This window comes from Thunnus maccoyii, chromosome 4, assembly GCF_910596095.1.
Source record: "Thunnus maccoyii chromosome 4, fThuMac1.1, whole genome shotgun sequence".
Taxonomy (NCBI): Eukaryota; Metazoa; Chordata; class Actinopteri; order Scombriformes; family Scombridae; genus Thunnus; species Thunnus maccoyii.
In genome coordinates, this window is record NC_056536.1 from 29,240,637 (window position 1) to 29,384,815 (window position 144,179).

A 144,179-nucleotide genomic window follows, 5' to 3' on the forward strand; every position below is an offset into this window, starting at 1 on the left:
AAATATGTATTTTAAGGTTAAAATAAAGGTTAAAAACATCACCATCATTATAATAATTATTATGTTCCTCTTCCATCAACTGCAACATCATTACAATTCCTCACAAACACCTTATTCTCTATGTTCATTGTACCTGTTGGAGGAAAGTAACTAAGTACACTGGCTTAAGTTCTGTACTTAAAGACAAATTTGAAGTATTTGTATTTTACTTGAACATTTTAACTGTGTTACTTTATACTTCTACTGTACTTCTTTACAGATGGAAATTACTACTGTACTACATTTATTTAACAGCAACAGTTACTATATTGTACTTCAGAGATTAATATTTTACATACAAAACATGTGATCATCTTATAAATTAAATTCCCCAACAGTTTATAAAGTAAGCAACGACAACATTAAAATTCTGCATCAACAACAATAATATATACAATATTATAAGCTATAAAATGAATCATTTAGTGCTTCTATTTGTGATACTTTGAGTACATTGTGATAATATTTATGTAATTTTCCTTTAAAAAAAAGATTTCAAATGCAGGACTTTTACTTGTAACGGAGTATTTTTACAGTATTTTCAGTTCTTTTACTTACTTACTAAAGGATTTAAATACTTCTTTCTCTACATTATCAACCGCATTTCATGACAAGAACACACTCAACACCTGTTTTTTATATTAATATATGTTTTATTCTTCTCCATTTTTATTATCATTATGTTTTATTTTCATATTTGCAAATCTTACAGGTCCTTTGTGCATGGACCTATCATCACGGCACACACATTGGCACAACAAGATTGGTCAGAAATAGATAAATTCTAATCACACTTTAATAGCACACATTTTCATGACTTTTGCAAGGACTCGGGAAAGACATACTATAACAATAACAAATTTGATCTTTTTTTTTTTTCCCTCTATTGAAATCAGAATTTATAGTATGATGTGCCAAAATAAAACATAATAGTAACATGGACATTCTCAATTCTCAAATAAACAAAGCATAAATAAGAAGGAAATAAAAACATGAGATATAACCATAAGATGTACAGCAGTTGAATAGAGCTCTGATGAATGTGATGAGTTTTGCCATAAAGGTGCCTTTAAAGCACAACACTTCCCCTAACATGAAATAAAATAATCTCTGTCTTTAAATAAGAAACTGCTGACAATATAAAAATACATGGCATTGTACTGTAGTTCATTAAATAAACCAACAATTCATATATAAAATATTATATTGACGTGTATAAAAATATGCCTTACAACTTTTTGAAAAGGGTAACAGCCGTAAGCTTTTTGTCTGCCACTTCAGAACACACAGTCGACCACAAAATTCGAACATATGTACAAACAATCAACTAATAAGCAGTCAAAACGCCATTTTGACAAATAAAATGAACAGAAGCATCCAGGATCATTTTTCGTATGACTATTTTTTCTGACTTGACATATATATAAGATACTGTAAGATTCAAGCAGTACTTGATGGAAATACAGACTCAAAAATAAATTAATAGAAAAAGAAATATTTCTGTCAATTAGGTATATTGATATCAGTGTATCTTTGGAGAGAGGGAGAGAGGACGGTGAGGGAGACACGTTTTTCAAACATTTGTGTCACATCACCTGCGTAACAGTATTTCAGCCCACTGAGATCAGAACAAACACAGGCAGTGTCAGCTATCCTAAAGTAAAAAGGAAAACAGAAATCTACCAGAAAGCCAGGACAAGAGCCAGGGAATATAGAGATCATTCAGAGTAATACCGCTTGGATCACTGAGGCAGTTCACGGAGCATTAATGTGAGCATGCAGCATGTCACCAGACGACGCAGAGGACGTTGCTGCAACTGTTGAACATTCAGGCAGATGTTATTGTTGTCGCTGCTGGACTGTGAGTGTGTGTGTCTTGCTTCTAGAGAGGACATTAACTGGTGTGTATTTTCCATAGGAAGTGGTTTATCCCTGCTACCTCCTGTCCAGGCAGTGTCTAGCACATGCTAAAGCCACCCCCTCTCCCTGTGCTCCTGCTCCTCCTCCACCGCCTCCTCCTTCTCCTCTTCCTCCAGGCTCAGAGCAATAGGACAGACTCATCTCTCACTCCCCATCGCACGGTAAAGTGCCATCTTCGCTGGCATGTGAGGGCACGGGCGTGCCGAGCTCATCCACGCACCAGCAATGGCCACGCTGCATGCCCTTGGAGGAGCGGCACTGTGTGTAGAGATTAAAAGACAAGAGAGAGAGAGAGAGGGAGATTTTGAAAGGGAGAGAGGGCGGAGATTGAGTGGGAGAGTGGGGGAAAGGTGGTGAGAGAGGAAGAGAGAGAGAAAATGATATGTCATCATAGCGCAGTACTGATTCTCTGAGCCCACAGCTGAGAGGCTCAGAGAGAAAAGTGTCAGTTATTCTCAGCCCCCTATGGTCACACAGACAAATCTCCGGATGCACCGATAGAAAGCTGCAGTAGAGTACAGCTCTCACAATCTCAGGTACACATACAGTGAGACATTTTCACATCACATAACATCTTAAAGCAAACAAAGTTACAGTTTTATGTGTTTTATGACGATTCAGGTAATACTCTACCTGCTTTTTCCTGTAGAACCCACGAGTGTCACAGTTGGGTATATAGATGTCACGGTCAGACTGGAAGATCGTCAGCTCGAGACCTCTCAGGACACTATTGAGCAGTTTGCGGCAGGGTGCCTGAAAACAGCAACGCAGAGTGTGACTTCAAACATCACCAGAGGCAAAGCCAAGAGAACCTGTCTTCATCTGAGGAGAGAGTGGCTGCTATCTCCCCTCAGGTGATTATGTTGGCAAGAAAGTCTCTTTGATCACAACACATGTCGATGGAAATCACACAGGATTAGCTACAGTGATGCAGCATTACAGCCAGAAGCAGGGAATATGTATATTTATATATATCAGATGTCACATATTGTATAACATTATATAACCATATTGTTACACAATTGCTTTTGCTTTTCAGGTCACTGAATGGTTTGAAGTGACTGTGCGTTTTTTTTTTTTTTGTGTCACTTTGTGAAATTAAACTATGTGATCTTGATCAATGATGTGACTATTGTGATCACACACACACATATTTGTTCAAATGCTGCGGATCAACCGGCTCGCAAAGTGAAAAATCTGTGGCGGCAGCGGCCGACTTGAAACTTTCCTGATTCTCATCATGGTCAATTAGTTCTGCCGCATAGCAGCACACACATCATGCACCATAATGCATGGCTTCAGAGCCGTGTGTGTACATGCCACTGCAACACCCAAAACAGCAGAGGATGGTAATAACCCTCTATAATGCAATGCAGCTCGATATACAACCCTCTCCATCACATATGACGTGTATTAATGCAATCTTATTACATAAAAGGCTTTAAACATCTCAGAATTTCATGTCATTTAGGTGAGGATTTGTTCTCTTCTCTCATTAAAGACTGTAAAATAAGAACATGAACTTACTTTTTCAATGTCACCACTGTGTGAGGGATGGGGACCTGAGAGGAAATGACACACCGGCATGAGATTGTGATATTAAAGCAATGTGGCCATTAACATCGAACCACATCCAATGTCAAATTGTACAATATACACTCCATATACCGCATAATATTAAGACTTTGGTATATATATATGTATATATTTGCATCTTTCTGCATAAAACATTACAAAACAGTCTCCCAGACTGAGATCTATCTGAGGGTGGTCATTCAATGAGAGACCTAATTTCCATCAGTATATTTCCTTTTCAGATTGGTAATCGCAGTATCTCAGTTTGAACAGTAGATGGAGATCACTGCAATAAAAAGCAGCTCGATCAGGATGTAGGTGACACTGTGACAGTTTCACATTCATTCTAAATTCTCTACAGAAAGGCTGACTTGTAGGACAGATCATTGTCATGCACTCTGTCATTGAAATGGACGAATATTTAACACTGTACAAATCATATGGAAGCAGGTATATGCATCTTTACTTCTAGACTGTCGCAACACCCCCAAGACTAAATAAAAAGCTCACTGAATGCATTTCATAAATAACCCCTGTGCTTTTGGTGATTCGCCATCATTTCTGATTAACAAATTACAGTCCTTTACAACAGGACTGTAATGACAAATGACATTTTTATCACAGTGACTCCAGAGGCACTGCAGAGCAGTACTGAATGCTAGAGGTTTGCAAATTCATCTGTGGTGCACAAAATGCATCCAGGCTTAAATGTCACACACTAATTGGCCTTTCCTTTTTGTTGGTGAGTGACACAGCATCACATGCAATTCACAGCAATACAGGAGGCACACTGTATGCACAATTATCTTTGGTGGCTGTCACAATATCTTCAATATACCACTGTACATGTCAAGCCTACCTGCAGTGTCCATGCATGTGTCTGTGTGCATTTGTAGGTGCATGCATGTACGTGTGCATATGTGATTTCATGCACGTGTGTGTGTGTGTATACAGTATCTTACCTGTGGGGTGGGGCCTCTCAGTGGGACTAGTCCTGCTGTGCTTGGCGCAAATGCCCCTTCCCTGCAACAGAGCCTGGAGGGGGCTGTGCTCCCTTGGTGGGGGAACACAGCGGAGCCCCTTGGCACAGCTCAGGGTGTACACACCACAGGGCTCTCCCTGGGCCAACACTGACGTGCTGCCGGCAACATTATGGTCCCTGGGGGGCCGACCTGCCCCCAGTGGATCCCTGCAGGAGGGACAGACCTTGAAGGTGCCCAAGCGGTTTGCCCCGGTCCATGATCCGCAGTGAGCAATCAGCAACAAAACAACGGTTGTTAAGTTAGAAAGGATAGGCATTTTCTGTCCAGGTCTCAGGTTCTCCACACTGTCACTCTCTGTCAGTTAAATGTGGCTGATGCTATTTCTGGATGTATATTTCTCTCTCACTCTCCCTCCCTTTCTCTCCCCTTTCCTCAGTCTTCTTCCCGTTTCTATACAGTAGCTTTCCTTGGTGCTTTGCCGGTTGAGTCCCCTGCAGTGCCAGAGGAGACAAATGGAGATCGAGAGAGACACAGCAAAGCACCAGCTTTTAAAGATCTGAAAGGCGGTGATAGAGAGTGAGTGAGTGAGAGAGAGACAGGAAGAGAGAGAGAGAGCACAGTTATGACACCTTCAGGGGCTGGGACTCAGAGAGAGGGAGAGAGAGAGAGGGAGAGAGAGAGAGAGAGGGAGAGAGAGAGAGAGAGAGAGAGAGAGAGAGAGAGAGAGGGAGGTGGCAGGGAGGGAGAGAGCAAGTGGGGGGTGGATTATGTTCCTTTCAGAAATTATCAAAATCTCCCCACCCTTTCCTGTTATATACTAACACATACATCTAGTCCTTCATCTTACACTTATCTTATACATTACACATGCATACACAGTAGTAGTCAGCTATTTGCACTTTCTTTCCAATGTCAGAGACCTTTTCGGGGATAATATTTGCCATGGTAACAAATACAAACGTATATATATGTGTCTCCATCAGCGTCGCCACTGCAATGCCATTCGCTACAACAAATGCACAGCTGTGTGATTCCTCCTGCTCGAATCCTGTACGAGGTTATGACCGAGAATATTTCCTGTACAAACATGTAATCCTCAAGCTGAATTCCACAGCTGAGATACTCTGTCTTTTTGTCAAATTACAGACATCAGTCATAAAATTAAGTTAGTGACCTCCTGAAGGCACTGTAGTAATGTTTGTATATTACAAAACAGATGTGTAACATACTGAAGATGACTTTATGTGCCACGCACCCGACTCAATCTGTGCCTCACTTTAATCAAATCAGTGTCGAGTGCCAATCCGGTCTTTAATAAACCAGTGAACTTCTAGATTACATTTGAGATATTAACTGACTTCATGCATCGTGTCACATGTTGAAGTGTGAGGGCAGAGGAGGTTATTGCTCGCCAGTTGTTTGAATTGGAAGAGTAATCATCTGGATAATTAGGAGGAGGACTCGCTTTTGCAGGAATGCACATCGACCAGCCCGAGCCAAACTGCTAATAATGCAATCCATCGCTCCACTCAGCCAGTTAGGATTTTCTACACGAGTGCAATCTTCAAAAGATCACTACTGAGCACTTCACGTTTTTCTACTCGACGCACAACGCTAGCTTCTGACATAATTAAACTGTCATGCCTGTGTTACTTTTGTGATAAATACAAGTTGTTGGTGTATAGAGATGATGTTGTTCAATTAAAATGTACAAGGCATCATTCTTTTACTCTTCAAGACAGATGCAGAAGGTAACTTTGCAGCTACTCTGGTACCTGTTTTAGTGATTTAGTGAAAAGAAATTAGCGATTACTTGAATAATTTATAAGAGTGTTTTATATTAAAAACCACAGTAAAATTTGCAGTAACAGCAAATCTATTTAAGGGAAAATATTTTAGTTAATGTTCTATTTTTTTGCCGCTGATTAACAACATGCAGAGAATAAATATTAACGTCAGACTGTAAATACTGTATGTGTAAACAGAGAAAGTGAAAGCAAAGTAAATAGTCTGCACATGAAGATCATCAGTAGGTAGAGTGTTGAGGAATTCCTGTCTTATCTAGAGTCCCATTGTATCCTGTGTTATCTGACATTGCCTTGCTGCCATGGGTGCTCTGTAAACAGATGCAACATGAACATGACACACACAGAGCATAAACAGAATGAGGATATTGAATTAAAGGGCAGGTTCACAATTTTTTTTTTGAAGTCTGTCTTAAAACAACAGTGAGGAGCCCAAATGAACACTGAAGTAGGTTTTTCTTGCTGTAATCATTCCTTCTGTTCATACTGACTATTAGAAGATCCTTTTATAATACACTTTCAATGTAAGTGATGGGGGACAAAAGCTTCCTTCTGTGCAAAAATGTATTTAAAAGTTTATCTGAAGCTAATATGAAGCTTCTTCCGTCCAAATGAGTCAAATCAGGTAGATATCTTTCAACGTTACAGTCTTTTTAGTGCCAAAGTCTCTCTTTTTGTTACTATACTTCCACCACAGCTCAACACTGTCTGAGGAAACACAAAGAGGGAATTTGATGCTAAAAAGACTGTAAATGTGGCAGATATCCACTTGATGTGACTAACTCAGACTGCTGAAGCCTCATATAAGCTTCAAATAAACTTTTAAATGCATTTTTGCACAGAAAATGACTGTGTGGACACACTGTGGATTTTGGCCTCCATCACTTATATTGAAAGCACATTTGAAGGGAATCTTTTAATAGCCAGTATGAACAGGAGGAATGATTACAGCGAGGAAAACCTCTTTCAGAGTTCGTTTGGGCACCTGATTTGTTTTAAGACAGACTTTAAAAAAAAGTGTGAACCTATCCTTTAACACTGCTGCCTTGGCATTACTCCACCTTTAGAGTAAGTTTGTGTCCAGGACATGGCCTTGAGACATTTATAAACATGTGCACAATGTACTGTGTGTGTCCCGCAGTAGTAGTACAGACATGACAGGGCACACAGACATACCCACTGGCTTGTACTTGCTGGAATTCAGGGCTACATGAGGCCAAAATCTGCCTTGCCATCAGCAGCCTGTTGTTCTGATGAATCTTGGCAAGGAGAGCAGAAATCACCTGCCGTCTCGTGTTCCCATCAGCTTGCAAGCTACAGCACTAGTCTGTTCCACATATCAGGAGAATGTTCCAACACACACGCCAGACCAATGAGGGCTCTCTTTTCCACATTCCCCTGGATTATTCGTCTTTTTCCTCATCCAGCCACACACATTTCTTCCTCTGTTTCTTCCTCCTCTCTGCCTCCCCGGCTCAGGTCTATCCCAGCTGGCTCAGAGAGTCACTTCTTCTTTCAACATAGCAACCAGAGTCCACACAGTGCTGGAATGGTATCCTCTGACCCTCTTGTTAGGCTGACCACCTGCCTACTTTGGTGCACATTTTTAAGCAGCTTTAAGACTTGGTGTTATTTCAGTTTAGGATCATTAAACACACTGTACAATTTTGAAATACTTGTACTTTACTTGTCCATTTTTTGCTACTTTATACTTCCACTCCTCTTCATTTCAGAGGGAAATATTGTACTTTCTACTCCACTACGTTTATTTGACAGCTTTAGTCACTTATCAGATGAAGATTTGACACAATGGATAATATAACAAGCTTTTAAAATACACTTTTGACATCTTACAAAAAGCAGTGTGTAGTCGGGGTCACATTTCACATGTCTATGAGTTGTTAACAGCTCCACCAAATAGTGACTTTTCCCTCTAAACTTCTCACATGGTTTCATTTCAATAAATGTTCAAATGATCCAATATTTCACCGCAAATCAAAGTTTAGAGAAAAAGTCCAAAAACTGGAAACAGATTTGTGTATCAGAACTTTGTTTTTTCTTCTTTTCTCTCCCATTAATCATCTCATGACCCCTCAGATTTATCTGCTGACCCTTTAGAGGGGATCGACCCCTAGGTTGGGATCCACTGGACTAAACTAGCTAACTGTATATAAAGTAGTTGAAACTAGCTCCACCTCCAGCAGCTACAACAGTAACATGCTGCTCTAACACTGATGCTTCAGTATTAATAATCTAATGATGTCATATATAATAATATATCAGTCAGAGGGACCAAACCACTACTTTTATTTAAAGGTGCAGTGTGCAGAATTTAGTGGCATCCAGCAGAACGGACTTGACAGAAATGGAATATGATATTCATAATTTTTGTTTTAATTAGTGTATAATCACCTGCAAATAACAATTGTTGTGTTTTCGTTACCTTAAAATGAGCTATTTACATCTACATAGGGAGTGGGTCCTCTTCCACGGAGCCTGCCATGTTGCACCACCATGTTTCTATGGTAGCCCAGAATGGACAAACCAAACACTGGCTCTAGAGAGGGCCTTTAATGTTTTTTGCAAGTTTTGTGGCAACCGCAGGTTCTCCTACATGCTAATAAGGGGAGGGGGAGGGTATTCAATTGGTTGCAATCTGTAATATCACCACTAGATGCCACTAAATCCTACACACTGGTCCATATATAAATATAAATATAAATATAAATATAAATACATACACACACACACACACACACACACACACACACACACACACACACACACACACACACACACACACACACACATATACATGAAAGTGGAATCAGACTGTTGGACCTTGTTGTATATATATATATATATATATATATACATATATATATATAACATAATCTGATGATGTATAACTATCTGATATATAAAATATCAGGTCAGATGGACAATACCAGTACGTTAATACTTTAATACTTTAACTGTATTTTGCTGCTGATACTTACATACTTTTACTTCAGTAGGATTTTTCATGCAGGACTTTTACTTGTAATGGAGTATTTTTATATTGCTGTATTGGTACTTTTATTGAAGTAAAGGATCTGAATGCTTCTTTCACCACTGTTCTACTGTGATACTCACCGGACACAGGAAACAAGCTGGTTTCCTTTAAATGGGTTTCCTTTAGGATGATTGATCATTAAGAGACGCAGCTGATATTCTCATCACACACACACACACACACACACACACACACACACACACACACACACACAAACACACAAACACACATATTTTGTCCTTGGTCACTTTTGGGGACATTGCATAGACCTACATTCATTTCCTGAAGACTTGCCTTAACCATAACCACTACTTGCCTAACCCTAACCTTAACCACTGACCCAAAAATCAGCATTTTCCAATTGGGGACACAGCTTTTGTTCCCAATTGGACAAGCTGTCCCCAATTAACTGGTCTTTAGTCTGAAATTTGTCCCCAAAAGTAGCCTATGACAGACCCACACACACAGACACACGCACACACACACTTTGCACAGCTATCCATGTTAGGGCATTGCATTGGCTTACATTCACTGTGGACAGCCCAACCCAAACCCTAACCCCTAAACCTTAACACCTCACCTCCAACCTTGACCAGGATCACAGAAATGAGGTTTTGCCTCATTAGGACCGGGCTTTGGTCCCCATGAAAACTACTGGTCCCGACAAGGTCGGTGTTTACACCGGAAAAGGTCCCACTGAGGTAACAAACACGCACGCATACGCGCAAGCGCACACACACACACACACACACACACACACACACACACACACACACACACACACACACACACACACACACACACACACACAAAAACAGAGAATCCAAGAGGCATGATTGGCTGAATGCTTGTCACCATTTCTCAAAACTCGACGCGATTGGCTGGTGCAGTAACGTGGGTGTGATGTCACTGGGGAGCGCCGAACTCTAGTTTCCAAAGTTTTTATGTGGAGCTATGGAGAGCTGATGGACAAAAGCGAGTGTCTGTGTAATTAGCCGCGTAGATAACAGGTAAGAGATTGGCTAATCGATAACAATACCTGTAAGAAACCAGTTTCCTGCTCTCTAATCGCAGGAACAGTCGTAATGCATCCTCTTGATCAACGCCTTAACCGCAGCTTCAACAAACTAGCTGTTAGCCGCTTATGATGCTAACGTCCATCTCCGCGTCTCCACCAACTGACGAATGGACAACTAAGACTTAATAACGGCATTTAATTGAGAATAGGTGGTACATTATGATAAACTACAGTTGCAGCAGTTAACTGTCTGAACTTTAATGCTAGATTTAACTTGTCAAATTAGCTTTGCCGTTAGCAAGGTGGCTAGCAAGCAAAGCTGGATAGCGTTAACTGTAAACATCGGCACGCCCACTTCCCCCAGTCGTTACGGCAGTTTGACAGCTTATGTTTTAACGTCAATAAGTGAATGTTTTATTCCCTGAAGCCATCGGAAACAAAATATCTGAATGAGGTTTCAAAAATTTTACGTGTTTGTCCACCCAATCAAGACATCACTCAACGTCAAAGTACTGTCAATCAAATCAGTGCAAAGAATGATTATTGATACCTGCAGCGTCATGTGTGTGTGTTCTTCAGGGGTGGAAGTAACTAAGTACATTTATTCAGATACTGTACTTCAATACAATTTTGAGGTACTTGTACTATAGCTGAGTATGTCCATTTCATGCTACTTTATACTTCCACTCCACTACATTTATTTAAAAGCTTTAGTTACTTTTCAGATGAAGATTTGGCACAATGGATAATATAATAAGCTTACAACACATTGTTAAAGATGAAACCAGTGGTTTCCAACCTTTTTGGCTTTTGACGTCTTACAAAAAGCAGTGTGTAGTCGGGGTCACATTTCACATGTCTATGAGTTGTTAACAGCTCCACCAAATAGTGATTTTTCCCTCTAAACTTCTCACATGGTTTCGTTTCAATAAATGTTCAAATGATCCAATATTTCACCACAAATCAAAGATTAGAGAAAAAGTCCAAAAACTGAAAACAGATGTTTGTATCAGAACTTCATCTTTCCTCTCCCATTAATCATCTCACGACCCCTCAGATTTATCTGGTGACCTTTTGGAGGGGCCTGACCCCTAGGTTGGGAACCACTGGACTAAACTAGCTAACTGTATATAAAGTAGTTGAAACTAGCTCCACTTCCAGCAGCTACAACAGTAACATGCTGCTCTAACACTGATGATTCAGTATTAATAATCTAATGATGTCATATGTAATTATATATTAGTCAGAGGAACCAAACCACTACTTTTACTGTAATACTTTAACTACATCAAGCTCATAATACTTATGTACTTTTACTTAAGTAGGATATTTCATGCAGGACTTTTACTTGTAATGAGTTTTTTTACATTGTTGTTTTGGTACTTTTACTTAAGTAAAGAATCTGAATACGTCTTCCACCGCTGGTGTTCTTGGGTTGGCCACCTGTGTCTTCTTACAAAGATAATGTTTCATTGTCACACGTCGCTGCAAGGGGATACAGCAAAGAACAATGTCAACTTTTAATTACATTACATGTTGACTATCAAACCATGTATGGATGAAAAATGAATGGTGAACCTGTAAGGAGAGCTAAAAATATGACAAATATGATATTATACTGTACTTATTTCAGGTTGTGTGACATTAATACAGTATAATAAAACACAAGGAATTTGTATCAGTATTTAGCTTCAATTATATATTGATATTGGCTGTGCTGTGTGTTCATTCTATATCTACTTATCGTACTAAATCATTAGTTGTAGTCCTAAACATATTAGTGATTTACATTGCTAAAGACTTATTTGGTAAATTCAGTAAACAAATATAATCATCTTAGAAGTTCCAGTAGATTCATTTTTCTGGGTGCACAGAGACATTGATAGCATCGACCTGTATTTGTTTTAGTTACTCTGTGGTGTCTTATGAAATGACTTTCAATGTTTGTTTTGTTACTGCAGTATTCAAACACTGAATTCAACAGCTTATAAATGACATAAATGCCTCTTATTGAATTCTTCCCTGCCCTAGTAATCTAAAATATGCTGACACATCTAACAATACAGTCCTTAAGGCTCGGTTTTATGGCACTGGGGCATGTTTCCTGAAAGCAATTAGCGTGCACTGCTTCCATGTATGTTGCGAATGGTGCCAGCGTCTTGTTTCATAAATGATTGTCATTTGAGTCATACGGTCCTCTCACATGCTCATGCATTAGTCACAAGTATGGTGTTCCCTTGGATATGGTAAATGCTTCAAAATTAACGCTCATGTTGCAAGTCACAGCTTGCATGTTGCGAATTTGGTGAAACAAGCCCCTGGTATGATGGAGCCAGCACCTCCAAACCTTCAAACCATGAAGAGACATAGAGATTTAACTACAACAGCAGTGCCCAGGATAAACAGTGAATTTAATTGCTGAGAAAAAAACAAAGAAGTCAAGAATGTCTTAATCAGTATCAATCTAAAAACAATAGAATTATAATGCTTGCAAGTGTTGTTATTGTGAACCTGCCTCAGTTCTCTTGTTATGGCCACATCTTAAGCAGAAAATGTATGAGAGGTTTCACTTATCAGAAACTTTCAAGCTACTATTGTATAAAATAATGAGGAGCACATGTGTGAGAGGAGCTGGGTAGTTGGTACATAGTATTGGTTAGGGCTGTCAGGATTTTGATTCTAAATTGAAAATCTATTGAAATGAGTGTTTGATTTCGACCTTTGAAGGGTCGGCAATTCTCCCAGTTTTTTTTTCTCTCCACCCACACCTACTTTCATGTGTCGGAACAAAAAAAACCCAACAAAAGCCTTTCAGAAACGACACAGCGTAGATTACCAGTAGCCTGCAGCTGATTACTTTTCAAGACACCATGGACATTACCTTAATCGGAGATGGTGGAAAAGCAACAGAACAGAAAATCCTCCTGCTTCCCTGAAGTCACCAGTGTGGCAACATTTTGTCTTCCTTGTGAGTTGTATAAACAACAGAAAATCCTCCTGCCTCTGCCGAGACATTGATAGCATCGACCTGTATTTATTTTAGTTTTCTGTGGTGTCGTATGAAATGACTTTCAATGTTTCTTTTGTTACTGCAGTATTCAAACACTGAATTCAACAGCTTACAAATGACATAAATGCCTCTTATTGAACTCTTCCCTGCCCTAGTAATCTAAAATATGCTGACACATCTAACAATACAGTCCTTAAGGCTTGGTTTTATGGCACTGGGGCATGTTTCCTGAAAGCAATTAGCGTGCACTGCTTCCATGTATGTTGCAAATGGTGCCAGCGTCTTGTTTCATAAATGATTGTCATTTGAGTCATACGGTCCTCTCACATGCTCATGCATTAGTCACAAGTATGGTGTTCCCTTGGATGTGGTAAATGCTTCAAAATTAACGCTCATGTTGCAAGTCACAGCTTGCATGTTGCGAATTTGGTGAAACAAGCCCCTGGTATGATGGAGCCAGCACCTCCAAACCTTCAAACCATGAAGAGACATAGAGATTTAACTACAACAGCAGTGCCCAGGATAAACAGTGAATTTAATTGCTGAGAAAAAAACAAAGAAGTCAAGAATGTCTTAATCAGTATCAATCTAAAAACAATAGAATTATAATGCTTGCAAGTGTTGTTATTGTGAACCTGCCTCAGTTCTCTTGTTATGGCCACATCTTAAGCAGAAAATGTATGAGAGGTTTCACTTATCAGAAACTTTCAAGCTACTATTGTATAAAATAATGAGGAGCACATGTGTGAGAGGAGCTGGGTAGTTGGTACATAGTATTGGTTAGGGCTGTCAGGATTTTGATTCTAAATTGAAAATCTATTGAAATGAGTGTTTGATTTCGACCTTTGAAATCAAAAGTAGGATCGGCAATTCTTCAACTTTGTTTTTCTCTCCACCCACACCTACTTTCATGTGTCGGAACAAAAAAAACCCAACAAAAGCCTTTCAGAGACGACACAGCGTAGCTTACCGGCAGCCTGCAGCTGATTACTTTTCAAGACAACATGGACATTACCTCAATCGGACATGGTGGAAAAGCAACAGAACAGAAAATCTTCCTGCCTCCGCCGAGACATTGATAGCATCGACCTGTATTTGTTTTAGTGACTCTGTGGTGTCGTATGAAATGACTTTCAATGTTTCTTTTGTTACTGCAGTATTCAAACACTGAATTCAACAGCTTACAAATGACAGCGTAGCTTACCGGCAGCCTGCAGCTGCATTACTTTTCAAGACACCATGGACATTACTGGAGTTGGAGATGGTGGAAAAGCAACAGAACAGAAAATCGTCCTGCTTCCCTGAAGTCACCGGTGTGGCAACATTTTGTCTTCCTCGTGAGTTTTGTAAACAACAGAAAAACTACAGTTTTAGGCTATGCTACACACTTCGGTAAAGTTGGAGATATATTGAAAGATTCGAACTTCTCAGATCAGTAACTCATAAGCGAAACGCTGTTACAACACAAACAACGTCTCTTTCCTATCGTAGTGAGGTAGACAACGAGCTACAACCTAATTTTTCACCGTCCTCCGAGCTGGACTAATAACACTGCTGGTCTCTATGTACAGCCGGCTGTGGGACGAGTGTGCAAGGACCGTTTACAAAGTGCAACACCTAAACTTGGTTTCCTCACCAAAAAGCCACCAGGATTAATCCTGTGAGGAAACTCAAGCTGTTGTTGTAAAGTACCCTTCTGCCATCTAGTGGCTCCTCTTTTTGTTTTTGTGTTTAACAGTTTTCCTATTGACTGGTGAAATAAGTTATTGTTACAATTTAAATAAATTATTTAAATTTGACCATATCTCTCTGAGGTTCAGGCAAAAAGTTGAAAGGACATAAAAGCAATGGACATAACCTGCCTACTACTAACTACTAACTTAATGGTTTCTTCATTCAGATGGATGACATCAACGTACTACACCACAGATGCCTCCTGAATTTGAGGCGTCGAATCCAAGACATTAGGGATGGACGCCCGGCGCAGGAACGATACATGAGGTTGCTGAAGGACGGAGACACGCTCAGGTCAGCCTGATTTAAACTCACCTTGGTGGGGATTGAGCTGAAGTGATTATGTGGCTTTGTGGGAATCAGAGTTGATCTCAAAAGATGCTTCCGTTGATATTGTGTTGGTTTCTCTGCCTACACGTTGGTGTGTAGCTGTAATTAGGGATGCACGATATTGGTGACGATACTGACTTGATGGGTTTGGGTATTGGCCATGATGTGATTGATCCACATTAAGTACAGTGTCTTCAACTATTTTATTATATAAGTCTGTGTTTCAGGTAATCATTCAGTCATGGCAGGTCGTCCACTTGGTTTTTAGCGCCACAGCAATCCCTGGCCTCATATTAACGTTCATAAAAATGATCCCAACGAGTTCCAGGCAGAGAAGTGTACAGAATTGAGATTTGAGGAAAAAGAGAGCACTGGTATTGGTAGATATCCCAAGTTTAGGTATCTGAAGCAGTGCTTGGAAAGATATTCACTGATAATGACTGGTAAACCCTTAAAAACACTATATTTCCCCCTTAAAATCTATGCTAGCCATACTGGAAGTTTACAGTAGATCCTTTGCAATTAGTTTAGTGTAAATAAAATCTTGTGTTTGACTATGAACCTCAGAGGCATATACTTACCATGAATTTCTGTTATATAGTGACTACGTTAAGTAACAAAAGCAATGGATTCTTTATTCTAGCGATTTGATTTGGCTACTTAATACTGTGCAAAACATGTAACGCACAACAATACTGATCCAATGGTTCAGAAGCTCCAGTCGACCTTTTTCACAGACCTCGTCATAGTAGGACAAGCACAGGTGAATAATGTTAAAGCTGGTGTGCAGGACTTTTGTGTCCCCCTTCTGGCAGTGACAGTAATTACAAAAACACAGTCAACATGTACTTACGTCATAGGCTCCGCCATAGCGTACTCCGTCGCTACTGTTGTGGCTGTAAAGCGGTGTTTTGAGCGTCACACAATCCCCACAAAATGACTTGTTTCACTATTAGAATTTGATCCTTTCAGTCCGATAACATTTGGAAAGTCTAGAAGAGCCACACGATTAAATTATTTTAGCATGTGCTCGCTCTGCCTGTAGAGCAGAGCGGGAATGTCACACCAGACACCAGATTTTAAAAACTCCATATAACTGTGAAATAGAGATATTTACCTGGCGGTGATAGGCTTAATTTAGCATTGTGAGAACTTTTTTGGCAAGGGTTTGAAAGTAACAGACATTACTCAAGTGTCCCAGTAAGTCATGACAGCATGACACTGGACCAACAAGCATAATACCAGAACCCTGAAATCGAAGCAACTAAGTGGAATTCAGTCATCATTCCTTTTCCTGCCGTGACATGCCAAAATGTCATTGTGAAAATGTGTTTGTCCTCGTGTGTCTCCAGGTTTCCCTTCCATAACAAAACACACATGCTCATACTGTATGTTTAACAGTAACAGCCAATAATCACATGCCTGTCATTTGATATATCATCGTCTAATCACGTGGCTGAGGAGCAGTTGTAATCAGGTTTCATTGTCTGGGATGCACATTATGTCTCATTTGCATCTGCACATATTATGTTGATAGTGTTTCGACAATCTTTCGATCCAAAGATTGAAGAGGTTGTTTTGAGGTGTGTTTCTGATTGTGAGTCCTACTGTTAACCTGTAATTTATTCCCTGTAGTTACCAAGGGAACTCTGAAGAAGTGGGTTGCTATGTGGCTGGCCATCCTTTATCAAAGGGAAACTGCTACTTTGAGGTAAGGCACATTGATAGATGCCTATTGTGACATTGTTGGATTGTAACCGAGCTCTGATTGAGTTGCAAAACCCGATCGTCATCTCTGCTGTCTTTTTTTTTTGTGTGCATGATTAGTCGTCGTGATCGCTACAAGCTGCTATCTCTGTTCTCCATTCTCTGTTTACCGTAAAAGAAAAGTAGATAATCATTAGAAAATAAGTGGTCCTTTGCACAATCATTCATTTTGAAATGTTGGGTGGGTGGGTGGATGGGTGGGTGGTGGGGGGGGGGGGCGGAATTACTCACAATATGATAGGCTTACCACATACCATCGTCCCTAGTTGTGCCCAAGATTGCTTTTCCATCCAGCCAGCAATTTTATCCCCTGGAATCCTGTTGCTGACAATTTTCTCAACTTCATATTAAATTCTGAGTGCCCCCCCACAGTCCCAGTTCACCAGTGCAAAACCACTACCTCAAAAATGTCGTAGCTGCATTGGAATGAGGGATAGGGTGTGGGTTAGGTGGTATCTCTGAGCACAAAGATTAGTCTAACATAGAGTGTTTTTATGCAGACAGGCAGGCAGGCAGGCAGGCAGGCAGGCAGGCGGGCAGGCAGGCCGACTGGCAGCAGGACATTCATTTAGCAAAGCTGATGTGCCCCTATGTATCAGCCCTTTTTTTTTAGTAGTTACTCATACATACAGTACAGCAGAGTATGAGGGGGGAAAAAAGTATCTTGGTGATGTAGCACAGGAAAGTTGCAAGAGTTCAGTCATAAATTAGATGCTGCAGTTAGGGCTGCAGTTTGTTATTTATGAGCCAGCCTGTTTGTGTACGGAGCACGTCAGAGCAGGCCTCGTGACGTGTGGTCAAGTGACTGCAGGTGAGGCAGGCATACTTCCTTGTCTGGGGGGGGTTTTTTTTTTTTAGGCTTCAGGAGGAAAAATTAGGCTGTACATTATCCAGTGAACCTACGTCATTGTGCTGAGCTACGAATAGAGCCAGACAGACAGGACCACGCTGCATCAGTGTCCCATAGCTATACCAGGCTTTCCTGCAAATGATCTATTTCTTCCACTATTCTTTCCCAGATTTTTTTTTTTGTTTTTTTTTGTTTTTGAAAGGAGAAGCACCATTTTGAATATACATTTAAGCATTTCAGATCTGCTTCACTAAGATACAGGCTGACTGTGTGTGCTTTGACTTTATTTATCATGGCTCTAACGTGTCCCTGATGTGTGCCAGATGTGACATTTCCTTTAAATGTGATGTCAAACTCTCATCTGACCTCCAGATCTCTCTCTCTCTCTCTGCTCCCTAGCATGAAAATCCTCAAGATAACAACATTTATATTTAAATGAGAATCACATTTGGAGGCTGATAGATCCCTCTGACATTTAAACAAGTGGATTTTAATGTGGTCATTAACCACAGTTTAATACTACATTATTCTCCACTCTGTGACGCACATGCTGTCAGTTTCCCCAGATATCTCAAAAATTTGGGAGCTTTTATTCTGATAAAGGTCAGGCTACTGTCAAAGTATGCGTCACTGCTATCCTCGTGTTTCTCCACGCTTTGTGCTTTCACAAGGAACCCATTTCACCTTTGTCAGCGCTGCTGCACTTCCTCCAGTTTTTTTTTTTTCGTCGTCTGTCTTCAAGGCCAGCGAAACATCTGCAGCATTCCACTTGTTTTAATAGATTTATTTAAGAAATTATTATATCAACAAAACTTAACGGCTCATCAGAATCAGATTTATTGCCAAGTAAGAGAGAAAGACAGGTGGTATAAATATATAAATAAAGTATTACAATAAAGAATAAGTACAAGAAATATATTCTATGTGAAGAGAGATGTTAAGTTTAATAAAATATTGTGCAGGATATTTACTGGGAATGTGCAGATGTTCATAGTATAAATGGCGTATCTAACGTGCTAATGTAAATAATAGAAAGACTACAAATGTAACATGTGAGATGTGATGAGTGTACAGATGTGCAGTATAAGATTATAGATCTCACATTAATAGTACATGTAGTGTCTATGTGTGCGGTAGAGTTCCGTGTCAGCGGGGGTCCCGGGCCTTGTTAATGAGGCCAGCTGCAGTCAGGAAGAAACTGTTCCTGCGGTGTGAGGTTTTTTGGTCATGATAGACTGCGGCGTCTTGCCGGAGGGGAGCGCTCGGAAAAAAAAAGAAAAAGTTTATGTCCTGGGTGGGGTGGGAGGGGTCGGCCATGATCTTTCCCGCTCGCCTCTGCGTCAGTATCAGTGACTAACATTCCTACTCTTTCCTGATCTAAGTCATCTCACATGTTTTTGTAAGTTTTATTGGGACATTCACACAGACATTAATGGATTGTTAATGTGTGGAAGTGGTAGCCTGCAGAGGCCAAGAATTTAGTTTCTTTTAACAAAGCAGAGGTATAAAGTGCCAGACTGGACATCAAAGGAATCAAGCCTGGAGTTTGAGTCAGAGAAACCCGAGAAGTTTAGTTTCTCATGTGCTGATAGTTGTAATGGAGGAGCGGTGATTTGCGGTAGAGAGGTAAAGAACGGGGGAGGCAGGTAGATTTATTTTGACTCAAGACTATGATCATATGGTATGAAGCACAAACAGTGCATGCAATATTGTAATAACAAAACAATGGCGCACAGCATGGACACAGTACAACATGTTATTTAAACAAAGGAAGGTCATTATTCAAAAAGGCACCACATTTACAAATAACCTTTTGGATTATCTGATTGTATCAACAAAATTAATTTAAACAAAAGATGGGCAGCTTAAATAATACCTTGGAAAGTACCTTTCCCGACAACTGGTCATGCTTACAGTCTTACATTCAAACTAAATCAGATACTCGTCTTCTAGACATTTGTCATTAAAAGGTTGCAGATCTTCTGGTTTCTATCTAGTCCTTTATATCTTCTAGTGACCTTTTTAGATGAGTGCGAAATGACTCAGAGAAGTCATCGAGAAAAGAAGAGACCAAACACGTTCTCTTGTGTTTGTCTATTTTGTCTCCTTTCACCTCATTCTGCTCGACGGTGTGTGTCATTTCGCTCCGATTGAGTCGGCTTAGTTGGCGGGCTGGCGTGACGTCTGAGGGGGAGGCAAGGGAGGGGGGGGGGGGGGTTGGTGGTGATTGTGGAGGTTTTCCCATGTGCTGCCAGTGGCACAGCTGTGTACCCGTGCAAGGAGTCAGACTCTGGGCATTTGGGTGAGCGCCACACAGACAGACTGAGGGCTAGGAAAGGGCGAGATTTACAACAGGCTTAATTTCTTGAGTCGGGTTTTCCATTCAAGGTGTGACTCGGCGAAGGTTCTCACAGTAAAATATAAGACTCGTGTTTTGATTTTGGTTTTCTGCTATAAATCCATGCTGTTTTTAAAAAAAGTACCTCTTCATTTTGCCCACACAAGTGAGTAAAAACATATAAAAAGCCTGCTCTAAGTGTAGCAGTAGGTTAAACTAGCTGTTTCTGGTGCCACAAGTTGTAGTTACATTGTTTTTGTTTGTGTGTGTGTGTGTGTAGGTGACAATAGTGGACACAGGGGTGAGGGGGACCATTGCTGTGGGCCTGGTGCCTAAATTCTACAGGCTGGACCACCAGCCTGGCTGGCTGCCATACTCTGTAGCTTACCACGCTGACAACGGCAAGTAAGTGAAACCACAATCATCTTTGCACTACAGTACAGCATTGGTTTCTTGGATGGTTTGGGGAAAATGGATTGTGGCCTGTTGCTGCTGCATCCACACATAACTACAACAGTAATTCCCTATATCATTCTTCTTAGCTCTTACTTTTCTGAACATTTTTAAGCAGCATAAAACTCTCTGGTCACAGGAGTAGTTTTGGCGTAATGACGCTGAACCTTGCACCCCAAAACCCTTGGTTGTAGGGATCCAACTAACAGTTTTTTTACTTATCAATGAATCTGTTGATTATTTTTTGTCTGTACAAGGAGTGCAAAAACCCAAAGTGATCGTCAAATTGTTTTTTTTTTGATGATCACTTGTGTCAACAAAATCAAAGAGGGAGTATCAGTATTTCAACTGCAAATGACAGCTCGAGTCCCACAAAAGTTTGTTCAAACCAGAAGGGAATTTACAATGACATAAAACAGATAAAAGCTGCTAATCCTCATAATTGAGGTAGAACCAGTGAGTGTTTTGCATTTTTGCTTGTAAAAGGATTCAAATGATTAATTATCAAAAATGTTGTTGATAGGGGATGTACCAATCCAACTCTTATTGTGTGGATTGAGTATAGGCCAGACGTGACAGATACACATTAAATACAGCTGCTTTGCCAATGTCGTAAAGTTTTTGCTATCAGTTACAGTAATTAAGTCGGGCTGTCGACTCAGTTTATAGCGCCGCAGCAATTCCTGGCGTCGTGTTACTTAAGCTGAGGTATCAGAATCTGTATTTTAGAGAAGAAGAAGTAGAAATTGTAAGTAATTCTGAATAAAGGCATCCACATAAAGTACTGAAACTAAATTAAAATGTGTAAAAAGTGTACTGGGGGGGTTTGACGTCCTGTTTTAAAGCTAGATTTACACTCATCTAGCACTTTATTAGGAACACCGGTGCAATCTAATGCAATCCCATACAACAGCTCTGCCATAAATTCTACTTTTACGAAGCTTATACGTTTTCATACATAGTAAACGCTGGTGTACTGGAGTACGTTATATTGTAAAGTCATGTACGTTAATGAGATGGATAAAATATTAGGAAAACATTTCAGTATCATGCATTTAAGCACACCATCACCACCGCCCACTACAACCTCAATAATAAACATAAAATTGAATTATCACCTTTCTGACAATGTCAACAAAAACTGAAAATGTAGAAGCTTCGTAAAAGTAGAATTTATGGCAGAGCTGTTGTATTGGATTGCATTAGATTGCACAGGTGTTCCTAATAAAGTGCTTGGTGAGTGTATATTTGTGCGTCTCGATGTATGGTGTTCCCACCATAGATGGCTCCAGCGTAGTAAATAATTTTATATTTCGGTATCTGATTTCACCTGTTGGTAGCCCCGCCGCAACGATGTATAGACGTGTTGTACATTATAGGTCTGTATTGTGCTGTCTTTATATACTCAAAAGTAACTGTGTGTTTACATTCTTAACTGAAGTCATTTTTCTTTTTTCATTCTTTAAAAGAATTGTTTGACATCTTGGGAAATTTGCTTATTATTCCCTTCTTGCAGAGAGTTAGATGAGAAGTTCAAAACCACTCGTGTCTGTGGCGTTAGCTAGAGCCTTCAGACGGTTAGCTTAGCTTAGCATAAAGACTGGAAACAGAGGGAAATGGCTAGCTCAGCTCTGTCCAAGGTAAAAAAAAAATGCTTATCAACACCTCCAAAGCTTAGTAGGTAACATGTTCTATGTTGTTTGTTTAATCTGTAAAAAATAATAAAAATGAAATGGCAAGTTGTGGTGCCAGACAGCTTCCAGTCTTTATGCTAATTGCTCCAACTTCATGTGAGAGTAGCATTGATCCTCTACAGTACCAGTCAAAAGTTTGGACACACCTACTCATTCAAGGGTTTCTTTACTGTTTTCTATATTGTAGAACAACAATGAAGGCATCAAAACTATGAAATAACACATATGGAATTATGTAGTAAACAAAAAGAGTTAAAGCTGGAGTGTCTCCCCCTTCTGGCTGTGAGAGTAATTACAAAAACACTGTGGACATGTGCTTACGTCAGCCTACTCTGTCGCCGCTGTTGCGGTTGGTAAATTACCACGAGTGTCACACAACCCCTGTGAAATGACTCGTTTAACTATCAGAATTTGATCCATTCGGTCCGATAACATTTGGAAAGTCTAGAAGAGCCGTACGATTAAATGATTTAATCCTGATTCAAGTTAGCAGAGGGCTAACCGGAAGTAAGTCTCTGGGTGTGCGTTCAAACAGCCAGAGTGGGAATGTTCCTCCCCACATGAGATTTAAAATCTCTGCATACCTTGAAATACAGAGAGATTTATCTGGCTGTGATAGGCTTAATCAGCATTGTGTGAACTTGTTTGGCAAAGGCTTGAATATAATGGACGTTGATTTATATGTAAAAGTTTCACACTGCGGGTTTAAACAAACCATTTCATATTTTAGATTCCTGAAAGTAGCCGCTGTCTTGCTTGATGACAGCTTTGCTCACTTTTGGCGATATCTTGATCTTGGTTTGTTTACTACATAATTTTATAAGCCTTATTTTTATAGTTTTGATGTCTTCAGTATTGTTCTACAGTGTAGAAAATAGCAAAAATACAATATAAACCTTGAATGAGTAGGTACGTCCAAACTTTTGACTCGTACTGTACATGCATAGGCTTCATTAATGTGACCTCATAACCTCACACACACAAGTATAAATTCAGCTTAATCCAAGTCACTTCAGTTATAAAAAGAGTCATGATTGAATTATTATTTTTAGCAGTAACTAGATTACTTATTTTGTCTCCTTTCTTCCCAAGGTTATATAATGGTAACCCTGTGGGGCAACAATTTGGGCCAAAATGTGCTCGCGGTGACCGCATTGGCTGTGGAATACACTCAGAAAATATCGAAGCAGGTTTTACAACAGTCTTTTTCACCAAAAATGGCAAAGAGGTAGGTATTTTTAACCTTTTTATGACATTCTGTAAGGCTTTATTTCATGGACACAGAAAGGCAAATGAAACCAGCAGAACTGTCTCTGTTTCCTCATCCACTGTTTCCTTATAATCTCCTATCCAGGTAGGTTCAGTGGAGGTTCCTGTGTCTGCGGAGGGGCTGTTCCCCGCCGTAGGAATGCACTCCATGGGGGAGGAAGTGAAGGTTGACCTGCAGGCTGAGTGGTTCCTGGAAGAGGATGATAGTATGATGATGGTGGACAGCCATGAAGATGACTGGGGACGGCTTTATGACGTCAGGGTGTGCGGCACGGTAAGAAGAATGAGTCTTATCGATTGCCTCACCGTTAGAGGATGTTTGGGCGAACGTTTGGGGGAGATTTCCGTAATTCGAGGAGATCAGGTTCATCGTTCTGCGTTCAGAACAGAGATAACTCTTTTGTTTAGTCTAACACAAACATTGCAAGCATGCTGTCGTATTTCTTGGAATTTTAAGGGTTTTTTTTTTTTACTACAAGGAACTTTTAAGTGTTTATGAAACAGTCTCATGATGCCTCTATATGACCTACACAAGCAAACAACACCTCTATATAGTTATTTTAAATGCCTGCTGAAATCAGACGAAATGATTTACGGCGGGCAGACTGGAAAAACCTGTTTACATTAGATGTAGCGTTGTAGCATGAGGGATTATAAAGACGTTACCAGGATGCAGGAGGATATTCTCTTTGTTTGATCATGTTTAAAGTAAAGTCAGACTTGTTGTCGGCACCATCATCATATTACAATTATTAATCTTTTCATAGCTACAAATAGATACATCACCTTCATCGCCATGCATCCTGTAAACAGCTGTGTTTAAAAAAAAAAAAAAAAAAAAAAAAAGAAGTATTAAAAATAAGTCTTTTCTTTCACTCGCTTCCAAAAACAAATGAACACGCTAGCTAGGATCTTTACGACACAAGGCGGTGGTGCTCATGGGAAATGCGATCCTCATTTCTGGGAAAACATTACAGCTTTTGTCCACAGAGGGCGCTAAAATCAACACAAAATGAATGTTCCTTGCTTCTTTAAACGATAGTGTTGCTGTCTCCACAAAGCAGCTGCATTACTGTGCTAGTTTTTGCTAAATGTAGTTCCAAGCAGGACTTTCTGTAACAATTAATCTGTAGTTTTTTTTTTTTAATTAACCATTTACAGAATGCCTTTTAAAAACCCAAAGTGAATCGCTTATTTAATTCTGACCAGAAGCCAAACAAGCTAGAAGAGATTCTTGTGAAAATTAAACTGATCTTGCTTATTTTTTGATGCTGTACCACTTTAAGATTAATACTGTTTATAAATGTGTTTCTCGGTTAACGATTAGTCTATTAATCACTTCGGCACGATATTTGCCTTCCTTTTGTTGCGAACACAGAGACACAACGTATGTGAAAACATACGGATTACACATTACATTTTGTTTGTTTCTCTAGCATATGTCTTTTGAGAGAGCTAGATTAAAGTAGCTTTCCTGCAGCTTGTGCATAGTGGTTGCCAGTTCCCCGTGTTTGTTTTGTACTCTTATGAGATCCTTCAGCTTTATGTTCTTTAGAAAATCCCTCTTTGTTGACAACTGTACTTAATGCTATCTTAATTTCGAAGAAAGCTCTAGACACAGTCACCCGAATTAGAATGATTTTGTCTGAGTCGTTGTATGATCTTGCTGGGACTGGATTGGGGTCACATTTAGTGAGTGTTTTTGCAGATTACTTCATGACATCATCTTAGGGATTTTCCTTTTTCAGAGTTCTGCAGAAATCAGGTTCACTAACAAGATAAACAGCAGACTCGCGGCGAAGACGTTGAGTCTGTAGAGTCCGGGATTACGCAACAGTTTGGCAAATTAACCTGCAAAGTTTAGACACAAGCTGGGTAACGTACCAACTTTTTTTTTTTTTTTTTTTTTTAATTTACAGGCCTCAATGATAGGGATGGGAATTCCATCTTCAGACTTGTTCAATGAATGGCACCTCCAACAGCTTTCAGTTGCCAGATGTTGAGAATGGTTGCCACACTGTAATTGTTTTAATTGCTCTCATAATAGTGTGTTATTACCTGAATTAAACATAATAAATTAAGATGCACACATTCTAACACATTTCTCTTGTTTTTTTCATGTTTTCTGTCACTCAAACAGCTGCATTAGATAATGTATGACATCCCGCCAGTGTTAGTGATGGTGAAATCTGATGCCAAACTATAAATCAGTACCATTCCTACACCATACACATTATCAGTCCTGGATGATTTGGTGCCCTAGGCGAATTCTCAGTCGTACCCTCCCACCTGGCCTGGTTTCCTTCGTTGACATGCTTTTGGCATATCACTAATACCGCTTTCAAACCGTGGATATGACACCGGAACGACGCAGGTATGACGCGGGTATGACGCAGGTGTGACGCAGGTCTACCCGACACGTGTTCTGCTCGTTGGACCCGTTCATTAGACAGCTGTCACCCTGCTTCTCACTGTTAGCAGAGGCTGCAGTCTGCTGAGTAGTTTCATCAAATTCACTGAGAATTACTCTGAATTACATCAAATAATTACCAGATAAAAGTTTCTGTTTCAACTCTCTGTCCATCTGTGTCCATCACCCATGGATGCTCACTTTCTGTTTCCTTCTCTCTTCCTCTTCCTCACCTTTTTTAGCAAGTTAAATGTAGGGCCGTCACCTAAAAGACGCTGAGTGGATGCATCGATCGATTAAACCCCCCCAAGTTGACTCACATTTTGTCAGTTGAGTTGCTGCCTTTTTTATTTTTAGCCACATCATTACACACAGAGTAACGCAGCGTGACAGCGTGAGAGGCTGTTAACTTTTACGCGTTCTTTGTCTTTAAATGACCTAAACACATAATTGTGATGGAAACAAAGAGGGGTTGATGGAAAACGGAGGAACGGCGTGATGCAGAGCCACCGTTTCCCGCTCGGAGCTCTCAGCTCCGCTGTTAAATGCAGGGAAGTCGGCTAAACTGCTGTTTAAACAGACACATACCAGCGTCTCTACCGTCTCCTCCTCTGCCGTCCGGTGTAATCGACTCTTTGGCTGACAGCGCTGTCAGCAGCCGGGCAGGAGAGAGAGAGACGCTCGGTGCTGCGCTGGCATTTTACAACTGATCTAATACAAGGACGCGCACTGCTGATTTTCTCTGACGTTTACACATGACAAACAACATTAAAACACAAGTCTTACAGGTTAAACAGGAGACTCATCAATGTAGTGCGGGGAGGCTGCTATGCAGGTGCGCTTGATTTAACTGTAACTGTGATATAACCGGGTGGAGACATGACTAACATTTCTCATAGGAGGCTGTATTGCAGAAAGAAACAAATTAGATAAGTAATGTTTAATATGTACGCCCATAAGAATATAGAGAAATATACTGTTGATGAAAATATGTGTCATCATAATTGTTTTCAATGAGTCATTATGGTCTCATTTGCTAAATTCGGGCCCTCTAATAAGTGTGCTGGTGTTGGTTGACAGCTGTGATTGACAGCTGGCTCACCTGCTGGGACTCTGCGGCACTGAGTTGGACTTTTAGAGCTTCTGCACAAAGAATAAACCTTTTTTTTGCTCAAAACATGCAGCTCTACTGTTCTTACTCACTCATAACATGCTATCAATGTCTCTTGATTATGACACCTGTAGTAGCTGATGTATGCACCAGTAAGCTAACGTTCGCTTCAGTTAGAGAGGTAGCGGGGCGTGTTGCCAGAGCGTGAAAGGCAACACCCGGCACTCACCTACTGGTTTGCATTGGAGTTGGTGTGAAGCCAACTCCGATGCAAACCAGTGGATGACATCACATCTGGTTTCACCCATCTGGTCGGTTGTAGGGTAAAGATTTAGATCTGTTTTCTCAGACTAAACTCTGATTCAGATAGTCGATATTAGCCACTTGAATGGACTTGGCAACAAGTGTTTCATCAGGGGAACCACAATGCCGTACCCCCCCCCCCCACCACTTTTTTCTACAGTGAACTATACCACCTTTGTTCTATGTCAAGGTGTCAGCTCTACTCCCAACTTCAAAACAGCACAACCACAAAGACTACAAGGCAGGTTTCTCATCGACGGCCGTGTGTGTGTGTGTGGGTCCCGTATGTGGTTATGTGATAAACACGTCCGTCCGCAGCGATACACAAACATCTGAAATACACATACGCAGGCTATCATCATCTTCTTCTTCTTCTTCTCTGGAAGCAGACAAGAGGTGATAAAAAGCAGAAAGGGGGGTGCCTGCTGTGGGTCAGAAGGATGATTCAACCAGCAGTCTTTGCTCTCTCTTGTCTTTGCGTCTGTGTCTCTCTTCTGTTTTTCTGGACCCAGGAGTCGGCAATGGCATGAAACGTGTTGATGGAGCCAAGTGCCTGGCAGTCCACCAGGTAGTAAAAATTCAATAAGTGGAGTAACGGGACTCTAAGGAATCTTTTACTCTTTCTCATGTGGTTGGAGGTTTTCACAGCTGGGGTGCCCGGCTGCTCGGGCAGTCCAGCAGTTTTTTTTTTTTTTTTATCCTCCTTCTCCTCTTCTTCTTTTCTCTCCCTTCCTTTCCTCTCATGAGTAAGCTACCATTAGCGTTCACATCCATGATGTGGTCACCATTGTGAGGGTTTAAGCGGGTGATTATACTCAAACTGATAAGGCTGTCAGGTTTTGACTAGTACAAGGATTTAGTAAACACACTGAAGACAGGGAAGGGTGTGGGACTAGGTGGTAACAGTAGCTGTTTCCTGGAATGACGGAGAAAGTTCGGTTTGAACAAAAAAAAAAAAAACAAAATGAGAGAAAGAAAAAGGAAAGTGTTGCAGAGGAAATTAAAAGATAGGATGGGAGAGGTGAAGGGAAAGAAGAGGTTTGTTTTTGAAGGGTAGAAATCTTTAAGTAGAAGGATTAGTTTGAGGTAAGATTATGCTTTAACGGCAGAATCAGCCACAAGCTGGTCTCACTTAATCTCTGTTGGTTTTGACTTCTAATTAATTTCAATGTGGTTTTAAGCAGCACTGAAACTGTCTCAACTTTTCCAGGTGTCTACTTTAAATCTTCCTTTGAACACAGGACTCCTCTCTTCTCCTCTCATCTGTCTCTTCTCTTCTCCTCATCTTTCTCTTCCTCTCCTCTCCTCACCTCTCCTTTATCTTTGTCTCTCCTCTCTTCTCCTCTCTTCTATCTTTCTCCTCTCCTCTCCTCTCCTCTCCTCTCCTTTCCTTTATCTTTGTCTCTCCTCCTCTCGATTCCTCTCCTCTCTTCTCCTCTATCTTTCTCTTCTCTCCTCTCCTTTCCTCTCCTCTCCTCACCTCCCCTTTATCTTTTTCTCTCCTCTTCTCCTCTCCTCTCCTCAGTCTTTTTCTCCTTTACCTTTGTTGTTTCTCCTCTCTTCCCCTCTCATCTGTCTCCTCTCCTCTATCTTTCTCTCCTCTCCTCTCCACTCCTCTATCTTTTTCTCCTCTCTCCTCCTCCCCTCCTCTCCTCTCTTCTCTTCTCCACTCCTCTATCTTTCTCTCCTCTCCTCTCCACTCCTCCATCTTTCCCTCCTCTCTTCTATCTGTCTCTCCTCTCCTCTCTCCTCCTCTCCTCCTCCTCCCCCCTCTCCTCTCTTCTCATCTCCTCTATCTTTCTCTCCTCTCCTCTCTTCTCTTCTCCACTCCTCCATCTTTCCCTCCTCTCCTCTATCTTTCTCTCCTCTCCTCTCCACTCCTCTATCTTTCTCTCCTCTCCTCTCTTCTCTTCTCCACTCCTCCATCTTTCCCTCCACTCCTCCATCTTTCCCTCCTCTCCTCTATCTTTCTCTCCTCTCCTCTCCACTCCTCCATCTTTCCCTCCTCTCCTCTATCTTTCTCTCCTCTCTTCTCCACTCCTCTATCTTTCCCTCCTTTCCTGTCCTCTCCACTCCTCTATCTCTCCCTCCTTTCCTGTCCTCTCCACTCCTCTATCTCTCCCTCCTTTCCTCTTCCTCCTTCTCTCATTTGTGTGGCTACGCAACAGATATTTCCATGCTGGTGGTTTCCGATGACTTACGGATCTATCGTTGGGTTGCCACAGATGAATTACACACCTCTCTCTCTCTCTCTCTCTCTCTCCGGCTGCTCGGCGGTTGCTTTCACCCAACAGCAGCAACTCAACACCAACGTAGTTTAAAAAAAAAAATTTTTTTTTTTTACACGTCGCTATTTGATAAGTGTGGATAATCACTGCTGCTCCGGATGATGGCTGTCCTTACTGATTGTTAGGAGGTTGGGGGGGGACGACGACTGAGTGATAAATTACTTTACTGACTGGTATGCTTTTGATGAGGCGGTACTGAGAAGTGCAAAGCCGCAGAATGCAGAGCACAATGGCGACGGTAGTGACTTGTCTGCAGCTAAGTCTTTGCCTTTGTGAACTGTTTACATTACAGTCGGGGGGGATGGCCACTCCTGTTTAGATAGGTGGGTATCTGATCCTAGATTTCTGCCCACTATCATCATACCTACCTTGCCAAATATTCCTCCTCCCTGCCCCCCCCCCCTCCCACCACCTCCCGCTCTGTTCTATCTACTTGTGCGTTTTGTCTGTTTTATAACCCTCCAACTCTTTATTTCTTTCTCCCTCTCCGCTCGGTGCATCGTCATCAAAATCTGACATTTTCATAATTATCCTTGAAAGGAGCTCTGATAAAGTTACTTTAAAAAGGAAACTCCGGAGATATCTTTCAGGGCGGGTACTGTTTTTTTTAACTCCGACCTCCTGGGTTTTTTATTTTTGAACGTTCTTTATTTTGCTACGCTCCGAGGTCCCTTTCAACTTTTTAATCACTCGATCTCAAGGCCATTCGTTCAGGGTAATGAATACTCTGCCCTCGAAGTTCTGTTTGAGTGGGAAAAGTTTTAATTGAAAAGGCCGTACCCTCGTCGGCTCCGTTTTGTCTATAAATCTTCGTACCAGCGTCTTGATACGCGATGAAAGCAGGTTTTTTTATCAACCTGCTGATTATTGTCTTGATGAATCAGTTTGTCTGTCTGTAAAATGTCAGAAAATAGTGAAATAGTTTCTTAGAGCACACGGTGACATCTTCACATGTCTGATCAACAGTTAAAACCACCAGATATTCAGTTTACTGTCATGTTTGACAAAGAAAAGCTTCAAATCCTCAACTATGAGACCAGCAAATATTAACCATTTCTTCTTAAAAAACGACTGAAACGATTAGATTATCAAAATAGTTCTGTCGATCGACTAATCGTTGCATCTCTGGTAAGCAGCCACTTCATCTACAGCCAACCGTAACTTTAATTAACAATAAATTGATGGTAATTAAGAGCAGAAGGAGAAACCACTAGTTTAAACAATACGAAACATTTCTTTTCTTTATTTCATCCATCAGGTTTTTCAAAAAATTTGTATCATATTATCAGAATTGTCAAGTTTATATCTGACTGAAAAAAGATGGAGAAAGAAAACACCCGAACACTCCTGTCTCAGTCCAGTTCATCTTTTAATACATGGACATTACATTTGCACTCTTTGACATCAGAAGACTGTTTTCACATTCATCTGCTGATAGTGGGAAAGTTTCCCTGCGCTCACCTTTTTAATCTGAGTAGTAGACGGGGTGAACCTACGAGCACGACCGACAGTGACATCACCACACTATCCAGTATGAAAATGATAAGTGTGATATGGAAATTTACAGCACACATACACTTTTCAATGAAGTAGGAAACTTCTTTTAGTCCAGCAGTGAAACGTTTGAAATGATATTTGTATATTCGTAGGAGGAGTTGTTTGTCATTTTAAGCCTTTTTTTCGTGGAAAAACTTTATTAGTTATTTTAGTTGTCTTCGACATGTCCTGAGAGGACCTTCAAGGTAAACTTTGCGGTGATTCATGGATTTGATAAATTAATTAGGTACGAGACAGCGTTGCAGAGGCATGTTTTCATTTCATGGCTGTTAATCTGCTTAGAATTTATGGATGTGACTCCTGGTAATTCCCCTAATTTGACAGATCCTCCCCATGGCGAAAGGAAAGTGAAACTTGGAAACATATCATAATGGCATTAATAAACACTTATCAGTGTTTGCTGATGTGTCACACCGTCAGACGGCCTTTGTTTGAACGAGTCCAGAACGAAGGCAGAGCTCAGTGACGATGTGACAGTGCACTTTCTGTGTTTTTGTGATGGGGCGCGCAGTGCACTTGGAAATGAAGTGGGGGGGGGGGGGGATTAATGGAAGCTATTATCATTATCAACGGGTGCGTTAAGGGCTGGAATGAGTCATGACCAGTCACATCACCTCCTCTCCCTCCCTTTTTTTAAAGTAGTGCCGTGATGCACGCAGTCCAGTCCATAAGAGAAAAGAGTATTTCTTTTTAAAACAAAGGCGTCCACATATAATACTGTAGCACAGCAGGTTGTCTCTAACTTTCCCACAGTGCTTATTATTAGTGTTGCATTAGAATTAGACATGGCTGCATTTATTCAATGCTGCAAAAACTGCATAAACTGCACGTACAATATAATGAACTTGTTTACATGACTATTGTGGTTTATCGCCAAATCGACCGCCGGACTGTTTTTTGCAGTTAATATGCAGAGTGTTTGCTGTGGCTAGCTGGAAACATACGCACTGACTGACTGACTCTGTGTGTGTGTGTGTGTGTGTGTGTGACAGCTCAGCCTCTGACAAATCTCATGCACTCACCCAGAAACTTCAGTTTTTCCTTCACTTACTCTCCTTTTTTCTTTTTCCTCTCGTCCCTGTACATTTATAAAGGAGAGTTATAAGTCTGAGCATACGTGCAAATTTTTTTGCTAAAAAAAACCCACAACATTCAAAACTTTTTTCTTGGCCTCATTTTGTTCCACAGGATATATTCACCTACGCTCATGTCTTTCCATTTAATTCATGCAATCAAGCCACTTCTAAAGAATTTTTTAAAAAAATCTCCGTTCAGTGTTTTCCACCTAAATAGAGCCATCTGCAGTCGCGGTTTGACCACATCTGTCGCGGAAACATTAATAACAAATTCCGTCGTGAAACGTCGAGTCGATAAAGTCGTGACAAGAGGTCTACGAATGGAAAAATACTACACATTCATGACTTTCAGCTCTTTTCAGTGTTTTTTTTTTCATTTAAGACTCTGTCGGTATTAATGGCTTCCTATCCATCGGGTTAGCCAAAACTGTGTTTCATATCTGCTTTTACACTTACAGCAAAGCACAAAATTAGCAAAAAAAACCAATTTATTTAGTGGCTGGTAAAAAATTTGAACATTCACTAGCTGTTTGACTGGTGGACAAAAAAATTTTTGCAGCCTGATCTACAGAAATATAAACATGTTACTAAGTGGTTTCCAGCAGCTTGAAACAGTGTAAAGCAGTCTGGGTGTGGCCACAAGTACAACAGACCTCACGTGACCACACCCAACAGACTGCATCTTTCTACCAATAGAGGGCAGTGCAGCAGTGCTTTTCTTATCTATTTATTTTCTCTAATTAAAGACAGCTCTAAGTAAAAAGCTCTGATTTAAGTTGCTTTTAAATGTTGGAATGAAAATCATTTTCAGCAGCTTTTTAGATTCTAAAATCAATCCGCTAACATTGTTCATAAAGATTTGATTGATCTGTTGGCTTTAAGTTTCACACTAATAAACATAATGTTCCTTTACAAGTGATCTGACTTCTTCATCTCACATACATGGAGGGATTTTTTTTTCTTCTTCTTCACCTTTCTTTGTCATGACTGTCAGCGGAAGGTGTCTTAGGCAAACATGTTCGATAATAATCCACATGAATGAAGTTTTTTTTTTTTATGGCTTGCCACCACGCTCCTGCTCTGCTGTTTTTCTTTAGAGGAGACATTTGGCTGGCTCTCCACTGCGTACGTGCGGCTCAGTGCGAACACGAGCCTCCAATCCTCTGCCTCCTGTTGTCACAGCAGTCGCTGTGCCCACCAACTTAATCCCCTCAGCTGCGGATGAGCGGGCCGACAAGTAAGTGGACAGCACCTGAGTCTGCAGTTATCAGTTTTTCCCCCAAGAGTACCGGCGCTCCCTCACAGCCCATATCTCACGTTCACTGCCTCCCCCTCTCTCTCTCTCTCTCTCTCTCCCCACCACCACCACCACTCCCCTTCATGTGGAGATTAAAACTCTTCAAGATGTATGTATCTTACCCTCTGACACAGTTTTTTTGTGCTGCACAAAAGTTGGAGCCGTTTTTTTTTTTTTTTTAAAAACTCTGCTACACATTGCAGTATCTTCTCCGGGGTATCTCCTCTTCTGCCCCGGCTTTAAAGTTTATGTGAGCGTGAGCCACACCAGTCATTGTCAAGATTGTAATAATCATCATTGCTCCGTTCCTCGTTGTACCTTTTCCAATTGCCAGAGCCAGCTCAGTACCAACGCCCCTTCTAAGGTTGCCTGCTTCCTTCCTTCCTTCCTCTGGGAACAATAGTCGTGAATCCCAACATGACACTGCTCTTGGATGAAAGTTCACAACTTTCCCATCAAGTTTGATGTGTTTGCAACTTCCCAGCCCTAGCAGCGGCACCATTGCCGTTGCCTCCCGATCTCTGATCGAGCAGCGTGAGAAAAGAGGAAACCAGGAATAAGTAAATCCGAGGAAAGTCGACGGACCGAGCGGAGGCTGGCTCGTCGCGGCCTATTGGACCTGCTCCACACAAGATGACAAGAGTAAAAGCTCTGCTTTGTCCGCATCTGGACCCCAGTTGTTGGCTGTTGTCACCAGAAGATGACCCTACTTACCCATTATCCTTTAAAATATTTTTCTCTTCATTCTTTCCTCACTGGCTCTGTTTCACCTTTTTTTTTTTTTTGAGATTCCCTTTCCATGTTGACAGCCTCGCACTCATGTTCTGTCTAAACACTCTTTAGTCTTTGTTTTGCTCAGTTTCACAGTCTCTCTGTTCTTAAGGTTCCCTGATATTCTTATAGAGGTATTAAAACACTCTCACTTGACAGGTTTTCCTTTCCAAACCCACTGTACCATGCAGCTCATTTGTTTTTTAGCTATCCTTACATAACTGATCGTAAGCTGTGTTTCCCCGGAGGTGTTTTTTAGTGGTAGGGGGGGACGTTAAGCTTTTGCTGTAAGCTGTTATGATGTTATTATTATTATTGCATTGACAAGAGACCATAGGAATGATGTCCAGGTCACCCGTGGCCAGGTCACCCATAGAGGTTTAATATATTTATACTTTGATTGGTTCTTTAGTACGCTGCTGATTTATTTCTTTAAAAACATTTTTTAAATAGTGTGTAATACAGTGTCACGCTGACATTGTTATGTAACATCTGCTTTTATGTCTGAAGGAAATTTTTCAGCAGAATTTATTTCCAACTGTGGCTCAACTGTGGTCTTCAGTCGCCTGTCGCCTCATAGCAAGAAGGCACTGAATTTAAACCTGCTGGGGCCTTTTTTTTTGTGTGGATGTTTACATGTTCTCAACTTTTCTCTCCTTGTTTCTCTGTTTTTACAATGGATTTGAAATATCGTGTTGATAATTTTATTCACTTTCAGATTTAAGTCTGTTTTGTGGCTTGTTTCTGAAGGGCTGAATGTACTTTAAAACTGATCCCTGATTATTAAGACTAATGATAACTTTCATCATCGATTAATCAGTTAATCTATTTCTCGATTAAGAAAATATTCTTTTGGTTTATAGGATGTCAGAATATTGTGAGAAATGCCCATTATATATTACTTTATGCAAGGAGATGTCTTCAAATTTATTGTTTTGCCTGTTTGTCCAAAGCTTAAACATATTGAGTTTCAATTTATCACATAAGAAAAGCTGGACCCAATGAATGTTTTACATTTTGGCGTGAAAAATGACAATCATTTATCAAAATGGTTAGATTGACTAATGGATTAATCAATTATATATTTAAGGTCCAGCTCTGTTTATACTACATTCGGTGTCTGTGTAGTGTTCAGACCTGTACAGTCATTAAGTTTGTGCAGGGAAACCTCACGGAAATGAGAAAATGACAAAATTTACATTATGTTCTCACAGCTATGCAAACAAAAGTATAATTCTGTGCCTGGAGTCGTGCATGTTAATCATCAAACCTGAGAAAATATTACATTTATTGAACAGATTTTTCTTAAGTTGAGCTGAACTTTAAATATAAATTAAAGGATATGTTCACAATTTTTCAAGTCTCTCTTAAAACAACAGTCAGGTGCCCGTATGAACAGGTTTTCCTCGCTGTAATCATTCCTCCTGTTCATTAAAGATTCCCTTCAATGTTTCAATGGAAGTGATGGAGGCCAAAATCCACAATGTGTCCACACAGTCATTTAGTGCAAAAATGCATTTAAAAGTTGATGTGAAGCTTATATGAGGCTTCAGCAGTCTGAGTTAGTCACATTAAGTGGATATCTGCCACATTTACAGTCTTTTTAGCATCAAATTCCCTCTTTGTGTTTCCTGGGACAGTGTTTCCCTGCAGTAGAGGTATCTCTCTATATAAAGCAAGGAATCCATCTGTATGTTTGTCCTTCATATATCTCGAGAACTGTTCATCTGATCTACTTCATACCTGGCAGGTGGATTGCTGGAGAAAGGAGGAAGTGCAGTGTAGATGTGTGAAGTTGTTTTGATGGGCAGTTCTTGAGAAATATATAAAAATACCTCATAAACAACGTTGATTTACTTCTTCTTCTGCCTGTGGTGTCAACGAGCGGAAATACAGACAATGCCACTTTGCCATTGCAACCCACATTGTGGTCAGAGGTGGGATTACTTCCGTAGTGTTAATGACTTGAAAAAGTTTAAGAGACTTAAGCTCTACTATTGAACTGTGTGCTGTGAACGAAACTTGGCATGTATGTTCAAGACTTAGTGCTGGATGTCTCAGGCACGTTCACAAATGTATAAAAATACCTCATAAACAACGTTGCCTCTGCTTCTTCTTCTGCACATGGATTCAACGAGCGTAAATACGGACAGCGCCACTCTGCCATTGCAAACCACATTGTGGTGAGAGATGGGATTACATCTGCAGTGATAAGAACTACCACAGAGAACGAAATGTGCCTCATGCGTTTAGGTAGCATTGGTAAATTGCAACGTCTACTGATAGTCTGCATGAGAGGTGTTTAGGGGACGGGCACTGTTCTCTCTAGGTATTGAGTAATCAGCCTGTTCTGAACAGGCACGTTTTAAATGGGCACTGCACTAGTAGTAACAAAAAGAGGAACTAAAAAAAGACTGTAACGTTGAACTTGATTTGACTCGTTTGGACGGCTGAAACTTCATTTTCAGATAAAGCTTTCTGAGGGAAATAGGATCTTCTAATGGCCAGTATAAACAGGAGGAATGATTACAGCACAAAAAAAAACTATTTCAGTGTTCATTCGGACATCTGACTGTTGTTTTAAGATAAACTTGAAAAATTGTGAACCCACCCTTTAATCTCTTCAGTTAAGTAGTTAGTATTTCTATTTCAGCTTCACTTACCTACATTATCATTTATTTTCTGAACTTGGCGATGTTTGACAAATCCCACAACTGAGCTGTGGTTACTCTACTTGCTCTTCCTCACTGGTTGAATATGCTAGAGGGCAGATCCAGGACCTGACTACATCATAAGCTGCTGCTTTAGTGAACCTTGTGGTAAATACTCAGATATTTTGAGGAAATCTGACCTGTGCCTTCATGTTAGTAAATCAGGCTCTGTGTATTTCTTGGTGAATCCAGTTGGAAGTGGAAGCTTCTTTCAATGTGTAGTCTCTGGACAGCAGTACTGACTTGGATCCTTGAAGAATGGTCATAAATCACCTTCCTCATCCCTCTGAGCAGCGCACTAGTACGACAACTGTGAATTTATTATTCTATACCTACAGTATATACGTCTTGCCATCTTTTCATGGCGTCCTCTCTCTCTTTTTCTCTCCGCTCATATTCAGCTTGTGTTTTTCCAACATTGGCAACCTTCCTGCAAAACTGTACTTTTTTTTTTTACATCTTTGTCCAAATAAATCACTGGTGGTGGCAGTAGGTTGCTGGCACCGGGAGCCTGCAAGTTAATTTGGGCAACATCTTCCCAGCAGTGGTGATGGTGATAATGAATGGAGCGAATTAAAAGGTGATGAAAAGCTCCACATGGCCGGTGTGCGTGATGAGGTGTCAGCGAAGGGCAACAATGTGGGTCCTCGCCTCTCACAGGTTTCAAAGGAAATCTGGAAGGGACGATTGATTGATTAAACCTGCGGAGCGACCGCATACAGTCAAATGTTTTCAGGCGTTGTTTCGTGAAATAACTTGTGGCGGTTGCGTAGTATTCAAATGTTATTGCTAGTGTCATACCGCATGTGACGGCTGTGAGAACATAAAGATCTCAACATCAGCGTCTCTTGTTGTCTTGCAGAATTTTTAAAACAGTGTTGCTGCAGGTGGGAATGTTGCCGCGAGGCATACTGCATGCATCAAGGCAAATATCATCTTGTCTTCTAACAGTAAATACTTGTTCACCTAACTGCACATCACTTACTCTGTCAGTGCTATGGTAATTACAGGTTATGTTTTGATTTTTGCATTTTGTTTTGCTGCTAAGTGCTTCTTTGAACTTCCTAATCCAGTTAAATAACGTTAGTCCCTCAGCAAGCGCTTGTCAGAATCACAATCAGAAAAAAACTATTGATCCCTGCAGGGAAAATTGCTTTTGTTACAGTTGCTCAACACACAGTTAGGAAAGAGGAAGTAAGAAGGTAGGAGCTACTATAAAATGACATAGTAGTAACAATAAATACACAGCAAGTAAATGGAAAAATGTGCAAATGTGCAAAAGGTCACAGTATGGAAGCGTGCAAAGCGGATTAACAGTAATTTAACAGCACTTGTGATGTCACGCGACACATCACACGCTTAAACAAGAAAGTTGTTAAGGCTTCGTAATAAGTAATTGATTTGTTTTGGATGTGCTAATCTAAAAATCACACTAAATTGAAGATACAATAATTTACTGCCGAGTATGATGTTTGAGGTTTTAGCAGAGGACCTACCGTTATGAGTTGAGTTTGAACATGTGCGTGATTATGATGTTTTGAAATATCTCCGCTTCTAATGAATAGGCGGTTGTGATTTGTAGCGGTTTTGTTCAGGTAATTTATCACTTTAAAAAAAAAAAAAAAAAAAAAAAAAAAAAAGACAGAGCCAATGTAGCGCGTTTCATGGTAATGTAAACAAAGTCATGACACGGTTTAAGGAAGAGTAATTTTCACACCGTTCAGCACTAGTGGATGCATTCAGCACAAACATCACCTGTTAGCCCGTTTTAAAAAAAAAAAAAAAAAAAAAAAAAAAAAAAAGCAGCAATAAGACGGAGCGGCTGTAATCGGCTGTGGCGTTATGGCGTCGGGGTTTTTCAGTCCATCAGTTTGCTATGTGCACAAAAAAGAGTGACTGATGGACAAATCAGATTTGGCTACTGGAAGGCACCCAAGCCAAGTGAGAGATGAATTAGAGCAGGGAATCACAGCATCTGTTCCAAAACGACAAGGCCAGTGGATATATTTTCCATATTAAAGTGGCACATTTGGATCAGATCATTCAGATTTTTATGTTAATATATCAGTTTTTCAAGGACCACAAGTTGAACAGATAATGGAAAACAATTTAATGTAAAAAAAAAAAAAATGCACTCTTTGTCATTTCAACTCTTCTAATCAGGTCAGAGTTTGGTGGAAGTGTGAACCGCATAATACAGAGGAGGTCTCTTAATTTCACCTTTCTTTAAGTTCCCTCCATTAGGTGTGACAGGAAATTGGCAGGACCACTCTCTGGGCGTTACATCTGTTTCCCAGGCAGCGGCTCAACAAAACACATCTTGCACACCATCATCACCGTTCTTACCTACTCAGAATTATAGGAGTGAGAGAGAGAGAGAGAGAAAGAGGGATAGAGAGAGAGAGATTGTCAGCTATCTCAGTGAGGCATGCTTCGCTCAAGGCTATGTCTCTCTTTTTTTTCTTCCCTCCTGTCTCTCTCCTCCTTCCATTACTCAGCAGCAAGAAGCAAGAGAGAAAAAAAAACACCGAAACTCTTTCCTGCTCTCCCGAAGGAACAGCAGTTGTCCAGGCATGAAAGTGGAGTAGGTTAAGGAGACACAAGAGTACACATGAAAGGGCAGTCTGTAACAAAAAAAAAAAAAAAAAAAAAGGTGGAGGCTAATGCAGGAGGTGTAACTGTTATCAGTGTGAACAATTAATCAGCTAGAGTACTATAAAGGAAACTGTAAAGAAATCCGGTTTGGGTTTCAGGAATGTGAAGAGATCCTCTTTCCACTCTATAAGTGTAAAAAGTGCATCGCAGAAAGCTCTTTGCAACAGGAAACTAGCGAGAGGTCGGCCATGCGCTAACTTTCATCATCAATCAGCGTGTTGACGTGCACTTAAGGGTTACTGTGAACATTCTCCAGTAAACTGATTTCTTCTGAACTGTTATGTAAATCGGAAAACTCGCCACTGTAATCAGGATAGAGAAATCTGATTTCTTCAGATAGGGAAAACAGACGGACAGAGCGTCGGAATGGTTGGCTAGGTCACGTTAGCTTTTTGCTTGGCTAACAGACCGGCCTGCTAACCCCTCTTCTGCTTCCGTGCACACTGCTTCCTCTCGCCTCTGAGCCGTTGCAGTCTGCCAGATCAGTCCGCCGCTGCAGGGCGCCGTGTCTGCAGGAGCTGCAGTCTGCTGAACGCCACCCTAAGCTTCAGTGGAAGTGAGGTGGGCGAGTTGTTGAGAAGTTCAGAAGTTCTGTTGGGCCTTACCTTCTCGGCCTAGTCGCACTGGTCGTGTTTAGTGCACACTTACTCACGTTAAGAGACTCTTTATGCCGTAAACCAGGAGCCCGAGAAGCTGCAGCACTGCTTTGTGCCGCCATGAATATATTTGCATCTTCATAGACTGGATGAGGGAGAAGGAGTAGATGTCTAGTAGTTTTTTTGGGTGGAAAAATCATATCAGAAACACATTATTGTTCCAAGCAGAATATCTTTATACATCTTAATACATGACTGGATCTTTAAACAACCTTTCAGTTAAGTTTGCTCTGCATTCATGGATATTTTTGAAGATTAAAGCCTGTGGCATTGATGCACTGCTGCATTGATAATTTAAGTTTTCACTGTAAGAATTCCAAAAATCTCTGGTGTCGGTTGTATTTTCCTTTTAATGTGGGCACAGTTTGAACACTGCACGCGTTTACGAACAACCTGTTTTTTCGGTTTTGATCATTTGAAATGAACCAAAGTTGGCATTAAACATAATTTCGTATAATATACAGCTACACATCTATGTAAGTACTGCTCTCACCAACCATTTAATCTATCGTCAAGCTCACAGACTTAAATGAAAGTTTTCGACTGCCTCATTTTCATTTTTTTTCCAGTTTGAGGGATCGCTAGGCAACAGGCAATAACAAAAAAAGGGAAAATTGTAATAACTTAATTGAGACACTTGACTTTTTTTTTTTTTTGACATGGATGTTGAATAGCTGTTCCCACCAGGTGTGTCCTTCAAGTGGCTGGCTAGTGAAACCCAGCACACCCAGGCGGTGTTACTTACACACACACACACACACTCACACACACACATGCAAAAACACGTGCACACAAAGGCTTAATACAGAAGTAATTTCGTCCACCCCCACCTTGTCTGTCATCCTAGACTTTCAAACTGGGGGCGTATATTCGTCATTACACACACACATGCGCTCACATGGCATGGAAACAACGCTCAGCCTAAAGGCTTTGCGGTTGCCTAGCGGCCCACCTACTCACCTGTACCCACCCATCCCCACCTGTTTGGATGCTTAAGACCTAAAATAGACCTAAAAATAATCACATTATCACCGTGTACTCTACATGCAATCACTCATGCGGTTGTTCATACTTGTAGGATAGTCAGCCATGGGCGGTTCATTGAGAGTTTGAGTGGCTTTGGAAAGTGTCAGTCTATCATGATGCCCACTCACTTTACTGTAGGACACACACTTGCAAAAGCCAGTTGCGTGGTTAAGTCTTTCGCCTCTGGAACAAAATAAGACTAGGATCCTGCCCAAGCTTGATCTGCTGTCTCCATCTCAACTTTCCCACTGAAAAAAGACTCATTACTGCCAGCTCTTTAACCAGTCAAATAAAAACTGAAACAAAGAAAGTCAGGAAAATCCAGCCACGGTAGAAACAGGTTTTTACTGACAAACTCTTAAGTTAAAGGAAAGTTGATTAATAGTTACTGTTTCGTTATTAGCTGCGTGTAGAAATACATGTGATGTTACAGAATACATCAAGTAACAAATAAAAAAAAACAGGTTGTTCAGGTTAGTTGTTCAGATTTTCTCTTGCCAGGACAGTATGACACATAGTGTTAAGTAACACCACAATCATAAACTGTATGCGTGACTGAGATGAGCTGTAAATACAACAGAGTAGCTTCACCAAGTTCAACCTAACAAGCAACAAATGAAAAGGACAATCAATAATCTGAGTATCAATACACAGATCTGCTCAGCAACCCTCTTAAAATAACAAAACAAGCTCAGAGAGATGAGACAAGCTATTAAACTTCACGCTCCAACAGCTGTAACAGTAAAATATGTCTATGTAACAAATATATATCGCTGCCATTTCACAATTAATTAGTAAAAAAACAACTCACTCATTGCTGAGCTTCACAAAACTCCAACCACAGAGCTGCCGTTCCGCCTCATTTTCACCAGCTCACTTTGTTTTGTAATCAGTTCTGGTTGAAATTCAATTATCTTTTTTTTTTTTTATTATTTTGAACAAGCTCTGTGCCAGTTTTTGACGACAAAAGAAATCTGCCAAAACGTACATGTTTGCACTGATAAACACTTCACACAGAAGTCAAGAAGAAGTCGACTCCTGCCAACACTAATTAGATTAATGCCTGTCAATCATTTAAAGGAGGCGCCCAGGTCGGAGCGGTTTTCACTATTTGGATCTCTCTCTAGGAAACTTGGAAATAAAGAGGATACAGTTTAGGTGAAGAAACAACAACTGATGACATTTCTAAGAGCTGATGGCAAAACGACATAAATAATTAACTCTTATTACACTACAAATAAACTAATCTTCTGCACCTTTAAGGCTGAGGTATGCTTGGAACAAACTGACCACGTCTGATGGAGAAAAGTATTCATAGCTGTTCTAAACAGCCACCATAGAGAAGAGGGAGACATGATAATTGTGCAAATTTTTCCCACTTTCTTACCTCTACACACCTGGCCAGTCGTTGAGTGAAGTGGGACTGAATGTCGGATTACTGGATCGGTTTTCTGGGATGTTACAAACTCACTCAGATGTCAGAAATGTTAGAGATAGGAGGTTTCAGACTCTTTTTTAACCATCTTACAAGCACTTCATCTGAAGCATACTGACTCCTTCAGCGTCAACATCGTTGTATTGCGAAAGCTCGAGCAACATCTTTGATTGTGATCATCATTACTCAGCTGAATGAGCCTCGCGGTTCGGAGTTAATTAGGCAATAACTCAGTCGGTAGTGTGAGCCTGCATCTTATTATGCTCATGTTTATATCATTATAATCAATATATTGTTTATACTGTATCTCAACATATTAACCCCCCCCCCCCCCCACCCTCCCCCATATCCTTCTGTTTATCCCCTTCCCTCAGCTCTTGGAGTATGTTGGCGAAGGAAAGAGCATCATGGACGTGGGTTTGGCCCAGGCCCGCCAGCCACTCACCACCCGCTGCCACTACTATGAAGTGGAGATCGTAGATGCTGGAGAGAAGTGCTATATCGCTCTGGGCCTGGCAAGAAGGGTGAGCTCTCTAAGAAAAGAACAGCTTCACACACACACACATCTACACTCAAAGAAGGTTTTTTTTTTTTTTTGCCCTTTTTTTTCCCCTCACTGTCATATATTACTGTCCAGCTTAATGCACTCAAGGGACGTGGACTGCATGAATAAGCCTCCAAATGGCTGACTTATACTCTTCCCCCCGCTGGTCCCCGTTCAACAAGTGGTTGAGCTAACAACTATAATGACGGAAAACTTTGACAAAAACCTGGATTGGGAATTACGCAGGTCATTAGCATCTGCAAAACGTTCCTCAGATCCTGCCTTGGGAATGTTGTAATCTTGGAAGAGCAGCGGTGATAGTGTCTTTTTTTTTTTTTTTTTTTTTTAAAGGTAGGATCCTCCACATAAATCTTTATCACAGCGAATAGAGAAAAGATGATGATGAGTGACTAAGACCGGACGATTGGCATCCGCGCTAGCGTTCTGAGGTCGACCTCTGCCTACAGTGAAACGCATTAAAACGGCTAAATCTCTTCTTCGCCTGCATTTCAGTTGGCAAACAACAAAACTGTATCGCAGCCAACATCTGGTAAGGAGTAGGGAGTGAGACAGACAGCCCGGCTGACCAAATAATTATTTAATGGTTGCAAAGTTGTGTGATAAAATCAACATAAATACAGGATAATGACAGCAGCTGTGCTGTGTAATCAGCTATATCATTGACATTTAATCACAGAAAAAGTAGAGAGTTGTCTCCTTAACTTTGCTGCCACACAGTCGACTGCGACCGGACAGCTACAGACAGTCTGTTACTGTGTCGAGTGCCAGCCCATTAAACCTCATCTCCCCTTGCTCTATGTGATCACTCTATACTGTGTGTGTGTGTGTGTGTGAGTATGAAATAATTATTTAATCACGGCCCATTAACACCAACAGCAAGCCGCTGCGCTGCGGTGATAAAATTATTATTTTATAATCGCACCGTCGTCTGACAAAATCAGCATAAATCCAGGTTAATGGAGAAATTTCCACTCTTGTTTTTTTGGGCCGTATTGACATTCAAACAATCACAGAGAAAGTTAGAGGGTGAATAAAGGTCGTCTTCTTTAATTTTTTTTTTTTTTTTTTACTGCCACACAGACCTGACCTTCACTGAGAAGCTTACATCACTGTTTTGCAAAAGCTCAGTTTTCCCCTGTACACACTGGAACAACAAGCTGGAGTTTTAAGATTTACACACTCTGGAGGCTGTTTTGGAAAAGGTCCGTTTTTTTGGAGGGGGGGGGGGGGGAGAGAAAAACGCAGTTTTAGTCCCGACAGAGGGCTGAAAAAAGGAGGGAAAAAAAAAAAGATGTGTTTACAAATTGAACCGGGTTAGTGTGGATGTACTCTTTTTTTAGGAGGCTTGAACTGTGTGAAATAGAGTCTAATAGTAGTAAACATAGTGGTAGTTGTCATCAGCTTAATTTTCTTTCCCATTATCCAGCAGCTTAGCCATTCTCTTTGGATCTAATGGCCTACTTTGTGGAGATGAAACACGTCCAAGAGGAAAATACAATTAGAGAAATTTTAACACCTCTCATTTGAGCCCTCATTTCTTTTTCCAAAGAATGCACATGCGGTTCCCATTTCAGCATTAGCGCTGCAGCTCTGCAAGTGACTATTACCGTGTTGAACTGCTTTGAAGAATAAAACAGACAAACCTGTAGATGTTTGGGCGCTGACGGAGACTGATTCAGTATAAGCGTCATTGTTTAGGATCTTGATGTCAGTTACGTTAAGACTATAGGTTTAACGGTACGTTTATTCATCCCGAACCGTTCCCTCGGTTCGGTACACTTGGTTACTCAAACGGTTGCTGTCGAAATAGTTTAATAATCCACTTAACTCTGACGTGTGGAACAATCATTCTAGAGCGCGACTTCCACCTGGAACATTTTAGCATGCTCATGGATGTATGCTAGCCGGCTTAGCCAAGGCTTAGCCTGGTTACCGTGGTTACCCTGTAGCATCGCCGCTGTTAGAATGACAAACGAGAGACCTATAACACTGACTGAGTGCAACACTATGATTAAAATATGCTCTGTTATCTCCGTAGTGAAGCGATACCGTGTCTCCTCACTCCCCCTCCCCTCTCTTTTATGGTCGGCTTTTCACTTGTTTGGTTCACTTGGTTTGGTTCCTCTGACTGATATATTATCATATATGACTATAATTAGATTATTAATAGTGAAGCATCAGTGTTAGAGCAGCATGTTACTGTTGTAGTTACTGGATGTGGAGCTAGTTTGAACTACTTTATATACAATTAAACCATCAATCAACATAAAACAGCTGTCATCGGGTTGTGTACTGTTACACCCTTAATTAGGACTGTTTTTTATCCTCTCTAGTAAGCTTATAAAGTACGGGATTAAACTGGTATAAACGTCTATTTTCTTAATAAATGGACTCTTTTAGAAAACCTATTTGTATTACATGTTTACCTAATATTATTCTTCTGACTCAGACGCTATTTTGACAGTATGGATTCATGATTTGATATATTTTTTTTTCACACACTGTAAGTTTAGCCTTGAAAATGTTATGATTGTGAAATATTAGCGACTGCCAAAGCCAAGGTCCGTGGAGAGCTGCCAGCACTGTCTCTCTACCAGGGTCAAAACTCCTGCTCCTTTTAATAACAAAAATAAAAGATGAAACTTGTACAACATCTTTCAAGGTCTCAGAGGCGATTTATAAAACGGGAACAGAGAGAGAGAAGCACAGGTCAGTAGATGACAGTAAGACAAAGAGAGCTATAGATGAACACAGAGAGGAGGAGAAATACACTTGCACTAAGGCTGGGTTATGTATTGATATTATATCAATATTATGATATGACAAGTGTTGTCTTTTCCTGGTTTTAATGGCTGCATTACAGTAAAGAGACGTAATTTTCTGAACTTGCCAGACTGTTCTAGCTGTTCTATTATTTGCTTTTACCTACTTAGTCATTATATCCACATTACTGATCATAGTCATCCCTACAATATTGTTGCAATATTGATATCGAGGTATTTGATCAAAAATATTGTGATATTTATAACTTGCACAGTATATGTGTGCTCTGCTTGCAGGTTTCCATCCATGCCCTGTAATTTATTAGTAATATATTCATTATTTTAAGATCTGATCATCCTCTTTGTGGAAAAATGGCTGTTCTGCTTTTAAAAAATTCATAAATGTCTTCTACCTGACAGTGAAAGAATAAGACACAACATTAAATCAGAACAGAATAGAACAAGTTTTTGGACATATTTGTGGAAACATCGTCTAAGCTGCAACCTTCTGACAAGAGAATGTCCTAATTTAGATGCTACGAACGTTGATAAAATATGTTTGTTTCTCCCTTTTTTTTTTTTCCCCAACAAGCTCACATAGCGTAGCTTCAGCGATTTAAGACGTCTGTCCCTTTACAATAGTTGACATTTGGGAGAAGCGTCAAGCTGTTATGTACTTAATGTATTCGCTGGGAAAGTTTATGCAGTTAAGCTAGCTTGCTAATTGTAGCGCTGATTCCCACTATAGTATTATGATGGTTATTTCAACACCTGCTGAGTGTTTGGCAGTTCCCACACACTGATGTTGTGTTCGTCGCACGCTATACAAAGGATGGGGTTTACTGTAGGTAGCGTTAGCTGTCTCTCTTACATGAGTTAAGGGTTGTCGTGGCAAATGATAAGACTGAAACTCGCATTATCGTCTAGTTGTGCATGTCAGCACGCCGTATGTTATCCTGTGATTTGAATTATTTATGAGTTACTAATGTACTGAGTCGCAGAGTAACGTAAGGAGTGCTCAAATCACAGATAAGATGATTTAATTACAGTTTAAAGTCTTTAAATCATACAATACTTCAAATCTACATCGATTATATTTACTGAATTATGTTCTGTGAATATGGAGACAAAATCAGTAGAATATTCTCTGATGGAGCTATAAAAGGGTACATGTTCATACACATGCTCTCAATTAAACACACAGACGTGCTCCCATGGGTGAGGAAGACGTTGAGTGGTGATAACTCCAGTCCTATAACCTCCTCAGAGTTCCCTTCTCCTTACTTTTGCTCCACCACTTTTCTCTCTGCATCTGGGTTTCATTATAAAGACATTAAGTTTAAGTCCAGGAGAGGTGATAAAGCAGAAAATTGAAGGGCTTGGGTAATGACTGTTTACTCAACAGCAGTCGCAAGTTTGCATGCTTGTTGGTCTCATTCCCGTAGCATCCCGTGGTAAGACGACAGGCCTGAATATAAACACAAATCCGCTCATTAATGCCCCACAAACTGCTGGATTCTGCCTGTCTGTCTCTCTGTCTCTGTCTTTGTTGTGGTTGCTGACTGCATGCTCGTCTTTGTACTGTACTGTATTTTCTGCACTTTACAAATCTCTTTATCCCCCTATACCAGCTCTACGTCTCTATTCCCATCTTAACTTTAGCAGTAGCCCGCCGGTCATGTTTCATGAGAAGTGATAGTTTTTTATTTGGGTCTTTGTTTTAGCCACGTTGGTGGGATGGTGATGTTGGTCGGTCATTCCACCACTTTGGTTCAGACTGAAATATCTCAACAACTATTGGATGGATTGCCAAGAAATTTGGTACAAACATACATGGCCCCAAGATAATGAATCCTAATGACTTTGGTAATCCAATGATGTTTCCTCTAGCGCCACCAGCAGGTTGGCATTTTTGGTTTTGAGTAAAATATCTCAACAACTATTGGATGGATTGCTAAGAAATTTGGTACAAACATACATGGTCCCAAGATAATGAATCCTAAAGACTTTGGTAATCCAATGTTTCTTCTAGCGCCACCAGCAGGTTGGCATTTTTGGTTCTGAGTAAAATATCTTAACAACTATTGGATGGATTGCCAAGAAATTTGGTACAAACATACATGGTCTCCAGATCATGAATCCCAATGACTTTGGTAATCCAGTGTTTCCTTTAGCGCCACCAGCAGGCTGGTGTTTTTGGTTCTGAGTAAAATATTCCAACAACTATTGGATGGATTGCCAAGAAATTTGGTACAAACATACATGATCCCAAGATAATGAATCCTAATGACTTTGGTAATCCAATGATGTTTCCTCTAGCGCCACCAGCAGATTGGCATTGTTGGTTCTGAGTAAAATATCTTAACAACTATTGGATGGATTGCCAAGAAATCTGGTAGACAAATTCATGTCCCTCTCAGGATAAATTGTTATAAACCCTGACTTTTTTTCCTCTAGTGCAACCATGACGCCAGAATTTTAATTTGTCCAATACTAGATGGTGAACATGGTGATCATTATACCTACTAACCATCAGCTTGTCAGCATTGTGCCTAAGTACAACCTCACAGAACAGCTACTGTGGCTGTAGACTCTTAGTCTTGTTTGCATGTTGCATGACCAAAAATTGTCCCATTTCACTTCACTTTTCCTTTCCAAAAGAGTTCAAGACGTTAAAATCGAATCAACTTGTCAAAAAAAAAAAGGTGGAAGCCACTGTTGCCAGTTTCCTGTCCAACAGGGAAGTTGGAGGAATTTGTGTTATGTGATAAGTTTGTGTTGTGTGTGTGTGTGTGTGTGTGTGTGTGTGTGTGTGTGTAATCTAAGATCTGTTTTGACCCTACTACAATTCCTAGACCTGTCATGACCTCTCACTTTCTGAAGATAAGGGTCTACATGAATGTACAGCATGCATAAGCTTGGTAGCAAGGTTGTTTTTCATCCGGTACACACAGCGGTTGCTAGGGTGTGGGACAAAGAGATCTAGGCTTAGTTAGCGGTGGAAGAGTGTAGGGGGGAGATGGGGAGTGCAGGGTTTTAAGGAGGTGGGGTAGCAAGGTAGATGGGGAAGCCTGAAAGTCAGGAGGTAGAAAATTCGAGGGAAGCTATTCAGAATATGAAAAACACAGGAAAAAAAGCAGGAAAACCCTCATGTCCTGAAAAACAAACAAACCCCTAAAATCCTGCAAAAAAAAAGAGAAAGATCATAACCCTGAGAAACAGTGGGAGGATGGAAAATGTAAAGGTGGGTTAGGGAGTGGGGCGGAATATGTGTGATAGTTGTAATGGAGGGGTGAAGGAACAGATATGTGGTTCATGTCATCAGTGTGTGACTGAAACAGATGGTTTTTGCGGTTCACCCTTGACCCTGTGTCTCTGATGATTGTCTTGACTCACTCTCTGTTCTGTTCATAAACACAGTCATAAAGCCACACACAAGAAATAAAACTACTCAGGAGGCTGGAATGGCAGCGTTTCCTCTGTCCTGGTATGCCCCGGGACCGGGTCCTGGGAACAGCTCCCTTCCTCTTCCTCCCGTGATGAAGCAGTCCTACTAACCTTTTTCAATGTCGCTCCTGTGAACCTGTTTATAATAACAGGGTCAATTTAGGATCAAACAAAGGACCAGTCACTCTGCCAAGACCTATGACGTTGAAGTTACAGAACACACGGCACCACTCACATAATTTAGGAGGTGCTCCTTGGTGCAATTAAAGAGATTAATATTAAGACTGATAACACGTTAAAAAACATGTGGTTTGATGTCATTTTTGCACACGAGACAACACTAAAGTCATCACGATCCTTGTAATTTATTGGTGTGTGACTGCACTGATTGTTGAAAAAGAGATGTGCAGAAAGGGTGATGAAGATGGTAAGGCAGGTCGGTCATTCAATCACTCTGGTACAGACTAATATATCTCAACAACTATTGGATGGATTGCCATGAACTTTGGTGCAGACATTCATGTTCCCCATAGGATGTATTGTCATAACTTTGATGATCCCCTGATTTATAATCTAGTTAGTTAAAAGATATATTTGCTCAGTTCTTTGGTTTATGACCAAATACCTGCAAAACTAATGGCGTCTCCATCATCCGCAGCTATACTTACATGTTAATGCTAACATGCTAACCTAAGCTTGTGACCATGGAAAACATTACCTGCTATAGATTAGCATTTTAACAATGTCATTTTGTGCTTGTTATCATGCTAAAAATAGTCCAGTCAATATTGGATTTTTGAGGCTGTTATCAATGATATGTTGCAAATTGTTTGTTTTTTTCTTTCCACACACAAAAAATCCATTTTTGATACCTGAAACCTTAAATGGTTACCTGAAAGGTTTATACAATGAAAATTTGCAGAACCCAAATGGAAAAATTAGTTGTTTGGGACACATTTGGGTAAAAATTTGTATAAAAATTTGTATAAAATAATAGTGTAATATACTGCTAAGCTGAACACCATGTGTGCCACTTATTCATTAATCATTAATGGATTTATCCGTTTATTTCAAGAATCATTTGCATCCATAGAAAGCGATGAACGTGTCTTGACATATTGACACGGAAAAAGGTTGTTGTTCTCCTCGCTCCAGCCAGATCATCCGCTAATGTCAGGCGGTTGCCGTTATCGCGTGGGGAGCTAGAGGTTTTAGCTCGATGACACAAGGTTAAACAAACAGACCTGCATTACTTCCCTCTGCCCAACCCCTATAAGTGAGGTTGTGTGGGCACGTACAAACAGAAACTCACAACTTTCCCTCCCCTCTTAGCCTCTTACAAACTCTACCTGCAAAACACACACACACACACACATTACACACATTCATGGTAATTCATGGCTTTAGTTATATTTTTAGGCAGCTCTGTGATATGCCAGTGTGATAGCCGCAGTAGATGATGGGTATCTGCTTCCACAAGGTTCCCCTTCTTTGCCCGCACCTTTCCGCTCTTTCTCTTTCATACTTGTTTACTCTGCCACAGTGTGGAAATGCAGGCAGCTCTGATGACACCGGTGTAGCAGCTGCAGATCTGATATTGCACGCTTTTTGCTCCACCATGCTCTGGACACGACGACAGTGTTTGTTGTTCTTAGAAGCAGCTTGCATTTCGCTGATGGCTTCTGCAGGCCGGTTGGGGTAGTGACAATGTTTTGAAAATTTACAGTATATCAGAGGCAGCTGCTTAACATGGTCTTCTTGCTATAAAATGTATTCCATCATATGTTGATAGAGAAGGAGTGTAAGTGTGATTTAGTGGCGCCACCACTGATTCGAAAAACAAAAAGTCACAGCATTAACTGTTGTAATTTCCAAACCACATTAGGGTGGAATGTTTCTTCTATCAGAGGGAAAGCTGCTCCAAGTCTTTTTAAACAATATGATCTGTGCTTTAAATAATTGATGGCTAAAAACAGGTTATTACTGACTGAAAAAACATCATATTCACACCGAGAGAGCCTGAAGTTTAAAATCTTATTTTTGCACTCCTATAAAAATGTTCCGCATCTGTGTACCACAATTATTATAAACCACTTGGCAAAAAAAAAAAAAAAAAAAAAAAAAAATCATAATGATATGTTGGGTGGTGTATCACTGTTCCACTGTTTTACAAGTACACTACCTAATTTTCAGGTATCATTTATACTGTAGCAGCTTGAGTATGTCGAACTCATTTGAAGACAAAAGTGCGCTGTTTGTTACCAACTGAAGTCACTAAACCATGACTCCCTTAATTACCGTCGCTACGGCTGTTGAGATTTAATACACAATTAACAATGGTAATGGTGACAAATTAACCACCCCTAATTCTGTAATTTTTAAATAAATGGGTCATTGATTTCACACAGAGATAAGCAAAAGCGGTCTTATCATGTTTATCTAGTGACAGATTTGCAGACTGAAATTACAACCAGCGTAGCAGATTTTATCAACTGATGCTAACTAGCAAACTTAGCTCCATGAGTTGGTTGAAAATGCTCTCCTCGGCTTGAATTTAAATGAAAATCTGGTAAAAAGGGGTATTTAGTATGCACTTGATGGCTACACAGTGTACATGATATGGGTTAGGGTTAGGGATACGGATACTAAAAGACTCGATTCGGCATCACGATGTAATGATTCATGTAGAAGACATAGAAGTAAAGAAGTATTGCTCTTGTATTGCAGTGTAGAGCTCGTATTAAGTGTGATCATGAAAAATGTAAGATCAGACTTGTTGTTTCGTCCGAACATAACCTCTTTTTGGCTGCCTCGCTCACATACTTGTTCCTACAGTTTAATGTTACAAAAGAAAATGCTTCTAGGATGAGAACTAACAGATGGGTTTGGCAAACATAACGCTATCTTGGGTAACATTAACGGGGGTTGCTAAAGTGTAAAATTCCCCAAATTTTGAAAGTTAATGGTGCTATATGAAAAGTCTCTAAAAAGGGGGCTAACCAGAGTTTACAAGGAGTATGAATATACAGTTCTGTATAAACGTTTTAGGTATTTTAGACGTTTAGATCCTTATCCATTATACAGTACCATAACAGAGGCCTCTGATCGGTCCCAAATTAATTCTGCAGCATGACAACGATCCCAAAAATACAGCCAAAGTCATAAAGAACTATCTTCAGCGACAATGAGAACAAGGTGTCCTGCAACAGATGGTACGGCCCCCACAGAGCCCTGATCTCAACATCATGGAGTCAGTTGCTTCTGTCTTTTCATGTAATCCCAGACTGAGACGCCTAAATCCACAGAAGAGCTGTGGCAACTTCTCCAAGATGCTTGGAACAACCGACCTGCCAAGTACCTTTTTTTTTTTTGAAAAACTGTGTGCAGGTGTACTGAGGAAGTGGAAGAACTATTTCAGTCGCTTGGCCGACCGACCCACCGACCGACCTTGACATCCCTTGAGCCAGGCAGCTAGCACGGCTAAAAATCCAGCTATATCCAGCTGTTTATTACTGTAATTACTAAGATATTGTAAAGTTGTATCGTCAGTATAGAGAACGGAGTGCTGCCTCAGTTTTTCTCACCATCACACCATATTTATTTAATAGATAGAGCTCGCTGAGTAGATGTTTTTCAATTGGAGATGATGGACACAACAATTACCGAGAAGACGGCTATGAAAACAGGCATTTAAGACTTTGATCCATTTATCAGACACAAGTCTGCGGTTTACATTAAAGCACTATAAATCCACCCGTTATTTGTTTAGCCATTCCTAATGTTGTCTTATTTCAGAGTGTTCCTCCAAATCACTGATCAGATTAGTGACTGTGGGTCATCAATCAGGGAGCAAACGCCCAGACGTTCCTCTCCTCGCGGAGATGCAGCCCACATGCCAGTCAGCCAGAGGAATCCTCGGGCTTGTGGTTGAGACGAGGGGGAAGAGGAGCAGACTTGGCGGATCAAGGGGTTTCAGGCTTGGAGCAGTAGCTGCATTCCTCCATGTCTCTCTGTCTTCCTCTGCTGGTGTCTCACTCTGTCCGTCTCCCCTCTCTCACTCCCCACCTCCCCCCTCCGCCCCCCCATCCATCTCCATTTCCTGTTCCTCAAGCCCCAATGGGGTTGTCAGACAGGATCGTTGATGTTTCCCTGATGTCCTGGCCTCAAACGCTGCACTCTGTCTGTCTGCAGTGTCCCTATTACTCATTTCTCTTGCCCACACAGGTGCTAATAGTAATAATTTAATCAGCCTTATTTTGTTTTTTGAGTAATATAGTGCCTCTCTAGTCCCCTGCATCTGTCATCTGTGGCTTTTTCTTTCGTTCGGGATAAAAGCACATTTCCTTTTACAGTGACTCGCTAACGGCTGACCTTTCGCTGTTTTTGGACGTCATCCTGGTTAAAATGTTGTATTTCTTTCAACTTGAGACACAATGAAAGGTTTTTTTTTTTTTTTGTTGTTGTTGTTGCCTTTTTTTTTTTGCCTGTTAATACTAACGGAAATGAAACGCAGTTGGGAGAGTTTACCTGAGAGAGAGAGAGAGAGAGAGAATATGTGAACAAGAAAGCATTTAGAAGATGTAGCCTACAGAGAGATGAAAGAGGAGCACTATTTCATTGCCCTCCTCCTTCTCCTCCTCCTCCTCCTCCTTCCTCTCTTGTTCAGTAGTGTGTTTCTACAGTAATGGAGGTGCAGCCTAGAAGACGGATAAAAATCTCTGGTAATTACCTCTGAGTCATACTCTGATCTTATCCGAAAAAGTTGGCCCACTAGTTATTTCTGTTGGCATGGTGAAACCTGGAGAAAGACATACATACTATATATGCAGACAGATGGAGAGAGAGAGAGAGAGAGAGAGAGAGACAAACACATCCTCAGCACTGAGAGAGAAGTAGCAGACACTGACAGATTTCCAAAACAGAGGGGCAGACGTAAAGGAATCCACACTCATTAATATGTTAACATGGGTAAAAAGGAATACAGCAACCCGATTTTTACTAAAAACCTCAAAAGGTCTCCTGGCTTTCTACTCATTCTACTGACATTAGCTCTATATTGGAAAAAAAAAAAAAAAAAAAACGCAGCCTTTAATTCATTTGAATGGGTTCAGTCCGTTGGTGTGGTGGGGGTGTCGACGCAGAGGTCTCCGGCACAAAAAAAAAAAAAAAAAAAAAAAAAAAGTTGTCCTGACTCAACTTTTTCCACAACCCATGACATCATCCGGCAAAGCGCTTGTTTTGGCCACTTACATGCAAGCGCACATTCCTGGTAGATCACTTTGTAATGTAAACTAAGTATTCCTACTGTTTACCTCGCAACTGCCGTGATGCAAGGCGAGGCAAGGCAAGGCAAGTTTATTTAGATAGCACATCTCATCAACAAGGCAATTCAGAGCGCTTTACATAAAACATTAAAAGCATTAAGACAAAGTGCAAAAGAAACACATCATAATAGGACATTTAAATACAGTTAAACACAGTTATTAAAGAGTTCTCCTCGAGTAAAGAGAGGAGAATAGAAGATAAAAATAAGCTGAAATAGAATGAGACAGATAAAATATGAGGATAAAAGTTACAGCCCAGTGCAAGAAATGAATCAAAAGCCTCAAATTTGATTTACTAAAAGGAAGCGGCGATACAGAAAAAGTCTTCAGCTGTGATTTAAAGGAACTGAGAGTTACAGCAGACCTGCAGGTTTCTGGGAGTTTGTTCCAGATATGTGGAGCATTAAAAACCCAACGCTGCTTCTCCATGTTTAGTTTCGACTTCGGGGACAGAAAGCAGACCCCCGCTCCCAGACGGACCCGAGAGGTCTGGACGGTTCATATCGAAGCAGCAGATCAGAAATGTATTCTGGTCGTAAACCATTCACTGCTTTATAAACCAACAGTAGCATTTTGAAATCAAGACAAAAACTTTTCCAGAGTTGTAAAAACTTGTCTGTGAGTATTACAGTATAAACTACTGTGCTGCGTTTAGGTGTCCGATGAGCCTTAAAATTTATAGATGTTATTCAAACTGAGCTTCCTGGATCGCATTTCATTCTGGTCGCTACCTGAAGCTACACAACAACTGGCTCATTTCAATTTGAACGCCCGTCCAGAGGCGACTGTTTTTTTTTTTTAAATTTTATTTTATTATTTATTCAAACGACCTCTTTTTCATGGGAGACCTGGACCCGACGTCAAGTGTCAGACAGGAAAATACAACATCAGGCATATAAATTAAAACGATGCTAAAAGCAGATGAGGACGTATGAAGGCTCATAAAACAGATTAAGTTAGAAAACAGTTGTCAGTATTAAGAAAACTTAAAGCGTAAAACAGAGACAATTAGTATTTATTAGTAATCATTCATCATAGAGTTTATAATATCCTTGAATTCAGTCTGGGATACCGAGTTCTTTAATTGAACTTCCTTCTGCAAGTGAAAACATTAAAGCTTTCTCTCTCGCCTCCGTCTGTACGCCAGGGACAGATAGTAGATATGAGGGAAGTTTGTCTAGAGTGGTTTTATAATTAAAAATATACCAAGAGGGAGTACTACTCTGGAGTACTACTAAGCATTTTGTGTGTGTTGTGTTGTTGGGTTAAAGGACTAGTTTGACATTTTGGGGAAATACGCTTATTGGCTTTCTCGCTGAGAAACGGAGCCTCGCTGTATTTCAAGCTGGCACGAAAATCATTTTATAAAATGTATCCATGACTTTTCCTCTCAATAGGTGGTCCATATAAACATTCGACGCTCGTTCAGTCTGCATACAACAAAACGCTGATCTCTGCATCCTCGCTTGTTACTCCGCCGCCCGCTTCCAGAAGTTGAACTCCCTCCATCGGTCTCTGCCAGGAAAACTAAAAATCATATCGTTGCAATAAAAGATTAAAACCTCGATTTGATTTCGCTTATTCTCGATATTAGTGAAATTATGTGTAATTTTGGTTGAACGAAAGCCTGCAGGCTCTTGGCGTGTTCTTCTGTAATACAAAGATTAAACGTTTATCTCATCAATGACTTGTGAAAATGTGTATTTATGACCTGTGTGACTTTGTGTTTGTGCAGGACTACCCCAGGAACAGACACCCGGGATGGAGCCGAGGTTCAGTGGCCTACCACGCAGGTGAGGTTTTAACTTCGTTCCCTCCTTTTTTTCTCTCAGTGCTTCCCAAAAGGATATGGAGTCGCCAGCCAGGAGGGTCCGAGGTCATGGCGCCCCTGGAGAAAAATTTTGGCCGTAAAAGCCCAAATTTGGCAGGTTCAAAAGCCACTATTCCATCATATACACAACTTTTTTGCATATTTTAATAAGTTTGCTGGCTTTTCTTCTCTATTGATATCCTCCACACCTACAAGCAGTAAGCAGCTATGATTTAAGAATGAACATTGTTACACACAAAGCAGGAGAAAATGACAAAATAACCAAGAATGTAAACCATAGATAAAAATGTATAATGTGCAAAAACATATATACTACTGCAGGAAGTTCCATTACATGATATTTTATTTTTAAAACATGATTTTGAGGCATCTGACATTAGTTTGCATAATCGGTCAATGGCAAAAGAAATATAAAAGACATTTTAAACTGTAAAATTGAAATTACATTTTCCTCATATGACACACAGGCCTGTTACTTTGACAACACTGCCTGTTTCAGTGTGTTCGCTCTGCGTCTTAGCTGTAAAAAACACAATGTAAATAAAGATAATTGCAGCGCTTTCAGTGGACTTTTTAAATACTTACTGTGCAAGTCGTTGCCGACGGTGTTTTTTCCGAAGTAGCCCGTCTAATAAGGACGTCCTCTGTCTGTGCGATCGATGCAGTTCTTAATGTCTTTTGTCATCAATTATTTTTTTCTAATATTTTGTCAAACGCTGAACTCTCCGCTCTCTACTCGGCAGGACACAACCTCTCAGCTGATCACGCATACACACACACACATTTATATAGAGCATGTCAGGGCGGGACTGAAAGAGACAGATAGGAACGTTTATCTATCATCATGCTCGCATTGTTTGGAAGCGGAGGCTAGCGGTCGTAAACCTACACGCATAGCGAATCGCAACTTGTCAATCAAAAATATTTTTTACCCGAATGAAAACCGAATATGAAGAAGTAACACGGCTCGGACTTAAATGAGCCGTCGGCTGTTTGGGTCGGCATCAGTCTGCAGTATTTCTCAGGAATTCCCCCCTTTTTTCTTTTTTTTTTTGAATGAAATAAATAAATTGGAGATACTTCCTCTGAAGCATCTATCAGCTACCTTTTTAAGACACAAACATCACAGGGCGCAGCGTCTCAGCTGGATGTTAAGGTGCCTAGCACAAACAGAGATCAAGGAGGATTGCAGGAAGATAAAAGGGCAGCAGGCAGATAAAACAGATGGTGACAGCATCAGAAAGAGGAGAAGGATCATATCTCCATCTCCTGCTCTCTCTCTCTCTCTCTCTCTCTCTCTCTCTCTCTCACTCTGTGGGAGTTTCATCATCTAAATGCCTCTCAAGTGATGGACCACAAAAAACAAGACAGAAGAAACTATTTTTTTTTTCTCAAACTTATCTCTTCCTTTGCTTCCACACACACACACACACACGTTAAGTCTTGGTTATTCACGACCACAGGCCTGTGAACATTATCTGCACAGGCATCCGCACAAAAAAACCCCCACAGCTCCCATTCCAGGCCTCAGCAGCGCTGCGCTATCAGTGCTAAGAGATTAGCTATCAAACCCCTGCTCCCATGATATGAGAATAGGTAGGTGGTTGTTATTACAGCTACAGTAGGTCGCCAGCTCTTTATCTGACAATCCACTGTCACAGTCAAGATCTTGTTAGTCCTTATCTGACCAAAGCAGTTAGGAGCTAGCTGGCTTATCAGCATTATTTTTGGTCTGAAGCATCCTATTGTTAATCTTTTCTCACAGGGAATTTCAGCTGCTCTTACTGAATGATTCACACGCCATAAATGTCACATTCTGTTTATGTTTTCCCAACAGGAAACGTGTATGATTTTATTTTTAGACAAAGGTTTATATACTTTCTTCCAGTTGACCTCCAAATCAGCTATCAAAACACATTTTCTCGTTCACTCCGCACATTCCATTCATGTTTCGGGTTGATGTTTATAGTCCTAAATCCTCCGTATCCCCTTCGCAGATTCCATTTAAACTTAAGGATACATTAATAATAATAACAGTTGATGCTGCGCGTCCTGCCCCCGGGGTCTGCGGATGATACCTCATTGCTGAGTGACAGAAGAGGCCAGTCGTTCAGAAGACTCATCATGCCAGTCCCAGAGGTCTAGCGCTGTGGTCTGCCTCGGGTTTGGCTGCTGTGCGCTGGACACCACAGAAATGTGCACGCCCCAGCACAGCTCCCATTCATCTTATTTGTTAGAGACTAAAATGATGTATGTGGTTTTCCACGCTGTGCGTATGAGGTTTGCCTTCCCATGCTTGGGTTAAGGTGCAGGCTCCGATCCAGCTACTTAAAATCAACAGCCAGGGCCTCTTCTTCATATCTCCCCTCCGCTCCCCGACGCATCCGAGATTCACACAGGACTCGCTCAGGAACCTCAAGAATTGCATGCAGATGCTCTTTGGCAGGGTGACAAAAAGTTAATGTATACACAGTATTATATACACTAGGTCATATAACCACAGCAGAAATTACTTAAAGAAGGAATGACTTTAGCTGTGTTACACTGGTTTTCCTGTTCAGTGCGAGCCAAGAATGCTGTGAAGAGCTGTTTCTGTGACACGTGGTACCTCTGTTATTAACTTTTATGGTTAGTTTTTGTATTTGACCTCAGTATCTAAAAGGCTAAACGTCTGCCAGAATATTCTTGGCAGGCTTTAGCTTCGTATAGACTGTTGAAACTCATTGTTATATTTTTATCGCACCCCATGCTGTTCTTTAGTGCACTGTGAGTGTTTTGTAATGTTTTTATCTTATATTTAGCATTAAAAGAAAACTGTGCATAGTTTTATATTACGCAGCAAATGAGGCAAGTGCATAAATTACAAAATGATCCAGTGCAACATTTCTCATTTTCTTATTTACACTTTACACATACAGTCGATTTCTATTCGTGTCATCCTGATTTATGGTGTGTTGTATTGGGCACGCGACCAGTGTTGACCTGGCTCATACGTGATGTGTATTATTGACTTTTAAGGTTGTTATTTTATTCCAGATATATTCCAGTTATATACACAAATGCCTGCCAACTATACCCCAGCTCCTTTGTATAGCTTGTATAGTTTTGAGAGTTCCTTGGCCTGCGCTGGTGTTACCATGAGTGTTTGTGTTGGGAACCGGCCCAGCGTGGACCTCCATCCTGTGCATTGGCTTGGGTTGGCTCCGCAAGTTAATGGTCCGTGGGCCCCTGTGGGCCCTATCAGAGGCAACCAGCCATCCAACCAGTGAGTGCTCCTCAGCAAGCCTCATTAACCCTGTCACCCCCTCCAAAACCCCCCATCAGTGACTCACACGTGCTATGACTCAACACCCGCAGCCGAATGTTGTGCCCTACCGCCACCGCCTCCATCCATCCTTCACCACCAAGCTAACCTGAGATAATAGGGCTCAGTCTAACTTCTGTGGTGGGCCCTAATCTGATTCCAGCTCAGGTTCAGCAAAAACATTTATTCACTAGAAACATGTCTTGCAGGGAGATAATATCACCGTCTTACCTAATGGGACAAAAATGGATTTGGATGACAGTTTAACACTAAGTATAAAGCTTTGTTCGTACTTGTTAGTGCTCGGGCTTCCACGCATACTACAATCATTGATCTACGTATGCAGATGAATTCAGAACAAGATGGCGACCTCATGACAGAAGAAGAACTTCTTTCTCTGTTGCCTCTAGCTGAACAACAAGAAAAAAAAAAAAAATAGTGTGTTCAACCTCTTAACTAGAATTGGATCAAGGATGGGGAATAGAGCCAAATTTGGGATGCACACGGACGTCCACAAAGGTCAATGCAAACCCTCATGGACAGTAGGAGATAATGAAATTTACATCACACGGAGCTTCGCGGCCACAAGGATGCAGCAACCATGACCTGAATGGCCTTAACAGGCACAGAGAGAGAGTCTGGTAAACACATTAAACACTATCTGAACCAATCATGTACCCAAACCATGTGTGTGTCCGTATTATAGACGTCACCAAACCAAATGACTAAGAGGATGAAGGTCGTAACTAGTGATTATTTTCATTACTGATTAATCTGCCAGTTATTTTCCTGATTAATCCACAAAGTGATGAATCATTTGGCTTATAAAATATCAGAATAAATGTGCTTACAATCTCCAAAAATACAAGTTGATGTTGCCTAACAGTCCAAAACCCAAAGATGTTCAGTTTACTGTCATACAAAACAAAGAAAAGCACATTGAAGAAGCTGGAACCATAGATTTTTGCCAATTTTGTATGAAAATTGTGTTGTTATCTATTAATTTTCTGTCAATCAACTAATTAATTAATTGACTAGTACAGCTCTAAAGGGAATATACCGTATATTTTATATTATATATCAGCAGTTCAACACTTTGTTTGTGATAAAGTCTCACAGCAGCTGCAGATTGAATCTATCGTAAATCCTTAGGAACATGTGCAAACTCACGCTTGAGTGTTTGGGCTCACGGAATAATATAAATATAAATATATTTTAATTTTTTTTCATGTTTAAGAGTCTGTGAAGTCATTATTCTCCGGGCAGGGAAGCCCAGTCTTTTCCAGACAAACTCTCATGTTACGAGAAATCCTGTTTTCCTGTTCCCAGCTGGTCTCAGTCCTCCGCCAGGTTCCCAGAGCTGCTCAGGAGCCACAGAGCCTGCCCTCTCCTCCTGTGGGCTCCTCTCCAAACCCCCCCACCCCATCCCCCTCACCGAACACGGCTCCAGTTTTCACCTTGTTGTTACTCCTATAATCAACCTTAGACCCCCTAACACCTGGCGGCGGTCACATTAGCTAACACCTTCAGCCTTACCGGAGACCGCCTCAGTCTGTGATCTTGACTTTTTGCATTAACACCATCACCAGTGTGTTTTTTGCTCCCTGCGCTCGCAGCAGCAGCAGCAGCAGCAGCAGCAGCCTCGGAGCCAAACTCTGGTCAGCACCTCTATGCTAATTTTAGACTCTCTTGTCTCCAACATAAATTTTAACATTTTCCGCCACAACCCTAGCCCCCGAAATGAGCTTGCTTCCTGAATATTGATTTCCAACCTTTTTCAGTACCAAAGCACGCCCGAGAAAAGTAACTCGAGTAAGAACTGATTGTTTTGCTCAAAAGTAGCTTTATAGCTGCCAGGTACATGAATCCTACTGGAACTCAAAGGCTATTTCAGGACCACGATGGAAATAAGTGCTGTGTCGTGCTTGAATTTTATGCATAACACTTGTTTTATGTACGGCTCACAAGTTTGTTTTGTTCGTCTACATCTTCATGTTTCATGTCGGTTTGTTAGTTTTCTTGGTGAATATGTGGAAAAGAGTGTTAGGTTGTGATATGATGGAATAAAACCAAACAAAGTCATGATTATTCAAATGTTTATCCAGAAGATTTCATTTACAGCTGCAACTAATTGTCACTATCTAGTAAGCATTTTTTTAAAATTTCCTCTGAATAATAGAAAGAAAGAAATATTGGAACACAAGTCAAACAGATAACAACAACAAATACATTTTCAGAAGCTGGAAACAGACAGTACGGTGTATTTTCGGGTAATGAATGACTTAAACAAACAATAGATTCAAATTGCTGATGATTCATTTATTTTCTGTCGATCGACTGATCGTTACAGCCCCGATCTCATTATTAAATATACAGAACACTCAAGAATCAAACAATAGTAAAAACAAAACTGTGAAAGACCGTTCAACCATAACAGTGTGTGTGTGTGTTTACAAGCTCCTCTCCAGTAAAAGCGAGAGCAACAACAGTGTGTTTAAAGGATAATTAAAGTCTTACGCCATTAATTTAAGTCTTTAAATTTGTTTAGGTAGTTGGAGTCGGCGATTTTTTTTTCTTCTTTTTATATAAATATAATCTGAATAAAAAAACGAGCCAACGAACTCGAACTTGCAAGAATATGAAAAAATCCCTCCAGCTGCTGTAGCGAACATCCTTCCAGCCCCTTGACGCTCCGCCAGAGAGTTCTCCCACCGTTCCCGTCCCAGTCAACTGGCTCTATCCTTGGGCCCAAAAACCTAGACTTCCACATCCCAGCTCACCTCCAGTGCCAGCCCTTGTGACTCTCCAAAGCCCTTGCTCTGCTATTTTTAGCAACGCTGCGCCTGTGCCGGCGTGGCTTCACTGTTTGCCTAGTGTGTGGTGTTGTGACAAGGGCCCGCATGGGAGCCGTAATGATACAGTGTCTCCGTCTCCCTCCCGGTGCTCAGATAGAGATTGTTTAAACAGTATCCTGAGCCGGGGACGGGTCCCATGACAACTCCATAAATATTTACCAGCAGCAGCCACGCCGCTTCGCTTGAGGAGAGCTCGTCTGCAGGCTACCTCTGCAATGTTTTTCTTTTGCTCTTTTTTTTTTTTTTTTTTTTTCCATTGTTGTCTCTCGCAACTGTAGTATGTGTTGTTTTGATGATTTCCTTTTGGATGTTGTTGATGTCTTTTTTTTTGCAAGATAGGTGTTTTTACTAGTGCTGCTTTGCCCTTTACAGAACATCCAGCTCTATATTGTATATGCACATATAAACAGGCTGTAAACACATTAAACAAGTAGTCTTGTGGGTCAAGTTCAGCAACGGAAGTATAAAAATAACCTCACAGGTAAACAGACTACATGATAAACGGCTCAATTAAAAAAAAGTTTCCTTCTCTCCTGACAGATGACGGGAAGATCTTCCACGGCAGCGGGGTCGGGGACGCTTTCGGTCCTCGTTGCTTCAAAGGTGACATCATGGGCTGCGGCATCATGTTTCCACGAGACTACATCCTGGACGGAGAAGGTGAGGGCGGAGGGTTCGGGTGGGACAATTACACTAGTCATTCATTCTAAAGTGGTTCGCGTGTCCGTGGGAGGTTTCGCTCTTATATCTACTTATCGTGGTTTTAGCATAAGACGGTTTTGGCAACGTTGGGTCTTAATAGAGTTCATTGTGTTGCATGTGGGGGGGGGGGGGGGGAGAAAAAAAAAATGGATGTGAAGCAAAGTCCCCCGCATGGAAAACCCCTTTCCATGAGAGACAAATTTAGGATTTCCATCCCTCAGGTGCTTTCAGAGCATTTGCATCACATTACGAAACCTTTGATAACAATTCCGTACTTCTGTACTTTGTAATGGAAATCATCCTAATTATTCAAATTCACACAACGCACAAGACGGCACAAATGAAATCTCGGGTTGCGTCATAACCCTGCAGGTACATGTTTTGCTGTCTAACTACTTCACTGTTCTGTGTTACCTGGTCATTAATGCCTTTTCTTCAAACAAACAAACACACACACATGTCCTCAGGTGATATGGACGACTGGGATCGGCGGCTGGAGGTCCGTCCGGGTCAGGCAGGCGTCCAGAACTTATTTTACCTCAACGACGAAGAGGAGGAAGAGGAAGATGGGGAAGAGGTAGAGCGGGGAGAGGAAGGCAGGAAGGTCACGGTGAGGAACACTCCCCAGACATGACGCAGCTGTTTAGAACATACATGTAAACTGAACACGTCACAGACTGATTTGCATTTCAAACAGGAAATTTGTTCCCTTGCGTGACAGACGGCTGAAGGCGTCATCAGGCCTTTGTCAATAGCTGCTTTTATTCAATGAAGGTAATAATTGGAAAAAAAATGAAAGACATAAGCAACTCTACTTCCCTTCAAAATATGACATTACACCCCTCATGAATATTCATGCAAGCTATAATTGATATTTTCCATAATAAGTGTAATAAATGAAAGGCGTGGCTCTTAATGATGAACCTACAGAGGATTATCAGCAGCTCCTCTCGGCTTTAAAGAGCTTCATAGTGAGTTTCAGCTCATGTTTAGCTTAACTCGACTGTTTTGGTTCACTCTCAGCTCTCTCATAATGTTGTTTTTGGCCTTAACAGGCAGCTGTTCTCAGACGGAAAGCTCTAAAAACCCCACTGTACACTACCTACTCCGCACCAAATGACAGATAAACACAGTTAGCTGTAGACTAGCTGGTGAACATAGTGGAGCATTCAGCAGTTAAAGAGCCAGATATTTCCCTCAGGAGTTGGTAGAGAGCAAAAACAAGAGTTAAAAGAGAGTGAATATTGGACTCACATTCACCAGGTGGACAGACGCACGACTCCAAATGAATGATAATGTTGCTCCGTAACTGCTGGATGTGCAACAATATCTGTTTCTTATTAGGATCAATTGTTTTTTGTTGACAATAAGAAATGGAATTGCCAGCCTTTAACAAACTGCTCCAAATACAAAAGTGGAGAATAGAGATACTGTTTATACTAGAGATGTCTGGATCAAGTTTTTCCAGCCCCAAATACTGATCTGAGTCCTTCTAATATTGATTATCTGCCAATACTGAAGCTGAACTGATGCCACATTGATTTTAAAAAGCATCTGTCACATTGAAATAACAAGTACAGCCTTCTGACTGGGGCCAGCGCTCCAGGACGTGGTTTCAAAATATCAAATGAATCAGCTGAAATGATGAAAAATTAAACTGGAGATCGAAACTCCTGAAATTGATGCGACTCCCACTATAAAGCAAACAGATCAGTCATCAGTCATCGTTGTGGGGAAACTACAACTTCCCTCACAGATGATCTTTGGCTGAGCGCAGACAAACAAAACCAGGCGACAGCCAAGTTTTTAATTTTGGCCTGTCATCAAATCACTCACTGAATTAAGTTGCAACAGCTGATACGACCTGCCGCCACCGCCGCCGCCACCGATGATGTTGCGACCGTCCGCCCCGACTACAAATGAGAAGCTGCTAGCTGATTGTTTTATACACTGATGCTCTTTGCCAATAATGAAGAGAGAGTCAGTACATCAGAGCATCAGAGTCTGAGTTAAACGATCCAAATGAGTTTTTTTTTTTTTCACTCTTGTATAGAAGAGAGATGCTTTGACTGGAGGATGTTGTGAAGGAGAGCAGCGCTGCAACACTAGCAGGCAGTAATGAAAGGATCGGTTGTGTTTTGCCAAATACAGATCCTTTTAAAATCATCTCTAGTACATAAACACAGTGCAGCATCAACCTCTCAGCCGTCCTTGTATCTCAATTATTACTGTCAACAGTTAAATAGCCAAAGTACAAGATTAGTGGTCAGTTCCTTGTATGTTATTGTATTATTATTATTTCTTTTGGCAAACCTCAGCGACCTTGCACCATCAGCGATTACTCTCCTACTCTTGTGTAACTCGGCTCCTGTGGGAGGTCACCATCGCTCCGTGACCTTTATGTCGCGATCCGCACACCACCACCACCCCCCCCCCCCCCCCCGTCTCCACCACCACCACCACCAACACGCCTTCACACTGGAATCATCCAACCGCTCCGTGCTCCAACTGTTGTTTGTTTGTTATTGTTTTAATTACTGTGGTTTTCAGTTTGGGGAGGGGGGGGGGGTGGATGTGTGTGTGTGTATGTGGTACTGAAACCCGAGTGGGTGAGAATGGAATCGGCCGAGTCGTAATCCAGGGATTTGTCAATATTTGTTCAGCAGGACACATTACCCTCAATGCACTGCTCCTTGACATTACAGAGGTCTCTGTGGGCACGGCTGCACGTGTGTGCGGGTGTGGAGGGCGAGGCGCTCGTGCGTGCGTGCGTGTGTGTGTGTGTATGTGTGTGTGTGTGCAATAAGGCTGTACAATAGAAAAGCCACAGCACACACACACTGAACTGCCGCGCTGCCGGTGTTGTTCAAACTAACGAAGCCTGTTGCAGTTTCACTCACCCTTCATCTGTAATTCAATAGCGGTTAAGCCTTTCTTTTTAGAGTGGGTGGTACAGTAAATGTTTGATATGTGACTCAGCCTGATTTATCGAAGACATACACTCCACAGTACTTCACTTGTTGTTTTAGTATGTTGGTATTTGCTCTCCGACTTGGAAAGAAGCCCTCGGTATTAGCATTGAAAAGCTTGTTGGTGTTCTTTTGAGAACAGCTAGATAATGTTTGATCACTCGCTGATTTAGTAGAGACATGTACTATAAACATTGGCTTTTTTTTTTTCACCCCCCCCCCCCCCCCCCCAAAGAAGGCAGACATTACACTGTCACTTATTTGTTTAATGATATTTCCTAACAGCACATAATTCCTGTTTACAACTGGCGCACTGAAAGCTCTCAAATGAAGTTTGTTTTAGTATCAGCGGTTATGAAAAGTCTTTTCTTTAACAGCTAATTATTCCTTGGATCCATCAGCAGATTTACCATCACTGAAAGGTTTTTTTTTTCTGTGTGTGTGTGTGTGTTTTAACTCACTATCGCCCCCCTGTGGTGCTGCAGGTGTTCTTCACGAGGAACGGGAAGCTAATGGGCCGCAGGGAGATGGCGGTACCTCCCGGGGGTCTCTACCCCACCGTGGGGATGCTGAGCAGCGGGGAGAAGGTCAAAGTGGATTTGCATCCCCTCAGCGGATGAGCCGAGAGTACCCCGGACCCCGGACTCGTTACGCCCCCTGCGAACAGCTGGCTGCACTGTAGAGCTCACCCACGGTAGCCTAGCATGCTGCTAACAGCCCCACTTGCCAGAAAACACAGCAGCTGCGGTTCTGTAATGCACGTCGCCTCGTCATCTTCCTCAACACTGCCCCGGCTTTTATTTATAAGACTCGTACATTTCACCGTCATCACAGCAACACGACCGGGATCGTCCTCCTGGTTGCACGGTAGCAGAGAGGAGGTTACAGCGTGCAAGGTGCGGGCGTAGAAGGCTGAACCTAGAAGCTAAAAAAAAACTCCTCGGAGATATTTAACTGTTAATTCTATGCAATCTGTACTGCTATCATCCAACCTCTTTTTTTTTTTTTTTTTTTTTTTTTTCTCAGCTGTGTAACGCATGCAGTGTGTCTCTGAAACACTGAGCTGTTAAATCCCTCTCATGAGGTCTGGCACACTTAGTTTATTTCATTTGTCACGACCCCAAGCAAAGCAGAGCGAGGCCAACAGTTGTGCCGAGTCAGAGCTCGTTGGCAGTTTATGTTTCAGGGAACTGACCCTCTCTCTCTCTCTCTCTTTCTCTCTCTCTTTCTCTCTTTCCCTCTGTCTCTCTTTCTCGACCTCCCTCTCCCTGTCCTCTCTCTGGGAGAGGCTGCCCTCCTGTGAGCGATCAGGGACTTGCTGTTGCCCCACCTCACACTGCTCTCCTGGAGCTGCCTGGAAGCGAACAGTGGATTTGTTTCGACATTTTCAGAAATGCATCCATGATTACTGTTAGAGGGTTGTTACAGGTTTGGTAATCGCAACCAAACAGAAGATGTTGTTTCCTGGAAAAGTGGATGAATAGATCAGCAAGTTTTCTAGTTTTTTCGTGTCGGAGCCAGATTACAAATGAGAACTTGTCAGGTATATTTTCTACAAGGGGAATCTGGTGAATACACGTTTAAATTTCTATTCTACGTCAAAAAAAAAAAAAAAAGTTCAGGGAATGTATTTTGTTTTTGTACTCAGCACTTTGAGAACACGAGGGAGGCTGGGGGTAGACGTGTAGGGAAGACATGCTTACAGTGGGTGGACAAAATAACAGAAACACCTCCCGATATAATGCAGTCCGATGCAACACCAGCCATAAAAATATATATATATATATATATAAAAAAAAAATAACCATAGAGTTAAATCAATTAAAATGTAACTTTGTAAACCTCACACAGAAGAAGAAGAAGTTGCAGGGCTATTGTATTGGATTGCATCGTACTGTAACGTGTTGTAATTGTAACATTTTGTTCTCCGTATGTCGAGGTTTTACTCACTGTGCGTGTTTCCCCTCAATATGAAGGATTATTTCCTATCTGCATTTTATTTTTCCCACCTTTTTGAAGCCTAAAATTAGAATGACCTTTTTTCAAAGCAAGTAGTTTAAAAGATGCTGAAGAGCTAAGTGAATGAATTAATTACTTGCTTTTGTAGTCAGAAGGTAATTTCCTCTCTGTGATGCCATATGTGATGTAGAATTAACTGCTGGATGTTTTTTTTTTTTTTGTTAAGATAAAGACAATAATGTTTGGTTGCTGGTTTTACTTTTTGTGTGTGTTGCCAACGGCACTTTAGTGATGCGTGTGGTGTGTCTGCGCAGCGTATGACAGCAACACCAGGAGTCTGTATCACGAAGTGAGATTAGCGGGTTAGCCGGCTAGCTTTAGGCTTAAAGGACAGGTTGACGATTTTTGAATCTGAGTCTTAAAACAACAGTCTGGTGTCTAAATGAACATTGAAAGACATTTTTCCTCGCTGTAATCATTCCTCCTGTCATTAAAAGATCCCCTTCAAATGTGCTTCCAATGTAAGTGATGGGGGCCAAAATCCACAGTCTTCGTTTTGTGCAAAAATGTATTTAAAAATTCATCTGAAGATAATTTGAGGCTTCAGCAGTCTGAGTGAGTCAAAGAAAGTGAATCTCTTCCACAGTTTTCCAGATTCTCTCTTGGCACTAGAGGGAATTTGGCACAAAAAAAAGATATTTATCTTTGGAAAGATATTGACTTGATTTGACTCATTTGGATGCTGAAGCTTCATATTAGCTTCAGATAAACTTTTAAATACATTTTTGCACAGGAGGATTATGGATTTTGTCCCCCATCACTTCCATTGAATTTATTACTGGTGAGTATGAACAGGAGGAATAATTACAGCAAGAAAAATCAGTTTCAATGTTCATTTGGCCACCTGATTATTGTTTTAAGACAGACTTGAAAAGCTGTGAACCTGAACTCAGGTTTTCTGGTACAGTATTACAAATCTTGCTCACTAGATCACCACGGTAACCTCGGCTGCTTTGAGGATCAAAACCTGTCAACAGCTCAACTCCTGACCAATCAGATCACTGGAAAAATATAGACATTATTCCTACAGGAGTTTATAGTAGTCAAAATAAAAAAAAGAAAAACAGAAACATTTTAGATTATTTCTTCTTCATTATCAATGAATCGGCTGATAATTTTCTCAATTAATTGTTTAGTCTAAAATGTCAAAAAAATGTGAAAAATACTTGAAAAACCAATTTGATGTCTTTGATTAATAGTCTCAAACCCAAAAAATTATCTATTTACTATAAAGAAAAACAGAAAAATGTCACATCTGAAAAACTGGAACTTGATAATGATGATAAATCAATTATCAGAATAGTTGACAGTTAATTGTCTATCGATCATCTAACTGATTTCTTGCTTTTGTAGTCAGAAGTGATGCGGTATGTGATATGTTTCTATAAAACTGAACTTCTTCATAGCTGCACAGGAAAGCCCAGAGTTAACTGAGCCTATTGATAACCAGCGTCATGATATTGATTATCCAGGATCGCCGGTGTTGGGCTCAGTGAAGCGGCTAACCCAGAGAGAGCTTCATGATACAGACCTGAAGCTGCTGAGTGAGAAATACTGTCGAAGTTGTCATATGTTGTCTGTGGAAGCTGGTTTCCACAGAAAATAATTCTGATTGATTATTTTTTTTCCTTCTGTCTGATTAAAGGGAATTATTATATCAACATGATTATACTGTATCAGCTAAATCGGTTAACCAACCTCTTAATCAAATCAGTTTACTCTGCGTCATCCGGGATGTGTGTTCAGCCGCTAGACGTCACACATCAGTATTTGTCCATCAGCAACATCAGCAGCACTGAAACATCAACTATAATGTACATTCTGGTAACGATTTATCTTACAAATCCTGTAATTTTATCCTAATTTGCTGTAAATTTTCTGAGTAATTTGCAGGTAAAAATGGTTAATGATTCATTTTTAGGACATTTTACAGAGAGGGTGGTGCAATTTGGTACAAATTATAAGAAAAAAGGGAAAAAAAGTGTTGAGTTGGTTTAGTTGGTAAGTCCCTGATCATTATACAGTATTTGGGCTTGTATGTAGTTGTTAATTTGGAAAAAAAAATCTTATCAAATTAGACTCTTAACTCTTTTTTTAACTGACAGAAAATACTTAGTTTTTAGTGTGTAGTTTTGGGTGTCAAAGTAAATAGTAGCATATTAGGTTGTACATTTCATGTATTCTACCAAACCCTTTCAAAGAAATGTCAGAAGAATTAACAGTTAAACAAAAGCTACTTCTAGGAAATTATTGAATAAAGCTAGTAAGCTAACATACTGTTTGACACACAAAACTACACGCTGAAAAAAAAATCAGTAAATTTTCTGAATTAATAGTCTAATTTAGTAAGATTTTTTGCAAACAACTACTACATTTAATGAGTGGGTATTAAACTGCTAAACAAACTTAACACTTTTTTCAATTTTTTCTTGTAATTTATACAAATTGCACCACCGTCTCTGTAAAATATCCTAAAAATTAACTGTTATAAACACCTGCAAATTACACAGAAAATTTCCAGGAAATCAATTTAAAATAACGTAAAATAAAGCGTTACCTGCATTCATCTGTACCTGCATATAGCAGGTTTCTGTCGTGTTTTAGCATGTAGACAAACTGCATCATTCATACACTTGGATGCTGCAGACAGTAATGCTAGAAAATATAAAGTGACGTAAAAATTACTACACAGGGTTAACTAATAAATCACATATCTGCTGGAGATTGTACGTTTTGTTTTAGCTGTTGTGTTTGTTTTAGGGCCACTGATGGTCCACAGGACATGTAAAAATGTAATATGTAAACAGTCTATTCTTTTCCTGCAGGGCTGGATAGAGACATTAAGATCAGGTTATTACAGCCTGGACTGTAAAACGTATGCTAGACAGTGCAAAGATATTAATGAGACAATGATGCGGCTATTTCAGCCACATCTAAGTTCAGGGTATTAAAAGTCACTTATTTAAAAGTTTACTCAGAATCTCAGTTTACAAAAAATTTCACAGTTCAACCAAATTAGAGCTAATCTGGTTTTGTAGCGTCTCCAACTTTACTCACCAAGGACTCCTGTAATAATTCTTTGCCTTGTTGACTTGCACTATAATGGCCTTGTTCAGTACGTGTGTCATCATCAATAAAGATTTAAGTAATGTAAATAAATTGTGGATTGTCTCATTGTTAATGTATCTATAGCCATGCTAGCAGCTCTGTGAGGCTAATTGTTTGCATCAGCATGCTAACATGCTCACAATGATTATGCTAACATGTTGACTTTTAGCAGGTGCTATGTTGTCAATGTTCACTGTGTTTGTGGTAGCGTGGTAAGTAGTACTTACAGGACAGGTTTACAATTTTTCAAGTGTATCTTAAAACAACAGTCAAGTGTCCATATAAACACTGAAATCTCACTGTAATCATTCCTCCTGTTCATACTGGCTATTAAAAGATCCCCTTCAAATGTGCTTTCAATGTAAGTGATGGAGGCTAAAATCCACATTGTGTCCAAAATGTGCATTTAAAAGGTGATGTGAAGCTTATATGAGGCTTCAGCAGTCTGAGTTAGTCATATCAAGTGGATATCTGACACATTTACAGTCTTTTTAGCATCAAATTCCCTCTTTGTGTTTCCTCGGACAGTGTTTCCCTGTTGAGCTGCAGGTGGAAGTATAGTAACAAAAAGAGGGACTTTGGCACTAAAAAGACTAACGCTGAAAGATATCTACTTGATTTGACTCATTTGGACGCTGAAGCTTCATATTAGGGTCAGATAAACTTTTAAATACATTTTTGCACAGAAGGAGGACTGTAGATTTTGTCCTCCATCACTTACATTGTAAGTGCATTATGAAGGGATCTTCTAATGGTCAGTATGAAGAGAAGGAATGATTACAGCAAGAAAAACATGTTTCAATGTTCATTTGGGCTCCTGACTTGTTTAAAAACAGACTTGAAAAAACTGCGAACTTGTCCTTTAACACAAAATACAGCTGAGGTTGGTGATGGGGGGAAAACAAAGCTTTTTTTAAGCACTGAATCAATATGAAGCAATTGTATTGAAAATGATTCACTGTTTCGAAGCATTCAATACAGTCAAAAGGACATCTGCTGATCAACTATTGGTATTGCACTTGTATGGCTGAATTGAATCTGAGACAGTGTTAGATTATAAGTGGTGTTACTGCTTTCTTTATAGTTATTTTGTTCAATAAAGTCTGAATAATAAAACTGATCACTTTTAAACAAAGTCTACATCTCTGTCTTTAAATACTGTTGCAGATTGAGAAGTACAACCTGTATTCAAAACCAGCGCCACACGTCCCTAATATGGTTGTGACTCTTGTTGTGACACTTTTACTCTGAAAGGTCGATACTTTGTGGAGTAGTCTACTCCAAGAGTAACGTTAATGAAATTTTGTCCAGATGATGGTGCTAGATTAAAAGGCAGGAAGTTCTTAAAATTCATCCTCTGGGGACCGAACATGTGATCAAAATTTCACAGCGATCCATCCAATATTGCCGAGATATTTCAATAAAGAGCTGAAAAAGTCGCTCGCAAGGTGCTGCTTGAAGAAAAATCAGATGATCACTAAAGTCATTAGAATATATAGTCTGGAAACCTTGAATGTCCCACATATTGTACTAAAATCTGTGAAATCTTTGACCTGCAGGTGGCGCTAGAGGAAAAGTCTGAGGATCACTACAGTCCTGACGATGTATCCTGTAAGAACTTTGAATATCTGCTTTAAATTTCATAGAAAACTCCTCAAAGTTTGTCGAGATATTTCACTCTGAACCACAAATGTCAACCTCATGGTGGCACCAGATGAAAAGTCAGAGGAGGATCCATCTGGGAACCATGAATGTCTGCACCAAATTTCATTAAATAGTTGTTGAGATATTTCAGTCTGGACCAAAGTGTTGACAAACCAACAGACAGACAGACTGCTTAAAAGATGAAACCACTTCAGTTGAGTAGCTGTGATGTTTTTGTGCTTAAATGTGATAATTGCCCTTTAAAAAGAGGGTTTATAGGATGTAACAAAGGGCTTCATGAGTTGTTAATAACATACTAATGTTGTAGAAATTAGTCATAGACCAGTAGAACAACACTAAAGGTTGGCAGGTTCATCTGACTGATGTCCTTTCTGTTGGTAGTTCACACTTTCTAAAAAAAAAAGCTGTAAAGTCAGTAGTTAGATGTGTTAATAAATTGTTATTATTGTAAATTGTTTTTGGTCAAGATTCAGGTAAGTGACTGCATTAAAGAGCTAAAAAGACACTCGACCTGCTGGAGGATGATAAAAGGAATTTTCTTACAAGTTGTCAACACAAATGTTCTTATTAATGGTTTATAATCGATCTATTAAACAACTTTTAACCCCTTTAAACAGTGATTTATTAGAAAGTGGCACTCAAGCCTTCAACCACTGAGAGCTGAAAACTATCAGATGATTTAAAGTTAAAGTTTGTACAGATGTTCATGGAGCCCAGAGGATGAATCTCTGAGCTGCAACGAATAGTCGATCAGCACAACTATTTTGATAATTGAATAATTGTTATAAGTAATTTCTTAAGCAACTGGCAAATATTTGCTCTACAAAATTATAAAATCATTTTAAACTAATTTCTGAAAACAAAACTAATAGAGAAGATAATTGGCAGATTGATTGATAATGAAAACAGTCAGTTAGTTGCAGCCCTTCTGACTGACTTTGATGGTCCTCTGACGCCACCATGAGGTTTTCACTGAACACATCCAGGAAGGAGCCTTTCAGATGAGGCGACTCAGCCCTTCTAGATATACCAAGACCTGGAAGACTGAATATCTTCACAGGCTTTTAACCGAACAACTATTTAATGCGTTGCCATGAAGTCTGGGATATTAATGTTCCCCTCTAAGAGGAGCAGTAACCACTTTGATCCTTGAACTTCTCCTCTAGCACCAGCATGAGGTTAATTTAATTTGTCCAGTACTTTGATTTTTGACCAAATTTCTGGCAACACTAACGACATTCCCGTCAGCCTGAGCTGCACTCTGTGTTTAAGGTTAATTAGCAAACGTTAGCGTGCTGACATTCTGAGCCGAGGTGAACATGGTAAACATTATACCTGCTAAACGTCAGCATGTCAGCGTTCAGCTCAAACCACAGTTTACAGTAAATAAAGCCTCATGGCTGTGGCGTCTTTAAGGATGTTCTCTGCCTATAAACAAACAAGACTGAGCAGGAGTTGAGTTTATTGCCATATTGGACACAGATTAGCAACTCAGACATTTTGTATATAACAATTTATTTAAACAGTAGCAATCTAGGATATTTGGTCCCCTGGTTTAAAAACAACAGTACAACATTATTCAGATCCAGACATAACTCTTCAAAAAATGGAAACAAAAAGGAACATAAATGTTTGTTTTTTTTCCAGTTTAACTTGTACATACAGAATGGCAACTGAAAATAAAGTGACAGATGTATTTTCTACAGATGTTGTGTCAAAAACTAACCAAACCCATCATTTAAAAAAAAAAAAAAGAGAGAAATGTTAACAGATGGAAGTGCTGGGCTTCATTTCATTTTTTTAGCTCTCATATTAAACTTTATAAAGAGGCAAATTTAGTGAGCTTTTTTCCCAAAAACCATGTAACTGGTAGATAACAGTAGTTTAAATCTTTTTTCAGAATAATGGACTGATTAGGAGGCATCGAATGAAAATAGAAAATTACAAAAGTCATGTACACTAAAATAAAACGGATTCTATGTGTCATAACCTTTGGACGTTTCTGTCTAAAAAATATTCATTACTTGGGGTTTAATTTTAAATATTGTATATTTAAAATGTCAGAGCGGAAACGTTCTCCGACAGTCTTTGTAAAAACTATCTTGCAGGAATGGCTTTAAATGTTTCAAACTGTTCAAAGAGGCACAAATAAAGAGCTCAGTAGAGTTCACACTAGACACTGCAGCAACTTTCTTTTAGGAAGAGAAGAAGAAAACATCTTTAAAAAAAAAAAAAGGAGAAATGTCCATGGCTGTCATCTTCTTGATCAAGAGCAGATTATTCAGTTTATACATCCTCATCCTCTTCGTCGTCCTCGTAGTATCGGTTCCGTTTGATCATCTCCTCCACCGTCAGCGCCTCCTGCTCCTTCTCGTCCACCTCCTCGCTGTCCCAGAAGCCCACGTCCTGCGAGGATCGGCTGGCCTCCACCTCTCCCTCGGGAGACGAGATGGGCTCTGTCGTCTCCTGGTGTTTCAGAGGAGGCATCTCTTCCTCCAACACACCTCCGTCCTCTTCTTCCTCCATCTGCTCCTCTTCTTCTTGCCCGGGTTGTTCCTGTGGAGTGCCGTCAAGCTCTTCTTCTTCTTCTTCTTCTTGGTTGAGAGGATGTTCTGGCATGTCTTCACTCTTCATCTCCCCCTCATGCTCCTCCTCTCCTGAGCTGGTGTGTACGTCCACGCAGCTGTCCTCGATGGGTGTTTGGCTTTCTGACGACTGGCCGCCGTGCTGCAGCTCCATGCTGGAGGGTTCAGGGCTGAGGTTGCGGTCGTCCATGGCAGGAGGTTGACTCTCTTTTCTGGCCTCGGGAGCGGGAGTGCTGCCGGCCAGCGTGAAGGGCAGGCTGCGCTCCTTCAGGGAGGAGCTCCGGCGCAGGCAGGGCGTTTCTCTGACCTGCTCGGGAGGCGAGGAGGGGGAGTCGTCCTCTGGGGGCCACTTGGCTCGGATGGGCTTAGTGGCGGAGCCCCCGTCTGTGATTGTCGCGGCTTCGCTGCGGCTGGTCGTGTCCTCCGGCTCTGTGCGTGGTGGCCAGGAGATTTTCAGCCTGCGGGTCTCAGTGGGTCTGTCAGCCTTCTCTGATGATCCTTGTCCCAGAGCCTCCATAGTGGCTGTCAGGATGTTGACTTTAGCCAGTGGGGAGTCCTCCACGCTGGGGCTTTCCAGGTCCGAGGTCGGGGTGGGGGTCTGGATGTTCGGCTTGGTCGGAGTGTTGGACTGTGACGAGGTCTCCCCGGCCTCGCCTTTGCCCTCCCACAGCTCTTTGTGGGGCCGGTGGCCGAAGCCCTCGTCGTAGTTGCCCTTCGCCTTGAAGAGCTGGCAGAAGTGCGGCTTGCAGTAGACGTTGTTGTGCAGGGAGGCGTAGTTTGCCAAACTAGTTAGGATAGAAATTAAAAAAGGGAAACACAGTTAGAAAATTCAAACAAACAACAAATAGCTCATTTGTTTTTAACTAATCATGGGACACTGGACTGGACTTAATGTGAGCTATTAAAAGCCAGGAAATTGAAGCAGGAGGCCACAGCAGGAAACAGAAAAATAAAATGATGTGGAAAAATAAACCGTCACATTTTTATCTTGTGTTGTGCTAAACTAATTTGAATTAGCTGTAAGCTGTCTGGACTTTTTCCAGATGTTAAATTTAAGGCCCAGCGGTCAGAGGGCCACAAAGCCTCTGTCTGTCTGTCTGTCTGAAGAGACTTTCATTTCCTTTTTGAAAAGAGATCCTAGTTTAATTTCTCCTGGTCATATTTTTTTGTCTGCCAACAAAACCAAATTTAGTTTTTGTTTCTTTTTACCCCTCATATTACAGCTGCACAGTATAATTAGACTACAGTAACATTTCATTAAAATGCAATAAAATCAGAAAATCTGTTTGACAGAAGAAGAGCTCTGCTTTAAGAAAATATAACCTGCATCTCAGGTTCCTTTGATGGTTTCATATAATTATTTGTTTGGTGGTATACTGTAATATTTTGACTAACATCTGTGCAGATGTTACAGCCTCTCGTCAGTGTGAACTAAATATTGAAGCTCAGCTGCTGCAAAATGTCACCAAAAGAGACACCAAGACAACATTTTGTTTTGCAGTCAGGGTGTCTCTTTCCATCTTGCATGAGCCCAAACATGCAATTTTCAGCGGTGCCGCTTTACTTCTGCAAACTTTGATGTAGTTGTTTAGTAAATAAGAACAAACAATGACTGTCTAGTGCCTTAAAGCTCTAGAAAATATGCCTCCAGTGTCTCCGGCTCTTTTTGAAATGATTAAGTTAAGTCCTCACCTGAGTTTGGTGTTGCAGTGCGAGCAGCGGAAACAGGAGCTGTGGTAAACGTGCTGATTGGCCACCAGCCTCTCCAGAGGATAAACCGTCTTCAGACACGACACACAGGTCTCCCTCACCGGCAGGCGGAAGCTCTGCGCACACAAAGTAAACTCAGTTATTGGTAAAAAACAGAACAGAAATGTGTTTTTTGTGTGTGTTTGTGTCCGATGTGAAGGACTCACCCTGGAAGTCTTGGGCTGAGAAGAGTCTCTTTGATTGGAGGATGCTGGGGTGCTGGGACCAGAACCTGAGGGAGAACGAAATGGGAAGTATAAGAAAAGGCAGTGACGCGTTCTGACCACTAGATGGAGCTGATTTCATGTTTAATGAAAGTAGAGCACTTGACTTTTTCCCCCACATAAAGTGAATTTTAGATGTTCAGGGATCCAAAAATGAAGCAGTGGATACAGTTTAGAAATTAATTATCAAATGATTCATAGTAGACAAATAATTACTGCTGTATGAAGTAGAACGTATAGAAATGTAGATAAATTAATAAAAAGATAAATTACTTTCTGAATAACTCAACTCTTACTGACTGGACTCTATTTTGAAAGTAGAATAATCAGCTTCAGGTGCTTCATGTTTTGCCACAATTACTGTGTGGACTCCCATTAACTAAACCCAAACATCCACTCTAAATGAGACTTGCCAAGTTCTCATTACAGGAAAAGAATTCCTATCATCTTGAGTCATATGAAGACATGGAAAGTAAATTACTGTTGCTCTCTGCGGTAAAACTCTTCCTGCTGTTTGGTTCAGACTCTGGACTCTGTAACAAATGAAGAAAAAGAAGAAAGAGTCCATGAAGTGAAACATCAACCATATCTGACATATCATGTAACTTATAATAACGTAAGTGAGCAGAAACTGAAAGGGTTGCGACAGTTTGTGGCATGTAAAGGCATTTGTGTTGACGTTATAATCCTCACCATGTCCAGAGAGCACGGAGGGACGTTTTCCTTCTGCTTCCCACAGTAACTGTCCAGCTGATCGTTCTGAGAGACAAGAGACACACAGGAAGTTCAGAAACAAAACGCTTAACCCACGTCGCCGCTTTACACACACACGAGACAGACTTTCAACCTAGAAAAATTTGACTGTCTGAGCTGCGTGTGGCCTGTTTATTTGCTTACGACACTGTGATCTTGGCCGCCCTGCGGTTCAGAGTCAGTTTGGGTGATTGGATTTGACTACAGCACAGAGCAGACACCTTGGAAGCTTTAGCTGCAGGCAGAGAAGTGAAAAAAACCCTCCTCAAGTACTGTGGAAGTTCAGGTATGTGAGCAAAGTAAAATACTGACAGTTAAAGGGGAATTCCAGTAGTTTACTATTGTATTTTCCTAACACTGGGGGATTCAGAAGACAATATTTTTAGAAAAGAAGAGTTAAAATCAAAGCAGCAGAGGCCGAGATATCCTGACTTTTAGTCCCTGCTATGGGTCAACATCCATAAACGCTGAATCCAGCAATCACCATGATGCAACTCAATAGCTTCACTTATAGCGAAGGCTTTCTATTAATAGTCTGAAGTCTTGGGGAACCCTTTTGACCTTTGGGTTTAAGACACTGACCATGAACTGCAACTGTTATAAGCTACTTCACACACCTGCTAGCGGCAGCTGCGTCAGCTGGAACATGGAACTGAATGTTGAAGCAATTATTCTCAAAAGGCTTCTCCTTGATCTACCGAAGCTTGGATTGTACTCATTTGTACATCGATTTGGATAAAAGTGTCGGCCAAATGAAAAAAAAGTAAATGTAGCGTCCCTGGTTTGAGTCTGGCTGGGGAGCTTTGGCCCCATTATACACGTTGTCAGTCATTTCAAGTGTCCACATGAACAAATCAGTGTCAGCCCTGCTAGTTTCCAGGTGATAACGCACCTGAAGCTGATTGAAATGCTAGAGGAAGAACAAGTTAGAGCAGTAACAGTTTTGCTAGCTAGCAACTTCCTTAAACCAACTCAAACACATGAATGAATCTTTTTCATGAACTACAAGTGAAACAAAAGTTTTAGTCATCACAGGCCTTCATTGACGCCACTCTTTCAACCACAGGTCATTCAGTGGTTGCAACTCATGAGGGGAAGTAAATGCTGCAACAGCTCTGTGCTCATTCTGTACAACTATACGTGTTGAAATCACTGGAACTGCTTTTTTGTCTTGTTGCTTTAATGAAACAAGCAGAAAAACGGCTAAATATAGAGTAAATTTACTGTAACTCAAGCTGCCATTAACTAGTCATAGCTACACTTGAGAGAAGATGATACACTTTTCAACATCTGGCACCTCCAGATGGTGGTTTAAACAGGATTTCAATCTGTCTTGAATGATTCTTGGATGCATTTACACTTTTTTTTTGGACATTCAACTACTATCCGATCTGCCCAAGACGCACAAAGTGACTAAGTGTACATGGGGTCTGTTTTGCACGTGGATCCCCGTCTCCTCTCATTTCCTTTAATTTTTTGGGGTTCAAAGCTTCTCATGAGGCACAAATTGTTGACCTTTATGTGTGAAATCGGTGAAATGCCCCTTTAATATCTTTCAGCACTACTGGAATGAACTACAGGATGATTGACGGGAGTACTCACACTGACTGAGGTGGGAGAGACATCCTGTTTGGAGATGGCAGCTTGGTAGAGGGCCATCCTGTCCCTGAGAGGAGTCGACTCTGCGAGACTTCCATCTGCTGAAACACACGATATTGAGACGCCTCAAATTAAACCTTGACCTCAGATCATCATTTTTAGGAGTTTCTATTTGTTTAGGAATCTAATTTCTTGAGGTTTTGGGGGCAGATAACCTTGCTTGAAGTGCATCACGGCTGAGATTTCACTCTTCAAACTGGTTAGAGATTCGTCGTTTGCTGTAGTTTGACAGCATCTTGCATTTTTTTTTTGTTACAGTTATTAATTGCTGGGGAAGTTTGGTAAATTCTACATTATAACACCACTGTTCCTGTTCAGGATTTATTATTTTTTCAACCCATCCCAGTTCAGAGGGAGTGCAGAATGTGCTGGTTAGTCATGCAGGCTGTGGACGGGAACATGAGGTCAGGAGTCGTGTGCAGAGTGGGGGGAAACAGAGGCTTGTCTCTTCCTGTGCACTCTGAAACAGTCTGCTGATCGCAGTGCTTCTACCACCGCCTGCGTCGTCACTTCTGAGTGCTTCGCTTCTGACTGTTTCATTTCTGGGAAGGATGTAATCCATCCAGAGGAAGTCGGGACGACGCTGAGTGTTTTGGAGGATATTGTGACTAATTGAAAAGCACCAGAGAACAATGCTGGATGTGCAGATGAAGAAGTTCAAACAAAGGCTTTGTCAATCTGACACCATAAGTGCAGCGCATGTTTTTGCTTTACTTAAAATAGATATTGATGATTTAAATCAGCTATAATCAGCATTTCTATATGAACAATAGATGGAACGACTACTTGTATGTGACAGGAGTCACTAATAGAGATGAACATACTGAGAAAATATCAGACTGCTGCTTTGGTTCGCTCTCAGCGCTCTAATAGCGTCGTCATCGGCCGCAGCAGGCAGCTGTTTTCAGAGGAAAAGCTCAAAAAAGTCACTGTACACTACCTGCTCAGCACCAAACAGCAAACTGACACAGTCATCTGTAGACTAGCTGGTGAACATAGTGGAGCACTTAGCAGCTAAAGAGCCAGATATTTCCCTCAGGAGTTGGTAGAAAGCAAAAACAGAAGCTAAAAGAGAGTGAATATTGGACTTACATTCACCAAATGGACAGAAACACGACTCCAGATGAAAGATAATGTTGCTGCTGGATGTGGAAATAAGCAACTGTTTGCTAATAAGTTCAATATCAAACCTTTAAAGATGTCAACATGGTTTTAACAGCTTGTTTCCGCTGTCCCCTAGTTTAAGGTTTAAGTTTATACAACATATATTTAATGGTGTATGTTTTTTAAGCTATAGGTGAATATAAAAATTTTAAACCTGTAATTAATTAATTAATTACTTTTTCAGTGCACCAAGCTGGAAACAACATATCATCACCTTATAAATGCAAACAGTCCACACATTCAGCATATGGAGCAACATTATCATTCATTTGGAGTCGTGTTTGTGTCCTCTGATGACTGAAAGTCCAAAATCCATTCTCTTTGTAGCTCTGGTTTGATGTCTACTGACTCCTGAGGAAAATATCTTGATCTTTAGCTGCTGGCTACAAGATCCAACTGTAGTCGCTCACTGTTTGCTGTTGGGCAGGTAGTGTCCGGAGCTAAATTGCTCCACAGAGCTGAGAGGAGCTGAAGAGTCGAGTGATAATTCTCTGTTTCATTTGATCCAGTGCTAAAATAAATTAATTAAAGCAGCTTTAAAGAAAAAGAGAACAGACAAAGTACTACATACATGTAATCTGGTATGAAATACTTACTATGCCATTAGTAAATGGTTAAAATAGTCAAATTTAAAGTGATGTTTACCTCCTAGTAGCTGGTCCATGCTGACAGTACCACCGCTGTTTCTTCTACTTGTCTGCTCTCTGGACACCTGCAAGAACACCAACAAACAAAAACCCAAAGAAAAGCAGAGAATTAGGGGTGACAAATTACTCAAAGTATCAAAAAACATATTGAACGCGTCTTGCATGACCGACGCAAACACACTACAGCTCCAGCATACACGGCCGTTTGATGCTCACATGTTTTGGCCGGCGGAGCGAACGGGCTGGAAGCAACGCTGCTGTCCATCAGGAGGATCAAAGTGGAGAGAGACGAAGGAAACGCAGAGACAGGAGGGACGGAGGGAGGGAGAATGATAGGTGGTTAAGAGTGGTGTGTGTGTGTGTGTCCGTCCAGTTCAAACCACTTTAATCCCCTTATGAGCTCAGAGAGAGACGGAGCCTGAGACGAACACCCCGTCTGTCCACAGTTGCTGGCCAGAAAACAACTCAACTGATTATTTATCTGTTGCGGTTTTAAACTGAAATTCAGGCCTGACTCATAAAAACCATTTGAAAATAATTCAACCAGCATCTCAGGGCCTGACATGGGAAACATGAACAGTTTCTAAAGAACCGGTTTTACTTATCTTTTTATTATTTCCAGGTGCAAAGCAAAGAGAGTGCCCGCAGTCACCCTAAAGATATATTTTTGTTGATCTGGTGAAATCAGGTCAGGCTGACAAGCCTCACCTTTATCCGGGCGGCAGTCTAACCACTCCCACTAACAGTGGTGCCACTTCATCCTCCCGACACCATCGTCCCTCCTGCCGTCGCTTTCAGGTACAGATTACACAACAGGTCAGACAGCGACTGACCCACAGTCCACACGTTAAGACTTCAGTCTGCGACTTGCCTTCATCATCACCTCAGGTCAGATAGACTGATATATCTGATATATTTACCACTAAAAATGCACAAAAAGGTTTAGTTTTTGTCCTGTTTATACTTCAGGTTCAGTGTTCAGAGCGTTTGCAGGCTTCAGCAGGTAAAGTCGAGAAAGATTTCACAACAGAGCGGAGGAAGAGGTGGATGCAGGTCATGGAAACATAACAAGTACCGTTCAGACAAGTTAATGCTTATCAGTTATCAACCAAAAATATTGCTTTTTTCCCATGAAACTGTGTATGACGCAAAAAGTATTGTGTGTGTGTGTGTGTGTGTGTGTGTGTGTGTGTAACCGAAGCCTGATATATCTTATTCCTCTGTGCTGTTGAGCTCTATTGTTGTCCAGAAACTATTGAAAACACATCAAAGAGCCAAATCGCTGCACTGGGAGACATGTTTCACCATTATGATGAACACACAGTCCTCATGCCCTAAATACTCACTAACAAATTTTTACTGCTGTTTAAGTAACGTTTGCTAAAAACTACAGCATCCAGCTGTTTTAGGAAAGTCTTTTTTTAAATGAAAGTATAAATTCATGACTCGTTTTTAAAGATTTACGTCATTAGTAGGAACCAACAGGCTTTGGGCTGAGTGTCACTGACACAGTAGGGAAGTTGGGAAATATTAAGAGACAGACAAATTGGTTTTTTTCATGGGAGTTGTTGACAGTTACTACAATACAAAATATCACCAGCTTTATCCGTTAAACTACACCCAGCGCTCTGTTTTTGTGTGTGTAATATGACATCTGTATCAACTTTTAAAGCAAGTTTTACTGAACAGCAGCCACTGTGACCCCAAACGGTGATTACAGCATGATGATAAATGCTGAAGTCTAACAGTAGCACAAGTACACAAGACTCAATAAGTCAGCAAACCGACTCTGTAGTGTCAGTTCTGCAGCAATATCAAGCTAAGGTGTGTTAATATTAGCCACCATTAGCCACCATAAGCTGCTGGTCATATCACTTTAACTAGATAACAAAAAGCTGAACATGCAGTGCTGGTTCTGAAAAATGTTTGCCAAAATTGTGCAAGAAGTTTTTCTTGGATCCCGAATGAGTTAATGGAGACGGACTCCTGATGGGCCACATTAAGAGCCTCCATGGTGTCTTTTGTGGCAGTGAAACAATGTTCACAAACTGCTTGTAAACAACTCAGGCTGTTCCACTGCTGTAACTTTTGTTTCTGTAGGAACGAGAAGAAAAAGTTACAAAGGAGAACTGTTTCAGACTCCGTTAGAGGACGGTTCGACTGGCACACACGTAGCAGAAGGGTTGAAGATAACAAGCTTTGGTTGAGTGTTTGAAACAACATTTCTAGGTCTGACAGGATTTAGCAGAAAAATCCTTGAGAGTATCTAATCGATTAAAGGTAAGTTTTATTGCCTAGATTATCTCCTGTTGTAACTTGAAGTGAAGAAACACTTTGCTGATTTGAAATGTTTTGCTCAGTTAAAAGATTTAAAGTCACTGACAAGGTAATTTTTTCACTTTTTCTAAGCCTGCATCACTGTTTAAATGCACTTTAGTTCAAACAAAAGTAAACGCCGCAACATTCGGGCTGATTCTAGCTTCGGTTCAGCAGTACTTTCAGTCTGCTGCTGATTCAGTTCAGTATAAAACTGAGCCTACAGCAAGTTTAAAGCCAACTATTATGAGTATCATGATTGTTTCTGTGGCTTTCAAGGCCTTTCAATAAGCTTCTAACCATAAATTAACATCCTGTGAGTCACAGCTAAAAGCTCATTTTTAAATCAAACTTTTATCCTTTTAATCAGATGAGCCCGACTTTAACAGATGATGTCATCGGAGGGCGAATCTGTGTCAATTCTGAGAGTCAGAAGGGAGTTAAACATGATACAAAAGATGCAATCATAAAATAATACAAATGTAATGATAACAGGCGCTGACTCACACTGAATAACGGCTGAGTGCAGGAACAACAAAAATGAACATTTGGCTTGTGTGGCGGAAATCAAAAGAACAGACGAATCCCGACAAAGAGTCTCCGAAAACAGTCATCATCATAATAATGGATCTATCCCCGTGGGTGGATTATCTTCCACAGACCGGAGGTGCGGCTTTGCAGGAGGGGGGTGTCTGAGGCTGGTTTGCGTGTCTATGTGTGTCTGTGTGTGTGTGTGTGTACATGAGGACAGGGTGTAAACATGTGTGGGGGTCAGTAGGATGTAAACAAGCAGGCCAGGCTGGATCAGCAGGGCTAGACAAAGAATCTGCCGCTAATCCTGACACTATTAAAGCTCTCGTACAGACTGACTTGCAGTTCCCCTCATGACCCCACCCACCTCTCACACACACACACACACACACACACACTTAACCCAAGACAATACCCCTCCTCCTCTTACATTAAGCTTTCCCAAAACAAAGACAGAAGAGGAAAGCATGAATCAATAGCCTTTAAAACGCAGCAATATACCCGAAGCACGACACTCAATAATGCTAATAAATGGCAGCAGACACAGATGAAAGGAGCCACTGATAAAGTTAGCTCATGAAGTGGCCTTTCATTACAAGTCTACACAAAATAACTCCTTCAGCTGCAGAGAAAACGTCCTAAGAAGTCAGAAAAAAAAGAGAAGTCGACGAAAACAGACAGAAAAAGTAAAAGTGGAGAGAGTGGAAGCCTGGGGGTCTGTTCAGAGGCAGAAACAAAGGAAAAAACACACCATATGGCCGTCTGGGTCTGAATGAAAACACCATAGCTACCTCTCGTGAAGACGAACGGAGAAAGAGTCACAGAGAGGGAGGGATGAAGAGTCAGCAGAGAGAGACGGAGGTGAAGCCGGATTTCTGATGGACTTCAGTCGTACGAGTGAATCCAGCAGCAGCTGCAGTGAACTCCAGAGGACTGAGACACACAGACTGAGCACAGCAGAGCAGAGCAGAGCAGCCCCGATCTGGCTTACGACAGGGGAGACGTGGGGTAGGGTCTCTCTGGAGATGGAGGAGGAGGAGGAGGAGGAGGAGGAGGAGGAGGAGGAGGAGAGGCGACAGGGAGCAGGTGTTCCAACGGGGGGCTGATTCAAAGGGGGGTGTGGCTGGATGAAGGTGGGGATGGTGACAGGAGGGGAGGCAAAGTGTGCCATAGTGCTACAGATGGTTAAGGGAGGAAGGAGGAGGGGGGGGGGGGCATATTTAATACAAGTATATTTATAATATTAGTGGGTTAAGTAAAGTGTTCTGCATCACATATGACAGTTTTTTTAGGGTATTTCATTGAGGAGGTGTTAACTGCTGCAGTGGAAAAGTATAAAAAGAATAAAAATGTATTTATAACAGTGTTTAGGATTGTATATGAAGGCAGATGTGTTTGTTTCCAAGAGTAAAAGAAGGCTTACAGCTTGTTTTAATACTCTCATATGTGAATAAATGTTCTGCGTTGCACTTCGGGGATTTTCTGTATTTTTCTTATCGTCAACAAATCTCATGTGCAGAGCCAAACCAACAATAAATTGATCTACTTAAAAACTATTATATGTGTATCCAAAGCCTGATAAATCTTATTTCTCTGTGCTGTAAACCTCCGTTTTTGTCCAAAAAAACTATTAAAAACACGTCAATGAGTCACATCGTTGCGCTGGCTGACATGCTCCTTGGCCCCTCGAAGATTATAGTCACATTAGTTTGTTTAGAAACGGCTCCAAAGATTAATAACAGATGACATTTTCGGTCTCTGGAGAGTAGTTCTGTGTAAGGCAGATGTGGCAGATGTGTGCATATGTGGGAATGCGGTTTGGTTTACAGAGCTTTGTTAGCTTGTTGTGCTTCGTATCACAACATGTTGACTTTCTACTTAAAAGTTCTTCTGAGTAATTCACAGTGTAATATAAAGTCAAGAGGTTGTGGTAGCACAACAAGCTAGCAAAGCTCTGTAAAAGGGAAACACTTTCCCATTCAAGTGAATAGGAAAGTGGTCTCAGACTTTGGATCCACACACACACAGACACACAGACACACACAGACACACACAGACACACACACACACAGACACACAGACACACACACACAATACTTGTAAGTAGATCAGTTCATTGTTGGTTTGGCTCTGCACATGAGATTTGTCGATAGTAAGAAAAACATAGAAAATCACCAGCTGTATCCTTTGAGACGTACTTTATTGTTGTCCACACATGAAAACGATGCTATGAGAGCTCCGAGAGTGAACCAAAACTGTAAAGTTGCTAAACAACAGCTAAACAACGAGCTGAAACTCACTATAAAGCTCAATAAAGCTGAGAGGAGCTGCAGAGTCACTATGAGTCATGTCTCTCACATCACACTGTCATTTGATACATTTTTACTATAAAAAATATATTGATTATAGCTGCTTTAAGTACTGTTTGATGTAAACAAATGTATCTGCTTGTATCATATAATGTACAAACACAGAGTTTTGGGGATGAAAATGGTTAAAATAACAAAAACTAGAAATACCACCTCGCAGTTGTTTGCCTCCACCAACCAGTCAAGTTGCAGTTTACATCCATATTTGTCCAGACTCATAACATTTATTGTGAAGACTTTGAAGGAATTTAATAAAAAAGGTATTAAGTGTTTGTTTTTTTTTAAAATTAACATCTGAATTCTTGAATTATGGCCAAAAACACATGTTTTATGAGGTCACAGTGAACTTAATCTTTGACCATCAAAATCTAATCAGTTCATCCTTGAAGTGGAGGTTTGTGCCAAATTTGAAGAAATTCCCTCAAGGCGTTCCCGAGATATCGTGTTCATGAAGATGGGACGTACAACCTGAAAACACAAAGCTTCCGGCCACGACTGTCGCCAGCGCGGAGGCATGAAAGCAGATGGGTGAGGGGAGGTTAAAGGGGTGTGTGCAGGTTTTTTTTTTTAATATTTGTTTTTTTTTCCCTGTGTCATGATCCCCCCCCCAGTGTCAGAATAAAGAAGCGGCGGGTGTACGGGGGTGGTGTCATTTGGGACAGGAGGGTGGTGGTGCAGGAGCAGCTGGTGCGGGGGGGGTGACTGTGGGAGTACAGGAGGGAGAGGAGGGAGGCTGGGTGGGGCTCGGCTCTAGAGAGGAAGCTTGTATGACTGTGTGGGAGGGAGGGAGGGAGGGATGGAGAGGGGATTTCTAGGCCAGTGGGGTGAGGGTCAATTAATTTCAGAGCGCCTCATGACTGCATGCCTCTCCAAGCCTGCAGAGAGGGGGGGGGGGGGGTTATTTAGATAAGGGGTTGTGGGGGGGGGATAGGAGGTAAAAAGGGTTAATAAAAAAAAAGTAGAGGTTGAAGCCTTTGATGATGTGTAGAAGAAGAAGGGAGGGATGGTTGAGAGAAAACAGGAGGAGGCCAAGGAGCAGAAAAGTGGACAACAAGCATGATTGATGAGGTGGGGGGGGGGAGGGGGGGGGCTTTGATGGCCTCCGGGGAGACGGTCTGATGAAGCTCAGAGTGCGGATCAGCTGTCTGCAGTCATGAGTCTGCCAGCCTGCACCATTACATCATCTGCCCTGCGAGGAGGGGGGGGGGGGCTTAACAAAGAGAAGTAGAAAAAGGCCCGGACTCGCCTTTACAGTAGAGTCTATTGTACGAGTCTCAACACTGTGTCTATAGAAGTGTATAGATCTTGTATGACGGCTTGAGGATTTCCTCAAACAATTCCTCCTTTTGGTTAGACAAACTATGCAGCATGCAATTAAAAGAGACTCTCCAAAATCCTTCCAACTTCCCGTAACGCTCCTTGATCTCACTTTTTTTTTTTTTTTTTAAAAGCCCACATACTGCAGGAGGTCAGTGTTGAGCTGAACACGGTGGAAAAACTAAATCTTTGTTAGAAAGGCACATTTTAGTTGTCTGACTACAGGTCGTTTTTTGCCAAGAACCGCTCCTTTGTTAGTGTTGGATCCCATAAAATCTCAACAAAAATCCTCTCAGGTTTAAAAGGATAACGCTGGTGATATTCTGTGCTTTTCTTTTTAACCATCAAATCCCATAAAAAGACCAAAATCAACACTGAGGTGGAAACAAACTGTAAACACTGATGTTTTAAGTTGATATTTTGAACTTAATAGAATATGATTGCTTATTTATACATCCAGCAGGAATGGTGCAGTTTGGAGTTGAGTTTGTGCAACATTCACCCTGTTTTAGTCTCCGCTAACTCCAGAGAAAAGTATGTAGCTTTATGCTCCACTATGCTCACCAGCTAGTCGCTAACTGACAGTAGCAATGAGCCGTGTCTGCGTTGTTATCTGATATTTCTCCAGCCAGATATTCTGAACACAGTTGGTTGGTTTAGTTTGGCAACAAACTTACGCAACAAACGTAAGCGTGAGCGTTCTGTCATAGTCAACAACTGATTTGACAAATGTGGTTTTCAAACTGGTTGAAACCTGCATTCACTGAAGTTTTTGGCCACTGAAGCTGCAACTAACGATTATTTTCATTATCATTTCATTATATATTTGGCGATTATGTTCTTGGTTAATCAATTCATTGTTTAGTCTATAAAAAGTCAAAAAGAAGTGAAAAACATCCATTAAAACAACCCAGAGATCAAAGTGACGTCCTTAAACTGCTTGTTTTGTCCGACCAACAGTACAAAAATCAAAACATATTTTATTTGCCATCATATATGATAAAAACAAGCAACAAATCATCATAATTCAGAATCTAGAGCGAGCAAAGTTTAGGTATTTTTGCTTGAAAAATGACTGATTAATCAATTATCAAAACAGTTGTCTTTCAATCAACTAATCGATTAATCGACTACTCGTTGCAGCTCAATTACAGAGCAACATTAACATGTTTCTGTCCATTTGGTGAATATAAGTCCAATATTCGCTCTCTTTTAGCTCTGTTTTTAGTCTCCACCAATTCCTGAGGGAAATATCTGGCTCTTTAGCTGCTAAATGCTCCACTACGTTCACCAGCTAGTCTACAGCTAACTGTGTCTGTTTGCTGTTTGGTGCTGAGCAGGTAGCGTACGTGAGTTTTCAGAGCTTTTACTCTGAAAACAGCTGCCTGCTGCAGCTGTAGACGACGCCATGAGAGCGCTGAGAGTGAACCAAAACAATGAGCTGAAAGAAGCTAAAATGCTCCGTAGAGTTGAGAGGAACTGCAGAGTTGGGTGATAAATATCTGTGACCCATTTCACATAAAAGTAGTCATGTGATCCTTTGTTAATATAAAAATATTGATTAGCTTTAAAGACTGTGCTGACGTTTTTCTGATCGATCATGTACAGTATAGTGCAGCAGGCCGAATACAAAACACAAATACATCCCACATTAGAAGTAAATTGATTGGGTCCTGCTGATTGTAGGTCAGTGATGTTTTACAAGTTGTTAACTTTAAACAGAGTGAATACTGAAGCACCATTATGCCTCTTAAAGCCACATAATGACTTGTTATGCTCTCTTTCTGTTATAAATAGATGCTTTGTGCTAAAGAAACACAGCATGGCTGTTGTTAACATGCCACACCTCAACTATAAGCACTTTACATTTAACATGCCTCGAGGAAATGCATGACTGGATTTAATGTCTCCACTTTTATGCTCCACAAATAACAATAAGTTGTCCGGCAAGCATGAAGTGGAGCTCCAGGCGCTACTGATGCTAGCCCGGAGGATGTGCTAGTCAGCTGAGTGTGTGTGTGTGTGTGTGTGTGTGTGCTCGAATGTGTGTGTGTGTGCGGATATGAAGGATGGTGAAGTGAAGCTGCACCATGTGACTAACAGCATGACAGCACCGAGGGGATCTGACCTCTTTGAGAACAAGCAGACTTTTTTTTTTTTTTTTACTCGAACTAAGACGAATCCTGATCTTGTTGTGTCTGAACTAAAGTTTCAGACTCTTAAGACTTGAAACTGGCACTAAAGCTGGAAGATATATTGAATTAATTGATTATTTTGAATTTTTGTTTTTGCACGATGTGTGAAGTGTGTAAAAAAATGTTTGTAAGTAAGTAACGTAGATGTTAGCTGCTACATTATCTGTTTTGAGTCTTTTATTGGCTACAGGCTGTCTCTGACTATCTTGTCATGACTTTAACAGTCATCAAGAGGAAAACTGAAATGACTCTGCACTGGTTTGTGTTTGTTGATGAGGTTTCATCTCTGGTTACGAGACTCGAAGCGTCGGGAGTCGACTGAACAGTTTCCAGATTCTACTTTCTTCAGGTTTGTTCAGGCAAACAAAAATCGATCAGCCCCACATCACACCTCATTCATCTTTAACTCCATACTGTGAAACATTTATGATGGAACTAATGGAAATCCTGCTTAAATCAATCTTCCCTCATGTGTGCAGTAAGATGTGACAACAAACCGTCACCGAGAGGGAGACTCACCTTATCTCTCAGGTTCTCTCCCTTCTCAAACATCATCTTCAGGCTGTTGAGGGGGACGCTGGGCTTCTCGCATTCGGGCACTTCCGCCACTGCTCCCTCCCGCTCTGCTGAATCTCTGCCGGGCTTCGCCTCCATGTCTGTCAGATCGTCAGGTTGAGCAGACTGGAGCTGGTTGAAGTAGGATTCACCGGCCTGCGTCTCCGGCTCAGTATCCTGGTCCTGCAGGGCTCTCAGGGTGTCAGGCTGGGTCTTGATCGGTGACGTGTGTCTCACTTTGGGACCTGCCGAGCGACTGATGTGGGCCTGAGGGTCGGCGGGGCTGCAGGCTGCGGCCTGAGGTTGGACTCTGGGGCTGGACGGCTGCTGTTGTTGTTCCCAGCGTTTCTTTAAAACACTCAGATTCCCAGAGACCAGGGTCGAGGGTAGAGGCTCCACCACCTACAGAGAAACATAAGCATTCAGCGGTTTTTCACTTAGTCTGAGACCCGACATGCATTTAAACCCTGATCCTCAGGCTCGGTCCAACACTGACTCTGACGTTAGACGAGACCTCTTACTGATTTTATGTCAGTGACAATAACTTCAGACATGTATTAAGACTGAAAAAACACAAATGCTTCAGCTTCCATCCAGTGTTGTTGGAGTTTATGTGTCAGGACAACTATAAAACACACATTCAACAAGAAATATTTGCAAGAATCACTGCAATCGTCAATTAATCTTCTCATTATTTTCTGATTTATTAATCGTTCGGGCTACAAAATGTCACAAAATTGTGAAAATGCCCCTTTAAATTTCCCTGAGCAACATATAAACATATAAAACATACAACATATATATAAACACAACATATAAAACCCAAAGATACTGTGTTAACTATCATATATATACAAAGAAAAGCTGCAAATTCTCATATTTGAGAAGCTGGAACTAGAGAGTGTTTGGCATTTTTCCTTGAAAAAGGACTAATCTGTAATCAGTGATCAAAACAAACAGTTGCAAACAATAATCAGCATTTGTTTGAGTCATCATGGAAACTCGACTCATCTAGTTCTAGTTTCTACATTCAACTAGAAATATCTGCAAATACAACTGGACTCACATCTGTTATACGGCTGCAACTAACTTATCTTTCTTATTAATCTGATCGTTTTTCATGATCAATCGATTCATTGCTCGTCTACATGCACACCACAATATCCCTGAAACTCAAAGCGAAGTCTTCTAATTTCTTATTTTGTCTCAACGCTCCACAAACCAAAAGATATTCAGTTAACACATGAATTATAGTCAAATATTTAACGACTTATAATCATTATAATAATAATGAATCCACTAATCACAATCTATCATGCAGATACAGAATAAGAGACGCTCATCAACAGAGTTTACATGCACATAACTTTGGATGCATTCAAACAGATTAGTAAGAAAACAGGATACACACATTTTAACTCTCTGCCACACAAATATGATGACTCACTATTTCTGAACCTTTGGAGAAGACGCACACACACACTGAAGGATGTTAGCTCCCCTATAAATCTGTCCTTAGTTCAGTTTGCTCAATGAATTCCACAAGTGTTGGATTTCCGCCACCTGAACTGCTGAATGAAGCTTAAAAAACACTAAAAATATAAACACTGTCCACACACAAGTACAAGTCAGCATTCGTGCAAGCGAACCCACAACATTCTCTCAGCTATGTTAAAAAGAGAAAAGTAAAGAAAGGAAACAGAAACAACTGCACAGAAAAAAAAAAGACAAAGAAACTCAGCATGCAACTTAGATCTGCTGGATACAGAACAGAAAGCAACAGAGCTGGAAAAAAAAAAATTCTTCTTTTTGCCAAAGTAGAGAGTAAAAACCTGAGAGAGAAGCTGATGAACCGGGCCGTCCGCTCGCCGTTGTGTGTTTGTGTGTGTGTGTGTGTGTGTCAGTGTGTCTGCTGGACACCCCCCCTGGAAATGCTACAAGCTGTCCCAGATGTGAGAGTCTTGAGAAGTGATCAGAGCAGCATGAAGTAACTAGCCCACCCCCTACACCAGAGAGAGAGAGAGAGAGAGAGAGAGAGAGAGAGAGAGAGACATAGAGGGGAGGAAACAGAGAGGGAGTGAAGGGGGTGACGGGGTGAGGGGGCGGAGAGGGAGAGAAAATCAGAAACAGAGACAGTCAGTGAGGGAAAAGAGGGAAAATAAGTCCAGGAAATGAGAAAAAGGTAAAAAAGGAGAGAGAGAGAGAGAGAGAGAGAGAGAGTGCTAGAAACCTGAACGGTGGGCTTTTCAGAACTTTTCACAAAGAGCTACACAGCGACTAAACCTGCGTAAATAAGAATCTTCTGAAAAGCCTTTTTGACTCGTAATTATATCTGATGTTTATTTTAAGGGATTGGATCTGGCAGCAACACCTTTATCTGCCTCTCTTGTCTCGTGTCCCTTTTTTTTTTTTTTTTTTTTTACTTCTTCTACCGAGAGAGGATCATAGAAGCTACAGAATATTCATGAGTGATGAAGAAAAGCCTGTGATGTATAAGGAATCAACATAAAAAGACACAATATCTTCATTAAAGAAAATGTGTGGCCAAAATGTGCTTCATTATCAATGCTTTTATGTTCTTATCATGTAAAGCACTTTGAGCTGCATTTCTTGTATGAAAGGTGCTATACAAATAAAGTTATTATTATTATTAAAAACAACCAGGAAGTAACTGATGGCACAAAAAAAGAAGGAAAATGTTAAACCATCTATCAGAATACACTGTTTTCTGCTCCTACAACGTTTTATTTTATTTTTTGACTGTCTTCAAAATAGTTTTCTGTCTGTTCTGTTAGTTATTGCGTTCAAATTGTTGACACCTGTAAACGATGATCACTTTCATTGTCTTTTGATGACACGCCTGTGGTTGCCCGGGGTTACAGCCAATGGCTTTCCACTTAGATCAGCTGATGAGACATCAGGTGAGACGTAAATATAATGTGATGTTTTCTAAGTGTTTTTCGTGCCTGAAGAGGATTTTATCTATCAGAAAGTCAAAGTGAAGTCTTCAAATAGCTTATTTTGTCTGATAACAGTCCAGAATCTAAAAGATATTCAGTTGACTGTCACAAAAGTTATAGTAAAATATTTACAGATTCATTTTCTGTCAATCAAACAAACAGTTATAGTCTAATTTCACTGCTTTTTTCTCTCAGTCTTTACCCGACATTGAAACTTCATCACTTCAATACATCCGTATGTTTGAGCTCCAATCTGATATGAAATATGTGAGTAGACAACACAACTTTAGCAACAAAGGCCATCAATGGGAGGTCGGTTGTGGGCATGTGTGAACGATCTGACATCATCAGAAGGAGGAAGTAGAGGTAACGTTGCAAATGGAGCGTTCAGAGCGGGTTGAAGCCCTGACTTTTACACACGCTCAAATCAAGTTTCAGAACTTTGAACATGTTAAACAACCGACATCATAACAGAAAAGAAAAATGCAAAAAGGATGATATGTCTCCTTTAACATAAAAATGTAATGAAGTCATTTGGCTGTGAAAGGATCAATCCCCTGAGCGGCACCAAAACATCCAGAAGCAGCAGCAGCTGTGTTTAACTGCAACATGTGGATCTACAGGTGTGGCAGCACAGCTGTTAATGTGCAACAGTGTGAGAGCAGCAGCATGTGGTGTGTGAGCAGACGAGACATATTTCACATCGAGTCTGGTACCTACCTTTTTCTTATTCTCTGCATTTCCCTCCTCTGCTGCCATCTGGTACCTGAGGACGAGTTGGGGGACAGACGGTGAACGAGAGACATTTATAGTCGCACAATCATCATAAACTGTGACACAGTAAGAAGCAGAAGCATCTGGTCTTGCCCTACCCCGCTGTACACACTCTGGAAATAACCATCAAATGTCCCTGATCCTCTCCAAAAACATTAGATGACATTATGTGTTGCATAAACCTGGATAAAAAAAAAAATCTTCAGCCCACAGAGGAGACACAGGAGGGATTTTAGCGGATTCAGCATTTTGTCCACATTGGCTTTAAAACTACGGAAGATTTAATTAACGTTGCATGAAAAGGTCGTTTCACAATAAGAAATGGCTACATTAACTGTCATTTAACATGTGTTTTTCATTTAATTATGACATAATACATTCGACATTGTATTAATTGCTATTATAATAAATATAACATGACATGAAAATATGTATTACATTATACTGTAATCAGCCTTTTTTGATATTAGCAACACTATCAGTGTCAAACAAACATTCATGTCCTCCTCAGGATGAACTGTAATAACTCTGACTTTTCCTCATCATCATCATCATCATCATGCAAATATGCTTAACTAAGATGGTAAACATGGTAAACATTATACCTGATAAACATCAGCATTGTTACTGTGAGCATGTTAGCATGCTAACATTAGCATTTAGCTCAAAGTGCAGCCTCAAAGAGCCACTACCATTGACTCTTGTTCCGGATATAAGATGGACTTCTTTGCATATTATATTTACTTAATTTGTTTATTTTATTATTATTATATTATTTTAGAGAGAGAAGCAGAGTTCAGACACGCCACCAAACTGGAATAAACTCCCAGAAAGCTTGAGGTCTGCTGCTACTCTCAACTGTTTTAAATCAGGGTTCGCTGCTGCCTTTCATTAAATCAAATTTGGGGCTGTTTATTCATATATCGCACGGCAGCTGCACTGAATCAGAAACAGGTTCATTGTCAAGTAGGATTGCACAAAAAAGGAATTTCCCATGGTGTTGTGGTGCATAACAATCAAAAAAACAGAAGTTAGGAGAAAAATACAACTACCAGAAAAGACAAATGATATAAATATATGAATAAAATGTATAATTCAAGAATAAAATATATTCTAAGTGAAAAGAGCTGGTGAAATGTACAAAATATTGACCAGAATGTAATGGGCAAATGTAAAATTGCAAATAATGATGTGTAATGAGTGATGAGTTATTTCTATTTACCCTTAAATTCTTATGTAAATGTGTTGTTATGTAATGTCTTATGTTTCCTTTACATTTTGTCTTCATGCCTTTTATGTTTTATGTAAAACACTTTGAATTAACATGTTCCTGAACTATACAAAAAAAACTTGCCTTATTTGATGCAATTATATTCTTATTGAAAAGGCCAAACGTCATGTCTTTCTTACAGTACAACTGTAAACATTTGATGGATTAACATTTCCTATTAAGCAGCTGCTAATCAACTAAAAGGCAGCTGTGCATCAGTGAAATATTTCAGTAAAGTCTTAAGATCTAAATACTGTTTTAAAAGTTTTCCACTCCTAATGAACTCCATCAAAAACAAGTAACCAACTGCAAAACATTTGTCCTGAATATGTTTTTAGTTTAAAAAGAGATACACTCCCAATTTTGGATGTACCCATTTTTCCTACTGTAGGTACTTTAAATGCAAGTTGCTATGAACAACAGTGTTGTAACATCTGTAAATCCAAGATTATTATTCTTGGGGAAACATAAATAGATGTTTGGAATGAAAATATTGAACATCTGCTCAAAATCTTATATGAAAAATATCAGTTTTCGGTTCTCCAAAACATTTAAAGGGATGTTCGCTTCACTTCCTTGACAGAGCCAGATGATGATGATGTCCTCACCATCTGTCAAACTTACTCTCATCACTATGAGACAATAATGAAAGTACTGGTGAGCTGTTACAGTTGTACACCGCATTCCTCAACCCACAGGCACAGAGCTGTACTAACTCCTGCTGGTCATATGGAGTAAATGCAGAGAGGAAACATCCTAACATGCGGCCGCCGTCTCAACTCACAGTTGAGCAACCTGATATGTTGCGCTTAAAAGGGTGAAGGGGGGAAACCCTGGATGTTAGTGCACTTCCATAAAAGGAATTCACCTTAGTTTTATACTCACTAATACGTCTGTGAGAGAAATGACACAAGTGGAGTTACTGGTCAGAGCTGACGATGTGATAAAAATCACAATTTTACAGAAAAGAGGAAACTGAAAACAGCTGAGTGGTAAGAAAGTGTGTCAAGGCCTCGTTCCTGATCAGAGACAGAAGAGAAAAAAAAACAAAAAAACAAGACAGCTGAGTGGCTGCTGGTGAATTATTAAACTCACGGTCGAAGCCAGAGGCAGAGAGAAGTGACTTACTTAGAGAAGCGCTCTGCGATGGCGTTGTTTTTACCCCTGGCGGTGACGATGGACATCTCCTTGGCGGTGACCCTCAGCGACTGGGATGCCCACTGCCTGCGGGTGAACGGAGCGACGGAGGCCATCTTTGCTGTGCGATCGATCTGATTGTCACCTTTCCAGGAACACAAGTCGTAACTCTGAGAAACGGGAAGAAACAATAAAAAAAACAAGAAGAAAAAAAAGATGTTTAGCCGAATAAAAAGAAAACAGGCGAATAAGCTCTTGCTTCTACTTCCTTATCTTCTGCATTTCTGCTGCTCAGTTTGTCTGAGCAGAAAGAAAACACCCTTCCTGTGCATTTAAATTTTCTATAAACACCCTTCTCTCTGCTAAATAAAATGCCTTTGCTTCATACATCTTCCACGTCAAAAGGCTTTAGATCAGATCAGAGATGCCAGTTCTGCTTTTATATCAGCACAAAACCTCACCCATAAATCAATATATTTAGTCAGACCACACATTTGACAGCGTGTTACCACTGCAGCCCCAGACAGTCAATAGAGTGCATCACACAGCCATTGACCATCTGTTCCCTGTGTGACACCACTCTAACTGAGCCTTCGGGGCGACTAGCAGCAGACAAGACAACTGATACGCCTGCATCACACAAAAGCGCTGTTGTATACACACACACACACTTTCACAACACACACACACACAGATACAAGTCTCTACCTGTTCGCCTCTTCTGCAACTCTGCAGCCTCGAGGCTGAAGCAAGCAGACACACGCGGCGGCACCGTCAGCTCGCTGTAAATAACTGTCATCTGTGAGTTATACACGCTCTGGCTGAATTAAACAATGAGGCCGGTGACGGCAGAGCCTCCCGGCCCTCGACTCATCAGCTCGACGCCGTCCAGCAGGTGGGCTATTGTGGGATGTTGCCTAATTAGGACTGGCTCATTAATTTCTACAGCCATGAGAATTTTTAGGAACTGTGACTCTCGAGTTGAGAAAGTTCTCTAATGCAGCGGTCAAAGAGTCCCACAATGACAAAAAAACCTCAATTACAAGTTAAAGTCCTGCATTTAAAGTATCAAAAGTAAGTAATTATAAAAATTAGCCCCATTTAGAGTATGTCATATTTACAGGTAAGCATCTTTTTAATCTAATCAAGGGTTTAGTGGATTAAGCGATTAGTTGTTTAGTTGTTAGTTGTCATTTTCGAACCAAACTTGATTCTCTGGTTCCAGTTTCTCCTTTGTGAGGATTTGCTGCTTTCTTCTGTTTTATATCACTGTGAAAGGAAAATCTTTGGGTTGTAGACTGTTGGTCGGACAAAACAAGACATTTTAAAGATGTCGTCTTGGCCTCTGGTAAAATGTGATGGATATGTTTCACTGTTTTCTGACATTTTATAAACCAAATTATTAATCGAGAAAGAAATTGTCAGATTAATTGAAAATAATCGTTAGTTGCAGCCCTACTTAGTTTAACAACTTATACTGTTGGGTTTATACAAGGTTGCAGCTGACAATCGTCTTAATTATCAATTAATCTGTCGCTTATTTTCTCGATCAATCAATTTCGGTCTATAAAATGTTGATCACTGTTTCCCAAAGTCCAAGATGCAACCTTAAAGGTCTTGTTTTGTCCCGACCAACAGTCCACAAACCAAAGCTGGAATGACAAAGAAATGACTCAAAATGCTTGATTATTATAATAGATATGACTAATCGAGTAACCGTTGCAGCCGCAGGTTCATAGACAGACAGGTGACAAATTAAAAAAGGAGAAAACATGCTGATGCTTCCCTACGGGACCGGAGGGCTCACTGAATGTTTTGATGTGTATGAAAGAGATGTGAATCATGTGCTGTGGCCTCCGCATCTCAAACACAACTGAACACCAGTTGGATATTTCAACAATGTGTCAGACAACACCGCCATCGTCAAAAACACCCAAATATGGGGATATGTTTTGTGAGAATAGTTTCCATCCCTCCAGCAGAGTTCAGAGATATGACAATATGACAAGATGGATTAAAGCTGTGTCAGCAGCTGGTGAAGGCAAAACACCTTCCTGGACTGACACACTTGGTTTTACACTTAATCTGTCGCCAATAATGCATATTTTTATAAATTTATCAAATGTTGTACGTATAAAACATTTATCTGCAAAGTAACTAGTATCTATAGCTGTCAAATAAATGACGTGAAGTAAAAAGTACAGTAATTCCTCCAGAAACGCAGTAGTACAGTAGCAAGTATAAAGTAGCATAAAATGTAAATACTTTAGTACAGTTTTGAGGAGCTTATTTAAGAATTGCACTTAAATAAACTGAATGAACTGAATTATTCCACTTCTGTTCTTATCTGGTGATTCAAGGCCAAACGTTTGGTTATTTTCACTATCGATTTGTTTAGTTTATAAAATGTCAGCCCGTTGCGAAACTGTGAGTGTTCATTCAACTTCAAAATTATTTATTTTGTCTGACTAAAAGCCAAAAGCTCAAAGATTACAAAAAAAAGAAGAAGAGAAAAGCAGCAAATCCTCACATTATCAAAGCCGTAGCAAGAGAATAATCTGCATTTCTTTCTTTGATTATTTGACAAACAGAAGCTAAATATTAAAAAAAGTGACATTATCACTGTGCTCAGGTCAGGATCACTAAACTCTCCTACCAGATCAAACACCAGTGAAGAAGGATGAGCAGCGACAGACTGTGTCCGGGCGACACTTCAGGTCAGCTCTGTCAGGAGATTTAGATTACAAACAAAGCAGCATGTAAAACTGATGCAAAGCTGGGTTTTAAAGTCCAGTGTCAAAGGCAAAAAAAAAAAAAAAAAAAAAGAGTCCAGGATTACCAAACAGCCTGCAACACATCCTGAGGTTAAAACAAGAAAAAGAAGAAGAAGAAGAGGAGGAGGAGGTGCCTTGAGGGTTTAATTTCACTTTTTAAAACATCAAAAGAATTCATGAGTGATTCAAACTTCAAACAGAAACACACGGTAAAGAAGCTCAAAGTTTCAAACAGCTTAACTGGACATTTTTCCTACATTTTAAAGTCTAAAAACTGAAGAAAAACAACTTCAGCTTCTTCAATTATTTTAAATATAACAACACCTACCTGCTACTATCTGCTGTTTTACACTCTTCTGTGTTTCAGTTGTGCACTACCAGCGTTATTTCCTCCTCTTTTCACTCCCCGGCCGCTTCCACAAGTGCTTTTGAGTCGACAGGGAAGTAGGAGGAGTCGCACCGCTCCTATTTGACTCCTCTCAGCCAATAACGAAGCAGCATTCACCTCCACCTGACAGGTACAAGCTCCCCCCACCTCCTCCTCCTCCTCAGTGACTACAAAGGCACCTGAAGGTATGTGTGATGACTATCCTGAGGGTAATGAACAACATGGTAGAAGAGGAGATAGAGGAGGAGGAGGAGGAGGGGGAGGAGGAGGGGGAGGAGAGGGGGAATCCCACGCTGGATTCCTGGAAGCTGAGCTGACTCCTGGCTGCCCACTTTCTCACAATGTCAAAGGTTTAGAGGATGTGACTCATTCACAATCCTGGCTGACTCCTCTGAAAGCAGGAGGGGGGAGGAGAGGAGATGTTGCTTCGAGATAAAAAGGTTTTTTTTTTTTTTTTTGAAAAGAGAAAGAAAAAAATAACCTCTGAAGTAGAGCCGCAACGATTAGCTGATTAATTGATTCGTTGCTATTAAAACAATCACCGTCGTTCTTAAAAGAGGAAATTCTCTGATTCCAGCTTCTCAGATGTGAATAATTTCTGGTTTCTTTAGTTTTCTGTGACATTAAACTGAATATCTTCAGGGTCTGGACTGTTAGTCGAGACAAAACTAGACATTTGACATTATTTTCTGAACTTTCGAACAAAACAACCAATCAATTAATTGAGAAAATAATCAGATTGTCTCATTTCATTCCTAAAAAGGAGATGAAGTGTCGTCTAATACACACCTGGTGGACAGCTGCACATGACGACTGATTTGTAAATTTACTTTATTTTTCCTTCTTAGTGCTTTAAAACATTGATCATGAGCGACTATTGAACATTTTCACATGAAATATTGACTTGATATGTTATATATGATATTAGACTGTTTACTTAATTTCCTTATTAGCAATAGATTTCATTTCATTATCTTCATTAGTAGCAATAATAATAATAATAATAATAATAATAATACATTTTATCTGTATGGCACCTTTCATACATGAAACGCAGCTCAAGATAGTTCACATAAGGTCGAAAACAAACAATAAAAATGAAATATAGCCTAATAAAACTGATTAAACTACAGACTTGAGAATCATTAAACTATACGATCTGTTTGTCTTCAAGATTATGAAGATACTTTCAGTTTTGAGATGAGACTTTGTCTGGTTCTCATCTTCTATTTAGAACTTATTGTTTATGGAAACAACAACAACAGAGTTTTGGTTTTTAGTTCGGTTGCTGTTCCCTTCTTGTTAAGTTTCGCAACACACACTTTCACCCACAACTTGGATTGTTGAAATAACACTTCAAGAAACATTTAGAACCAGTAAAGTGATTTTACTTGTAGTATTTTTACTACAAAGCTGCCACTAATGATTATTTTCATTATCGATTAATCTGCTGACTATTTTTTCAATCAATCAATTAATTGTTTGGTCTATAAAGCTTCAAAACATACTTAAAAATGTCAATCATGGTTTCCAGAGTCATGATAATGTCTTCATGTTGTCTTGTTTTATCTGACCGACAGTCCTCAGTCAACACTTTACTATAATTGAAGATAACAAAGAGCAGCAAGAACCGTGAAATATTTGACATTTCTGCCAGAAAAATCACATAAACTATTAATATCTTATCAAAAACAGTTTCCGAGTCATTTCCTAATCATTTCACTGTCCTCACAGTACAGATTCGTCCTCTTTACTACATTTTGAGCTGGTACGCCAACACTGAGGCCCTCTGGGATAACTGGATTCCAGCTTCATGGTGGCCCTTAGAGACTTTCAGCTCCATCAGCGTCACATCTCCAACAGTGAGTCCGTCTAATCCCAAACACATGACGGCTGTGGAGAGAGCGGATGGCCTTATCTCACCTCAGAAATTCCCAACAATGGCGCTCAGGATTCCAGAGAATTTCATGTTAAGGGCTAAAGTTAGTTTCATTTTCACTTGCAGTATTTCAGATGGTCTTAGGGGGGTTTTTTTTTTTAGACATGTCTCTGTTTCTCTTTTTTCTCAAATGTCAGTACTTAAGCCGAGGAGGAAGAGCATGTAGAGTGTAGAGAAGTGGTTTCAGATATCCAGTCTCACTCTGATGAACTGTCTTAACCGCAGAGCACATGTAGCGTCCTGGTTTGTACATGTAACATCTGCCTCTTGCATGTTAAATACAACAGTTGGCCTTTAAATCTGTCTAATCGCAACATCTTGTAATATAGAATATAATTTTGTCAGTTTATTTAATAGTTGTAATGTGTACATATTTGTGTTATTTTCACATTTTTACACTGTCATCTTAGATTTCATATTTAATACTTGGCTAGACAGTATCCAAGGTAACGATGCAGCTATAAAGCCCGTCACCGTGGGAACAAGTCAGACCGGGCTTGTATCCCCCAGCTGTTAAATGGAAACCTGTAAATAATAATGTAAAGCTGATCTGAGAGACAATTAATTACTAATTATAAATATATTGACAGAGTGATTATCTATGTGAACTGATTCATCTGTATCAATAGTGTCTTTGTGTAATCTGTAATATAGTGAGTTTTTGATCCTGGTCAAATTTAGACCGTCGGCCCTGTAATTTGTCATTTAATGGTTATTAAGCTTCATCACAGAAATCATTTATTAGTATTGTAAGTTTCCTTTGATTATGATTTTATTTATATTAAATTGTTTTAGTGAGACCGGGCTTGTATCCCCCAGATCCTGAAGTGCTTGTAAGCAATAAACAGTCATCGTTGAATCGACATCGGAGCGTCTGGGTGTCTTCATTGGAGTCAACAGTAACTGTCAGCTGTTAGTCCATCATCATCATCATCATCATCATCATCATCACAACACAACGCAGAGACTATCAGCGATATAAAAGAATTATAAACTGTGAGGTTATTATAGTCCCCCGTGACACACACACTTCATAGTCCATTACCTCCTTTATCCTGTACGACCCTGCTACATGTAGGCTATACTGTATAAAGTCATTCTGCTGCTACAGGTCACACAATAAAACTACAAAGATAAACACACACACACATGCCGCGTACTCATTCACGCTCCTCAGATATGAAATCATCAGCACAGATCAGCGTTTGTGTTGTGACTCAGTAGAAATGACGAGTCCTGTGTTTTATTCATGAGCATTCATGTGCTAAAAACACAAAAACCTGTTTCAGAGCTCAGATAAACTGCTGCTCGCCTCCATCGCGTTTAAAACAAACACTCAAAAAGATACTGACTACTGGCATTTCCTCACAAATATGTAACCGGCCAATCTTATCTAGTAATCTGTCCAGTGCGGCTCTTGCTTGCTGTTTACTCTGATTACTGGAAAACTTCCTCCTGTTTTATCAGTAAAGTTTATTTTTATATTCTGTGGGTTCTGGGTTGAAATTAAAAGGTAAAAAGGAGTCGCAGGTTTAGACAAAGTAAACATGAGGCAGGAAGATTACCGTCATGTTTGTAAAAGAGACTTTTGTAAAAACCCCGGTTCATGTTGTAACATCTACAAGCTGGGATATGATTTAAAAGGGGGATTCCTTACTGGTTTTATTGGTAAAAATGTTACAGTCCAACAGTCCAAAACCCAAAGATAAATCAGTTTAATCACGTATGACACAAAAAAAAGCTTAAAATAATCACATCTCAGAGGCTGCAAACAATAAATATTTGGCATTTTTCCTTAAAAATGATAAAATCAGGTTACAACGATTATGGAATATTTTGTTAATTGTGTGTTTAGTTTGGTTTTTCTCCACTAAACGACTGCAGATTTGAACTTATGATGTGATGTGTTGAAAAGAAAGTTGGTATTTTGCATCTCTATGGCTGCAACTAACAATTATTTTCATTATTGATTATTCTCAATTAATCGATTAGTTATTTGGTCTAAAATATGTGAAAATGGTGAAAAATGTTGATCACTGTTTCCCAAAACCCAAGATGCAACCTATAATGTCTTGTTTTGTCCCGACCAACAGTCCATAACTTAAAGATACTCAGTTTACTGTCATAGAAAACTGAAGGAACCAGAAAATATTCACATTAAAGAAGCTGGAAGGAGAGCAATTGGGCCTTTTTTCTTTTAAAAAAAATGCCAAAAATTTTCTGTCAATCAACTGATCAATTAATCGACTAATCATTGCAGATCTGATTCCTTTTGAAGACACCAGGATGTTGACTGTATGAGGGGTCTCAAGGATCTTTTGGAGCATCCATGTGCTTATTTTCACAAACTGGGATACAGGTTTGGTGTTTGTGTCACATTTTCTCAAAACTGGGCCTTTTGTCTCTAAGAATGTACTCAAACAATCCAGAAAACTGTGAATCTGCTCCTTGCAAGTTCTCCAACTTTATGGAAGCACAAAACTAAACCACTGAAGTACCTCAGACAAAAACTGAGACACTGACCTGCTCTGCACAGGTGTTGCTGTTATTTTGTCACCTGCTATTCTGAACTTTGTCCTCACAGTTTGCCTCCTTCCTGATATGAACCTGATATTAACCAGGACCATATAAACTCACACTACAGCCAAAAATACATTTACTCTGGCAGCAATTCAGCTGTGATGAAAACAAAATCCTCTTATCAGGCTTTATTTCTTCTAAAGAAGTGAACGAACAAACAGGTCTTTAGACTCTGACAGGTACATCTCAGGTGAGGACTGACTCACGCTCTTGTCTGGACAAGACATAAATCTTCTTACCGCATTGTGCAATTCATGTTGAAGCAACTTTCTTAGTTGTATGTCATGATGACTCACACTCACCTGAGCCGACAGGTAGATTCTCAGGCACTTCAGTCATCAATCCTTCAGCTGGTGGATAGTTAGCGCAGCGACACACCAGCTAACACTAACTTTAATCAACAGCAATTAAGTTAGTGTGAGAGTTCAGCGGTATCCTTCCGCCAGGTAGCTGTTGGTGAGTAATGCGGCGTTCAAGTGATATCGGAGTTATCGTAGTTATGAGCTTCAGACTTTTAAATATCGTTCACGTCAACATCCAAGTCTCAATCTGGGATTTGTCTGAAAGCTCCTGTATATGTGACCTGGTACTTAACACAGAAGTGTCATAAAACTACAGGAATATGGATCCTTCACATCAGCCACAGACCCCCGTTCAGTGTAATTAAACCCAAATTTAATGGATATGATGTAGTTAAAATAAAAAATATATATATCTGTAGTTAAACCTTTTCCATCTTTACCTCCCATATGAAATGAACGAAACATAAACCTGAACGACTGTTTGCGGTCAGAAGGTTTATGGGGGATTTTTGCAGCTGCCTCCAATGCACCAAACACAATAAAACACTTTATTGATGCCCCGCCGGGAAATGTCAGTGTATCAGCAGCAGCAGCAGCAGTACAAGAGCACTTCTGATGAATACTGTGGGGACTTTTGGACCAGTTTTATTTCAGCTTGCTGTGTTTCCCATTAAATGTGGCCTTTGTGACTCTCTGGGTCATAATGATTTTACTCTTTCCAGCTCCGTCATACAGATTCAGGGGGAAGTTGCTGAGCCTCATCCAGCTTTCACGTTTTACATTCATACTCAGAGACAAATCTGTGGAATGATTCATATAAAGTCATGTTTAATTGGAGCTGGTAAGTGCAAAGTAACCATGACCCATAAAACCACAATGCCCAGAGTTATGGGAAATACATCTGGTTGAAATAAACAGGAATTATCCTAAATGTTTATGTCCATCACCACAACTCTTTCTATTTATATGTGTCTACAGACTACTTTGCCCAGTATGATTGTGTTGGAAGGTGTAAATAAACAAAACATTTAAATATTAAACTGTATATATTATGTATTATTGTGTGTATATAACACCTACTGCAAAAAAAACATTAAGTTATTAAAGTAAAAGATACTAAATAGTAGCTAGCTGCATAACTGAAAGTGGAAGTCATGAAACCTTTGTGCAGTAGGTAGTACTGATAGTATTGTGTGTCTGGACAACCTGCACCGTCACACATTCATTAAACTACCTAAAACTTACATATGACAGTTAGTTTTTTTTTAACCATTTTGTAATAAAATCGTAAAATGAATGATATGAAGAAATGTGGTGTAAAAGTAACTACAAACTATGTAAAAACTAACCAGCTTTGATGGGAAAACATTGCATATATCTGTGTAGTACTTTGTGTTGTACCTGTACTGTAGGTATTCTCTGTTTAATTTAAGTAGGATTTTACAGTTATTTGTAACGTCCTGTTCACAATAACACCAAAGTCACACACCTCATTCTCATGTTCAGTCAGTGTATTTTTTATAAAAACATACTTTAGTCCAACAGGTGGCAGTGTGGCCATACAGGTAAAGTTTAATGTTTACCAATCTTGCAATGTTCCTATTGTGCCACTAGATAGCAGACAACAGCAACTATATGACTATATGATTTTTCATGCATACATCTACTATATCTATCTATCTATCTATCTATCTATCTATCTATCTATCTATCTATCTATCTATCTATCTATCTATCTATCTGTGTCACCTTGCTCGCACACAGTGTTTCCACTTTTTTGTGTGTTTGATGTCTTACTAATAAACTTTTACGCAAAACTGCAAGAAAAACTACATAAATGAAATATAAATAAAAGCATCGCACATCAAAATCATATTCCCACATTTAGTGGATTGTAGATGGATGAATATGCTACAGTTGCACATTACACAGGTCAAGACATTTCCACTTTAGACAATGCATGGCTTGATTGTAATGTCATTCCAAATACCTGGCAGCCTACCTACATACTTCCATAAGTATGTGTCCTGCAGCTCCACTCTTCACTACTATATATAGTCTGTTTGGTCACTTGCTAACTTACTTTACTAACATTTACATAGAGACCAGGAACGTTTTCACAAGAATACACGATTAAATCATTATTTCAAAAGCCCAAATGTAGAGTGAAATCACTTTGCCCTCTTTAAATGAATAAAATGCTGTAAAATAAACTTGACGTATAGAGATTTGTCTGTCTCAAAGCTCTTTCTAGACGCTGTTCATCCAGGCATGAAACCACTCTGTCATCACTGCACCGAACAAGGCAACATGCTACAGGTACAAAACAACACAATGACCGCTTCACTCCTCTTTTTTCCAAATGCTGGTTTCATGTGTTTTCCATCCGCTCACTCATGAAAAGAGCCTCACACATTCATTCAACTTTAATCTCCTAATGAAACCGTCAGACACTGAATGATTTGAGGCATTTTTTGTGCGACTTGATTAAGAACCTGACCTTTATTGGACTGGTAAAGACATGAGAGGTATATGTGTGGAGAAAAAAGGAATAGAGGGAAGGAATGCTGGAGAGAGAGAGACGGGGGGGGCGGTCAGGGGAGACAAAAAGGGTGTCTGGTCTCTGTGGGGCCTCAGCTCGGAGCTCAATCACTGTTTGACACATGAGTAGAATGGTATTTATCTGGAATGGTGGCAGATGAATGGAGACACTTGGACATGATGTGCCGTGATGGCAATAAAGTGTTTGATCCTGGGCTCAACTTGTTCACATGGTCCCCCCGCTGAAGGTCAAGGTCACATGGTCACACTGTTAAAGCCCATTAGGTTGCACAACCAGGAGTGAAACGTAAGCGGTTACACAGGAGAAAAGTCACTCACATGTGTTGGGAAATGGTTTGTAAAGTGCTACAACAAATACTTGGATATAAGGTTGCTATGATTTGTAATCTCTGCAAGTTCCCTAAAGAAAGTGCAACAGGAAGTGATGGATATCATTTGCGTTGGTGGTGAGCATAAAACGTTATTATGAGGAACTGGGAGAGGTGTCCCTGATGCAAGTGGTAGAAATCTTCTTTAATGGAGAAACTCATACATATACTGAAACTACAAGAAGCACAGAAATAGGAAAAAAATTACCTTTAAAAGACTCAAATGGCAAACAGTCAATGTTGCAAATATTGCTGCAACAAACTATTATTTTCATTATCAATTGTTTTTGGACATAAAATGTCAGAAAATTGTGAAAAATGTCCATTATAACATCTTCTAATGTCTTGTTTTGTCTGATCAACAGTCAAAAATCCAAAGATATTCAGTTTACTGTCATGTGCGACATAGAAAAAGCTTCTAATCCTCTAATTTGAGAAGCTGCAACCAGCAAGTATTTTGCATTTTTGCTTTAAAAAATGACTAAAAGGATTAGTCGATTATCAGAATAGTTGCAGATTAGTTTTCTGTTGATTGACTAATTGATTAATCCTTGCAGCTCTAGGTGTAAATCTTCTGCTGATAATTTCTCACTTTATTCAATAAAATGAAACAGCATTCATAATAACAACAACAGGCAAAAAAGACAGAAAAATAAATACAATACAACAAGACAACTGCATGCTCATCATGATGCAGGAAGCATAAAGTCAATTTAAATATTTTAATGACTGAACAAGTCCGTCACATTGTAGTAGACTATTTTTATCACCAGTACATATGGGAGTGTATTGGAAAAACTGAAGGATCAAGACAAAGATAAGTGTAACTAAAATATCACAAAGACAGAATCCATGAGAAAAGATTTACTGATAATAATTTAAACGGGGGTCCATGTAGGCGTAGTAAGTACATGAGGGCATCGGCCGCATATCTGCCACGCTTCTCAGAAAGTGGAATGTAAATGTACAGTATAGAGTCACATGACCAGCAGGATATGTGGTCTTTGCATTGCAACACAATGAACGAGTGAAAAATACATTAACTTAATCCAAAGCAAGTGAGCAGGCTTTACCAAAGAGCGCAACCCACCACAGTTGTTTACAAAATGGTATAAGTAAAGAATCTTTCTGTTTTACTCTCAGCTTTTTTTCATGTGTATGCCATGTTTCTTCACCTGAAAAACGACACCCCGCAAACTCCAAATTAAAGCCATGTGCAGATTCCACTGATGTTTTTTCCTCCAATCGCAGCAGAGGTGGAGCAGCAACATCCTACCCACTAAACCAGGTCATCAGAGTGAAAAACTTCTTTTTTACATTCATATGAGCACATATGTTTGCATGTCCTCCACATCTTTATGTAGACACAATGTCCTGCTCTTTTATGTCAACGTTCTCAACTGTGCATACACTGTAACACACACACACACACACAGTTGCACAGAGCAACCTACATATGCATTTCCACATATCAATACAGATGTGCTCATGTATTCTCATGCAAACACATTCATACTGTCCCATTTACTATTATGTAACAGTACAACAGTCACTTACATTAAAGCTCACTTACAATATTTTCTTACCCACAAAAACTGTAATCAGTGACAATTATTCAAACTCTATAATGTTATTTTCAGATGATGCAAAAACAAGAACTTAGAGAGATCTTATAAAGGGAGAAATGTAGCTGCAGTTTGCATGAACAAATACATTTTCTTGCTAATCTTTCAGTGCATCAACAATATTCTCAGAATAAATACTCCACTTCCTGTGAGTACTTCATGTAAATCACATCAAAATGCATTTGTTTTCTTAGGGAATGTAATGCACCACAATCACTGTACTTTATACTGTTATAGAGCCTGACATGCACTGGACTTTTGAGGCTTTTGAGACAATATATCATCAGACATTCACTTTTTTAAAACATACATCCATAGAGATCCCTTGAATTTAGTTATTCAAGGTACCCTGAGGAGTTTTTGACCAGTGGTGGTGCATTGGTGCAGTTTTTTTCCCCCTGTTTTGTTCGTCTTGTGCAGACAAGGACACACATGGATGACATGACACACATTCCTCCCGATGATTTCACACCGTTCCACTGATCTAAAAGTTACAGTAACGTGCCAACAAACACAGCAACACACCCGCAAAAGCAAGGAAGACAAAGACTACCAGCCTGTAAACATGGATGTAAACAACACAAAATGTTCAAAAACATTGGCTTTGCTAATGTTTTATGAGGAAGGAAATACAATCAACATGTCTGTTAGACCTCAAAGATACATTAAGAGTCAGTTTTATTTGTGTAGCCCAAAATCACAAATGACAATTTTGCCTCAGGAGGCTTTACAGTCTCTATCATTGAATCTTTGTACATGATGAGCACTGCTGGATGGTGCTGTGCAGTAGTTCTGTGTGTTTACAAAGGACGCCTGCCATGTGTGGACTATGTCTTGGATTGCTACTAATTACTTCTCCTTCTTTCTCAGTGTGTATGTTTCTTTTATTGTGTATGTTACATTTTTTGCCCACACCACAACACAATTTTTCTCTCAGGGAAAATAATGAAGTTAATCTTTATCTATCCTTAGATCTGATGTGTTTTGGGGAGTAAAACTGAATATTAATATAACTTCTGTTTGTTTACAAGAAAACTCCACAGGACACCTTTAAAGATGAAGGTAAAAGATAAAAAATATGGACTGATTCAAACATTTAACAGCTGATAAACAAACTTGTTACTTATCAGCGCTGGATGGGAAAACTGTCTCTAAATTATTTGGCATTTGTTTTCCCACGACCTCTTCTGACTTATCAGCTGACATACAGTTTATACTGGTACCGACACCTGTGATAAGCTAATATTTGTCTGATAACGTCAGTCCAGGTGAGATTTGAAGTGTTCATTTATGATCTACCTCTGCAGAGTCTGTATTACATGTAAAACTGTAAATATCAGCTCTTGCTATAAGAGCTATGATTGTGTTATTCTGATTCTAAGTATTTATTTGCATGCAAAGCATTGATCGTCCTGTTGTTTCTGTCTTAATGCAGAGACGTTACATTTACGAGTAAAGAGGAAAGAAACAGCGAGGACGTTGGAAGTAAAAACACCATAAAGGAAGTTAAGCTGCTTTGGTGAGAAGAAGGGGGGGGAGGTGGGGGGGGCGGGTGTGTCTTAAATAAGCCTCAGCTGTGTCCCGCAGCACAGGAATGTCATACATGTGTGGTGGGGAACTAACACACACCAGATTAGATGTTAAACAGTAATAACAGCGAGAACAACATGGGGCTTCTTATGTTCAGATCAAACAAATTACAGGTGTTTTTCACAGTATTTTTCACTCGTCATAGCAGCAAAAGCACAGGTGGAACTTATTAACGAGGGCTCTGTTGCATTAATTAATGCAACAGTAGTTACAGATGTGTTTAAATAGTCAAGTTGCCTGCTTTGAAAAAGGTCTGTTGTTCATTAACAACTTTAATTTAACAGTATTGTGTAAAAGTGTAGAGTAGGATGAAGGTGTTCAAACACGCTGCTCTTTCAGTTCACACAGGTTTGTTATTTCATAACGTCTCTGCACAAACAGACTTTATCAAAGTGAAGTTTTTTTTTAATTTTTTTGGCAAGTGTCAATGGTTCTAGTAGAAACAACTCCCCTTTCCTTATCTGAGGTTTCAGATAAGGAAGAGGAGATTTCAGAGATTGGATTTCATTAAGCGGTAAAGACTGATACAAATCCACTATTTATTTTAAAAATGTTGCGTAATAAACCTTTATCTTTTGCCAAAGAACTTTCTATAACTGGAGAGATTAAATTACTTCACCGATGAATGTTTCTGCTAATGACGAGGAGTGAAATAAACTGATGATAGTGTGTACCAGTAAACTTTATTAATATCTTGAAGGTGAATTTGGGACCGACGTCACACAAAGTGCAGTTCCTGGAACGGTATTGTACTGGATTGTGTTACAGATTCAATGTTTCACCGGCTAGGAAGGAAGAAAAGAGAATCTAAAGTGCTGCGTCTTTGTTGTGAGTATCCTGTAGCAGCAGCGTGAAGGAAGGAGGTCAAACTCCTTATCAACATGGTAATCAGGACACCTTATTTATTTATTTATTCATTTATTGGGGACAGAGCACATAAATTGACATTGACATTTTAACAACATTAATGTGAACGTGCTGGGGTTAGCTCAACGGCTGATTTGCACCTGTAATCTTGATTTAACTTAAAACTAACAAATGGATGAAACAATGCATCACAACTCTTTGTCCAAACAATGTTAAACAAACAATACAATCAGACTAGGGATGCATGATATCGGATTTTTTGCTGATATGCTGATATTTACAACTCATTGTGGCCGATTGCCGATATATGCACATATTTTTACCAGCTGGCTGAGGAGGCTATTGTGCATGCAAGCATAGATTACACTAAGTATGATCAAGAGAGACAATACATGAAGGAAGAACTTAGGAAGACTGGAGTTCAGGAGCTCAGTGTTAAAACTTTAATGAGGCTAGCGGAGCGTTAGCCGCAGCATGACCGGAGGGAAGCACAGCCAGCTAGCCTCCCAGCTAACGTTAACCCCGGCTCTCCATGTGGATCCAACCGGAGTACCAAGCCCCAGTTTGTTATTCAGGTTTAAGTGGGAAGAAGCAGCTGGTTTGATGGGCAGCTGGAGTGAAGTGGAGCCTGCAGAGGAAGCACCAGGACCGTCAGGGTGAAACAGTCCTTGGAGGGAAACACAGTCAGGGGGCGGAGGAGAAGGCAACAAATCGGCCTCTCATAATCGGCAGATATGGCCGATGATGATGTTTCAATATAAAGCTTTTATCGGCCGATACCGATGACGTGCCGATAATATCGTGCATCCCTAAATCAGACAGGCATAAAACACTACAAACAAGTCTGGGTAGATTTTAACAATATTTTAATTTTGATTTTGAAAGTGCTGTATGCAGCACAGATCCTTATTCCCAAAGGTAGAGTATTCCACAGATTTACTGCTCTCACAGAAAAAGCTGATCGTCCAAATTTGCTGGGTCTATTTGTCACAGTCACCTCGGCCAACTGCTCTCGTTTTCCTGGAGATGTTATTCTCTGAGTTTAACAAAGTGGCTTAAAGGAGGAAGTGTTTCTCCATGCAGAATCTTAAATATAAGACACAAGTCCAAACACCGAATAAAACTCTCTCAATTATATCTCTGAATGATGTGACAGTGGTGATAATAACTGGTCATGTTGCTCAGACTGTGTTTTAAAGATGGACGTAGCGAGGTGTGACGTCACCCGGTGGTTTGCATCTCCCTCAGAACAGAGCAAACACTGAAACCTTTTACAGTGTCGGTATTTGACTTGAAACAAAGCTTGTTATCAATGGTAATGCAATGTCAATATCAATATCTGTGTCCTGAATGGTTGTGTAATGATACCGGGCCGTGTCCCTGTAAAATCAATGAGCAGGTCTTCTGTTCTCCTGAGTTAAAACTCATTTGACTCATTATCATTTAAGAGACAATGACAGAGTCGTCAGCGAATGCTATCATATGTGCTTCTGTAGATATTTGTGTGAAAGATATAAAGAAGGGGAGACGGGACAAACTCCTGGTTGTGTTATAACCTGACAGTGTTACATTGTGCCATTTGATCCCATCATTCAACCATTTAGGCCGATGAGTCTGTGGTATAGTTTTTAGTTTATTTTCATTTTCATTTCTGTGTCATGCAAAACATCCCACATGGGATCACAAGACACCGCTATTTTTACAAAACATGAATCTTCTGTTGATGCATACACAAAAACACGTGGAAAAAGAAGATTTCAAATGAACTGAACTGTTTCATATCTACAGCTTATTCCCATAAAGGACTTCTCTTCTCTTCTTACAGGTTTCCTCTTAAGTATCTGTTAATGTGAACACCCAACTCAGTCTTTGTGCATCATCCATACTTAGAAAGTCAATATCTATTTTAATCCTAATAAACAAAGCAGTGTGCAGTTCCCAGTAAAAACAACAATAGAAAACAAGTCATTCAGGCAGCACAGTGAACAAATCCACTACTGTATTCGTCTACATATCATCCAGTTTCAACACCAAGTGGTAAAATAAAAAGATCTCAGCCAGGAGCATATTGATCTTTTCTTTTAAGACAAATTATATACATCATAATTATCAGAAATATACATTTTGTGGCGGTTTTGCCCTTTAGATTTAGTGTGTAGTATAAATGATATTATTATATTTAAAGTTATATTTAAAGTCATGAAAATGGACCAACACTGTCACATTTCATAAGAATTAGCATAAATGTTGATGCTAATTATATTTTTCATTCATATAAGGAGCAGATATTTTGATATGATAATGTTTTTTTTTATAATAAATGACAAAAACATACTTTTTTCATCCATCACATGCCTTAAAGGACAGATTCACAATTTTTAATTTTCCTTAAACTTGAAAAATCATGAAGCTATCCTTTAAATGTGTATATGTATAAAGAAATGTTTGAGAAAAACACTGCTTTTATTGATTGTTTTCTTCTTCGACCTGCAATGACGTACATGGCACATGTTTATACAGTTAGTGTGTGTCAGCGACCGGTGACCAGACCTGTTTTTGTGATGGCACAGACTGTGGCAGTTTGAGGTTTAGAGGTAATGCTTGTTTCCAAATGCAATCTTTCGGTATTTGGAGATAAGTTTCGGGAAAAGCAAATCTGGTGTAAAATGTATCCAGAAGCTCCATTTAAAATGAAAAAACTCAAAATCTTTTCTTCAAATCCAAGACTTTCAGTGTCGTCATCTGTTGGATGGTGGTTATACCTGACATGCAAGTTGTTATTCTTTCTACAGAGTCACACCTGCTGGAAATTAGAGCAATGAGCAATTATTTCCTCATTCTATTGATACCTTGTTTGTTCTCCTGTGCAAAGTACCTGTTGGGAAAGTTTCTCATCTCTCATTCATATATGTTGAGTGTATGTGTGTGAGAGGTGCAGGCCTTGACCCCTGCTGCTTTATGTCTGACAAAGATTAGAGGATAAATACAAAATGGAGTTTGACACATGAGGGTAAAGGTAGGAGGGGGGATGGTGACACACTGAGCCACTGAGTGAATGTGGACTAAAGTTAAGCAGGACAAAGGTAAGAGGGTCTCTGAATGGGCAGGGACAGTCTGTCCCGACAAAGGTGAGGGAAGCCAAAGAGTTCACCAACATGGCGGGTGAGATAAACACATCAATACTGGGAGTCTGACCAGTTTCCAGCGGCAACCTGTGCCGCGTGACCTAAAAAACTTCCCTAATCTTTCACACTGCAGACGTCACAGCTTTCTGGATCCACGCAGGGAAGTCGACTGACTTTATACAAACACAGACGCAAACAAACAGTAACCCTCGTTTTTATTGATTTTTTTTTTCCTACTTGTTATTTGTGGGTGAAATGACAAATACAGACAAGTCTAAACCCTGAGATGATTGTGTTTTCTAAAAAATTAAAGGAATAGTTCAGGTTTTTAATTGCATGTATATTCTGTAAGTCCATATTGTTAGTTTTCAGCCATGCAAGCAGCACATGGCTTTAGGGATCGGTCGGTTCACCACTTTGGTTCAAACTGAAATATCTCAACAACTATTGGACAGTTTGTGATGAAATTTTATACAGACATTCATGTTTCCTAGAGGATAAAACACACTGATTTTGATGTTCCTGACTTTTCCTGTAGCATCATAATGAGGTGGATAATTGTGGTTTTGAGTGAAATATCTTGACAACTATCGGATGAATTGCCATGAAATTTGGTGCATGCATTCATATTCCCACCACTGACTTTGGTACATTTCCCTGAACTTTTCCTCAAATTTGCAATTTGTCCAATTCTTTGATTTAAAACGAACCATTCCCATCAGTCTCAGCTGTACTTTGTATTTAGTGCTATACAGCAAATGTTAGCATGCTAACATGCTAAACCAACACAGTAAACATTATTCCTGCTAAACATCAGCATGTTAGCATGCTGACGTTTGCTTTTAGCTCAAAGCAGCACACAGGAAAGTTTGTGCCCATGATGTAAATCATTAAATTTCAGTGTGAAGACTTGGTTTAAACTTAAAGGACAGGTTCACAGTTTTTTCAAGTCAGGTGCCCATATGAACACTGCAACAGGTTTATCTTGCTGTAATCATTCCTCCTGTTCATACTGACCATTAACAGATCCCTTTCTAATGTGCCTACAATGTTACATGCCAAAATCCACAGCCCTTGTTTTGTGCAAAAATATATTTAAAAGTTTATCTGAAGATAATATGAAGCTTCAGTTGTCTGTTAGTCAAATAAATTGAATATCTTCCACAGTTACAGTCTTTTTAGTACAAAGTTCCCTCTTTGTTTTTCCAGTGTTGTCAGCAATTTCTTGCTGAGCTGCAGTCGAAGGATAATAACAAAAACACAGATAAATATCCACTTGGTTCGACTAACTTTGAATGCTGAAGCTTCATATAAGCTTCAGATACATTTTTAAATGCATTTTTGCATGAGGGCTGTGGATTTTGTGGATTTTGTACCCCGTCACTTGTCCCCCTTTGTCTCCCATTGACAGCACATTATCTTTAATTGGCCAGTATGGACAGGAGGAATGATTACAGAAACTGAGCAACTGAATATTGTTTTAAGACACACTTTAAAAATGGTGAACTTGTCCTTAAAGGTGAGGTTAGGGTTAGGGTTAAGTTTAGAGGAAGTCTTCAGGAAATGAAACTGACTCTCTCCCCAACAGCACTGTGTAGGCTGTGGGAACCCTCAGGTTTCTGAGATCTACAATCTCCAAGGACTTGAGGTGAGAGTCAAATATCGACACAGTCATCAAAAAGGCCCAGCAGAGGATGTACTTCCTACGCCAACTCAGGAAATACAACCTGCCCGAGGGCTGCTGAACCACTTTTATACTGCAGTCATCGAGTCCGTTCTCTGCACAGATCGGCCACCAAACAGGACAGGAACAGACAGTTGGGTCTGCTGAAAAGATTAACGATGCCGACCTGCCCGCCATCCAGGACCCGTTCACCTCCAGAATCAGGAAACGGGCCAGGAAAATCACTGCTGACCCCCTCACACCCTGGACGTAACCTGTTACAACTTCTCCCCTCTGGTAGGCGCTACAGAACACCGTTCGTTCACCAAAACCACCAGACACAAACAGTTAACTCACTCTGGCGCTGTGCAATAACTCTAGAGCACAATAACACCCACTGTACCTATCTTTATTGCAGTCTAAAATACAAAACATGCAACACAATTCACTCACTACTGCATATCTGAACAGGCTGTATATGCTGCACATAACCACCTACTATACAGTATGTATTGCAAAGTTACATCATTTTTTTTACCATTTAATATTTATCACATCACCATCTTTGCACTCTTTACTTCTTTGCACTATTTACATCCTGTTTACAGTTCACAGAAACGATTTCACTGTCATTCCTTTTGTATATTTCTGACTATTGTGTTGTTATTCTGTGTAAATACATTTAGAACCACCAAACCGGAGGCAAATTCCCTGTATATGTAAACATACTTGGCCAATAAAGATGATTCTGATTCTGATAAATCAATATAATGTCCCCTTAAGCCCTTAAGTGTGTGTGTGTGTGTGTGTGTGTGTGTGTGTGTGTGTGTGTGTGTGTGTGTGGTCTGTCATAGGCTACTTTTGGGGATAAATTTCAGACTTATGTCCAGTTAACTGGGCACAGTTTGTCCAATTGGGGACAAAAGCTGATTTTTGGGTCAGTAGTTAATGTTAGGGTTAGATTAAGTCTCCAGGAAATGAAACGTGACCATAGTCAGATATGTGTGTGTGTGTGTATGTGTGCGTCAGAAGGAAGTAATTAAACAAATACACCTATAATGGGTGTGGACCAAACAAACACACACATACTCACGCACACACACACACACATCAGATCATGGTCACTTGGGGACATTACACTTAGATTCATCTCCTGGAGACTTACTTTAACCACTGACCCTAAAAAAAATCTGCTTTTTTCCAGTTGGGGACACGACTTTTGTCCCCAAACTGGACAAACTGAGTGTGAAATAGACAGAATCTCGACAGACAGACATACAGAGGCAGACAGAAGCAAAAAGATAAAGACAGAGTAACCTACAGGAAGGTAAAGAGAAGGCCCTTATCTCTGTGTGTGTCTGTTACTTTGTATGCTGTGACTTAGTGGACTCTGCACATCAGCAGGTTTTTTTTTTATGGTCTCAAAGTTTGTATGGCCGTCATAAAAAAAAAAAAAAAAATCGCTTACTATGAAGATGTTGTTCTCAGGGCGCTAAAATGACTGAGATCCTCTCATGTGAGGAGAGAAGCTTATGAAAGCAGAAAGAGATCATCGCAGACACACAACTGTTGTTTTCACTCTCAGCACGCACCCCTAACACCCCAAAATCTCCCGCTGAACCCTTCCCAAAACTAAGATCTGTTTCTCATTCCTAGTCCCCCATCCCCCTCTTCACCATTACTTTCTTTCTTTTTAAAAGTCCTCCCCCCCCCCCCCCCCCATCTCTTTGTTTTTCTCCTCCTCCTCCTCTTTGTCTGGGTTAGTTGTGAGATCTAGGGTGAAGCAACAAAACAGGAGTGTGTTTCCCAATCTCCCTTGAACTGTTTATTGTCTTAGGGAATCCTGCGAACAGACAGAAACAACCATTAGGCAGACAGTCTCAGCTGTGAGGGCAGATAAATATTGAGAGGAAAAACTGCAGTCTGTTGGGAACGAGTCCAACAGGAGCAAAATCACGGATCTTCAACTCTAAGGATCAATGTGACACTAGTTTTGCTCCTGATATGAGATAAACAGATAATTCAAAGTCCCCGCAAAAACACACAAAAGTGTCCTCATTCTCTTATTTCACTCATCCAACTCCGCCGCCGTCGGCCCCCCTTTCTCTTCTTCCTCCTCCCTCATTAGCAGAAACAAAAATGAATATTCCAATTAGGGACTGTCACATCGCCATGCCAAACGCATCCTCACACGCTGTCAGCTGGAAACAATCGACAGGAGATGGTGACGGCCGCAATAATTACACAAAAGCACATTACATAGGTGGAGCCATTCCAGACCGTTGGATGACTTCCCGAGAGCGGAGCAAAGAGTTCATCTTTTTTTTTTTTGCTGAGTGTATTGGAGGTCTCTGCAGATGGGAAGTCTCGCAGGTCCGATAACATTTACTGTTACAGGGTCAAGAACATGTGATTTCCTTATTTTTAGTGGAGGATGAGGAGGGAATGTTAATTCAGTGAACTGTGCTTTAGCTCGACTTGTGGTATGCTGTGGGAGTGTGCAGCGAGGGCAACAGCTGAGAGGAGAGAACATTGATTTCATGGAGAATTCATTCATGAGCATGTTAAACACTGACTGACAGTTGGTTCTTGGGTTATTAATGCTGAAATAAACTTATACAGTATTTATGGTGCACACTAAAAATCACAAGGTTAAAATTTTGCCCAGTTTGGATCAATACAACACAATACTGGGTTAATGTTACCCAGAAATCCACTCAAAACAAGAGGCTTTGACCCAGTTTTACCCAAACTAAAGCTTGTTATAATCTACTCTACTTTTTTTAAACTTACATATCACGCTTTGTTATGGATTGTTGATAACATGAGTGTATCTTTTGAGAGTCATATACACACTGTTTTGCACCAGAAATAATACATTTGTAGCTGTTTTTAGCTAAAGTTTGTTGTGTGGCTCAAAATAACAGATTGCTAAAGTTAACCCAGTGTTGTGTCGGTGCTGTATTGACCCAGATTGGGTAACATTTTAAAACCAGTGATTTTTTTTTTTTAGTGTGTACACATGTCATTTATACTCCTGGTGACAGATATTAGTTGTAAACAGAGGAAGGAGTCGAGTGCAGGATGTAAAAAGAGGGATTCACTCATTTATCTCCCTGCAGCTGTAACACAGAAGCATATTTTTAAAATCTAATTTGACTTTGATTATGTGGTGTCTCTTGACTGTTTCAGCAACACACCCATTCTTGGCTTCAATTCAGTTCTCATCTTCTCCAATTGTGCAACGCTCTTCCCGCTTACACATGAAGAGAGAGGGAAAGAGCAGGATTTCAACACTATAGTTAAGAGAATGCTGACCTTGGTTCGCAACTCCACTGTTTACGCACACGGGTGTGGTCATGATATATGCTTGGTCTGTACAGTATAATGCAATCAAATTAAACAGTTCTGCAAAACTTTATAAAGGGTCACAGCCTCAACAAAAGGCTTGTGAGCAGAAACATATAAAGGACACCATACCTGAGCAGCATGGTGTCTCCCGCCACTCAGAAATGTGTTTTTCTTCTTGTTCTTTCAGTTGGATGTTTGAGCTTCACTGTGAAGAATGATGTATGTGCAGAGTCTGACACTAGAAAGCTATTTTCACGTTCATCTGCTGAAAGTGGAGAGTTTCTCTGTGCTCACCATAAAAATTAAAAAAAAATCAGAGTTCAAGGCATATAACGTACCTATGAATAGGATTTGTGACATCACAACTGGTTTGGAGGCCAGTTGTGGTCCAGCATTCAACTTACATGAGTGTGATGTGGAAACTTGAAGCCTCCAGGACACACACACACTGAGGGTGCACTTTACAGTGAGAGACGTCTTGTACTCAGCAGGTAAACTTTTAAAATGAAAAATATTTGGATGTTCATAGATTCTGGAGTTTTTAATGAGGGAGAAGGAGTGGGCTAGAAGTCATTTTAAGCATTTAAACAAGATAATTGAACTCTTTTTTGTGGAAAACCCATATTTGACACAAATAATTATTCAAAGTAGAGTATTTTTATACATCTTTAAACATGTCTGGAGGGGATATTTAACATGTATGAGATAAAAAAGTCATAATTATGATTAAAAAAACTTTTATTAATGAAAGAATTTGGCATTTTTCCCCCTCCATACTAATAAGTGTGTGAATATTATCACAGTTTTTTACAGCACCTCTTGTATAACACTGGAGTCTACAAACACACTGGAATCTAAAGGTTGTAATTAAAAAATAGTTAAATATCTTGTAAAGGTTACAGTGGTTTTATGATTTGACAGCTTTTCTGTTTGTACACTCAGATATTGAAGAAATGTATTGCTTGATATAGACAGTCAGCTCTGAAAGGGGTTGGCTTTTTGCTTAAGAGTTTTGATTTGGATTGATGGATGCGTATGTGTGGTTATGCATGTGTATGTGGATGTACAGACGGGTGACAAATTAAAGGAAAAACCGGTCTGGGTCTGAATGCTTGACCCCTACAGTGAGGGGATCTGGTGGCTCTGTTATGCTTCAGGGAGCATTTTGCTGACATGGTTTGAGTCCACTAGTCCTCTTAGAGGGAAGAGTTATTGTAAATCAATACAAAGTTGTTCTGAGTCATCACCTCTATCTTACGATGAAACATGTCTATCCTGATGGCAGTGGTTTCTTCCAGAATGATAATGCCCCAATTCACAGGGCACGAGGAGTCACTGAATGGTATGATGGGTATGAAAATGATGTGAATCATCGTCATCAGTCACCAGATCTCAACCTAATTTAATACCTATGGGAGATTTTGGACTGACGTGTCAGACAGCGCTCTCCACCACCATCATCAAAACACCAAATGAGGGAATATCTTTTGGAAGAATGATGTTCATCCTTCAAGTAGAGTTCAGAGACTTAAAGAATCAATGCCAAGGAGCACTGAAGCTGTTCTGGTGGCACATGGTGGCCCAGCACCTTACTAAGACATTTTATGATGGTTTTTCCTTTAATTTGTCACCATCTGTGTATATATGTATGTATATGTATATATGTCGTTATTATGTTGTTGTATTTATTGGGACAATGTACAGTTTTAAACGTAAATGTTAACATTTGACGTACTGCACCAGAGTTAGCTTTAAAGCTAATTTTCATCTTCAGTCCCTCACAAGTAAAACATTATAACAGCACAATAACAAACAGTACAAAGCAAACAACGCACACACAAGACACATTATACAAAATACAAAGCTACACACGATAGCACATCACATACACCCACGATGTCAACTAGAAATTAATAATGTAAGCTTGTCAAATTAAAGGCAAGATTATTTGACGTTATATGAGAAGACCATGAGATGAAATTTAAATTCAGTGGTTACAGAGCTGAGTAGCAGATTGTTTTAATTTGGTTGATGGAACTGCAGCTGTGTGCATGCGTGTGTGTATGCACGTATACGCAACGTCACACTACCTTATTTTCTCTTCTTCTTTTCCTCCCTGATTCCGTTTTCTTCTATTATTAATGTTCTCACTATAAAATACATACATATTGTAAGAATGCTATAAGTATGAACGTCATCATATGTACGCAAACGTAACGCAAAATGCACTTTTGCAATAAAGTATTTATAAAAATAAAGAATTTGGATTTGTGAATATAGAATCTGGTCAAAATAGTAAGCGAATCAATCAAACAGACATACTAACAACCCAATAACATGTTTTTAAAGTAGTTTATAACATTGACCACCCTCCGCGTGCCTCACCCTGTCTATACCATTCGCACGTGCGTTTCATCAGATTCCACCACTTCCACACAGAGCGAGCGAGAGAGAGAGGGGGCCCCTTTTACGCATGCGCGCTGAGCTAGTGTCATCATCACCATCCCAGAAGTTGACCAGTCTGGTACCCTGCGCTGCTGTATCAACGTGTATCCATCGTCAGGAGCGACGACTCCCCGGGAGACACACAAACGCACATATACGTCGAACCGTTAAGCCTCCTTCCCGGACACTGGATACCGGACACCGCTGAACAACCACGGTGAGTAGAGCGAGCGTACGGCGGAATAAACTAACCGTCCCGGCGCGTTGTGCCCGAGACACAATGAGGCTGCTGATGAATCAAACGGCTCCTTTTTTTGTTTTCTGTTTAACGTTTCAACTTGTGCTTGAGTGAATGAAACCGGCGGCTAATTTCGGTTAGTGGTAAATTAGCTTAAGCTCCGTTTTTCTCCGTTTCGGCTGCCGTTATTATATCCCCCTCTTCATACGACAAGGTGCACATGATTCATATAACCGGGTTTTATAACTACCCACGTAGTTTCATTCAGTGTGGCGTGATGCTGCTGGCGCTATTTCTTTCTTTTTCTTTTTTTTACACTCCCATGTGAAGTGAGTGAGGCTGCCGTGTGCTGTCGGACGGTCTGTCGCTCCGGGTCTCTCGGTGCCGTCGGCGCGGAGCCAAAACCTCCCGTTAATAGACACAGAGGAGGGGGACGTGATCTTCAGCTATAGCCGTGATTCTTACCCGGTGCAGCGATGCATTTGACCGCGGCCTAATATGTCATCTATTCTGTATAGAGCTGAATGAGTCTAGTGGTGGAAAGTACATTTACTCAAATACTGAACGTAAGTACAGTTTTGAGGTACTTGTGCTTTACTTCAGTGTTTCCACGTTATGCAGCTTGCTACTCCACCACATGTCAGACGGAAATATTGTACTGTATACTACATTTATTTGACAGCTTTAGTTACTTTTCAGATGAAGATTTGACGCAATGGATATTATAACAAGCTTTTAAAATACAACACATTGTTAAAGATGAAACCAGTGTGTAGTCGGGGTCACATTTCACATGTCTATGAGTTGTTAACAGCTCCACCAATCAGTGATTTTTCCCTCCAAACCTCTCACATGCTTTCATTTTGATAAATGTTCATATGATCTGATATTTCCCCAAAAATCAAAGATTAGAAAAAGTCCAAAAACTGAAAACAGATTTGTGTATCAGAACTTCTTTCCTCTCCCATTAATCACCTCACGACCCCTCAGATTTATCTGGTGACCTTTTGAAGGGGCCTGACCCCTAGTTTGGGAACCACTGGACTAAACTATCTAACTGTATGTAAAGTAGTTGAAACTAGCTCCACCTGCAGCAGCTACAACAGTAACATGCTGCTCTAACACTGATGCTTCACTATTAATATCTAATGATGTCATATATAATAATATATCAGTCAGAGGGACCAAACCACTACTTTAATACTTTAAGCACATTTTGCTGCTGATATTTATGTACTTTTACTCAAGTAAGACTTTCCATGCAGGACTTTTACTTGTAATGAAGTGTTTCAACTTTGCTGTATTGGTGCTTTTTACTTGAGTCAAGGACCTGAATACTTCTTCCAGCACTGAGTCTCACATGCTGGCTCTCTGAGGGTCAGCAGTCAGTGGAAAGATCACACGACAGCCACACGCGCTGCTGCCCCTGCTTGTCCCAATTGTCCCAAAACAGCCAGAGCTGCTTGTTGTCTATTAATAAGTGTCTAACCAGACGGTATTCTCTAACCGTGGTGCGGAATGTGCTGTGTCGTTTTCCATTTGGGTTGGCTGGTCTCAAACAACCACCCTGCTGAAGTTTCCTTTGCTAAACGCACGCAGGAGCTCCGAGGGTGTTGTCCTCTGACCTCTGACCTCCCTGCAGGACAAACAGTCGAATATTTCCCTCAGGGGGTCAGTAGAACATCAAACATTACAGTTGGCAGAGCAGTTGAAGCTATGTGCTGCATTCCTTTACAGCTGCAACGATTAGTAGCAACCTAAAATGTCTTGTTTTATCCTGACCAACCTAAAGATATTCAGTTTATGATCACAGGAGACTAAAGAAACCAGAAAATATTCACATTAAAGAAGCTGGAACCAGAGAAATTTGACAGTTTTTCTTAAACAACTCAAAACAATAAACTGATTAAAAAATAGTTGGGGATTAATTTCTGTCTATGGACTGTCTGTCTCCTTCAAAGCCTCCACAGCCACATGTTACATCTTCTGTGTTGACATTTTTTTTAAGGAAAAAAATTCCAAACATTTGCTGGTTGCAGCTTCTCAAATGTCAGGATCCAACAAAACAAGGCGTTCGAAGAAGTCAGATTGGGCTCTAAGAAATTAGAACGGCCATTTTTCATTATCATCAATGATATCAACAATATCAACGTCAGTTGCAGCCCTACTTCGGAGTTACCTACCTGCAGTTGCATTCCTCCTCATTTGGTGGCTGCTAATTGGTGCTAATGTGCTAGCTAATGTGGTCCCCACATCAAGCTAGTATGTACCAGACCAGTCTGTCCCAACTGTTACATCAACCCTCCATCTATTATATTGATATGGTGATATGCGACTAGATATCGTCTTATATTTTGGATGTTGTAATATCATGATATGGTATAAGTGTTGTCTTTTCCTGGTCTTAAAGGCTGTGTTACAGTTAAGTGATGTCATTTTCTGAACTCACCAGACTGTTCTAGCTGGTGTATTATTCACCTACTTAGTCGTTATATCCACGTTAATCATCATGATATTTGACTTTGTCCGTATCGCTCAGCCCTACCTCTGTCAGACTGAGACGGCAAACAATACATTTACATTTTACATTTGGCGGATGCTTTTATCAAAAGGGACGTACAAATGCAGCGAGACAAGACATTTACATTTTACAATTAGTGAACGCTTTTATCAAAAGGAAGCGAGGCAAGACAATGAAGCGTTAGAGGACAATGACTCTGAAAGAGCCGTGGTACAAACTCTCAAGCAGCTGACCAGGTACAAGTGCAGTATATAAAGTAAGAAACAACAAGAAGTAGACATGTGCATGAGAGATACCTTAAGCAACAAGTGCTGAAAAGGTCAAGCATTGAGGTGTTCACGGAAGACGATCCCCCAACTGTAGAAGTAACTGAGCTTTACTGAGATTAGTAATTGTGATGTAATTACTGGATTTCACTACTCATTACCAGGAAAAGTAATCACATAACTGTAATGTGTCACAAAGTAATCACCCAACACCAGTGATGAGTCAGCGTCGAGACCTTTACGTTTCATGCGTTGCAGTGATCCAGGCCCTAAATGTATTATATAATAGTGTTTTTTCTTGCTTCACTGTGCTCTGTGCAACTCTCCAGCCGCATATTTCTGCTCTCATGAAGCCCTCATCTCATTCCTGGTGCTTCTCCAAAACTAACCTGTCCTTTCTGTTTTCATATTACCAATTTGTTCTGGCTCTCATGCTAGGCTGAAGGCAGGAGAAAAAAAAATGTTCTCAGAATTTCCGAATCGTGCAACCTTTGTTATGTGTAATCTTTATTGTTGTCATTGAAGAAGATATGAGCCATGAAAAGACACAAGTGTACCTTAACTAATGCTGACTAGGTGCTTTCCTTTGCTACGAGTGTTTGGCTGGTATCCATAGTGAATGTGGAAACTCTGCTATCTGGAATTCATAATCAGATATCTTAACTTTATTATTTAAGAATTAACAATCGAGCTGAGAGGCGGTTTGGAGATAGATTTCAGCAAACGCTTCAGAAAAATGCCGTGAATAAACGAAGGAATGTCGGTTTGAGCCTGAGGTTTAGGAAAGGGACAACGAATGTGGAGATATGTCAGTGCTCTATGTTGTTGTGCTTTTTTTTTTTTTTTTTTCAACCATGTATGTGTGAAAGGAAGCGTGGTAATGATTAAGAGGGAAAAACCACAAGTAGAACCAGATGTGGAGCCAAGCGGTGTCCGAATTAACTTTTGGATTCACCTGCCAAGGAGACCGATAGATGGAAAAAAAGAAATCTACCGGCACCAGCAAAAATAATAAAAAGCCTTTTTTTTGTCACAAATAGATTTTTTATTGAGATAAGAAGCCATGTGGGTAGATTTTCCGTTTGGTGAAACTAGGAGACGGGTCAGCGGATGGTGTCGACCTCTTCAGTTTCGCGGCACTGTTCAGACGCACGTTGAAAACAAATACGTCGCTCTTGTCAACACTGTATAAACTGAACAAACATGAGTAATTTCCTCCGAGCCGTCATGACAGATATTTTATTACATGACTATTTTGGTACAAACATTTACGCAGCAGTGTGGCAGATAGCCTCATGAGGTTTACTCACCAAACGGAAAAATCTACATCGGCCGGGAGTTAATTTCAGACTCTGGAGGGTAAACTTGTGTCTCAAGTTGTTAGTCTCCAGAATTCATTAACTTATAAGCTTTTTGCCGGCCATAATTCATCATTTTACTGTGTTTGAAATGGGTTTTTTGAATAGGAAAGAGTCCTCAAACCATTATCTGACAGAGTGGCTGCAGAGTAAACACCTGTTGTATGAAGTGGGAGGGGCTGCTTTACACATTTGTGTGTGTGTGTGTGTGTGTGTGAAGGGATTACCTGAATACGAGTGACCTCTTTCTGCAACCACATTTCCGTTGTAGATCATTGCCCTGACGAATCACATTTGTTTTTCTCTCTACATGCACACTCGCACATGAGTCCCTCACACGGCCACATGGCAAAAACATATAAATATCTGCAGCTGAAGGGTCCCGAGCAGGTTACTTCATATATGTGTGTGTGTGTGTGTACAAGTGGACATGTGGCGAGTACATGTGACCCGCATGTGAACACATTCGCAGCGCCTCTCAGATTTACAGACGTGTGTGAGAAAGGGATACATGGAGCGGCATTAACATAAGTTCATGCCAGGGAGGTTTAAGAGGTCAGTGCTAATCTGGTTTTTATTACACAGCCATTTAGCTGCAGACAACAAATGTTTTAATGCTTTGTAATTGGACTTAAGGGATGTCAGTGGCCTTATTCGAGGTATTAAACCCCAACAGAAGCTAAGTGAACGAGCAAAACAAGGAGTTATGTCATAGTAGTCGATTATTCCTCGTGTCTTTTGTTTCCTGGTGTGTGTGTTTTTAGAGAGCCGAAGTGTAACCGGAACCTCCGGGAAGTAAGAAAACCTCCGTTTAAAATCCAGCTGACGGTTGTAACTACGCTAATAATTAAAAATCCAGGCTTGGAGCAGAGCCTTTCTCAACATCAGGTGGGTTTCCATTCACTGTTTTTCAATTTGTGCCTAAAAAACAAAAAACATGTGAGTGGAAATGCCGGATATTTGGAAAAAAAAAAGTCTTTACGCTTGGACGAGGTGGAAAAGTTGATGTATGTATAACTGACACAGAGCTGTGATCAAAACACCTCCAAAAGTAAGAAGTTGTGATGATAGATGTTAGATTTTCTGAAATTTCGGTTAAAATTTGCGCTACATTTGGATAAAAACCCGACTAGTGTGGCTCAGTTCATATGTTTAGATAAGAACAGCAGCTTTTTGAAAACTCTTTATTCAATATTTATTTTTACTTTTTAACAAAACAACATTTCCCATAAACCTTAGAAGTTTGCGGGTTTAAAGGTCACGGCTCAATGGAGGAGGCGGGTTCATGAGAGAGTTGAGCTTGTAGACAACAGAGATTACAACTAGAAGAAATGAAGAAGAAAGTGTTGGGAAGTTTTATGGATATGGCTACGGGTGAAAAGTCAAGTCGGAGGTCAGAAATTTCCAAGTTGATAATTCCAAATTCTGAGCTCACGACGCCAAACGCAAACATGGCCGATCGTGAGAAACTTTTCATGGCAGGCAGCGTATGAATATTTGCAACGTCTAGTCGTTTTGACATCGCTCCACATCGATAATTAATCTGAATTTTATTTGCAGTGTTTCTGGCCTTACTACTCAACATTCACAGTGTTGACCTCTATGCTCGGTTCTGTGGAAGTTACCATACCGAGTGACGTCAGAGCGTCTGTTTCTCGGCAAATTTCTGGTGCATGAAGTTTCCCAGTAAGAGCTCCAGCTTCCAGAGCCGTCCCATCATACTTTTTCAAGTAGGAGGCTGGAAATTTCCCATGTTGTCTGGAATGCAGCATCAAGTACCCCCATTTACTGTTTTTTTGTGGAGTTTGTAGTTTTTTTTTTCCTGTGCTCACAAAGTAGTTGTTGTTTAATTTTTTTTTAAAATCACAAAGCTGGAGTTGTCTGGGAAATACGGAGCGCAGGAACCCCAGGAACACACAGATGAAAAGAAAAACGCTGAATGAGAGACTGCATTGAGTTACAGAAAGCTAATGGAACATGAGTCTAGACTGACGTGCTGACTTCAGCTCCCTATTAGAGTTCAAGTTTTGGGAAATAAAGACTTTTCACAGAGTCACGATGACTCTGAAAATTACAGTCACTTAGTCATTCATGGAAGAAATGAAAAGCCTGTTTATCTGCCTTCCTTCCTTCTGTTTACTCTCCTCACAAGTTCTCACTGTCATCAGCATCCTGTCTTTCTTATCGCACTAATTCGGGAAGACGAGGCATCTTAAATCTTTACTGTAACAATAGATCTCTATTTTAGTACAGTATAAACTCGCTCTTTTTTATTTTGTCCTTATATAATCTACTGTTTCAGCCGATGAAGCTATTTGTCGTTTAAGTGATTTCAGGTAACTCCAGTCCGTCTACACACTTTGGTAAAGGGAGCGTTTGTTACTGCAGAATGAATGGCCTCATTGATAACTCCTTCAGGAGTTGTCCTGCTTTACCGGCGCCCACACACACACACACAATCACACACACACACACACACACACACACACATCAGACCATGGTCACTTTTGGGGACGTTACATAGACTTATATTCATTTCATGGAGACACACCCTAACCCTAACCTTAACCACTGACCCAAAAATCAACCTTTTCCCAATTGGGGACAAGCCGTCCCCAATTAACTGGTCCGAAATTTGTCCCCAAAAGTATGCTATGACAGACTTACACACACACACACACACACTTCTAGCTAAGGTCCAGCACACAGCGGGGACCTCAGAGGGAGATAGCAACATAAATCCAGTCCCTCTGGTGAAGCCTGCTTCCCATTCAGACCAGGCCACAGACCACATATCACATTCCTCCTGCCTCTTTTTTCATCTCAACGACTCATGTGGTTCTGTCCCCACCAAACTCACAAAGACTTTCTAACCCATGCATGCTGCAGGGTGCCAGTCGTACATAATAGTTAGATTTAAGACCACAGTTTGGTTAAAAACTAAAAAAAAAAAAAACTCACCTCACCTGTTGAGTGGGTAAGTTGTCGTTTATCTTGTCCTGTGAAATTCATAACCTGGAAAAAAATATCTGGTCACTACTTACTACCAGCTCCTCATCACTATTGAGAGTAATCGAGAGGAGGCAATCATTTCTATTTTCATATCGGCCGATCGTGCTCACTCGAGTTGGCAGATAGGTGCGAAATATCGCAGCGTCATGTTCCGTTTAACGTTATTGTCTTATTATCGCAATCCAATCATATCCATAATGTTAACTACTCGCAAAGCAACGTTCGGGTGAGCAGGGAGATGCGGAGTGTCAGATCCATGGAAAAGAGACAAAACTGGAAAAGAAACATCTCTAAATGCACAGTATGATCTAGTAGATTCTAGAGATTATTTATGTATTTTAATTCTGGTAGTAAGTTAGTTAAAGTCGCCTTAATATCAGCGCAGGAAAAACCAAACCAACTGTCGATATATACGATCCCATCGCCAATCGGCACAAGTCTGATTGAGAAGGCTGGTTTGTCCGTGTCAGATGGACCTTTAGATGACCTTTATGACCAAGGTCATCAGTCCCTAACAACCATGCAGGTTGGTCAGATGGAGCTAAAAGATGGGTGTAAGGAAGCTAGAAACAGGAAATTGCATCCACTTCTGAGTTTTAGATGGTTCCTTATTTGGTAAATGTTGAACTGATCGTATGAGGTCATTCAGTAAAGTAGGAATAAGTTAAGAAATATGCTGCTAATGAGGTATTTGGTTGCACTAATCTTCAGTTGATTGGCTAATCGCTCTAATTAACTTTCCAGACGGGACAGAATGACAGTCTTCCTGATCTGGTGGTACACATTCAGGCTCACCAACACTTTAAAAACTCAACAACTACAAAAAAAAGGAAAGAAACGCCTTTTTATATGTGTGTTCACATGTTTTTTCCTCATATGACCTTAAGAGAGATGCATGATAAGACCGCAGATATCAGTTGTGAGGTTTCGTTAGTTAAACAACAAATTGCTTGAGTAATAAACTTGAATATTGCGGTGTCATCCAGCTTCCTATTTGATTTCTGTCTTCCTGTTTCTGGTACAGCAATGTCATTTTTACTGATTATTTGTCTTGAGCCCTTTTTTCAGATAATTCAGGCAGAACTTCTTGTAGTGTTTGTCCGCAGTCACATTTCCTGTTCCTCTCTGCTAGAGAACTCAAATGTGTAAAGTATATTTTGCATATACGTGAACGCAGCCTCGTCCCGAGTGTCTCATGTTCAAAGTAAAGGAGAACTGGCTGCAGAGTTACTCCTGCAGTCATCACATTCCTCCTGAATACAGGAAGACCGTGCAGCGAGCACCGAGGTCAGGACCCGTTAGCACACATGCACAGGTCAACACTTTGGGACTTGTTTTTTTTTTTATCTGTTAGACGTACTCCGAGGTCGCTTTTTCTTACTACGTCTGATCTCGAATTCGCAGTCGCAGTGGAACAGATCAAAGTTTCAGCGGCAGTGACAGCGCGAGAGAGTAATGGTCGAGTGTTTGTACAAGCATTTGTGAGAGTATGCGTGGCTGTGTGTTAGTGAGGTCATTGGAGGAAGGGCTATGTGTGCAAAAAGCTCTGTGAGGAACATGAGAGGGCCAGAAAGTCTTTGCCAGTCTTAGTCTTTGGCCTTCGGATGACCCGTAGCTACACGGACTGTCTTCAGAGGCCCTAATGAATTAAAGGTCCGGCAGCTACTATGACATTTAGTTGGATATCCAGGTTTTAGAGAAGCTTAAACAGAATAATAAAGATTTCCCATCTGACATAAAACTCTTTTCTCTTCTATGTCTGCACTGGTTTCTGGACTGGATCAGTGTTGAGTGACTGTTGGAAGTGTTAAATCTCTTAGCTTACAGACCTTGGACAGTCTCCATTTTTTTTCCCTGCTGAATAAATACAGATGTACACCTCACACCAATGCTGTGAGTCTGAGCTCACATTGGCCGCACAGGAACCGATTAAATCAGATCACATTGAGGTCTGTGTCAACCAGCTGTTGGGTTGCTTATGTGTCGTAACTGACACCTTTTAGAAGAAACAAGCACGGAGGAAGTGGAACCGCCTGCGCTCTTGTGCTCATTTTTTTGGGTGCGCTGACTGTTTAGTTTCTGACGTCATGCGTTTTGACTGTTTGTTGGTGCTAAGTGCTACACACGACTGAATTTGTTGACTTTAGTCAGAGGCTTCTGACCCGGATTACTGGGAAAACACGACCTAACCAACATAGCAGCCATGTCTGCAACTGAATAAGTGATCCTAAGTGAAAAGAAGGAAGACTAACTTTGTTTGTTTTTTAAATGGAAAAGGATGTTTTGGAGTTATGATTAAAAACAAGCAGAAACATCCTGTAATACACATATTTAGTAATAAAACACTGTCAGGATTGGCTGCTCTAAAATGAGGCTTTTTTCTGGTTGTTTTTCTGGGTTGAGGCCACAAATTCTAGTGATTCATGTCTTTCTTTTCCCATGTTGCATCAACCTTTATAGAGCGAAATCTACAGTAAATGAAGAAACAAACCTCGCACAGTTCATCATAACTCAGTCTACAGTGTTTCGTTGTGGGGGGGTCGGGGTCTGTGGAGGAGTAGCAGCTTGTACGCAGATAAAACTGGACGCTGTCTGGATACATCTGCTCCTTTTCCAGGAATGTTCTCATTGCACAAATGTGTTGTAATCATTGACTGTATACAAAGATGGACGACATGACAAGTTCCCCAAAAAGCGAAGCCAAAACATCTCCATCGTCCCCCTGCCGGCCGGCTGGCTGCAGTACAGGTCGTTAATCGCTCCTCCTGTCATGAACCAAACTAAACAATCACAGCACATGTCAAATACATATTTCCCAAAGATGATAAGTTGATTAGACGTTTTAGTCATTTTTTTAGTAAGAATGTCAAACATTTAGTGGTTGCAGCTTCTCAGATGTGAGAATCTGAAGCTTTTCTGTGTCGTACATGATCGAAAATGGAATATATTTGGATTTTGGATGCTTGATCTGACAAAATAAGACATTGTTGCCTGCACATCTTGAGCTGTGCAGACATTTTACTCCGTTTTCTGATGTTTTATAGACAAAACGATGTTGAAACAGACAAAAATCTGCAGATTATAACTGTTAGTTGTGGCCCTGTTGTGTTAAACAGTAATTTAACTCATTCTTAATAGCAAAGATATAACTTATGGCTGCAGTTTAAAGTTCACAAGTTGTTTTTCACAGCGGACTGGAATGAACCACCTGGACGGCAGGAAATAACTGAATGGTCAGCATTAACAGTGAATCATCAAACATGCAAAACAACCTGATGTTATGATACATCAGAGGAGAACTCCAGTTCAAATCTCGTGTACTCTCATGCAAGTGTTTATATATTTAGCATGTGTATCAAGTGCTTTTTTAAATTAATTATTAATGTTGGTCTTTATAGCGAAGACACTTGAAAGAAAAGAAGGAGCAGACGGATGTGAAAGCCGCACGTGACGACCGTCAGCACTCTGCGGACACGCTGTGAGACCAGTTAACCAGTCACTGCAGAAGGCTGACAGTGTAATGATTGGTGCAGCGAGGTTGTTTACAGCATGATCGAGACTAAACGCCATGTAGGGAAGCGTGACGCCCGGCTGTTCATTAGTTACTACAAGAATAGCTGAACCCTCTCTCAGTATCTTGGGACTTTTTGTTTGTACAAACATCCAGTTTTTTTTTTTTCATCTTGTTGTCTACAGAGTTCAGGTTTGCTCAAAAAAAAATAACACCACCACACAGATTTAGTGTGAAGTTCCTGTGTGGTTGCTTTTTGTAGAGTCCATTTAAGGTAAATGACCCAAACAGCAGCAGAGTTGATGTCAGAGGAGACCATAAATAACTGTTATGTGTGGCCTAAATGGAAAAAAGAGGTTAAATAGATGCATTCATTGAGGAAGGAGTTTTTGGCAGCTGTAAATGTATGTCACTGAAATATCAAATGCTGCAGTTGCTTCAGCATTATAATATTTTGGTCGTCAGCTGTTTTTGGAAGAGGAGGCTGTGAGATGAAGCCGAGCCGGCCGGCGGTGCGTCACAGCTCCTCGGGCTCAGTCACTTTTCTAGTTAAAAGTCCTCTGGGCCCTTTGTGTTATTTTTACATGCAGTTTGCTTCTTTTTTTTTTTAAGTAAGAGTGTTGCCAGGGAGGGACTGCTCAAACTCCCTTTACCAAATTTCAATGAAACATAATCTCTGTGTAATTAGAGACACTCTTCTTAGATAAGCGGATACAGTCAACACTAGTATAACGTTACGCTGCACAGTTCGTGTGAGGTTGCGCTTTTATTTTAGATGAGAAATGATGGTGGTGATGAAAGCCTCGGTTTCACACCGACATCCCGACGGTCTAATCGTTTGGTCTGTAGGATAAACACACGGACTTGTCTACTGCCGGTGTGTGTTGGCATGTGGCTCCTCCACCGCTCTCCTCCTGTCCTCCTGCTCTCCTTACTCATCAATCTTTTCCTATATATTTGAGCGTCCAGCTGACAGCAAATGTTAGTATTTTTGATGAGTCATGATGAGTTTTACAACCTCTCCTTCTCTCCACAGGTGTTTTGAATCCTGCTCCCAGTTCGTCCGGCCTCCTCGAAATCCTCCGAGGCCCATCCAGCGGTGTGACTCCTTCGTCTCCTTCTTCCTCCTCTCCGTGAGCAGACATGCCTGCAGCGGTGGGTGGGCCCGTGGGGTACACCCCTCCAGAGGGCGGCTGGGGCTGGGCGGTGGTGGCCGGCGCCTTCATCTCCATCGGCTTCTCCTACGCCTTCCCCAAATCCATCACCGTCTTCTTCAAAGACATCGAGGCCATCTTCGATGCCACGCCGAGTCAGGTGTCCTGGATCTCTTCCATCATGCTGGCCGTCATGTATGGAGGAGGTGAGCGTCTTGTGTTTATTCCTACAGTACCAGGCAAAAGTTGGGACAGTTTCTTAACACAAAACCCAAAAGATAATCAGTTTTCTGTCATGTAATGCAAAGAAAAGCAGCTTATCAACACTCTGAGAAGCTGGAACTAGTGGATATTCTGCATTTTTTGCTTGACAAACGACTTAAACAAATAATCGCTTATCAAAACAGCTGCAGAATATGTTTCTATCAGCTCTAATTAGCTTTACATCTGGACTCTGAACATTTCCCTCCCATTCTGTCTTTGCAAAACTGCTCAAGCTCTATCAAGTTGCACGAGCACAAAGTGAACAGTGAGCAGTTTGTGCCTCCCTTATCTTGAAATCTTCAACAGTCAAAAGAGTGTCTGAGACAAGTCTTTGAAAAACCCCAAAATACTGCAGCTTGACATCATAAGCAACATTCAGTACACTCCTTATAAGTGGCAGACTCTCAGTCTCCTCAACATGCATCAAACCAGCAGACGGACACTGTCATGTTACTCTTGCACTCAACAGAAAAAAAAAAGTTTCTGCACAAACGTTGACACCAAAATAAACTCAAGAGGCTGTGCAGCTTGTGGTGTTTGTGGTTTATTCTGCAGTTCTCTATAAACAGCAGGAGATAGAGTTACCACATAAAGAAGGGGGTTTCAACTCTGCATGTAGAGCGATGCCACTCTGCCCTTTCTCCAATTGTTGCTCACGTCGGGGCCGGTGTAGTGTTTCCTTGACGTGAAGGAGTAATCTGGAAAGTCTTGACGGTGAATGGAAAAGCAGCTCAGGAGGAGGGCGTGTTGATGTTTACGGCCGTTTGACTCGTTGTATCTTTAGACTGTTTCTTTTGTCAGAGCTGGAGTGTGAGCGTCTTGAGGTGCTACCTCTTTGTCTTTCACACTTCACTGAAGCAAAACAAAAATAAACGCAAGCCTTTTTTTTTTTCTTTCTTCCTCCTCTTGCACTATCAGTCCTTACAGCTTCAATGAGGCTCACTACTGCAGGGAGAGTAGCAGACAATAAGAGAAACTCATACTTACATTAGGAGCGCTTGCAAGCAAGATATGAAAACAAGCACATATTTGTTCTACGGTAATCCATCTAAAGCCGCCCGAGAAAAATGTGCAAAATAACGAGAAGAAGCAAAGGCAAAGTGGATTCTCATGGATGTGGAGTAAACACACAGACCGTCTGAGCTCCATATGGGCCTAAGAGTCTGGAGTTGGTCTGCACACCGAGGCCTTTGCAAACTTCTTCTTTTAATTTCTGCCTGACTAAACACAGGAAGTGCCTTGTTTCCTCACACCAGTTAAAAGGAAAAACGTATTTAGTGTTTGCATATGTAAACGATGTACATGTTTATTTGCATATAGAGAGAGGAAGTGAGATCCGATCACAAGCGGTCACTCGCGTCCTGAAGACACCTTCGGATGATAAGAGATTTGCTCGTCGCTCACGGCGAGGTTACCATCACACTCTCTACCTCCCCTGCTCGCATGTCACTCACAGCTGGTATCTCATCGGTTGCGCCTCAAAAGGTCAGCGGCAACCGAGGTCAAAGTTGAAATGATTTGAAGTTGGTCAACGGCACAGCCAGCGCAGAGCAGAGTTTCACCACAGATCATGTGTGAACTGACGCCCTTAGAGCTGTCTGCTTGTGTTAATGCCAGGTGTGAATGAGACCAAATTAGGATTCATTAGAAGAAGAGAGAGGTAACAGGAGCGCTGCTGGTGTCCCTGGTGTACTGGTGCTCATGGAAGGGAATAATATCCAAAAAGAGCAGAAGAATTAAGACCAAGAACTGGCATAAAAAATCCAGATCCTGGTGCTCAAGGTAGAAAAATAAAAGGCCTTTACTTCAATGAGATAGAGTCATTAAAAAAACACACCAACATGTGTCGGCTTGCTCCTTCCTCAGGGTGCGGACACACAAACAGGATTAAGGATTCATTAGGATTCATCTTCAGGGGAACATGAATGTTTGTACAAAGTTTCATGATGATCCATCCAAGAGTTTTTTTTTTTTAGATATTACAAGTCTGGACAAAAAGTTTAATTTACCGACTGACATCTGCCTCCGTACACAAAATATAGAGGAAAACACACAATCAGCTGGTTCTTAGTACTTAGTGGACTTAGTGAACTCTTTCATTAGCACCGAAGCAACAGCAGCATTTACATGTTAAGGCAGGATTTGAAGAGAACGACTCCAGTTTCAGGTTTGGTTTCAGATCAAGTTTCTCCTTTTCTGTCTCAGGACACAAAGCGAGCTCTTTCCTCATTTACAGACTCTTACTTTTCTCCCACAACGTTTATTCAACCAGCACATCGACTCCTTTTCTTTCTCTTTATTCTCCAAAGTTCAATTTTACCATATCTAAAAATGGTATCTGTTCCTTCCACTTACTCATCCGAGCCTCCTCTCAAGAGCATACGTGCCAGCCTGCAGTCTTATTCAGTAGGTTTTTTCGGAGAGAGAGGGAACTGCTGAGGCAAGAACAGAGGGGAGGAGTGACATTGCATAACAGGAGCCAGATGTTGGAATAGCAGATTTTTTTTTTTTTTTTTCCTCCTTTTGTCTCCGATTTCACAATTCACCAGATTGCCGAGGCTGCCTGTGTGGTTTCCCATTCGGTGATGTCAGTTTGTCTGTTGCGTTTACTACAGTCAAGAGCAGTCTGGGATTGTTGTTGGCCAAACTGGGACATAAATTACCACAAATGGTGTTTCCTCATTTGGTTTTACCGCTTCAGGGGGCAGAGAAGGGGTTGTACCATTTATTCACTGACAAATAGACTAAAACTGTACACACACTGCGTTGCTATGTTCACAGCTATGCCGCTAACTTCATACTTTCTGCTCCGGTCGCCAGCTTCACTGTCACACACACACACTCTCTCTCTCTCTCTCTCTCTCTCTCTCTCTCTCTCTCTCTCTCCCTGTCTGTGGCTGTCTTGGCGTTTTACTTGTGAAGCTTTTATTGCGCTTACTGTAACACATAAATAAACAGTTTTTTTTCCCCCCAGGAGGGCGGCCCTTCTAAGGCAGTGGTAGGGGAAACGCTGAAGAGTATTACTCACAGGCTGGTCCTACACGCTGCAGCGCACGTACACACACCTCTCTCACCCAAAAGTTAGAAAAAAAGAAAAACCCCAAACCCTATTCACCTATTCATCCATTGACGTTCGATGATGCCAGTAACAGATGACTAACAGTGTGAATTAGTAAGAAGTGTGCAGGATGCCGTTCGCAGAGGAAAAGGAAGCGGAAAATATGTAAAGTGAGATTGTCTTTTAAGTTTTTCTCTTCTTATCTGTTTTTTAGTTTCAAGGCATGAAATAAACAAGATAAAAAGGTCACATCAATTACAATCAATTACAGCTGCTAGTATAGCCAACGCTAACAAACAACACTGTAAATAAGATGCACTATAGACGTAAAAGGAGCAGAAAAGACGTCAAGTTGGCAGGATGGTCACACAAAACCATACAACACTCATCAGTTCTCTTCTCTAGATAGAAGAACCTAATTAAGTCAGTCGACACAAAATGAATATAAGCAATTTATTGTTTTTTTAAGCAAAAATGCCAAAAAAATCCCTGTTTTAACGTCTCAAATGGGACGATGATACACTTTTCTTTATCATACATGAAACTGAATATCTTTGGGTTGTTGATGAGACAAAACAAGACATGTGAAGGCGTCACCTTTGACTCTGGGTTCAGTATTTTATAGACATTAATAGGTTAACTGAGAAAAATAATCCTTAGATTAATAGATAATGAAAATAATCATTAACTGCAGCCTAATGCTGACGTATAGAGATACCAGAAGGGAACTGAATGACTCAGGTAACAGTTAAATTAAGCAAGTAAAGTTAAATTACGAATAAAAGAACACAAATAGCCCCATATCTTGGTAAATTTATTCGTAAAGCTTCTTATTGCGTACCTATTATCCAAGACAAGAACTGCTAATAGCTAACTTAGCTTAAATATAAGTTGAAGCCCACAACGTAACTCACTGTATTCATGGCAAAGTTACACTTTCTGCTTTCATCCCTTAAAGCTGAGAGCATATTTATCCACCTTGTAGTAGAGGTAAAACAAAGTAGTGATAAAGAGTGATAAAACCCATTTTTATTAACGTTTTGGGAGTTGCACTTCCTGTGTTTTTTGGACTTTTATTTTGTTCTTTGTCTGATTTTGGACGTCATCCCTATTCCCACAGAATCTGATGGCTGAGGTAATACTTTTTCTGTTGGCTGCAAACTATCAGAACAGTTGCAGATTTAATTTCCGTCGATCGACAGAGCCAAGCTAGCCGTTTCCCACTGTTTCCAGTCTTTTGTGCTAAGCTAAACCAACAGTCTCTTGGCTGCAGCTTTACAAACATGAGACTAACATCAATCTTCTCCTCCAACTCTCTGCAAGATGGCAAAATAATCATATTTTTCTAAAATGTTGAAATGCTCCTTAAAAGGGCTTCAGTCTGAATAAAAGGATGGGGGAAGGGGGGGTGTCGTTCTGTGAGAGAAATGTAATACATTCTCTCAATTACTGTTGGGGCAAATCCAATCAGCTGTTTCAGCGCTAGAGATGCCTCCTGTCATATCATTCCTCTTCTGGTCTATTTTTTTACCCCGTTAGGACTGACTCATCACCAGCTGCTCTCTCTCTCTCTCTCTCTCTTACGCCTCAGATGGTCACTAAAACTTCACATTTTTATGAAAGCGTTTGCTCCGTAATGAAGTTTTGGGTTAGTAGGATTGTTTTTTTTTTTGTAGGAAAACCTTGATCAGGAACTATAAGAAGCAGAAATGTCACCGCTAAAATTAGACAAAAGAAAAAGCTTGTCACAGCTGAGTTCACCCCCCCCCCCCCCTCCGACACGCTCACATGCTTTTGCCGGTGTAAAGCTGAGGACAGGTCTTTTCTTTCCCTCTCCTCCTTGTTGTTCTTTCTTTCACAGTGAGCAAACGATGGATGGAGGGATGGAGGGAGGAAGGGAGGGAGGGGAAGGGGAAGGGGGGGGGAGAACAAATCGTTTATATAATATCTCCGAGAACACTACTCACTGCCCTCTTTGTGTTTTGCCAGACAGCAACAAAGACTGTCACTGCTGATTTGTTTATGTGTGCATGAGTGTTGAGTGGATGCAGATTCATTCCTGTCCTAGTAGAGGTTCACTTGTGTTCTTTACTGTGAAGCTGCAACGAGTCTCGAATCACCTCTTTTATCTCTCGTTCGACTGCGACACTGAAACCCACCGTGACAGGTTTGGTCAGACCCTAAGTGACACACGCAACACTGAATCTAGAGCTGTGCCCCAGTTCTGTACTACAAAACAACAGTACATAATCTCCACTGCAAGAAAACAGGAAATAATGCAATATGTGTGCTATGGTTTCATAAATTCAAGTTCATTTTGCTTCCTGAGATGTTCCCGGAGCTGTTTCACCACCGTTCGCTGATTAATTTTGCACCCATGTGCAACGGTGTACAAGGCTTTTTAGTGTGCATACCAACTGAGTATATTTAAGAGCACTCCAACAATAACGCTCTGCACTCCTACAATATTTTCCCGACTCATGATGGACAAAAAAGGTTCAGTTCAGCTCTGAAACAGGAGGTTTAATAGCTCCTGTCTCTTTAAGGCCCTCTCTGTTCTGATTGGACAACGGCTACGTAAACAAACATTAAAAGTAGGAAAACGTCAACTTCTCAAATATATCTGTACATGACGGAGCCCAGAACAACCTTAAGACTACAGAAGAGACGGCTGTTTGTGGACATGTGTGAACAATCTGACATCATCACAAGGAGGAAGTAGAGACGACTTTGCAGATCGAAGCGTTCAGAGCAGGCTGAAGCTCTGGCGTTTGAATTTCGGGGAGCATTTTTACATACGTTAACCTCAAGTTCTGAAACTTTGACCATGTTTAATATAGACATCCAACATTATAACAGCACATTAATAACAGAAACTCATAAAAAGCATAATATGTCCCTTTAAATTACTAATCACATATGCAGAAGTACTCCACAAGACTTAAATGTGTAAAATTCTTGGGGGGTTTTGTTGTTGTTGTTGTTGTTGTTGTTTAGTTTTGCCACTTTTCCACTGCGAGCACATTACTTACACCAACCCTGACGTAGAGTGAGTGTGTAGTATGGATTTGGGACTCAGCTGAAGTGCCAGAGAGGCATTTATCGAGTGAATGCTCGTGCGTCCAGAGCGCCCCCGGCCTCTATGGTCAGCTGCCAGAAATCAAGGTCAAAGCCACCATGGTCTGTGTGAAGGGCTGGTTGTCTTGCTGAGAGTTACCCCCCCCCCAGAGGATCATTCATATATTTAAAAATGTATTATTTTTGTGTATCTACTATCTTTGTTTTCCCGACTGTCAAACATAATATTCGGCCAGAGGAAGAGTCGTATCGCTCTTTCCGTCTCTGTCGTTGACTTTCAGGCCTTTTCATGCACACAGAGCTATAGATTCAGCAGGCCTTTTACTTTGTATTCATAGCCAGCAGAGCCAGCGTCAGCCCGGACCCATGTGAAGGCCCATTCACAGGGAGCTCGGCACGCAAAGCTGATAGGCGTGGAATGATTTCTCCTCTGTTCTCTGCCGCCTTACAGTTTATCTCTCGGTGTACATTACTATCACTCTGACGTAATGTACTTTGCACCGCCTGGCTCTGTCCTTCTCGCCCTTTCGTTCCCCCCTCCCCTTCCCTTCTCCTCCTCTCCTCTCCTTTCTTCTCTCTCTCTTTTCCCTCCTCTTCCTCCCTTCTTCCTTTATGTAGCATCCATCCTACTGGCAGAGCTGTTACACAATCAGTCATTGTTCCTCTTTTTTATTTTTGACATCGTAGCGCCACCTGTTGGTGAGCAGTAGAAATGGTGAGCTGATGTATTGAGTCTTAGATTAGATTTATAAATAGAAACTTTTTGTCATTATCAGTTAATCTACAGGGATTTTTTTATTATTATTAATCAATTAATTGTACAATAAAATGACAGTAAAGTGTGAAAAGTTCCTCTTGTTTTGTCCAAACTGAAGATGTTTAATTTACTAGAAGACAAAGACAAACAACAAATCCTCCCATAATCTATAAAATATAAGATTGTGGAGGATGCCCATCATTCAGCTCTACATGTCGCATTAACAACTATTTCAGGATTCAACACTGCTGTTCTCTAACTCGCTATATCTACATGATATAATTAATTCTCCTTTTCGTCCCACGTGTGTCATTCTCCGCAGGTCCGATCAGCAGCATCCTCGTGAACAAATTCGGCAGTCGACCGATCATCATCCTCGGTGGCTGTCTGGCGGGGTCGGGGCTGATCGCAGCCTCCTTTTGCAACACTGTGGAGCAGCTCTACTTCTTCATAGGAGTAGTGGGAGGTGAGTGTTAAATATATCCTATTGAACGGCGTTTAACGAGCATCATTTCTTTTTCTCGTCTAACTTTTCTTTTCTGTTTCTCTTTTCTGCCTCCAGGTTTGGGACTGGCGTTCAACTTGAATCCCGCCCTCACTATGATCGGTAAATATTTCTACAAGCGCCGGCCCATCGCTAACGGCATAGCTATGGCGGGCAGCCCGGTCTTCCTGTCCACTCTGGCTCCTATTAACTCCTGGCTGTACGACGAGTTCGGATGGAGAGGCAGCTTCCTCATCCTCGGAGGGCTTCTGCTCAACTGCTGCGTGGCCGGATCCCTCATGAGGCCCATCGGACCCAAAGCTCCACCTCCCAAGCCCGAGTCAGAGGTAGCCGAGGCTAAAGCGGGGCAGCCTAAGAAGACGGTCATGCAGACCATCAACTCCTTCATCGACCTGACGCTGTTCAAACACCGCGGCTTCCTGCTGTACCTCATGGGCAACGTCGTCATGTTCTTCGGCCTCTTCTCTCCGCTCGTCTTCCTCTCCAATTACGCCAAGAGCAAAGACATCAGCAAGGAAAAGGCCGCCTTCCTGCTGTCGGTGCTGGCGTTCGTCGACATGGTCGCCCGGCCCTCCATGGGCCTGCTGGCCAACACCAACTGGGTCCGGCCCAGAGTGCAGTACTTCTTCGCCGCCGCCGTCCTCTACAACGGAGTGTGTCACGTTCTGGCGCCGCTGTCGGTCGATTACACCGGATTCGTGATCTACGCCCTTTTCTTCGGTTTCGCGTTCGGCTGGCTGAGCGCGGTGCTGTTCGAGACGCTGATGGACCTGGTGGGGGCGCAGAGGTTCTCCTCAGCTGTGGGTCTAGTCACTATAGTGGAGTGTGGACCGGTGCTGCTGGGACCACCGCTCACAAGTAAGACATCCAGCATGCATTGCGGGAAAAGGGAGGGGTGGTGGGATAGTGTTACATGGTGAGGTAGCCGACGAACATGTATGTCATGTGATTCACATGTGATAGTGTACATTCTCAATCCAATATCT

At 40.6% G+C, this 144,179-nt stretch overlaps 4 protein-coding genes across 16 annotated transcripts in view; 2 read left to right on the top strand and 2 right to left on the bottom strand.

Moving 5' to 3' along the window:
• Positions 1 to 704: 704 nt before the first annotated feature.
• igfbp6b (insulin-like growth factor binding protein 6b) lies at positions 705 to 10,072 on the bottom strand. 5 transcript variants are annotated; one of them, XM_042409855.1, is made up of 6 exons: positions 9,958 to 10,072; positions 9,458 to 9,497; positions 4,497 to 5,008; positions 3,487 to 3,521; positions 2,593 to 2,712; positions 705 to 2,217 (listed from the first exon to the last, which is right to left on the bottom strand). In XM_042409855.1, exons 3-6 carry the CDS (start codon positions 4,831 to 4,833, stop codon positions 2,104 to 2,106), a joined length of 606 nt encoding a protein of 201 aa, XP_042265789.1. In that variant the 5' UTR covers positions 4,834 to 5,008; positions 9,458 to 9,497; positions 9,958 to 10,072; the 3' UTR covers positions 705 to 2,103. The 5 variants fall into 5 exon arrangements, with proteins under 5 accessions (XP_042265789.1, XP_042265787.1, XP_042265788.1 ...); XM_042409853.1 differs by lacking the exon at positions 9,458 to 9,497; XM_042409854.1 differs by lacking the exon at positions 9,958 to 10,072 and having other exon boundaries at positions 9,458 to 9,526.
• Positions 10,073 to 10,264: 192 nt separating this feature from the next.
• Positions 10,265 to 80,602, top strand: spryd3 (SPRY domain containing 3). Of its 4 annotated transcripts, XM_042408149.1 has the most exons (12): positions 10,265 to 10,387; positions 15,306 to 15,433; positions 17,105 to 17,180; positions 20,705 to 20,829; positions 23,664 to 23,799; positions 23,926 to 24,114; positions 43,511 to 43,660; positions 56,970 to 57,027; positions 63,765 to 63,884; positions 64,394 to 64,536; positions 73,582 to 73,633; positions 80,558 to 80,586. In XM_042408149.1, exons 2-12 carry the CDS (start codon positions 15,306 to 15,308, stop codon positions 80,569 to 80,571), a joined length of 1,191 nt encoding a protein of 396 aa, XP_042264083.1. In that variant the 5' UTR covers positions 10,265 to 10,387; the 3' UTR covers positions 80,572 to 80,586. The 4 variants fall into 4 exon arrangements, with proteins under 4 accessions (XP_042264083.1, XP_042264082.1, XP_042264085.1 ...); XM_042408148.1 differs by lacking the exon at positions 80,558 to 80,586 and having other exon boundaries at positions 73,582 to 73,759; XM_042408151.1 differs by lacking the exon at positions 73,582 to 73,633 and having other exon boundaries at positions 10,266 to 10,387; positions 80,558 to 80,602.
• lima1a (LIM domain and actin binding 1a) lies at positions 75,133 to 106,036 on the bottom strand. 6 transcript variants are annotated; one of them, XM_042408143.1, is made up of 11 exons: positions 105,876 to 106,036; positions 97,884 to 98,062; positions 95,432 to 95,477; positions 91,716 to 92,153; positions 82,467 to 82,533; positions 80,601 to 80,695; positions 78,939 to 79,004; positions 78,727 to 78,778; positions 78,189 to 78,253; positions 77,965 to 78,098; positions 75,133 to 77,057 (listed from the first exon to the last, which is right to left on the bottom strand). In XM_042408143.1, the coding sequence occupies exons 2-11, from the start codon at positions 98,006 to 98,008 to the stop codon at positions 75,974 to 75,976; spliced, it is 2,172 nt and encodes a 723-aa protein (XP_042264077.1). In that variant the 5' UTR covers positions 98,009 to 98,062; positions 105,876 to 106,036; the 3' UTR covers positions 75,133 to 75,973. The 6 variants fall into 6 exon arrangements, with proteins under 6 accessions (XP_042264077.1, XP_042264072.1, XP_042264076.1 ...); XM_042408138.1 differs by having other exon boundaries at positions 80,601 to 80,698; positions 105,876 to 106,035; XM_042408142.1 differs by lacking the exon at positions 105,876 to 106,036 and adding an exon at positions 105,813 to 105,874 and having other exon boundaries at positions 80,601 to 80,698.
• Positions 106,037 to 123,511: 17,475 nt separating this feature from the next.
• The window catches only part of LOC121895198 (monocarboxylate transporter 1-like), a 21,918-nt gene continuing 1,250 nt past the window's right edge, over positions 123,512 to 144,179 (top strand). The window contains exons 1-4 of the mRNA XM_042408145.1: positions 123,512 to 123,688; positions 135,414 to 135,737; positions 143,011 to 143,154; positions 143,251 to 144,051. Of these exons, the coding sequence (XP_042264079.1) occupies positions 135,521 to 135,737; positions 143,011 to 143,154; positions 143,251 to 144,051 (1,162 nt within the window). The 5' untranslated portion in view covers positions 123,512 to 123,688; positions 135,414 to 135,520. The remainder of the gene's footprint in view (positions 123,689 to 135,413; positions 135,738 to 143,010; positions 143,155 to 143,250; positions 144,052 to 144,179) is intronic.

Excerpts from the sequence above, each read along its gene's own strand:
- igfbp6b (XM_042409853.1), bottom strand. The coding sequence starts at position 4,833 with ATGCCTATCCTTTCTAACTTAACAACCGTTGTTTTGTTGCTGATTGCT. Across the intron at positions 3,522-4,496 it reads TGAGAGGCCCCACCCCACAG|GTCCCCATCCCTCACACAGT; the intron begins GTAAGATACTGT and ends ATTTCCTCTCAG. Across the intron at positions 2,713-3,486 it reads ACAGTGGTGACATTGAAAAA|GCACCCTGCCGCAAACTGCT; the intron begins GTAAGTTCATGT and ends TGCTGTTTTCAG.
- spryd3 (XM_042408147.1), top strand. The coding sequence starts at position 15,306 with ATGGATGACATCAACGTACTACACCACAGATGCCTCCTGAATTTGAGG. Across the intron at positions 20,830-23,663 it reads TACCACGCTGACAACGGCAA|GTTATATAATGGTAACCCTG; the intron begins GTAAGTGAAACC and ends TTTCTTCCCAAG. Across the intron at positions 43,661-56,969 it reads CTCTGGGCCTGGCAAGAAGG|GACTACCCCAGGAACAGACA; the intron begins GTGAGCTCTCTA and ends GTGTTTGTGCAG.
- lima1a (XM_042408138.1), bottom strand. The coding sequence starts at position 98,008 with ATGGCCTCCGTCGCTCCGTTCACCCGCAGGCAGTGGGCATCCCAGTCG. Across the intron at positions 95,478-97,883 it reads ATCGCAGAGCGCTTCTCTAA|GTACCAGATGGCAGCAGAGG; the intron begins GTAAGTCACTTC and ends ACTCGTCCTCAG. Across the intron at positions 78,099-78,188 it reads CTCAGCCCAAGACTTCCAGG|AGCTTCCGCCTGCCGGTGAG; the intron begins GTGAGTCCTTCA and ends TTGTGTGCGCAG.